A 144,179-nucleotide genomic window follows, 5' to 3' on the forward strand; every position below is an offset into this window, starting at 1 on the left:
CTTCTATTGCCCTTTAAAATAATCCTCAATTCTAGTTTTTCAAAAATGATGTTGTTATATAAATAAATATGACAATAGTAGAAAAATGTTGATTCAGGGTCAGAGTAATTAAAAAACCTTTTCAATTTTCAAAAACAATGTAGTGTTCTCTCCTCCACTTGCTCAGTTCTGAGATTAATTCATGTTTTATGTCTGCCTAGCTTTTCTTTTGTGAATCATTAGACCAAACTTTTGTATACTTGGGGGATTCATGCAGTCAGCACAATGTCATGAGCAACAGAAGAAAACCTAGAAGATATTTTCTCATCATCTACAAGAAATCCAGTTTCTCCCTAAAGATTAACGGGGATCCTGAATCAAATAAGGGATAAAGAATCACAAAAGAAACCATTACAATTTTTAGTTACATGAATGAACAAAATCCCTATTGTACAGTTAAGAAAACTGAAATGGAGAAAGTTTAAGCTCCTTCCTCAAAGTCATGTAGATGGTAACTGAGGCAGAATTTAAACTCAGGTATTTGTGACTTCAAGTCAGGCTCCCTATCTGCTGTTTCATCTAGATTGATGTCTTCAGGAAATTTATGCTGATGCTCTAAGACACTAGTTAATGGACAAATCACTAATGCTAAAAAAAAGTGCAAATTAAAGCAACTCTAAAATTTTATTTTACACCCATGGATGAAAAAAATGGAAATGGTAAATTTTGGAGGTATTATGGCAAGACAGACACAGTTAGTAGAACTATGAATTGGTTCCAGTCTTCTGGAAAGCCCTATGGAACTATACTAGAAAGGTTGCCAATCTTTTTTTTTTTCTTTTACTCAGCAAATATACTGATATATGCAAAATTACTTATGGCAGCCTTTTAAATGGTGAGAATCTTGTGATAAATGAAAGGGAATAATCAATGAAAAACTCTTTGCAAACCTCGAAACATTACATAAATGCTAGCTACTTCTACTGCTACTACCACCACCACTACTACTACTACTATTACTTTTACTACTATTACTACTACTACTACTACTTTTACTACTATTACTACTATTACTACTACTACTACTACTACTATAAATCATTATAATGGAATACTATTGTATCATAAAGAACAAGTTTCACAGAAGCAGTAAGAAATGTATGAACTAAAACAGTGCAAAAGAAGTAGATACTACTTCCATAATGAAAACAGTTTGTTCACATATGCAAATGTCAAAATTCAAATGTAAAGCAATTTTGATCCATACAGTGGCCAGTCTTGTCTTCAGAGGGTAAAAACAGTTCTTCCTCTCTCCAAGAAAGTGGCAGAGAACAGACAGAAAGACATAAAACATCAAACATGGCCAGTATGAAACCTAAAACTATATTAGAAAGCAACAGTCATCAAAAACATTTGGTACTATGTAAGAAATAAAGTGATGGATCAGTGGAATAGATCAGATACATATGATACAATAATCAAGATCTATGGTAATCTAGTATTTGATAAACTCCCAAACTCCAGCTTCTGGAATAAGAACTCATTATTTGACAAAAATTTATGGGAAAACTGGAAAATAATATATCAGAAACTCGGCATAGACCTACATCTCACACCCCATGCCAAAATAAAGTTAAAATGGGTACATGGTTTGAGCATAAAAGATACCATAAACAATTAGGAGAGCAAAGATAATTTTTCTATCAGATCTTTGGAGAAGGAAGGAATTTATGACCAAAGAAGAACTAGAGAACATTATGAAAAGCAAAATGGGCAATTTTGATTACGTTAAATTAAAAAGATTTTGCACAAACAAAACCAATATAAATAAGATTAAAAGGGAAGTACAAAGCTGGGAAAAATCTTTACAGCCAGTGTTTCTGATAAAAGTCTCATTTTTAAAATATCTAAAGAACTGTGTCAAATTCATAAAAATACAAGTCATTTCCCAAATGATAAATTGTCAAAGGATACAAACAAACAATTTTCAGATGATGAAATTAAAGTCATCTATAGTTATATGAAAAATGCTCTGAATCACTATTGATTAGAGAAATGCACATTAAAACAACTCTGAGGTTTTTACCTCATATCTCTCAGATTGGCTAAAATGACAGATAAAGATAATGATAAATGGTGGAGGAATTGTGGGAAAACTGGTACATCAATGCATTGTTGGTAGAATTGTGAAATGATCCAACCATTTTGGAGAGCAGTTTTGAACTATGCCCCAAGGACTATAAAACTTTGCATATCTTTGACCTAGCAGTGTCATTATTGGGTCTGTATCCCAAGAAATCTTAAAGGAGGGAAAAGGACCCACATGTGCAAAAGTGTTTCTAACAACTCTTTTTGTGGTAGCAAAGAATTGGAAAATGAGTAGATGCCTATCAATTAAGGCTAAACAAGTTGTGGTGTATGAAGATAATGGAATATTATCATTCTATTAAAAAAAAAAGATCAACAAGTTAATTTTAGCAAGGCCTGGAAAGATTTACATGAACTGATGCTGAACAAAACAAGCAGAACCAGGAATACATTGTACACAATAACAGCAAAAATGTATGATAATTGACTATGAAAGACTTGGTTCTCAGTGATTCAGAGATCCAAAGCAATTCCAATAGATCTTTGGATAGAAAATGCCATCTACATCTAAAAAAAGAACTAAGGAGATGGAATATAAATCAACACATGCTCTGCTCAATTCTTTTTTCTGTTTTTTTTTTCTCTCTCCCATGGTTTTTCACTTTGGCTCTGATTTTTTCTCTCCCAATTTGATTCATATGTGTATAAAAATAAATAAATTTACCAAAAAAAAAATAAGACATGGCCAGTATGATGATTTTGCTTAGGTGATGTCCTGTTACAAAGATGCTGCTAAAGATAAGTCATTAGATAGATGTTAAAAATAGAAAGAAAAAGAAGGAAGAAGAGGAAGAAAGGAAGGAGAAGAAGGAAGAAAAGGAGAGGAAAAGGAGAAGAAATAATAAATATTTTATTTCATTGTAACTCCTTGAGGCAAGGGCTATCTTATTGCCTCATTTTGTATTCCAGAGCTTACCACAGTGCCTAGCATAGAGTATGTATTTAATAAATGTTTATTTGCTGGCTTGCTGATTTTTTAAAACTATCCTGATGACTTATACATATTTGTAATTGCTTTCTCAGTGGATCGAGGAGGACATAGAGAAGGAAGGTGATTTGAAATAATTTTCCAGGACTTCCCAGGTTCTGGATATGAGGCTGTGGAAAGTGGAGGGAAACTCCATCTTGTAAGTAAGTTGAGCCTGGACTCCAAGGAACTAGGACAGAGAAATAGAGAGATAGTTCTGTTTTTAGAATTAACAAGAGTCCTGCAACTTTGAGATTCCACTCATCTGATATGTCTACATCTTGAGGATTGGCAATTGCCTTTTTCAGTGGAAAACATGAAGATAAAACCAAATACAGTTCTTTTTCTATTGCACCATGTTGCCTAGCAAGTTATTAAATATTCTACTTTTTAAAAAAGAAGAACTCAGGATGCTGGGAAGAAGGAGAAAGTAGGAGAGTACTTACCTGAAAAATCTCTACCTGATAAGGAGGAGACCTTCCAGGAGCCTTAATTAAATATTAAGAACCTGAATATTCATGTGGGAAGGGAGGGAATTTATATAGCACCTATTAAGCACCAGACACTGTACTAAGTACTTTACAAATATTATCTCATTTGATCCTCATCAACCTTCTGAGGTAGGTAGTTATGATCCCCCTTTCAAAGCTGTGGAAACCAAATAAAACAAGTTCCAAAACTTGCCCAGGATTTCACAGCTACTAAGTGTCTAAGGCAGAATTTGAATTCAGGTTTTCCTTGTCTCCAATTCCAACATTCATTCTATCTACCTTTTGGCACCTTGCTGTGCCTAAGGGAACACAAAATCCTTTGGAATGGCCTCTGTGAGGAGACAGAGAATCAGTTACGGAGTAGGATTGTTTTGCTGAAATGAAAACCTAGCCTAGATTAGATATCATAAATTTATAGTGGATCTAATCAGCTCAATTGAGGAACACTTTCTAGCATCACTCAGCTGTATGTGAGCAGGAGCCAGAAGGATGGTGGAAGATTTGGTCAGGCATTACAGGGTATCTCATCAATGTCTTGGGGGTCACTAGTTTTACAATGAATGGAGCACAAGGGATATCTATTGGTAGTCTCCCTATTCTCAATATGTGACTCATTCTAATTTTTTCTGGTCATACATTTCTCTAGAGAGAATTCAAAAACCTGAATGAAGTTCTTTCAGAAAGGTACTTTGGACCAAGTGATGTAGGACTTTTGTTGACAAATATCATTTAAAAATGCAATTAAGGAAATACTCAGAGGTTGATTAGGATCTCTCTTAAAGATATTTAATATCCATTCCTTCTTTCCTGGATAATATATAATAAAAATTTAAGGTGGAGAGGATGAGAAAAGGTATTTTAAAAAACCTTTTTTTCTTTGTTAACAGGTAAAACTTTTGCCCAATTGATCCTTGTATATCTGAGAGTGGTGAAAATAAAGGATGTTGTTTGTTCTTTACTTAAGAGAGTGGACTTTGGATCCTTACACTGATTCTCAACATCAATGAGATCAATCATTTTCTTTTGTTCGGAATGATATTAAAAGAGGTGCCCATAAGCATCAGGCACCAGAGGATTATGAACAAGGGGAAAAGCAAAGAAAGAGAAAGACAAATTGTGTGAAGATAGATAGGAAAGAAAATAAAAGATAGGTAGAAATAAAGAATATAAATGAGTGGTAGAATTCTTAAGAGACATGGTTTCCTTTAGCATTCAGGGACATGGAAACCAAAGTAAACCAAAGCAAAGTAATACTTTGCTACAGGGGCTTAAACAAATAGGCAGAATCTGTAACTAAACAGTATGGGTAAAAACTGAAAATTTCAGTCATTTATTCAGATATATGTTTGATTTTAAAATAATTAGATAATTCTCATTAGGGACATCATGATATAGCTTATTGGATGATAGACTAGTAGTCTAGAAAATCTGATTTCTTATCTTACCTCAATGTATATTGTCTGGTCAGGATTAAATATCTTAAAAGCATTGAAGCTCAGTTTCTTCTGTATCATGAGAATAGTTATAGCACCTGCCTCATAATCTTGTTTTAAAGATCAAATGAAATTATTATATAATCTTTGGAAACCTGAAAACAACATATACATTTCAACTATTATTCCACTGTACATAATAATATTCTAAATCAGAGCCAAGATTTAGCTCACATAGGACTTTTGGGGGAAAAAATGAATGTACTTAACTATATCTTCAAAGAATCTTTTAGATTTTATTTTTAAATATAATTTTATTCAATTAATAAACATTTATCTTTTCTCCCTCCTACCTAACCCTAGCAATTGAAAAGAAAAACAGAACTCATAACAAATATGTAGAGTCAAGCAAAACAAATCCCCACATTGACCAATATATATATCCAAATATATATGCCTCATTCTGCATCTCAAGTTCTTTACTTGTAGTCACTAGATAGCTTTGTCCTCAGTTCTCTGAAATCCTGCTTGGTCATTGTAATGATCTGTGTTTCAAAGTCTTTCCAAGTCTGTAATACTGCTACTGAATGAATTGCTCTCCTGGTTCAGATCACTTTATTGTGAATCAATTCTTACAAATCTTCCCAAGTTTCTCTGAAATCACCCCTTTCATCACTTTTTATGGTTCAGTAATGTTTCATTTCATTCACGACTATAAGCCTGTTTGGCCATCCCAGTTCTTTGCCATTACAAAAGGAGTTGTTATAAATACATTTGTACTGCCCATGAATTGGAGAATGGCTGAATAAGTTATAGTATATTAATATAATGGAATATTATTGTTCTATAAGAAATGATGAACAGGATGATTTCAGAAAAACCTCGAAAGTCTTACATGAACTGATGCTACCTACATGAAGTAAGCCTAATTGAAGTGAGGAAAACATTGTACACAGTAATAACAAGATGTGTTGATCTTGTGTGATCAGCTGTGATGGACTTGGCTCTTCTCAGCAATGCAATGATTCAAGACAATTCCAATAGACTTGGGATGGAAATGTCATCCACATCCAGAGAAAGAATTATGGAGACTGAATGTGGATCAAAGCATAGTATTATCACCTTTTTTGTTCATTTGTTTTTCTTTCTCGTGTTTTTTCCCTTTTAGTTTGATTTTTCTTGCACAGCATGACAAGTATGGAAATATGTTTAAAAGAATTGCACATATTTCATCTATATCAGATTGCTTACTGTCTTGGAGAGAGGGGAAGTAAGGGAGGGAGAGAGAAAAATTTGGAATAAAAAGTCTTACAAAAATGAATGTTGAGGTACAGCTAAGTGTTGCAGTGGATAAAACACCAGTCCTGAAGTCAGGAGGGCCTGAGTTCAAAATCTGGTTTGAGACATTTAACACTTCTCAGTTATGTGGCTCTGGGCTAGTCACTTAACTCAAATTGCCTCAGCAAAAAAAAAAAAAAAAAAAAAAAAAAAAGAATGATGAAAACTATCTTTTCATATATTTGGAAAAATAAAATTCTATTAAAAAAAGGAAAAAAAACGCATTTGTACTTCTCAGTCATTTTCTTTTTTCTTAGACCTGTTTAGAATATAGGCCTAGTAGTAGTATTCCTTCATCAAAAGGTATACACAGTTTAGTGATTTTGGTTCCAAACTACTTTCCAGAATAGTTGGAAAATTCTTCAGCTCTATGAACAGTACATTAATGTGCCAGTCCTTTCTGGTCATTTTTGCTAATCTAATGGATATGAAGTAGAACCTAAAAGTTGGTTTGATTTGCCTTGCATTTCTTTATTTTAATTATTTGGACCTTGTTTTTTGTGTGTTTATATGCATGTCTGTATATGTTTGTATATGTATGTATATATTGTGTATATTTATGTATGTATATATCTATATATTTATATGTTTATATGTGTATATATGTATTTTCTTCATGTGTGCATATGTATGTGTATATGTATTGTATATACATATTGTGTATGTGTGTTATAGCAGTTATAGTATATATTAAAATTTAAAATTTACAAATTCTTTAGGTACATTATCTCATTTGACCTTTATAACCACTCTAGGAGATAAGTGCTCTTATCTCTCCCTATTTATGGATGAGAAAACAATTTGAGAGAAGTTAAATGAAGTATCCAGGGTCACCCAGCTACCAAATATCTGAAGCAAGATTCAAACCCAGACCTTCCTGATTTTAACCCTAGAGCTATATCCTCTGTCCTACTCTCTTCAATTACTTGCTGTCAAGTATCCTCAGTTTTGTGCAGCTATTAGACTACAAGGTTATGGAGTAAGGCTTCAAGAGAGATTATTTTTGTTCAATCATTTCAGTTGTGTCCAACTCTTCATGACCTCATTTGAGGTTTGCTTGGCAAAAATACTAGTGGTTTGCCATTTCTAGCTCATTTTACAGGAGAGGAAACTAAGGCAAAACAGGACAAAGTGTACAGGGTCATATAACGGGCCATATTTGAACTTGAGAAGATGAGTCTTCCTGACTTGAGACCTGGCATTCTAGTCACTTTGCCACCTAGATGCCCCACGAACAAGAGGGATGGTTTTCATCAAAGACTCAAATAAATCAGCTTCTTAATCAATCTTCTTTTGAGCTATCAAGCTATCCATGGGACACCACAGAACCAAGCTGTGGCTGACCAAGGTTGATGTAAGCCAACCTTTGCAGAAGGGGTCAGAGGGAGCAGGCACACATTGTGGCCAGGCCCCTCCCTTAGCTAAACTAAGTGATGGTCTAACAGCATTAAATACAAGGAATCTGTATTTCTGCCAGACCCAAAAAGGCATGAAGTAACCAAAGAAGAACTTTACAGGCTCAAAGAAAAGGAGAATTTTATTTATAAATCTCTTGTTGAAAGTATCTAGCAATTGGCTCTATTACCAGTTTTTAGACTAAGAATTCCAAAACATTTAAAAACCATTTGCTCATTCATCCATAGGACTGAACAATTCACAAGATTCAGAGAAAGTCATCTGGGTCTAAGACAGATAAAATTCTATGCAAGAAAAGCTTAATAAAAATTGAAAAATATAACCCATATCAAAAGTACTTCCCTCTTTCTGTCAGTAAACGAATCTATAACTGATAAGCTCAGGGAAGGCTAAAAACTGTGAGCTTCTTGAAATTTTAATAGGAAAATAGCTTCTTTACCTTATCTTCCAAAATTATTTTACTTTTCACTATACTTTTATTTAATGTGCTAGGAAACATTATTTAAAATAAGGAGGAGGTACAGAAAACTTGCATGATTTCACAGCATTGTTGACTAAATCTAAATGGGAAAAATAAACCAAGATGTTTGATCATAATCTACACAATTTTTAGAGTCAATTTTCTATCTCCACTTTGTAGCCCAAAGCATCTATGAAATATTACTTTTGAATATTCCTACATTTCCACTCCTTTACTTGTTCAGTTTTAAACGTTGTGTTATAACATACCTTTAAGAAAAAAAATTAACTAAAACCACCTTCTATCACAATTGTTCCCAAATGACAAATTATTCAATGTAACATAATAGGACTATTTTGTATACAACTATGAAATCCTACATAATCAGGTCAAATAAATCAGGTCACTTCCAATGGTGGAGAGATATCACACAAGTTTCTGATGGGCATCCACATTTGACTTTTTTTTTAATCATAGATCATTTCTAAAAAGCAGTTAGCTAAAGTTGGTTTGGGTGCTGACAATGTATTTTTTAACTTATTTATGGCCAAATTTTCAATCTCAGCATGAAATGTTCCCTGATATCCAATTACCTTTGAGCCATCTCCACTGGCTAACAGCATGAGCTAAAAGAAAATAAGTTGTTTTAATATTAGCCTAAGAAAAGCATAATCCAGAAATTAATCAACAGGGGAAAATGAAAACATGGCAAAGAATGTGTTCAGAAGTCCAAAAAAAGAAGGTTTTTTTTGGGGGGGAGTATTGTAATGAATCTAATCTTCCATTTCACCAGCATAGATAGTTTGGGTGTGGTTATTTAATTATTATGACAAGTTGCTTGTGATCAGACTCTTTTTCATATTTCGGGGTATCATTAGTAGCCTCCTACCAAATCAGCTGTGCTATCATATGGGCCCACAGACAAGATAGTGAACCCTGGTGAACCATCTTAGACCGACTAGTAGCTATGTAGGCACAATGCTACTGACTTTACCCATATCAGGCTGATTTAAACTAAATACTCCTAGATCTATCTACTGTATTTAGGACCCAGCTGTTCTACCCACAGAGAAGATAGCTTATGGGAAAGCTCTTTATCTGCTTACCTTCATTTACTTTTGTGCACTCTCCGTTTCCTATAAAAGCACAGAATTCTGTTAATAGAAGATAGAATGAGTTGTGTTAACATAGTTTATTATGATATAGGATCAGATACGCTGTTCAGTTATTTTTAATTTTATGCCTAACTCTACATGACCCCATTTGGGATTTTTTTTGGCAGAGATAGTAGAATGGATTGTCATTTCCTTTTCCAGCTCACTTGTAAAATGAGGAAACTGAAACAAACAGTGTTAAGTGATTGCCCAGTGTCACATAGCTAGTGTCTGAGGCCAAATTTGAATTCAGGAGGAGGACTATGTACTATACTCCATCCACTGAGCCACTTAACGGTCCAAGCTTCACACATACTACAGGTCAAATCCCATCCAAAAAAGATGTCACCTAATACAAGTAATCTCTGCCTCAGCATCCAAACCAGGTAAGGGGATTTGCTGCTGCTGCTGCTGTTTTCCCTCTTCTTCCCTTTCTCACCTTTTCCACCCAGTCCAATTGTTGCCTGATGCTGACTTCATGAGTGTGTCCTGGGAGGCTTCACACAATACCTTGCTGTTAATATAGCCACTGGAATCTTTTATCCAGCCTGCCTGGGCTCAGACTCTGAGTTGGCAAAGAGCCCATTATATCAATATTGTGGTTTCAACCCATTTTGGAAAGCGCTTCCCCAAGGCCATGTGACAACCCCAGAAGCTGGTTTGGCACTAGACCACTTCATCAGATTGCTAACTCTGGAGCTTTCAAGTCTTCTGTTTTTGTATTGATGCCTCCCTTCCATTAATCATTTACAGAAGGTGAGAGTGCTTCACTTGAAACATCTCACACCAGTCGTCCTGATCTATATCTGGCCACTGGATCCAGATGGCTCCGGAGAAGAAAGTGAGACAGGTGAGTTTGCACAGCCCTTGCTTGCTCCAGTCCAATTCAGTCGCAAATCATGATATCATCTTCCAGATTTCATGGTCCAAACAAGGACACCTCACACCTATTTATCCATAAGTTTATATCTCTGATTCCTCATAAAGCTCTTGGACTCTGAGTAATTGCCTATTAAAATAACAGAAGTTCCCTGGGACAAGTACAGAAATAGTTGGAGTTGGTTAATCAGCTCAGGCTGGATCATGGTGCATGGTGAAGGAATCTATCATGCTGCTTTCAGAATACTGCTTCATTTATTCTTTTAAGTAGCATCAGACACCAAAGCTCTGAGATGGTGATTTAGTCATCTTGTGGTATCTTTGGATTTGATATGATAAATGTTACATATATGATGCCTCAAGTTTTCCTAAAGCACGTTCCTCCCCTCATACTTATATCATTCTTATTTCTATCTGTACCAATCCCTCCATAGAATGTTAGCTCCTAAAGGGCAAAGATTTATGTTTGCACCATCAGTATTTAGGAGAGTTAGTTATTCAGATTAGGCATTTAGTAAGTGTTTATGATTCTTGAGGGCACTAGATATATATCATCAAGATTCCCCAAACTAATACCAATCAATAATGGCAAATGATATTATGTTTTGTTGTTTATTATGTAATAATTATGTATGTAACAATGTATGCATGTAACAACAATTATGTATTGTTGATTCTTCTCAAACTAATTTTTGATTTATTCTACTATACTCTTTTAGTGAAAAGGGTAAGTTTAACAAAAGAGTATTTAGGACTAACCAACAAACAAATATTTGTTAAATGCCAATCATGTACTCAATTTTGTTATAGCTATTGTGGGAGCATCTAGAAGCAAAAGGCATAAAGAACTTATAATTTACTTGGAAAGAGAAGACTAGACTCTTAAACATAAAACCCACAGTAAATTGTAATATAATTTAATGTTATATGGTATATACTATAGATGCTTTAAGAATTTGGAAGTCAGCAGGAACAGAGGCACACATAGTCTTTAACATATGCCATTAGCATTATATTTTGTGGTTCTCATGATAATTTTGGGATCATCACTGATTACAAAAAAAAATCCTCAAATCCATTCTAACCTTCAGGAAAAAGGGGCAAGATAATATTGGAAAGACTTCATAGAAGAAGCAAGATTTTATCTGGGATTCAGTAGATGAGTAGAATTTGATAGGCAGAGGAAATTTCAGACAAGAGGAACAATATAAGTAAATGTACAGAAGTGGAAATGAATGTAGGGTGAATTTATCTATCATAGACCAAAATGATTTTCTTTGATTCCTATAAATTGTTCAACTCCATGGATGAATGAGCAAATGGTTACTAAATATTTTGAAAGCCTCAATATTAAAACTCTAAATAAAGTCAGTTGCTAGACATGTTTTATAATGTCCTGGAAACCTTTGGAGATGGTTGGGTTTCAATAAGAGCTTAACAAATAAATTCATCCATCCAGTCTGACTAGAGTAGTAGTTACATGGATAAATAGGTTGAGGACGCATTGTGCTCTTGAAAATCTTGAGAATCAACTAAGAGATTTAAACTTTGTGAAATGGTTCTTAAGGGGGGTTTTTGTTTGTTTCAGCAGGGAAATTTTCGGGTCCTAGATTCTATGAGGCACTGGCATTCAAGATACTGAGAAGCACATACTATCCATTTTTTAAAAGTTTCCAAATCTACTAGTCATCAGCAAGTAGTTCACCTGTCTTGCTGTCAGCCTTTAATTGGATTCATTTCAGTCCTTGTTTCTCATTTGGGAATTTATTTTTTTCCTAATCAATTTTCTTGGCTCCTTACTTTACCTGCTTATCCAGATTCACCAATCTAGGTTTATGTCTGCCCAGCCCTCTTAACCAGATGCTTCAATTTCCCTCTTTGACTGAACAATCTTGGTACAGAAATCTCATGCTTCTGATCTTTGCTTTTTTACTTTCCCTTCCTAAAGGGATTCTATGTTGGATTTGTGAGCCTATCAACTGCTTAGTCAATCCTCTGATCAAGGGACCCCAGTTCAGAACAAGTGTTCCTGAGACCTTTTCCATTACATAAGTCTCTGTGATCAGGAGTAAAGATTCTTCAAATAAGGCCCTTAGAAGCTTTGGTCCTCTGATGGTCTGCCAGAATCAGAGTCCAAGACATATCTGTACAAGCAGACTCTCTTTCTGAGTTTCCCAGGAGCTAAGGGAAAACTATAAGAAAGAAAAGGATCCTGGATTTCATATTGACAATCTTTTATTGTTCCAGGTAGGTGATGAAATATGTCATTGGTTACCTTTTTTTTTCTAAATATCATATGTCTAGATAATTAATGAAGTGTATAGAGAAGATTAACTTTTAATAATATATAAAATAAAATATATATAAAATTATATAAAAATAATATATAAAATGAAAAATAAAAATATATAAAAATAATAAAATAAAATATAAAAATATATAAAATATAAAAAATATATAGTACTTTTTTTTGCTATCCTAAGCTGAACAAACAATATCTTAATGCAAAATAATCCTTAATGAAGGCAATATCCATCAGGTAAATACACAAATGCCTTGAAAAGGCACAATCTACTTATTAATTTACTGACTTTTGACTGAACTTTAGTGATTGAAACATGTTGATCACAATACTAAAATGGTTTACATTGCTACCAAAAAAAACAGACTCTCAATATATCTTTAATGCCTTTTCTTCCATAGTTTTGGTTGGTTTGTAAGATGGGACACTCATATTTTGTGAAACTTTCCAGAGAAAGCAAATCTGTTCTTCACATTATAGGCAGTTCAATAATATTTTCACATAACTATTTCAAGAAATATGCCAGTATGGCAGGGTTTGTAGTGATTTCATGGATAACATGGTAAAAAACATATGTCTTATAACATATACCCACATAGATACTAATGATTTCTTAATTGGCATGACTTTCTTGAATAGGGACATCTCTTTGAAAAAGAAATGTCTCAGAGAGCCACTACTTCACAAGCATTTTATCTTTGAAAGTTACCTGTGGTTTCTCAAAAAAAAAAAATCACTAATCATGGTATTTTACCTAGGGCTATCCTTATTTTAAGAAATCAAGAAGTCATAGTTCTACCTGCCATTATTTTTCTGTTCCCATTTGATCCTTGAAGTAATTATTTATAATATTCTTTGTCTCTTCAAATCTGTTATTCTGATGGAACTTCCAGACCCCTAAGAAGCATCAGAAAGTGCAGGCTATCATGTTTTCCCCACCTTTCTTACCTCCTGCTTAGAGCTAGAGGTCATGAGCTTATGCTTTGTTTTTTTCATTGGTGGCATCCAGGTGGGACTTAATATAGAATGGAGTAGAACCTAATTATGTAAAGTCATCTCTAATCCTCTGTTCTGTCATGATAGTTAAGACCAGTTGGTGTGCCTCTGGTGTCATTTTTCCACTACATAAGTCTCTGTGATCAGGAGTAAAGATTCCTCAAATAAGGCCTTAGAAGCTTGAGTCCTCTGATGGTCTGCCAGAATCAGAGTCCAAGACATATCTGCACAAACAATCTTTCTGAGTCTCCCAGGAGCCAGGGGAAAACTACTAGAAGGATTTTAGTAATGACAATCTTTGACTGGCCCAGGTGGGTGGTGAGATGTCATTGGTTAGTTTTTTTTTTTTTTAATTTCATATGCCTAGATATATCAACTCAATGGAGCAGATTAAGGATAGAACTGATAAAGCTACAGTCATAGATTTAGAACCCAGATTAAATAAATTCATTCTGCTTCTTAAGCATAAACTTTAAACCCAAACCCTAGCCTTACAACTTTGAGTGAGAGAATGTGGATGGTTCTGTATGTGCCCATCTTTCTCCCAGGAAAACACTTAAAAGACATTTCATTTTTGTATTCTAAGCATAGATTGTTATGCTACAGAATTTATTAAGTAACAGTTAAACCTGATTCTAACAGAACTAAGCATGGGAGAAACAGATCTTTTTCACATATCTGAATCCAAGATCCAGGAGATTACAGGCAGATTATAGATTAGTATTTGACATTAACAAATGAAAAAAATATGAGTAAGAAAATAAGACCTGTAATAACTACAACAAGGTAGTAGTAATTTGCTCTTTAGAGTTTCATGTATGCTTGGATTTGACTTGCTTGTAGAGTACAATCCTTTACTCCAAAAAAGATGGCATAATCCATGCAAACTACATTAGAGTCAAGCCATTTCATACTGAGGGATTAGAACAGGTTTACTCTATGTCTCATAGAGTTACATCTAATTTTTTAGGCCAACTAATATAATTTTAAAAAACCTCTTAAAAATTAAGAAATTCAGACATGACACCAAAGTCATGTCTCTAAATTGAACTGTAAGTTTAAAATAGTTTTTTCCCCTTTTGGCAAAAAAAACAAAAAGCTTTCTTTTAGAATATGAATAATTCAGAGAATCTTGGGAAGATGTTGATGGCTCTATTCAAAGCAAAGTGAACAGTACCAGAAAAAAATTTTGCATGATGACTACAATCATGGAAAGACAAAGTTGAATGACTTCTGAACTGTGCTCAACACACTGACTAATCCTGACTCAGAAGACTAAAGTTGAAGCTTGTCTCCTGTTTCTCAGGAGATCATAAAATTAGAACTCTAGAACTGGAAAAGTTCCCTGAGGCTATCTAGTCCAATTCCCTCATTTTACAGATATGGATATTAAGGCAGACATTATGTGACTTGGCCAAGAGACAGTGTTAGATATAGTCTATGTGTTAATTTGTTTTGCTTAACTGTACTTATTTGTTACAAGGTAAGATTTTACTGTGTATGGAGTAGGTGGGAGTCATGAATGATGGTAAAAAAAATGAAATCAAATATTTTTAAATACTTTATTACAAAACCAGGAGCTTAACTAGAGTAGTATGTGATATAGTAGGAAGAGCTCTGTATTTGATATTAGAAGACCTGTATTTGATTACTAGCTTTTGCAATGTCCCTTTATTTTTGTGAAACTCAGTTTTTTTGTGTCTAAAATGAGAAAGTTTAGTTAGATCTCTAAAGTTCTAGACTCCTAAGTGGAATCAAAACTTTCAAAGCTTTCCTCTGCTCTATCTAGGATAAATAATACATCATTCCTATTCTTATAGTTTGCTTCCTGTAGAAACTAATGTCCTTAAATAATAATTAAGATCAATTAGCAGATTATAAGTACATGAAATAATGACAAAGTACCATAAAAATGCTGAGGAGTGGCCAAGCAACCAGTAGAGGCTTCAAGGAATGGGCTATGGAGATGGGTAAGATATTAACAGGGATTGGAGATGAGAGAAGTTAAAAAGGGATCAGTCTAGAGCAAAAGTGGATATCAGACTTAGAAAATTTTGTGAAGAAAAACACTTGCTCTGTAAGAAATTTTATGTAACATGGCTTAAACAGGGAATGTGCAAAACTGTTCTTCTTTATTCCAACTATATGTTCTTTAGGAACTTTGAGGGTGGTGGTTTCCTAGATATTTCCTCATGGCTGTGGGTGACCTATCACTCTTGCACTTTTAAGACCAAGAAGTATCCTCTTATAGACCACTAAACAGAAAGAGTCAATGACTTAATGGATCTTTGAAAAGATATGACTTCATCCTCCCCACATACCTCACTTACATTCCCTTCAGTTCTTATATGCACCAAAGAGTTCTCTTTCACTAAATTTTCCAGAATAGAAGGAAAAGAAGCAGTGCTCTTTCTCCCGACATTGGCCAAATATTGGCAGAGCTTGTACCCAAGCTTCAGAGAGTTTTTTTTTTCACTTCTTAAATGTTTCCTTTCTTGAATAAGTGATCAAGTATCATTCTTGAGATAGATGTATCCAGGTGACCTTGAGAGTTCAAAAGGTACTTATTATAAGAAGTGGATCTGAGTGTTGGCAAAGTTCTTCCATCAGAGAAAATGACCATTGGCCCAAGAACTAGCATGGATTTTATAGAAGACATAAATTGAGATTATTCTGAGCCAAGATAAATGTGAAAAATTCCATAAATTTCTGCGTTCTGACGTTTATGATTCCTAGCAGATATAAGTATCAATTAATAAATGCTTAAATATTATCAATGATTGATGAGTCTTTTAGCATTTCTTTTGCATAAATAAAAGAAATATCTGTCCTTTATTAGATTCATATTCATTGAATATTTTTCTATTTCCCTTCTCTGGGGAGACTCTAGAACCATTTTAAATAAGTTTTAAGAAATTTTCTTCAAGACACTGAGATGTGGGTTTAATGAACTACAATGTGAGAAAAGGAGCTTAACCTCACTAAAGAGAGGCCAGGCTTCCCTAGGAAGCTAATCCAGAATGTGTGCCCTAGGTTTCAGACCAAAGGGCCCTTTAGGGTAAAAGAAAGAAGGGAAAGTGCTAAATCTCCTTCAGGTCAGCAACTGTTTCTTACACAGAAAAGAAATGCTTAAAGACATAAAAGCCTGTTGAAGAAATTACTCCTTAACAGAAGTCAGTTCTTGGAAAAGACAGCACCAAACCAACACATATGACAAAAATGATGAAAGATAGCTTTGCACATGGCCTATCTTTGTCTTCATTACCACTGGGAAATGGGGAGGAAGTCTGTTTTGGAAGAACACAGTGAAAAGTAGGGTGAGGAAAAACAGGAAATGCAGGTTGGATTCAATGGTGGAGAGCTCTGAAAAACAAGTGAAAGTGCAGAGGCTGTATTAGTAGATAATGAGTATCTATAGAAGACTTTTGAATACTGAAATAATGGGAGCAGAACATCAGGAAACTTAATATGGAAGTATTCTAATATGTAGGGCAGAGTGGAATATCAGAAAAATGGAAAGTGAAGAGATCCATTAAGAAGCTGGAACTTTTATAAAGTATAATAAAGCAAAATGTAAAAAAAAAAAAATCACCATCCTAGTGGGGAAAGCCATTTTAAGCCTAGCACTACAAAACATGAAGCAGCAACTGTGTAATCCAAGTCTCTTGGCTCTGGCCAAGCCTGCCAAGCCTGGAGGAGATGCCCTAGGTTTCAAAGATGGATATATCATTTTAGCATCTCCATTGCTGGCATGATCCTAGTCTGAACACTTCCATTTCCATTGTTATTCACTTATTACTCTGTACCCTCAGAATTGAATTGAAGCTTTAAGACATTTGGTCATTATGGATCTTGTCCTTTAGACAGATATATAAGGGGCAGGTTTCAATTTCTTATTTTTGCTCATCCCATATTTGACATCAGTATATGTGTGCTCCTATTCAGAATCTGGGGAGTTAGTAGGCATCTCAGTGGCCAGCTATTCTGGATGCCTTGAGAATATAACAAAAACTTAGAGGTCCCACCAGAAGCAGAAGTTTAATCCACTCTCCATCATGGACTAAGGCTACATAATAAGCTCTCTCACAAGTCACCCAGGAGAGTCTTTTCTTCCACATCTTTCCCCTCCAATTCATTCTGCAAATCTCTGAATGAATAAACTTTCCTAAACAGGAATTATCTTCATAGAAACAGAGATTCAGAAATGGGAGGAACATCTTAGATCTCTTAGGTCCAATTCCCATATTATTCAGATAAGGAACTGAAATCTTTATAAATCAAATGACTCAGTCCTGTTCAAAAACTGAAATTGTTCCCTATCTCACCACTTATCCTGGATTATAGACTATCTTTTAATTAATAGACCATATAAATAATTTAATTAATAAATGATATCTTAATATCTAATTGTTGATTAAATTCCTAAAAAAAAAAATTCCTGCCCAAGATTCTTAAGGAAGAAACTGAGAGCTCCTATTAAATTTATGCTTGAAAATATCTAGGACAATTTCATTTTAGCAGAATACTTACCATTAATTATCCTAAGAGGTCTTAAAACAGTCCTTTCCCTCCCTCCCTTTGACTTCTTTGCACCCTATACTTCGGAAGACAATAAACTCTTGATGCTATCAAGCAAGAAATAAAGAAGAGGACAAAGTGGATAGACTATTTTATTAAAAAGAGTCTAAATGGATGGGGTGGAATGCTAAGTGTGCTGGCATCTTTTCCCTCATTAAATATAAACCAAACCAAAAGTTAAGTCTGACAACTTTTTGCCATTATCCTTAAAAATACCACAACACGTTTCACTAATTCACCAATTTTTATGAGATATATTATACTCAGAGTTGTTTGGTGCCTAACAGAGAACCTGCTTGGGGTGGGAAGGAGGAAGAGGAGATGGGAGGAGGAGAAAAGGGATGAGGAGGAAGATGAGAAATTAGGAAAGGGGAAAGACGAAGAGGAGGAGGAGGAGGAGGAGGAGGAGGAAGTGGAGGAGGAGGAGGAGGAGGAGGAGGAGGAGGAGGAGGAGGAGGAGGAGGAGGAGGAGGAGGAGGAGGAGGCGGCGGCGGCGGCGACAGCAGCAAAGCTAGGCGGACTTTCAGCCACTCCACCCCGTGGCTTGGCGAAGGGACCAGAAGTAAAAGTGGGTGAGTGAACAACAATGATGCTTGTGCCTCCTCCGAACCTTGACCCACAGTTGCCAAGACAAAAACGCCCCCATCAGTCTACCAGGGGAAACAATCCCTTCCCCGCTCCCAGCATCTAAGGGGGATGTGAGAGCGCAATCTGAAATAACAGAAGCCCTGCGGCCCCGGGACGCGCAGTCTGCGAGCAGCCCTTCCCAAAATGCCACCCCGCAGAGACTCGGGCTCAGCCAATGAGAGCCTGAGCGCCTGGGATAATGAGATGCCGCAGCCGCAACTGGACCAATCGGAAGACAGGAGCTACCCAGAGGAGAGGATGGGAGGGGAAGGCAAGAGGGAGAAGGAACGATGGAAAGGGGAAAAGATCAAACAAGTTACTCACCTTGGGAAGCTAGGGACTCTTCCCTATACTCTGCAGGGCCCCTCCTTCAATCCAAGGAAAAGGGTCCCAAGTCACTTTCTCCGCATCCTGAGACTGCTCCCTTGCAAGAAAGCGAGGAGAGGGGAGAAAGTAAAAGTGTTTTGTTTTGTTTTTTCTGCTGGGGGTACAGGAGAGAGTGATAGCTTAGTCGTCCTGGGCTGAGCTCGAGCTCGTGGGGTACCTCGTGGGGCTCCCGGGCAAGGGGAGGGTCGGCGGACCGTGACTGAGCCCCGGCTGCTCGATGCTGGGGCCATGGACAGAGCAGCTCTCCCGAGACTGCCTCGCCTCTGCGTCCTGTGGGCTACTCTGCTCGCCCTGTTCCCCTGCGGAGTCCACGGAAACTGGATGTGAGTATAGGAGTGGAGGGGAGGGATGGGAAAGGTGGAAAATTCGAGAGCGCGCTCTCCAGGCAGATTGCTTGACACACAAAAAAAAAGGGGGGGGGAGAGGGGGAGGACGGCACCTAGTCCTGGGGCAGCCCCTTACCAGGAGAACGCGTGGCTCGACCTCTGGGACCCGAGGATAAGCAATGTTCTCAAGAGAGAAATGGGCAAATGAGGGGACTGACTGTGCGTGGCTCACCATGGATGCGGGGCTGCCATCTCTTGCAGGTGGCTGGGTATTGCCTCTTTTGGGGTCCCAGAGAAACTAGGTTGCACCAACTTGCCTCTGAGCGGCCGTCAGAAGGAACTGTGCAAAAGGAAACCTTATCTGCTACCCAGCATCCGAGAAGGGGCACGACTGGGCATCCAGGAGTGCAAGAGCCAGTTCAAACATGAGAGGTGGAACTGCCAGGTGTTCTCGGCCGCTGTCCCTGCCCCCGCCCCCGCCGCGCCCCCGGCACCCTCGCCCGGAGCCACCCCTCTCTTCGGCTACGAACTGAGCAGCGGTGAGTCCACCTGCTCCCCTTCTTTCTCTGCCTGTCCCTTCCCCCCAAGAAAGCAGCGGCTTGGCACTTCCCAAAGGCGGCCGAAGCCGGAGCGGGCATCTCTCCTCTGGCTTCTCGAATAGGAATAGTGGCGTTTGCGTTGTCTTCTAGACCTGGAGAGTCGGGAAAGGAGGGCGGAAAGGGGTCCGGAATACAACAGAGTTTCTTTCAGGCAAGCTGCAGGTGCGCCCCCGGGAACTGGGGCTCCTTCTCCAGATCTGCACCTGGGCACTAAGGAGGTGAAGTGTCCTCCCGACCCAAATCTAATCTTCTGCCCTCCTACTTTAGCATTGAGTGAAAACTAACACTTCTTTCTCTGGGTTCCGACCCCCTTCTCTCCTCCTCCCGCCCTCTCCATCTCCCGCTGTCTTTTGAGACCAGCTGGGGAAACATGATGTAGGCCCCAGAGAATGCTGCTCCCCATCTGCTTTGATTTACCCAGGCGTGCCACGCATCGAGCCCTGGTCAAGTGGGTAATTGTGGCAAAAACAGAGCAGGTCCCCCCACCCCCACTCCTCCAGCCAACCAGACTCTTTTTTACTCCTCCAGACGCTGAATTTAGAGAATAAAGATGGATCAGGGAAAAGTCATCCCAAACACTCCAAGAGTTGTCCTCCTTTAACCTTCTCCCTTTCCATTCCCTACTGGGCAAAGCACAAACTCCCTGGAAAAAGGTTCTGGGAGAGTTAAAAAAAAAAATGTCAATGGCCCTTCAATTGCATTATGATTTTGTGAGGACAAAGGTACGAGTATGCTAATTTTGTTAAGTGCGTCCCAAACACAGATTGTAGTGCCTTTTCCTTCAAACCACTTTCTTGTTACTCTACCGGTCTGTTGATCTTTGCCACCAACATCCTACCCTCCCTCTTCCCAATACCACTTGTGAACATCTTATATGTTCTACCATGTAACATGCCTTCATAAGTAGCAGGAGTTCCAATAGAAGATAACAACAAATGTGATCTTGGGTTGCAGAAACATTCAGTCATTCACTGTTGAAAAGGCTGCAGATGACAGACTGCTTTTACTTTTGAAAAAGAGAGGCAAACATCTATCTGTGCAGGTCTTTCTATTCTACTTTTAAATGTTTAATTTATATAGAACTACTAATTATCCAAGTATTGTTGGTGGTATTAATGTTAATGCTAATGCAGGCATAGTGAACATTTTCCCTCCAAAAAAATCTCCAATTTCTCTACAACAATTCGCTGCAACTTTTAGATATGCTCACTCAGAAGTCATCATCTCTTATTTAGTATTGATTTAAAAATAAGTTGGCAATTGGATAAAATACAATAATGACTCTAGCAGTTTCAGATTAGTGCCTTTTATTCCATTTTTAATATAATATTACATATACATACATAAAATATATATTATATATAAAATATTAATATAAAATAATATAATATTTTAATTAAAAGCCTGCCTTTTAATTCTATTTTTAAATATAAGAGAATTTTTAAATAGAATAAAATACTGTAACACCTCTGGCAGTTTCAGATGAGGTAATATCAATCAAATGCATAAACAAAGGAATAAAGATATTTCAAATAATTAATTATGTCTTGCCCAGTTTACATGCTATCTCCTAAAAATAAATCTACTCTAAAAATAAATATATCATTTTTATATATTTTTAAAATTACTTGGTCTGGGCTTTTACTTTTGCCTCATTTTTTTTTTTTTTTTCATGCAGGTTTAAAAATAATCACTAGTTTTTGAAGTGTGTGTTTAGGAAGATTCAAAATTAAAATGAAAGGTAACTGTATGTTTGAAGTGTTATGAGAATGTTGTCAATATTTTCACCACAGTTCTTTTCATTTTAACAAGAAGGGATTAATACTATGTTTTAAGTACTGGATAAGTTGCTGACATTTGCTTTCTTGGAACACTTTTTTTTTTTTTTTTTAAGGATAATACTTAGATTAGATAAAAGGCTGACCCATAAGGACACTGACTAAGGAGTAATTTTACTTGACCTTCCTGAAAATCCTTTCTAAAGAGAGGAATTTTATAAATGATGTTACTGCTTTTTAAAAAGAGAAGGAGCAATTGGAAACCTCTTGTCTGAGCCTAAATTGCATTTGTTGCAATTGGTTTTTCAATTTAATTTAATTCAATAATTTATTAAATAGCTACTATGTGCAAGATATTGTCCTGGGCACCAGTTGTATAAAAAGAAGTGATTAAAAAAAAAAGCATTTCCTTCTTGAGAGAACTTATAAGAAACCCATTTCAAAGATCTATTACAATTACATTTTAACTAAATAATCCCTTTCATTTTGTCCCAGGCACCAAAGAAACAGCATTTATTTATGCGGTGATGGCAGCAGGTCTGGTGCATTCTGTGACAAGATCATGCAGTGCAGGGAACATGACAGAGTGCTCCTGTGACACCAACTTGAAGAATGGTGGCTCAGCTACTGAAGGCTGGCATTGGGGTGGCTGCTCTGATGACATTCAGTACGGCATGTGGTTTAGTAGAAAGTTCTTGGATGTCCCCACCAAAAACACCACTGGAAAAGATGGGAAACTGTTAGCAATGAATCTGCATAATAACGAAGCCGGGAGGCAGGTACGTATTAGGACATGAAATAAAAATTATTTAAGAGCTTACAAGATGAAGCTAAGCTTAGCCTCAGCATAAATGAAATTATATCAATGAGAAGAAATCTAAGACATGAGTGATATATGGTATTCTAAAATAGCCAAGTTTTTGTTTCAGGCACATATGCTCTTCTGGGTGTGTTTCCTACTTTTGTCGGGCTTGTGTTTCCCAGAGTATAAAGTGAGCCTTGCTTTACAAAATAGATCCCTTCGGAAACATTGATCATAGAAACTTAGTATCAAAAGAAATCTTGGATCATTCAGTTCAGTCTCCTCATTTTACAGATAAAGAAATTAACCTAGAAAGTGGAATCACTTTAACCTGTATCTGAATCCAAGTCCTCTGGTTCTTTCCGAAGAGTTGCTTCTTCTACTAAGCTGTGTTACATCTCTTACATGAGCTCAATAAATTGAATTAGATTTCTCCACTGGATTATATTTAAATAATGTTTTATCATTACTGCTTATTGATCTTCAGCCCACAGAGACTCCTAGCTCTTTAGTTTAATTATTTGTCTGTCTACACTTTTCCTCTACTATAGTATAAGACCTATAGTATGTATGTATATAATACATACATTTTATAAGAATTTTTAATGACTCTTTGCGAAACAAAAAAGTACAATTTGATCTTAAATATGAGTCACCTCATTTAAACAGTATCTGAGCTCAGATTTTTTTTTGTTTATTTCATCATTGAGGATACACTACAAGCTTTCCCTTCACTTCGTATCTTCATATCATCAGAGAGGGTTGACAGTACAAATCAGACTCATCAACATGGCTGAATTACAAGAATATTCACAGTGATTTTTTTGAAGTCATGGGAAACTTGTGAATGTTTACTTTGTAATTTTCAGCAATTCCTGTGGTCTATAAAAATCATTGCATATTTATACAATTTTGGATTCCTGATTAATCACCTAGCAAATTACAAATCTCTTATAACAGCCACTGAATTACCACATAAAGTTGATATGAAGTAAAAAAGTCAAAACATTTAGGAAAAGTCTTTGACAAAAACTACTTTTATATTACAGTCATTTTTTAAAAAGTAAAAATAAAATCAAGATGATTCAAAATAATTACAATCTTAATACAACTTATACATAAGGAATTAAGCTATTTTGAATTTAAAACCTTTAAAAATAAGTAAATTATATTATTTAACCTCATTAAAATTGTAGAATAAGAAAATTAGTAAATATTCATGAAATATGTGTGTATTTTTAATAAATGGGCTTCCGTTTAACATCAAAGTTAAAGAGAAGTTTTCTTGATTTAATTTTTTTTTTAATTTTTAAAACTATTTTAATATGTTCTTTCTACATTCCTTCCACCACCCTGGAACATCAACAAAAACAAAAAACTAAAATTCTTATCATAAAACATGCATAGTCTAGCAAAACAGATCCCCACACTGGCCTTAAAGATACAAGTAGGTATCTGCATCTTTTTGGCAGAAGGTGAGTATTTTTTTTTGTCCTCAGTTTTCTGGACTTATGGATTGACTTTGCATTGATCTGTGTTCTAGAGTCTTTCAAAGTTGTTTTTCTCCGCTATATTTTCCTTGTATACATTGTTCTTCTACTTCTGCTCACCTCAATCTCCATCAGTTCACAAGGTTTCCCAGTTTCCTCTGAAACTATTCATTTCACCATTTATTATGTCACAATAATATTCCATTCCATTCATATACTATAATTTGTTTAGTCATTTACTAATAGGTAGGTACTCCCATAGTTTCTAATTATTCACGGGGGGAAAAAACTGCTGTAAATATTTAGGTCTTTTTTTCTTTCATAAAAGTATTTTATACAAATGAATTCAAGGAAATTACATATTGATATATTAATATAAGAGAGATATATACACATGTGTACCAGCATATTTGTTGCTTCACTTTAAATACAATCTAATTTAGAAAGAAAATCTATCACAGAAAATGCAAGAAAAGTCAAACATACTAATCATTAGAATCATGTGCCCAAGTACAATAATTCAAAGTGGAATAGTAAAAAAAAAAATCAAAGAAGTAAAATAAATTTCCTTAACTTATGAATGATAAGAAATGAAGGAAATTCATATGCCTTAGAATCCCCAGTAATACTGTTAGCCTCTTTAAATTCAAGCACATTAAAATGTTAAATCTTTCTGTCACAATAAGCAAGATAAAATATAAAACTAACATTTTAAAATACTTTTGTCTATCTAAAAAGATTTTTGCCTCTGAATCGAGACTAAGATAACAGTGAACAGAATTAGGAGAAAAAGTTATATATAATAACATTACAGAAAAAAAAAAACAAGTTTGAAAGACTTTAGAATTCAGATCAATAAAAAAAACAAACTAAAGAATTTTAACAGATGTATAAATATATCTCCATGAGAAAACTAGTGGGTTTAGTGTTACCTTGTTTTTCTGTTTTTTTTTTTTAATTATATGGAATTAATAAATTTAGTAAATGTTCATTTTGATAGTAAACTATTATTTACATATTTATTTTGAAAACACACTCAACATCAACTTTAATCTACCTCTTGCTTATTTTAAACAAGCTTCTGAATTATTTCTTAACTTACAGTAATCAGTTTTGTGTTATTGTGCCAAAGAGAGTTATGTGTTACAGAAAATAATTCAGCCCACACATAAATCTTACTGTATTATAGACATAAGCTTTGGGGTTTTGCCAATGGTAATTTTTTTTTCCTTTTCACACTATTCTATCCACATAAAAATTAAAGCACACAAAATATTTCGTTGTATAATATTGAGGGGGAAGGAATATAAACACTTGGTTCTTTTTTGGATGTCTCTTAAAGTACAGATAATATATTAGAATCCAAATTACAGTCCACAGTTTCCTTTAAATGATGGGATAGAACAAATTATCTTAAGTGAAAATACAATCAACTCAATTTTCATCACTGCCAATGAGGATTTTAAGGTAGTAGGTATCTTCTTCAGAGTGTGTTTTAAGATCTGCATTCAATTGTACTTTCCTAGTCTCAAAATCCCCAGACTTAAAATGTAGGGAAATGTTCCCAAAAATGTGGGTACTGGCGCTTAGTTATGCTATGAGTAGGACAGATGATTTTCTAACCGCTGACCTTAAATACTCTGAATCCCACTAGGTTTCTGACACCATTCCTTAAGTTATGCCTCCAAGAATAATGTTGCAAAGCAATGATTGGCCAATAGCATGATATGATGTCTTCCAGGGGCAGTACTTCTGGGAATGATGTGACTTGGAATATTTATGGGTATTTCTTTTGGTGTGCATAGGATATTTCCATTCTTCCCATGTCCACCTCATAAACTTTTAAGTTTCCCTACCCCATAATTTGTTTTACGATGAGTAACTAAAAAAAATGGGAAGGGCCAGATCCCAAATGTTCATTGACTGAATTTAAGAATAGTTAAGATAAGTCTCTGAACAACATATAAATGTTTAACTCATCAGCAGGTTAAAATATTTCCGCAGACCAAAACAGAACAAAATGGCTCCTAGGAATAAGAACAGCACATGCCATTTCATGAATTCGTATTGCAGTTTTTATGATTGAAACAGAATCGGCTGTCACATTTCAAAATTAAACAAATTAATGGATCTAAATTTGTCGTAAAATTTGCTGGTCATGCATGGAAAACTCTTGTCAGAAGTGTTACTTCCAAATCAATATTGAGAGACCAATTCCTAAGCCATTTGAGCTGCTTCTATCAATCCTGTATTTATGTTTTATAGTCTTAGTCATGTATCTTTGCTATCTTATTTCAAAACAATTCATCTTATATTTGCCAAAGCAAAATAAAGGGAACTTCCATGGACTAAATCCCAACTTCTTAATTGCCCTCTCAAAGTTCAGAAATGTTCCACTAAAATGCACACATCTGTTTGCAATAGTTAACAAAACATTCCTCTGTTAATATCGTTATAAACCTTAACAACTCAACTAGAGTAAAGAAAGGAATTTGCACATAACCACATAAAATTCATTCAGTTGCTGTTCTCTGAGTTACTGGCAAAAGGCTGTGCATCTTTTATTTTCATATTTTACAATTTATCATTAAGTGACTCACTATTTAGAATTTTCTGTATATAGCGTAAAAATGCACTTGAACCGAACATCATATTCCTTAATATTAAGTCCTTTTTTTAATTTTTGTGTGTAGGTGTATAAACCAGTGATGACTCACCATAAGTGCATCTTGAGAACTTATTGTATAGAGCATTTTGACCTGATTTTTTCACAGAATTGTGGATTTGGAATGAGATAAAATATGATAATGTATAAGAAAGTAGTTTAAAAGAATATAATATGCTATACAAATCTGGAGGGTGAACTCTCTATTCAGTCAGTACTTCCAATATTACTTCTTTTCCTCTATTTTTGAAACATCTGCTATTATAGGAATGAAATATATTTCAGTGGTATAATGAATATATGTGTGTATAATATATATATTTGTGGGTATATATTATGTATATATTATACATGTGTGTATATTCATATGTTATATTCTTCATTTGAATATTTCTAAGCTGCTTTCTATGCAAATTTATTGTTTTATTGTTATTTCAAATAATATGTAATTTTTAAAAAAACACTCCCCTACTTAATAGACATAATAAGAGACACTCCAAATTTCTAGAAAATAGAGTGAAACTTTTTGAACGTTAATCCTTGAAAGCTGGTTAACTCCAAGTTATTAAAAATTCCAGTTTCCATATCATTTGCCACACAAATTCAGCAGGTGGTGAACTATGGAATGAGAGATTTATTTCTCATTGTACTTTCTACCCTTTCTTTTTAAAATGTCCCTCTATAATGATAGCTAAGATTTCTAGCATATATTACATTTACAAAGACCTTCCTCACAATAATTGCATGAGATTGTTAAGGTAGATGTTATTATCCTCATTTTAAAAATTAGAAAACTGAGGCTCAGAGTAATTAAATTACTAATATAAGGTTGTAAACAGCTTGTAAGATGCAGAGCTACATAAAGCTTCTCACTTGGAATCCAGTATTCTTTTCATTGCATCACACTGTCTCTTCCATCTCCCCCAAGGCACAAAAAGGTAACTATTGTGAAGTTTATCCTATGCTAGGTTCCCTGAATTCAACAAATATTTAAGAAGTGCTTATTTACTATGTTCAACTTATGTCAATAAAAAGGCAAAAGTAAACATGATTCCTGTCCTCTAGAAGCTTATAGTCAGTCTAATGGGAGGAGAGGTAGGGAAGAGAGAGACATAACAGCTTGTCAGAGTGATGTCTTGTATTAGAGATAACCATAAGACAAGGAGATAAGCATTAGTAATCTGGTACAGTATAAGAAATTCAAGGGGACAGTTATCATTTATTATTTAGAGAATTAGGCAAAATTTATAGTAGAGGTCCAGTTGAGTTAGACCTTAAAGGGGAAAAATTTCAATAGATGGAGATATAGGGAGGCCATGCTAGGTATAATAGATGGCATTCACAAAGGCTGGAAGAAGTAGAGTGACACATTCCTGGAAAAGTAGTTGGATCCAGATAGTAAAGAACTTTGAATGCCACTTTAAAAAGTTAAGATGAGCACTACTGGAGGTCTCCTGACAAAGTTTTTGGAGTATGGGGATAGGAGTTAGAAGTTGCTCGTTCAAGATGGATTAAGTAGTGAAATAATATTTTGCACATCTCCTTATCCCTTATAGAAAGCTAGTTGTGGATAGACTCTGAAATACAATCTTTTTAGAGGCTATAAAATACTTAACAGCTTAGGGGAATTATTTCACCATTATCTGTGCTAGAAAACATGAAGATAAAGATTTGCTTTGGAACTAAGAAAAGGTCTGTAAAAAGATTTTATATTATAATTAGTTTCCCTAGAATTGGGAAGACTGATTGTTCAGTATCAAGGGATGGGCTGAATACATCAGTTAACTGAATATATTGATCAATTGCTATTTACTGAGGGTGTCCTGGGTCACCTATTCTGTGTAAATTGTTCTTTGATTTACTTTACCAGGGCTTTCATGAGACTTCACTCTGCTATTCAATATATGTCCCTGGTTATGGCATCCTAGAGAGAGATGGTATTCAGGCAGAAGAGTTGGGCTGCTTTTGGTAATCAACAAGTTTTAACCCATAATTATAGATTCTTAGGATTACCACTAGGGAGCTCTGAAAAGTGGCTCTATTTGGCATTTGTTTAGTTTTTTTCTCCTAATAAACTGAAGGTACTTAGCAAAATCTGACCACATAAGGTATATAGACCATATTAATTTGTCCCTGTGCCCCGAGTCATTATTTTATTGGGTACATTTCAAAAATTAAACTTAAGTTGCAAAAATGCATTGGAGCAAGCTTATGTTCCATGTTATAAATTACTTTAGAGACTTTAAAGACCCTTCAAAGAGTATGTCTTACCCTAGGTTAATAAGACTCAGTCACATATATTTTTAAACTTCTCACAAATTACTCTTACTGACTTGCTGCATAAGGCAGTGTGGTATAATAAGTAGCTAGTTTTGTGATTAGAGAGGCCTAAGGATCAAGTCCTGCCTTTGACACATAAGCCAGCAAAGTCACTTAAATTCTCAGAGCAAGCCCCCAGGCAACATTGATTATATATTGTGGATGGGTTGATGAATTTTGTCCATGAAAAGGAAATTATTATAAAGATAAAATCTTTTAGATTTCAAAAAAAAATAAAAAGAAAAAAGAAAAGGCCTCTCAGTTTGTGAGGAGTTTGAATGCCTTTATATTGTTTTGTTAATATTGCAAATTCAAAAAGTGTTGTGTAAGCAGCATTCCAATATCTTACATGATTCTTTTGTGATGTTATTATTTGTGAGAGGTGCTGCCACTGTAACTTACCATATGCTCCAAATGCCTGTATAACACTGTTTGAATCATTCAGTCTCTGTAGAATATCATGTTTAATTAGGAAAGATGTCATTGCTTCTAAGCTGCATAACATTCAAGTGGCCCATAGAATATAAAAGTGTTAATCTCATTATTTTACAATTAGGATAAGAAACTCCTTATCTAAGTGGAATTAAAACTGTGGTCTCATTTCTTTCATCTATGATTATGGAATTAGGGGATAAATGGAATAATTCTAATTTTTTTCCAAATATATTGCCTACATGCTAAGTCTACAACTGTTCCTAGTGATTTATTATTTTATTCTGCCATCCTCTGGGAATCGAAGGAAGCTCTTTTAGTTTGATTGGCTAGAAAATGTAGGTTCTGGCATGAGAAACTAAAACTATACGGGCTTTAAATCACTAACTGCACGTTTCACACAATATTAGTCAATTTCATATCCAAACACTACTTTGATTCTTATCATACATGTTGGTTGGCAATATTTGAGATTACTTTTTTGCTTTCTCAGTCTATTTGGGCTCAATTCAAGTTTCAGAACTGGAAAGCATTAGATTGGGGACTCTTTAAAGTGGGATCCATAGTTTTTCAAACATATTTTGATTACAATATTTCAATATAATTGTGATGTTACAATATATTATTTTGTAATCCTGAGTATTTTGTTATGTATTTAAAAGCATGATTTTGAGAAGATGTACATAAGCTTATAACAAAAAAAAAGGTTAAAAATTCAAGCTTTAGATGATGGCTACTGAACCACGCATAGAAAACTCTTAATACTTTGCTATATTGCTGTAGTGAGAATACACTTGTATCTAACTCACGACATTGTCTCACCTAATCTCCTTTTGGTTAATCTGGGTACCGTTTATCCGATTTATCTAAGCATTTATGTTCCCTTCCCATTACAGAGAATACTTGAAACCTAGCCATGATGACAATGAACTATAGATGACAAGACTATAGTTTCATGTAAAAGCCAAAAGGAGGTCAACTATAACCAGGCTTCATTACTATAAATGAGTGCACAAAATTCTGAGTTGGAATTCTGGATTTTTATATAGAAATAATGATGGTTAGGTCCTAAATTTCTATTAATGCTGTAATTTTGTAAACATTAGATATTGATTCACTCTCTGAGAAGTGATGAACAAGCTATGTGCAATTCTATGTTTTTCATGGTTATTACTGTTGGGGATTTTTTGGTCGGGAGCAGGACAGGAATAATGGGACAGACAAATTACTTTAAAATGCCAAAGGTATGGGGTGGGGGAGACCAGGGACTAAATGGATATTTGTGAGCTGGCATGGGAAGCTGACCACAATTTAAAACACTTGTTTCTGTGGTAAAATGTCTTCTCTGTTCCAAGCAACAGACGTACATACATGCTTTTGAAACAACCCATGTATAAGCTGGGGAGTGTCTGAATTGCTAAAATGCTCTTCGATTTGCTTTTTCATTTGTATCATTTTCAGAAAGGAATAAAAAAAAGATGTCTTCTCCTAGTTGAATACAGTAGGAAATAAATTTCTTGAATGCAGAGAAATATTTGGCAAGTGAGGGCAAAACCTCAGTACCTTTGGTTGGTGTGCCTGTTGGTTGAAACTAAGAAAGTCAAATGACTTGCTAAAAGCAATGGGTCACATTTAAATTGGGTAATGGAAAGTTTCCCAATAAGAAAAAATGGAAATAGTTTAAGGTGTTTAAAAGAGGGACCATGGTTTTACTTGTCTCCTAAGAATATTTTCCCTATTACCTCTGTCACAGAAGAAAACACTTTGGTATTATAAACACATTGAGGGGAGACAAATTGACAAAGAAAAAGAAAGAGAGAGACAGAGAGAAGTAGCTAATAAATATTTCAATAGCATTTTTTAATGGATAAAATTATCATTTGTATGAAAATGTGATGGGTTAAATTTTCTGGGGCCTGCCCGAGTAATTTTTTTATCCTTTTAAAAGTATAAAAATACTAGTTTCCTGGCATCTTTCTAAATGTCATATGGCAGTAAGTTGATTGCTTTTATTTTATTTCATGTATTTTTGTGCAGTTGCTATTAAAACATAGAAGGGAAACTTAAAATGTCCCCCAGCTATAATCTCCAGGGGGTTGTCTAAGAATTATTAGTCGGTTCAAGCTACTCTGTGTATGCCAAGTGAATTTCCTGTTTGATCTAGCTCTAAAAAAAGATCCTTAATTCTATTTTAGCGTGTGTAAGAAATACACATAGATAAGCGAAACAAATAAAAAAAATAATAGAAACATAAAAATAAAAATATTTAGAGTTCAGTTGTAAACTGGGGAATTTCTGGAAGTTCAAGCAAAGTCTGAACATGATTCCCATTTGATTTCAGGCAGTATCCAAGTTGATGTCAGTCGACTGCCGCTGCCATGGAGTTTCAGGTTCCTGTGCTGTGAAAACTTGCTGGAAAACCATGTCTTCCTTTGAAAAGATTGGGCATTTTCTAAAAGATAAGTACGAAAACAGCGTGCAAATATCGGATAAGATGAAAAGAAACATGCGCAGGAGAGAAAAAGACCAGAGAAAGACATCAGTGCGCAAGGAAGATCTCCTCTACATTAACAAATCGCCCAATTACTGTGTAGAAGATCGCAAATTAGGCATCCCTGGGACGCAGGGTAGAGAGTGCAATCGTACTTCCGAAGGAGCCGATGGGTGTAATCTCCTCTGTTGTGGGAGAGGCTACAACACCCACGTAGTCAGACACGTGGAGAGGTGCGAATGCAAATTTGTCTGGTGCTGTTACGTTCGATGCAGAAGGTGTGAAAGCATGACCGACGTCCACACCTGCAAATAAGCAGGATTCTGTCCAGAATCATGCTCTCTGGTGATACACAACCAAGATTTAACTGCAGTGTGTGTGTGTGTGTGTGTGTGTGTGTGTGAGTGAATTTTAAGGAAAGGTTAATGAAGTTGAATCAAGTCCGTCATCATGTCTGGATTTTACTCTAACATCATCTTCTAATTAAAAGCAAGTTGGATTCCCTGAAATTCCAAAGGTTCGATTCAATTCAGCAAACATTAAGCACCTGCCCTGTGCAAGCGTTTTTTGGATTCATCTTTGTTTAGATGCCTTTTGGGTAGGGGACAAGGAACAAGGAAAAGTATTAAAGAATCTCTAAAGAGAAACAAGTTCATGGAGATGTCAGTTCATGATGAAGAACTTGACCCATAATTGGCATAATTTGCTTAAATGTGAATTTGATCGAGCAGATATAGTAATTATTTTTAAAAGAATATTGCTTACAACAAGGAGCACTTAAGCAAGGATGTTATCACATTTGTCAGTATTTTTGAAGGCTTTACAAAGAGTTCCTGGAAAATGAAACTGTTAATACGTTCATGGAAGTGGCATAAAAGCATTTACCCTTTTATCTACTTAAAGACAAATTACCAAAAGTATTAGGGGGAAAAAACATATCTCTTAAACCATGGTACCTATTAAATATAGCTGGTATCAAAGGGAAATAGAAATCTTATTTTTTAAAAAGTTGTAAGGTTTGAATCTTAATTTTCTATCTAAACACATGGATCACAAAAAAAAATCACTTATCCTAATAACTGGTTTTTAGACACAAATTAATAGACTAATACAAATTGCCTAAGCTATGTGATTTTTAAGAGAAAAAAATCCCTGAGTGTTACAAATCTGTGAAGAAAAAAAGTTTATTGGATGTTAAAATATTTTGAAATGTATGAAATAACACTGTTTAAATATGTAAAGACAGTATTATGTATAGTATTTTGATAAGAAATTTTTATATTTTGTAAATATAGTATTTAAATTATATGAACTATATGAAATTCTTAAACCATGTCCTTGTTAAGAACTCAGAACAAAGGTAATAAGACCATCTTTGAAATCATAATATCAATCCTTGACTTGTTTGCTTAAGTAGACTAAAAATCATTTGAATGGTTACCTGGGTTTAATATATGGGTTTCTTACCAGAAAGGCAATTTTGTGTTACAGATTGTTTACAAGTTGTAATTCTATTACCTGAATAGTCAACATGAGGTTCTTTTTTACACATACAAACACTATTTTTAATTGTTTAAATGGAGATATTAAGATCTATTTTACATCATCTGAAAAAGAAACTTAAAAATGGAAGTACAAAGGCCAATTTTATGAATCTGTCATATTTGTAAGATTAGGTTTCATTATTTAAATTTTGTTCATTTTCCTACATTTTGAAAACATCTGTGATTATGCCTATTGGTTAAAAAAAATTCCATATGCTTCAAAATTCCAAATTAAATGTGCTTTGACTTTTATAAGTTTACTAATGATAGAATTTCTATCTATGGCACTTAAATAGATTTCTTAAGCACAAAGTATAGATATTTTCTGTAACATTCTATTGAATATATTAATTTTTCTCATCATTCATTTTCCTCATTTATCAAGGTAGACAGGGATTTATGAAAAATAGCAACCCTATGAAAAATGTCAAAGGTTCAGGTGCTAAGCGTAAGGCTAAAAGTTTAACTGTGACCCTTCAAGTTTAGCAACAGTGGTCATTCCAGTTTCAGAGCTGACATGATCCTGGAAACAACCAAATGCTTTTCTGAAAGTGATGATTTTCCAATTCTGGATAATAACCTGACTATATGAGAAACAATCCACAATTTTCTGTTTTGAATAAGTAGATAAAGTAGGTAAGTGCAATTCCCCCTGTATTACTCATTTCCTAATCGTCTTATTACACAACCTTTCAATGTATTTCTACCTACACTCAGATGAGATGTGAATATAACTGAGAACACCATTAAAAACACAGGTGGTGAAAGGCAAATGTCAGTGCCAGCTTATCTGGGTGTGAATGTAAGAACACATTCCAATCTGTATGATTTCATCTTTCCAATAGTTTAAAAATGATACAGCTGCATATTTTTTTTTAAGTTTTCAACACTTATTTTTATTAAGATTTTGATTTGCTTTTTTGTTTTTCCTTCCTCTCCTCTCCCAAAGACAAGCTATCTGATATAGGTCATACATGTTACACAACAAATTTTCTTTTGATAAAGCTATTTAAGCAATATAAAACCATAATCAACTACATTATTTATTTTTAATGGTATGGCTAATTTTTAAGTGTATGTGACTTGTAAGAATCTAAGGGAAATTTATACCTATGATACCCTTTTAAGTCTTTACAATTATCTGCTATTGCTATAGCAAACATCGGTAAAGGAAGAATCATTTTCTGAACAGGCTGAATTGAAATCAGGAGGGAGAAGTTATTCATTACACCTAATTTTCATTAAACAATTTATAGATGATTTGATTTCCAAAGATATAAATGGATGTTATCCAACCACTTTTTATGATTTGTAATCCTCCTCAGAAAGTATTCAGGCCACTGTGATAAATTTAGTTAAATGAACAAAATGACACCATTCTCCAGAAAATATGAATGTCTGTCAAGGTTTTAATAAATCTTCCTAGTAATTCAGCATTAGAACCATTCATTGAAATTTACTGTATGTCTTATAATTAAAACATTCTAATTAGACTAATCTGAATTTGGAGCTAATATTTCCTTAGCAGTGTAACTAGAGCCACTGAAGGACCCACAATGTGGTAAATAAGAGGAACTAAACTTGGCATAGACCCCGCAAAATTCAGAAAGCCATACCTATGGCTGCCAGAGCCCTTAGGACTGCTTTTGGATATAGAATGTTGCCTGTAAATTGCAATTCTTTTAGAGAGTTAAAAACACACAAACCAGCCATTTCAATAGTCTTCACTCTTCATGACCCCATTTGGGGTTTTCTTGGCAAGGATACCAAAGTGGTTTGTCATTTTCTTCTCCAGCTCATTTTTAAAATGAGGAAATTGAGGCATACAGAGTTAACTGACTTGCCCAGGATCACACATGACTAGTTCATGCCTAAGGTCGGATATGAACTTAGGAAAGTAAGTCTTCCTCACTGCAGGACTCTATACACCACCACCTACCCTGTAAAATTTAGGATATTTATAAGAGCAACCAAAATTACAATATTCTTTAATTCTGCAAATGGTAGGGAAGAGAGGAAGAGGACAGTTTTCAGAAAGAATAAAAAGTTTAGGTCTTGAAACCTTCCCTAGGCATAAAAATAGAGTTATAATTCAAAACTGCTTTTATCTGAGATTTTTCAAGTTGTTCCTATAATTCATACTGGGATTTGGGGTATATAAACTGCTTCTGCCAGATAAATTTGTCAATTTTACTTTGTCATTGAGGAGTATTGAATGCTAGACAAAGTCAGTGTGTAAAGAGCACAAGTGTTGCTCTTTACACCCAGGTTTCCTGGACTTTTATATTACTTAAAATCATGGATTATGCACCAATCCAACAAATTCTAAATTCCAAACCATTCCAAAAAGAAATCTATAAAAGTTAATCTAATTTATGACATGGAAAAAGTCTTTTATTAATGCATTATCTTGTTTATCATGTCTAATCAATAAGTCCAAATTTCCTATTTTGTGATTTCAAAGGAAAATATCACCAGAAACAAAAGCATGCTATGATAAATGTCACCTGTGAATCTGCCAATCAATTTGAAAAACTGTCAAGCTATTTATGGCGTTGGATTTTGCCCAAACCTATGATTTCATCAGCATAGGGAACACCTAGTGAGGATATATTTTAATAATGAAGATTGGGAATTGTTCTGCCACTTACAAACTTAAATTTTGTCTATGACATCAAGAAAAACATTTATTTTCAGGAACTCTTGAGGTTGTTGCCAATCACTTCGCCACCTAGTGGCCTCTCCTATGGTTTGGTTCTAATGAAATGAATGATTCAGGACTGTGATTCTCACGCTACAGTAAACACAGGTATGACTGGTGAAAGGCAAGTCCCTTCCCTCTGCTCTATTTCATATTGTTGAATTTCCATCATGTCCATTCATGGGATTATTATCAACCTAGTAAAGCAGGATCATAGTAATTTAAAGAGAAAAAAAAGGGATTTCTGTTTACATTTTCTGTAATATACAACATTTAGAAGTATTCAATAGCTGCTAACTCACACATGAATGTGGCTACTTTGTCCAAAAAAGGCTAGGTTTGATCTTAGCAAACTTTAATATACTTATTTTTCCAACATATTTCTGCCTTGTTTATTTAAAGGAAATGCTATTTGCTTTACTTTCTCCCCCTATTTCTCCCCTAGCAAAACAATGTTAATAGAAATAATTCTAAATCTTAAAAGGTTTAATATGAGTAATTACAACTTCTTAAAAGCTTTTAGGACTCCTAAGCAATCAACTCTTCTAAATCTGCAAAGGCTAAGGGAGTTACTATTCTCACTAGTCTGGAGAGGGAAAATTAGCAATTAAATGATATCTTGTGTCTGACTTAGTGACCCATTTGGTGTTTTCTTGGTAATGGTACTGGAATAGTTTGGCATTATCTTCGCCAGGTCACCTTACAGAAGAGGAACTAAGGCAAATTGGGTTAAGTGACTTGCTCAGGGTCATACAGTAATTACTGTGTTAGAGGCCAGATTTGAATTCATAAAGAGTCTTCCTTCTGATTCCAATCCCAGCACTCTTATCTACTGCTCAATCTAGCTGTATGATGGGTTAGTCATGGATTTGACACTGGAGTCAGCTTAGATTCAGTATAAATTGATTTGAAATAATTTTTCTGTTTCTTTCAGACCAAAGGCAAGAGGCAGATCAGAGGGAGATAAGAGTAATTATTTTTGAAGTTAAAAGAATCTGATTTTTCTCTTTTCCAGTGGAATCAAAAACTAAAGATAATATATCTGACATTTCTAAGTAGTTACTGTCATGTGTCCAAATAGTGGTGTGACAAATGTCTAACCATACAGAAAAGAAAATAATCCAGTGACAAAGAGTTCAGAAATTCACATTTTCATAAAGCTCGAGTTATTTCTTATTTGTCGCTGTCTTGTCCTGTTAAAATTGATGTATCATATTCTTTTCCCTCTATTGAATGGTGTTGTATTTTTCCAACTATAGTTAGTTTTCAACACTCATTTTTGTAAGAATCTGACCAAATATTTTTTCCTTCCCTCCCCTCTCTTCTCCAAGACAAAAAGCAATCTGATATAGGCTTATATAGATATTCTTGAATAAAACTTTAAGTGTAAAAAATAGATGATGAATTTTTGCCTTCAAAAAAAATTCATCTTTATCCTCTATGCCCATTAAACATTCTCAAAGCTGAAATTCCTCATTGCTATACTCACTGAAAATCTCTTAAAATTGCTATAAAATGCACAGTGATATTTACTATGCTCAGTTTCAGTCTTTTCAGTTATGTGTCGTGAATTCTTAAAGCGTAAGTTATTAGTAAATTACATCTGGTACAAATATAATAAACATTACATATTAACAGAGGTTGCTAAAATGAAAATGATTAGAATGAAAAGATGACTCTCACCTAACTAAATATTGGGTTTAAGAATTTAAAGGTCAAAGACTAGTGAAGGAATAATTTAACTTCCCAATTGTCCTTTATTTTACCTTTGTCTTTCTGCTAATAATTAGCATAATAAAGTGGCATAAGCTTGACTGGAAGTAAAAAATATTCATAAAACATTAAACAGTTTAAGATACTACATACTTAACTGGTGATTTTAATAAAGAAAATTTAAACTGCATTAAAATTAACTTACTTCACTTACGAGATGATTAAATAAAACAAAAAACAACCAAACCTAAGAATAAAGGTAGTGGTAAAATTATTGCATCTAAAGTTTGGAGAAGGCACAACAAATCACAGAGGATATTTGCCCCCCCCCCCAAAAAAAAACCCCTAATATCTTTTCCTTTTGAAACTTCATATTTTCATAGCATTTACATCAAAAGCAACATCACATTACTGTTTGCATTTCTAAATTTTTATATGCAATGCTAAGGTAAAAATCCAAAGGAAAAAGGCACAGATACATGCCTTAAAACTTACAAGATAAATATCTCAATAAATATCTGGAAAATATTACATTTGTGATATTTATGTTTATCAGACAATGCAACAAACTTTCATACTAAAAAACCAGGAGTATTTAATAGTCATTATTTTGAAAGAAATTTGATGCTTTACAATCCCTGATGCTGTAAAATATGCCACTGTCTTTTCAATTTACAGAAGAGGGAACTGATGTCAAAATATGTATGGAGAATGCTTTGCTTAAATGTCCAAAAACTACAATTTTTTCAATTGTGTAAAAGCATAAGGTGAATTTTTTTCTTGCTTTACATTCAAGCTTAAGTACAAGCTGTTTAACTTTCAATAAACATTTACAGTTTCCATCTTGATTTTACTGCTTTTTGAGCAATATTTTTTATAAAGCAAAATTATAAAATCTCCTATTTTAACACAAGTTACTAAAATTCTGATAATCTGCAAGTGTTGGTTCTGTAACATGTAAAACATTAACTTGTTCCAATGATATACTCCAAGATTTTAACATTCATACCATAAATAAAGCCTGAGAATATCAAGGAAAAATATTGAAATTCAGTAAATTCAGTGAATAGTTGAAAATATTAAACAAAAACTTGAATTTCTCTTACATTTTGTGTAAAATTGAATATAAAATTATCTTGAGATTTCCTAAATTAAACATTTCTGAAAAGATTAAAGTATTATAGAGTATTTAGAGCAATCCACTAAGAACTCTAAAAATGCATTATCCTTGCCAAATGTCTTACCTGCTATAGGCGAGTATTGCTGATTGTAGAGTTGCATAATGACTGAATGCACAAAACTTTCCCTGGCATGAGTTTTTTGAAAGCTCTCAATTAACCCTCCCACTCTTTCACTAATCATTTTGCTAACAGAAATCAAAACTAAGGAAGACATTTCATTTTTAAAGACAGGGGCATTCAAAATACTAGTTATAAAATGCAAGATTTCATTAATCAAGAAGAGAGTAAATAATGGTCAGAGAAATACATACAAAAATAATAATTTAAAAAATCTGTTTATTTCTATGACCACACTGGCTAAACTATATCAGGTCATTCTTCAAATGGCTACTACAAAGTTAACTTACTTGCATCATAAATACAAATTGTTTCAAGCTGCACTTCAAATCATATACATTTATACAATTCTTGTATCGCTTTTTTTTTTTATACAAAAAGAATTTGTTGTGCTTTTTTGCAGATCTGATCTAAATTTCTATATCAAACATTTTAATTCTATACTTTAAAATTTTATTGGCTAGGAATCTCTGAGGGAGGTGAGGAAATAAAGTAGGAAAAGAAGTGAGGTAGAATAGAAGGGGTATAGGGTATTAGACTGCAAAGCAAAATTCCAGAATATATACAACTAGTCAAATACTTCTTTATTAAAGACTGATTACTGCCTTCAAAAGGGCAATATATTAAAAAAATTTTTTTAGCTTTTCCCCTTCCCAACAAAACTATTTTTCACAATGGCCGCATTCTTTTAGCAATTAGATCTATAAAACAATAGTATAACATTGTCTTCATAATCTGTTCACAATATGTGCTTAAAAAAGACATTTCTACATCTTAAAGATGTTTATCATAATGCAATCTAAATACTGTGCTTTTAGAGACAATAGCTTAGAAAATGTTCATTATGGTGGACTTATTTACAAAATTTACTCTTTAGGTTAGCAATAAATAATCCTGATTTTGGAAGAGTTGATACTCATGCATAAATGACAAGATGGATATATACTCTCAAAATATTTACATGTAATATCTCCTTCATAGCACTCCTATCAATAACAAAGATAAAATTTTCTCTAATTCTTCATGTTGTTCAGTCTTGCTTTTGGGGGATACATCCTTCCATTTCTACAACTTCTGGCCATCCTTCATATTTATTTGTATCCTTGTTGTTCTTTATGTGCTACAAAAAAACACACACACAAAATTCACTATTGCAATAAAAACACAATAAACTGATTTACAAGCTTGATTTGGAGATAATATAAAATGTGCAAAATTTTAATTATTTCCCAGATTAAAGGTTCTAGCATTTGTAACCTTAACTACTCCCTGCCCTCAAGATCAAGATGATGAAAGGAAATCTTAAATCTGTTATTTATACCCATAGTTCTAGTGCACTGAAAGCATATAAAAATGTTGGAGGGGTGGAGTTTTAAAAGTTTTACAGGTGGGGCAGCTAGATGGTGCAGTGGATAGAGCACCAGCCCTGAAGTCAAGAGGACCTGAGTTCAAATGTGAATCCAGGCACTTAACACTTCTTAAGCTGTGTGACCCTGGACAAATCGCTCAATTCCAATTGCCTCAGCAAAAAAAAAAAAAAAATTTAGAAGATAAAAAGTAGTATGGTACTTTCAAACAACAAATAAGAATAATGCTTATACAGGGCAAATGGCCTATTTGATGTTTACTCACTTGAGACTAAGAATAAGTAGAACAAGATTATTTTTACTTTTGTAGAATGCTAGACATTTCAAATTTATTCACAACATATAATACAAAAAAAAAAAAAAAAAAAAAATCAAGAGACTCACTTGTTCAAAAGGGCTTTTTGTCTTGATACCTTTTCCACCACAGAAGACCCAGTTGTCTCTAAAATCGAGGTTACTGATAGCTGTACTTCCCAAGGCAGCAATCAATAATCTTGCTTCATTAGTGAGTCTGAGAGGGAATAAATGAACATAATATGAAAGCACTTTGTACAAACTGCATTAAATGTAAAAACACTACTACTCCCCCTAGTAAGATTAAGAGTATTTTAGAGAAAGAATAGTAGACCAATTTAAAAAATTTATTTTGTGGAAGCTAAAATATTATCAGCAATTTTACATAAGTCATAATAGTGAAGGAGCAGCTAGGTAGTTCAGTAGACATAACACTAACTCTAAACTCAGAAGAATCTGAGTTCAAATCCAACCTCTGATATTTACTACCTGATACTACAATATCTAGATCAATAGATAGCTACATCAAAACTCTCAAACAACTAATACTTGGATTAAGAAATCGTGCTGTATTGAAAAATAACATTTGTACAAAAGTTAAACCCCTGTGGTAAATTATTAGACAAAAATTGGTTGAGATTTTCTGACTTTGATCCTCTTTTACAGAAACTTCGTCATATACCTCTGCTTTTCCCAAAGACACTACTAAGAATTTTTGGCATAAATAAAGCTTCTCATCAGAACAAATCAGAGTAACTAAAAAGCTAGATATAGGGGAAATCACTGATTGGGGAGGAGAAAAAAGACCATCATGGGATTTTAACACAAAATGTTCTATGACATGACAAATTATCTTACCACAGTATAGAAAATTTGTGGGCAAAGCTTAATAATAGAAGTCCTAAAGGCTTTTGACATCATATTTCCTTGAATTTCCAAATGACCTATTTATATTCTTATAATCAAAAAGTTTTTGATTTTTTGAATAAAGAAAAACTGAGGATGTGAGAAAACAACTATCATTATTTCTTGGTTTAAACCTGTCACTTCACTGGCACAGGAAATTCTTACTAATACACAGCAACAATTTTCTTCAACTCATAGTTAAGATAGCTGTGTGGGGCACTAATGGATTAAGTGACTTGCCCAGTATCATAAGAAGTAAGATGTAACAAACTAATGCTGAGTGAAATGAGCAGGACCAGGAAATCATTATATACTTCAACAACAATACTATATGATGACCAGTTCTGATGGACCTGGCCATCCTCAGCAATGAGATCAACCAAATCATTTCCAATGGAGCAGTAATGAACTGAACCAGCTACGTCCAGAGAAAGAACTCTGGGTGATTACTAAAAACCATTACATTGAATTCCCAATCCCTATATTTTTGCCCACCTGCATTTTTTATTTCCTTCACAAGCTAATTGTACAATATTTCAGAGTCTGATTCTTTTTGTACAGCAAAATAACGGTTTGGTCATGTATACTTATTGTGTATCTAATTTATATTTTAATATATTTAACATCTACTGGTTATCCTGCCATCTGGGGGAGGGGTTGGGGGGGGTAAGAGGTGAAAAATTGGAACAAGAGGTTTGGCAATTGTCAATGCTGTAAAATTACCCATGCATATAACCTGTAAATAAAAGGCTATTAAATAAAAAATTTAAAAAAAAATATGTAAATCCAAATCTTCCTGATATCAAGTCAGTTCTCTCTCCATTAGATCATGCTGTCATTTGGGGCCCAGTTAGATGGCACAGTGGATAGAGCATCAGTCCTGAAGTCAAGAGGACTGAGTTCAAATCCGATCTCAGACACTTAACACTTCCTACCAATGTGACCCTGGGCAAATCACTTAATCCCAATTGCCTCAGAAAACAAACAAACAAACAAGACATGCTGTCACTGACAATGATTATTAAATGCCAAAAATCATTACTTTCTTACATTTAATTTTATACCTGGTTCTTGTGTTTTTCACATTTTTATGGTAATATCAGTTTGAATTTATACTCAGTTATTTAAATGTTCAAATTTTTATATAAGTATTTAAGGTGTTAATCTATGTTCTGTTAACTATAACAAGAAAGAAGGAAAGAAAAGATTTTTGTTAATTAAAAAAAAATCTAAATGAAAAAATTTCCTTAAGAAAAAAAAAAAAAAGTTCAGAAAAATAAAAGTAAAAAGCCAGTGACAGGGAAATTAAAAGCAGTTACCAAAGAGATTTCCTGGGATATCAGCCAAAGTCCTAATACTATTTTATACTCTTTCTGTCCAAAACGTCCACAGCTGGGCCCCAAATCAATCCAACTGGGGGCAAGTTAGCTCAAACTGCCCAGGTCTGCTCTATAGCTCCTTTGTTCACAAATATCCCCAAATGAAGTTATGGGAGTGTGGGAAGTTAACTCAAACCTTTCTAATTCCAATGTCCTGGGCCACAACAGTATCTAAGGAGAAAAACAGCCTGCAAAGAATTGTACTTGTTTCCATGCTTAAAAAAAAAAAAAAAAAAAGTAGCACGTGTTAATGCTATAAAGTAAAATGTTATATCCCAAAAGTTGATTGATTTCATGTAAAAGCTCCATATATGAAGACTTTAAATAATTTTTTTTTAAAAATCAATCTTTTGAAGTCACTTAATGCATTTAGATTGTTAGATATACAAAAAAAGAATATAAATTTTGATTTGAATCATGCAAAATATAGTATATTTAGATAAGTGTTTGGATTATAATCAAGCACACTTAATTGGGTTTGGTTTCTGTCCTTTCAATTTACATAATTTAAATTTTGCTTTGAATTTAACCTAGCTATTTATTCTAAGAGATTTAGAAACAATCTGAAATTTTAAAATTAAAAAATATATATTTTGGCATGCTTTTTACTTTTCCCCCCACTATTTCTTATGTCTGATTATTTAAAAAAAAAAAAAGTGGAATATCATTGTACACGGCAACAAGAAGATTGTATAATGATCAATTCTCATAGATGTGGCTCCAACAATCAGAAGGTCCAGGCAAGTTCCAATGATTTTGTGATGAAGAGAGCCATCTACATCCAGAAAGAGGACTGTGGGAAGTGAATCTGGATCACAACACAGCATTTTCATTCTTTTTGTTGTTGTTTGCTTGCATTTTAATTTCTCATTTTTTTTCTTTTTGATTTGATTTTTCTTGTGCAGCAAGATAGCTGTATAACTGTGTATGTATATACTGGATTTAACATGTATTTTTATCATGTTTAACACATATTGGATTACTTGCCATCTAGGGAAAGGGGTGGGGGGAAGGAGGAAAAAAACTGGAACACAAGGGTTAAATGTTGAAAAATTATCTACGCATGTTTTAAAAATTAAAAAGATTTAATAAAAAAAAAAAGGTGAAGATGTAAACTGGTATAGCCATTCTGGAAAAAATTTTGGAGTCAAAGTGATTATATATCTCTGTGCACATCTTTGACCCAGACATGTCACTACTTTCACACATACTACAGTCCAGTGAGAGTGGCCTTATTACTGTTATTCACTCATGGTACTCCATAACTCCCCCTCCTCATCACTACCTCTTACTAGCTTCCTTCAAGACTCAGTTTAAACATAACCTTCCATATGATACTTTTGTTTATCACTCTACTAGCTGAGCTTCTGGTACTTTCTTTTCCGTCTCTTATAGATGCATATATACATGCAAGTTGCTTTCTCTCATGGCCATAGCACAGAGCATAAGACATATATGACATTTTAATTGATCAATTGATAGCCATGCTGATTACTGAACATTTCTTTTAATTAAAATATATCTTCCAAATAGCAACATTAGACATATAAAAACATGACAATGATTTTATTATGTAATCTTGAAGGATATGGCATGCATTATGCCTATTGGGAGGGGGAAAGAAGAGTCAATCACAGTTAAAATGACTTGCCCAGGATCACATAGCAAGTACGTTTTTGAGGCCAAATTTGAACTCAGGTCATCCTGACTCCAGGAATAGTGCTCTATCCACTGGACCACATAGCTGCCCCAGATGATGCTTTCTTAGTTGATCATAAAACTGGTACAAATGCAGTGGCGATGTTTCAATGATCTTGGATAGTGAGAGCCATCTACGCTCAGAAAGAGGACTGTGGGAACTAAGGGTGGATTACAATACAGCATTTCACTCTTTTTCTTGTGGTTTGCTTGAATTTTACTTTCTCTTTTTCTATGTGTTATTTTTCTTTTGCAGCAAGATAAATGTATAAATATATATGCCTATTTTGGATTTAACATATATTTTTACCAAGTTTAACATATACTGAATTATATGCCATCTAGGAGTAGGGGAGAAAAAGGGGGAAAATTAGAACATAAGGTTTTTCAAAGGTCAATGTTGAAAAATTATCCTTGCACAGGTTTTGAAAATAAAAATACTTCAATTTTTAAAAAAGGGAGGAAAAAGCAATGGAAAACCATAGGAAATTTTAATTATCCCGACATCTTCTACTACCATGATTACAAAGAAAACAAAACATGAATTGCTTTGCAGCTAATTTCTTTATTCAGCAAGAATCACTATTATTCTGGAATCAATTCTAACTACAAAAAATAATTAGTTGGTCATATGGAAAAAGAAAAAACACTTTAGCATAAAAAATGTCCATTTTCAATCAGAAATATTAAAGAAAAGGGATATATAAGAAAAGCATATCAGATAAAAGAAAAGATTTCAAAAAGTTGAAGAAAAGAAGTATGATTGCATGACTAATGATTCTAAAAATGTTCAATAAACTATGTTCTGTTAACTATAACAAGAAAGAAGGAAAGAAAAGATTTTTGTTAATTAAAAAAAATCTAAATGAAAGACTCTGGAGAACTTGTTTTAATGTGAAAGAAATGGAGAAAGGAAACTAAACAAGAATGAATATAAATGTGACATAAGCCTCAAACTTCTGTCAGGAAATCTAAAATCCAGAAGAGATTGAAGTGCACCAAAACTGAAAAGAAACAAAAAAGGGCTATTTTCCACTGTTTGTGGGAAATGATGTTATGTTAACCAATGAAATAATATACATAAAAGTGCTCCATAAATTACAGGCTATGGTATGCAAATATATAGTATTTTTTTTTTTTTAAATAACATGTTTAATCTATATTGGATTGCTTGCTGTTTAGAGGAAGGGGGAGGGGAAGAGAGGAAGAAAAATTTGGAACACAAGATTCTGCGAAGGTGAATCTTGAAAACTGTCTTTATATGTATTTGGAAAAATAAAATATTATTTAAAAATGAGAGAAAGAAACCAAAATTTTTTTTTGATTCCATCTTTTTCAAGAAGGTGAATATTTTTCACACTTCAAATACTTTCCAATGTACAAAATTAAGCAATTAAATACCGCTAAGGTAAGAGAGAGCCTATATATTTTAAATGAGATGAAAACTCCAAACTCACATGAACTTTATGCAAAGATGAAGAAAACTGCAAACATATTCAGAATTTTTAAGTGTCAAAATAATTTTTTAAAAGTCCCTAAAAATGGGAATGATGAAAGAAACTGGATATAGGTCATGATAAATTGCCAATTTATTTTTTAAAGGGGTAAGGGAATATTTTAAAAATTACAGATGATTAAAAAAAAAAAAACTGATAAGTGAAATGTTCATGCTCTTAGAATATTGCCAAGGAACAACATCTGAAAAAAAAGACATTGCTGCTCACTGGAAACTAGTAAACACCAAAACAATCTTATTTTATTTGACAACTATGTTACTATGTTGAAATAGTTCAGTATTTCAAAGATTTAATATTTAATTTATGTAAGTATACTTTCCAATAAAATGAGCACTTCCCCCATTGACAAAAAAAAGTCTTTTCAAAATTTAAGTGTCCCCTTTCAAAAAAGTTATTACTTGATGATTAAGCTTCTGTTAGAAAATAATGAAAACACTGACAATATCCCTTAACATATCCTTATGCTAGTTATGTTCAAAGTAAACCGATTAATCAATTTAAAGTTCTCTTTACCTGCCACATACTAAACATAAGAAGCAGGGAAAGAATTAAAAATAATAGTCTCATGGTCAAAATACCCCTTTTAGTTATTAATGGCCACATGTCTCATTTATGAATGATTAATTTTGTTGAATGCTAAAAAAAATTTTTTATCATCATTAGGGCAGTTAAAAAAAGTTTACATAGACAGTTTACATAGGTTTGTGCCAATTATGCTACAATGATCTCCAAAAAATGAAGGAATGAGAAAGAAGGATGTACTAGAAGAAAGGAGATTGAAGAGAATGGGGAAATTTTTTCTTACATAAAAAAGGTATTGACAAAGAAGAACTTTTATAATGAGGGGGGATAGGCAATGCTTGAACATCACTCTCAACAGAAAATGGTTTAAAGAGGTTAGTATATCTACATACTTATATATACATACATATATATATACACACACACAAACACACACACACAAACACACACACACATATATACACACACATACATAAATACTCAGGTGAGTATAGAAAGAAATCTAACTTACACAACAGGGAAATAGAAGGGAAAGAGGCAGCAGATTAAGGGAGGCAATAGTTAGAAGCAAAAGAGATTTTTGAGGAAGAACAGTATCAAAAGATTGAGAGAAGAAACAGGAGAAAATGGGATGGAGGGAAATGATAAATGCTAGAGGGGATGAGGGAAAAATAGATCCATTAATGGACTGCTGGTGAGTGAACTGGTTCAACCATCCCTGAGAACAATTTGGAACTATGCCCCAAAAGGCTATAAAACTGTGCATATCTTTTGATCCAGAAATACTATTACTATATCTATACCAAAAAGAGAGCAAAGAAAAAGGATGAGTACCAATCTGTACACCAAAATATTTATATAAGCTCTTGACCAAGAATTTGAAATTGAAGGAATGTTCATGAAATTGGGGGGTGGGTGAGAGAAAGCTATTATGTTTTCTACAATTTTCTTTACTTATTTGAAAAGACATCATGTAAAAAGAATAGACTTATTGTGTCACTCCAAAGGGTAAAACCAGCAACAATGGAGAGAAGTTACAAAAAATACATTTCAGATTAATTTAATAAATACATTTCAATGATATTTTTTTTCCAACAATGGAGTAAGTTTTCTCATGAGACAGTAAGTTTCCGCTTCCAGTCACCTGGTGATAGACTTCAAAGTTTCTTCTAATTATAATTCTATGGTTCTGATATTTAAAAAAAAAAAAATTGGTAGAAAAGCATTTTTAAAATAATTATTGGCTTCAAAATGGCTGAAACCAATATTAAAATAAGCTCAAATAAAGTTTACCTTTTAGTATATTACTTATAGAGATGCACCAAAGCTGTTACTAAGGAAGAAAAATCTAAGCCAACTCTTTCATTATTATTTATGATCTGAAAGCATTACACAAGTGAAAGCAACAGGCTCAAATTCAAGCCTCTTCTTGCATACTTGCAAAAGGAAGAAGATCTTAATTTGAGATCTGAAGAATTTTCCTAAATTTGTTAAAGGAAGCACCTACTCTGTTAGTAAAAAAATGTAAGCAGAGCTTCTGGTTTATCTAACAATTGGTAGGTAATTGATGAGTTAATTTAAAGGTTCCTCAATTATACACCTGCTACTAGAAAGTACTATAGACTTTACTTATTATCTCTACAGACAAGTTAGAACTCAAAGAAAAAACAAGCTCATCAATTTAAAAATTTTTTTATCTACCACACACTAACATAGGGTGAGGTGATGATAAACAGTTCCATGGTCAAAATGTCCCTTTTAATCACGAAATATCCACTAAATACATTAAAATAGCAGATATGCTGACAACACAAAACAAGTTGATAATACTCTTAATATATGTGGATTAACACTGATCCCATACTGAATTTGATTTTCTCAAGAAAATACTTTTAAGTCTAAACTAAATGTTCTATAAAAGCAAAATTAAAACATTCTATATTTTAATGCCAACAAAATAAAATGTATAAAACTAAAAAAGCAAAAAATTTTATACAAACATAGAGGGTTTGATCTAGTGTTGAGCATAACACCTAGTCCATAAAGAGTGCTTAATAAATATTATCAATTGAATGACTAACCTATACTTCTGCCACATTAAGTTGAGCTTTCTGCTAATGCTTTTATGGGCTGATGAATTTTATGCTCAAGGATAATAATAGTTTAATGAGCTATTAATGTGTGAAGATCTCTCCAGTCTTTGCTCCTACACATGGATTATATTAACAGAAGGATAGAGGAAATCCTGATGGTCAGCAATAGCTTTCTGCAGCAAGGTAGAAAAGCTCAGTAACCAATGTGACTATCAGATGTACACTAACAACAATTAATATCAAAAAATTTTCTCCAAGTAAAACATTCTCTATGTATTTAATTACATTTCACACACACACACGGATATTATACACACACATATACACACACACACGTGTGTGTGTGTATATGCATGTGTGTGTTATCGTATCTCTGATCAGTAACTGGGGAAAGGGAGGAGAAACCTAGATAGATGTTGTACAGAAATATTTAGCCAATTTTAAACATGTAAAATTTTTCTTCTGACAATCAGTTTAACCTTATATTTAAAACTCTTGAATTAATAAAATAAAAATGAACCCTAATAAGAATACTTTGATATAAACATATTCATTTACAAAGGTCTTAATATAAAAAAAAAAAAAAAACCCTCCATACATACTTGGTTGCTCCATCATCATATGTTCCCATTAAAACTATGGTTCCATCTTGAATAGACTTAAGGAATTCAATAAATGGTGCCACATCTAAAGAAAACAAAAATAATTATATATGAGCAATTAACCCTGCAAAAATTAAGGATTTCTTGGTATATCCTACTAGTGTATAGATCATTATACTAAATCATTAAAATATTAGTATAGTCCCATAAGCATTTTAAATAACTAGATTTACTAATAATTCTCTTAAAGCAATCCAAATATAATTGAATAGCTATCTAGGTGGGTGGTTCAATGGCCCTAGTGATACCTGATCTGCGAGGAAAGCAGATTAGAGATCATTTATAACCCAGTTTCAGAATGGTTTCAAGCCTTTAAAAAAACTTTAAAGTTAGCTCCCTAAAGGTCAGGACTCTATTTCCTGTCTTTGTATTTAGTGTGATTAAGACATAAAAATAGTTGTTTAATGTTTCTTCACTAAATTATTAGATCACAGTTATCCTGTCCAGCTGAAAGAAGGAATCCATTCAAGGCCAAAAAGGTCCCAAAGGGCAAATACTGGTCTGACAGTCCCAAAGAAGGACAAGAAAAACAGAGGGCTCCCAAATCTATTAGATACACTGTATTCTTTAAATACACCATATTCCCATGGGTCCTCCAAACTGACAAAATCATAAACAAGAAGCAATTTAAATTAAAGAGTAGATCACTAGAGGCAGCTACAAACTGGTGGCACCAATTATTTTCAGAAAAAGCAGAAAAGAACGACTAAAGTTGCCCATCATAAATTTTACAATGGCATATAGTCATTTTGATCACATTTTGACATATAACAAGCTCCTTCCTCCTATCAGCAATTTCAGCACTTTCACTTAAACAGATTCTCATACTGGAACCACTAGCCTTCACTACGTCTGCTCTAATGGAGTAAACTTTATAATTGCAGCATTTATTATTCATGGACCATATAAAAATATAGTCACCACTTATTTACACTTTAAAAAATTGCAGCATACTACAACTACTCCTAAGTGACAATATGTTTTAAAAAGCAACAATTTAACCTAATTTTGGTATGGAAAGGCAAGCCAATATAAATCTTCTAAATAAAGCACAAGGATAATGTCACTTCCTTGGAGAAACAATGTGGGGTGGCAGATAAAGAGAGCTAGTTAGTCATGAAGAATTGAGTTGAAGTCCTGGTTCTTCCTCAAACCACTAAGCAAATCATTTAACCTCTCTCCTAGCCAAGATGCTAACCTGCTTTGGTAGAAGTTCTTTGAGGGGAGCTGCTAACCTCATAGGTCCAATTAAAGAAAAAAGTATAGACAATATCAGGGTCCTGTTTATGTTACTAACTCTAACATTACACATTAATACATAATCATGTAAGCCTTTAGCTTGAAGACCTAATGGTAGTAATTGCATATCTAAATATTCCTAATGTTATTAGCAAGAGAACTGTGGGAACTTGTAAACCAAACTGACTCCATCTTATAAAATTGACTTCAATTTGAGACCTAAGTTTCATTTTCCTGTAAATTCTACCACCTGCTGATGGTGCCAATTGAGTGGCATCCTGTTTCACATCCAGAAAAGTCACGTGCTCACTCTCCCTCTCCTGGCACTTCCTGCTTTCGAAACTCACTTATTCTCCCCACTCTCAATTCAGAAAGCCCTAACATTTCCTTCAAATAGAAATTAGATTATCTTATTTTGCATCCTGTTTTATATCCTATTCATTGTTTTAATGTATAAAAATTGTCTCCTTCTGAATTTGGGGTTCTGTGCCAAGCTGAGGAGGCATGGTTCCAATTTATTATGCAATTAAAAAGCACTGCTTAGTAGATCAATTTTTTCAAAACTTTAAATCTTTGTTTCCTTAGTTATTTCATATTTTACCTATCATATTATCCAAATAAATAATTCATAGCTTCTTATTAAGTTTAGGGTGATGTCAACTGTTATCAAAACCTGTAACATATAAAAGTTCTTAACCAAAATTCAAGTAGCTCATTCTTGCCTCACCTCTGCTAAGTTCTAGTTTTGTGACGCTGAGCATGTCACTCATTCCAAGTGACAGCTCTCTAAGACTAGTAAGCAACAGAAAAGTTGTTTCTGCATTACTAAAGAGAATTAATTTGCCAGGAGTTCCCTATACCAATGATATTGGACATCTGGATTTAAAAAAACAATGACAACAACAAAAAATAGTAACTAAAGGACTAAAAAAAAAAAAAAAAAAAATTCAAGCAGCCTTATATCTACCTTCACAAGATTCTTGTGAAGACAAAATAAGAATGCAAAAAAAGTAATTTGTAAATCTTATTGAAGTGATATTGAAGTTTATCTATTTGTATATAGGGATTGAAGGAGAGAGCCATAGGAATTATTGGTGAGGAAACTGGCAATACAGAGCTGAGATCTACACCTGTTTGTCTCAGAGAGCAGTTTGCAGCACTAAAAAATTAAGTGACTTGTATAGGGGTTACACAAAGCCAATGTCAGATGAGATCTGAATTTAGGTAGCTCACCCAATTTCCAATATTGGATCTCTAGCCATCTGTAACTATCTCGTGTGGGTGGATAGGTGTCCACGGACATGTGTGCATGCATATAGAGATCTATACATCTATTAAAGAAATCTTCTACTCATATCTCTCTTCTAATTAGCCTTTGAATCTCATTGATTCAAGGGCCACTTCTTTCCATCTTTTCTACTTACCAATTCATCATCCATGTTCAGGCCTTCTTTTTTCAATTTCTCCTTTCTCTAATCTATTGCCAGTATATTCTTCCTAAAGCATAATCTAACCACATTACTTTTCTGCTTAAGAATCTTCAGTTGCAGGATAATTTCAGAAAGGCCTGGAGAGACTTACATGAACTGATGCTGAGTGAAACGAGCAGGGCCAGGAAATCATTATATACTTCAACAACAATACTATAGGATGACCAATTCTGATGGACCAGGCCATCCTCCGCGATGAGATGAACCAAATCAGTTCCAATGGAGCAGTAATGAACTAAACCAGCTACGCCCAGCAAAAGAACTCTGGGAGATGACTAAAAACCATTACGTTGAATTCCCAATCCCTATATTTTTGCCCACCTGCATTTTTGATTTCCTTCACAGGCTAAAAGTACAATATTTCAGAGTCTGATTCTTTTTGTACAGCAAAATAATGGTTTGGTCATGTATTCGTATTGTGTATCTAATTTATATTTTAATATATTTAACATCCACTGGTCATCCTGCCATCTGGGGAGGGGTGGGGAAGGAGGGGTAAAATTGGAACAAGAGGTTTGGCAACTGTCAATGCTGTCAAGTTACCCATACATATAACCTGTAAATAAAAGGCTATTAAGATTAAAAAAAAAAAAAAAAAAAAAAAAAAGAATCTTCAGTTGCTTTCTACTGCTTCTGGTATACAACTGCTTAATTTAGCTTCTAAAGCTTCTAAAATCCAGAACTAGCTCCAGCAGCTTAAAAAAAAAAAAAAAAAAAAAAAAGATTTGGCATGTGGTCCTTTTGTGTAATTTAGTATCAGCCAAGCTGGCTCATTGACTACTTCCTGAACTTAGAATGCCATCTCCTATCTTTGTATAGGCTGACAGTCTGTGTCCAACCCTAACCATGCTTTGCCTCCCATCCACTTCTTAGAATCTTTACCTTCCTTCAAGGCTTGGCTCAGATAACCAATTCCTTGCAATTTTTTTTTCTTATCCTTGCAATTTTTTTTTTCTTATCCTAATTGGTTTGTCCTCTTCCAGTTTTTCTCAACTTATCCTTTATTATTGTTTGTTTAGATTTCCTAGAAGAATTAAAAGTTCCTTGAAAACATCAAATACTTTAAATTTTCATTGTTTTTCCAGCACATTATCTTGTACATGTTTAATAAATGCTTGCTGAATTCTATTTCAATTTTCTACTGAATGATCTGATTCCCTATACCTACAAATACTATGGCCTATACGTCTCCTGGTCTATGTGTAAAGAGAGAACATTTGAACTAAAATGAAAAGAAATAGCTTTTGGGAGGAAAGGTTAGGAAATAGTTAAGTAAACCTTAGAGTTCCAGCAAAATCAGTGCCCAGATCACTATCCCTGCCTTCCAGACTAACACCCACAGACTAACACTCCAGAGAAGCAACTCTTTTAAAGATGTAATCTGGCAATTGCCTCTGCAGTCTCCTGACTTCTTGGTAGCTCTGAAGTGTCCCCAATTGTTCTCACTAAAGGCTTTGACACAACTAAATAGTTCAACATCAGAAACAAGTACAGTTCTAAAAAACAAAAATGTCACTGAAGAAGATGCATTACCATTCATTCGCCTAGCCATTGCCCTTAAGGACTATTGGATCTTTCCATCTAACTTGAAGCTAAAATGATCTTTACATGATTACATTCATTCATTAAAACATGAGCTCCTGAAGAACAGGGCCCGTCTTATATTTCTACTTATGTCCCTGATACTTAGTACAGTGCTTTACACAAAACAGTGCATAATGAATTACCACTTCATTCATTCTAGGAAATTAACAGGAAGTATCAATATTAAATACAGGAGTGAGTCATTTAAGAGAGTACATTTACTGCTTACCTCCTCCCCACATATCAAAGTATTCAGTGCGTAATGCTTCTCCAGTTTTTCCTGCAGAGAGATAATTATTTCAGATTAAAACATGTAATGACTAAATTTATGGACATGAAATTATTTAAAAGGTAGTAAGTTAACAGTGACAAACTTTGGGTGCTAGTAATCTCATTCAAACCTATAGAACATAACAGTAATAATATCCATAAGGTCACAGGAGAACTGGGATTTCCTTGCTCTTTTCTCCTAGGCTGCCTTCTAAGAATTCCTCATGTTCCTTAAGATTATATTAACCACTGGGATAGTCCTTTTTTTGGTCCTTTTTACATATATATATATATATATATATATATATTAAAAACAAAAAAGTTGGATTTTAATACCACTATTTAATTCTACCTCCAAAAGAAAAAAATACTTTCCCTTCTAAACATAATTGAACAAAATAAATCCAACTGGACAGGTGTGAAAATGTACCTCTCACTATGTTGCTACACCATCAAACTTTGTTAAAAGATGTAGAATACAAACTTCCTTATTGTTTCAGTCATGTTTGACTCTCTGTGACCCCACTTGGGGTTTTCTTGGCAAAGATACTACAGCGATTTGCCTTTTTCTTTTGTAGATGAGTATTTGAGGAAAACAGGAACTTAACCAGGGTCACACAGCTAGTATATGTCTGAAGCTAGATTTGAACTCAGGTTCTCCTGACCACAAGGCTGGAGCTTTATTCACTTTGCCACCTACTTGCCCAACAGTAAATTACCGCTAAAGAGTTCTTAAGTCCTTTAAAGTTGAATTCTATGATTTGGTAGTAATTGAGATATAGTCATGTTAGCTATATAGTTGGCCAAAGAGTTATCATTTAATGGCTTTTAAGGACTCCAAACTGTTTTCCAAAATGAATGAAGTAATTCACAGCTCCTAAATTAACAGTCCAATAGGGAAGGTGCCCTCTGACAGCTCTAAAAGCTTTCATTTTCCCTCTATGCTATCTTTGATAATCTAAATCATAATAGGTCGAGCCTCAGAGTTGTTTTCCTTCTTTAATCATTATCACTTTATCATTAGTAATCTGGAATATTTCCTTATATGAGTGTTTTTCTATCTTTTGAGAATTACCTGTTCATCCTTTCACTATTTATCTACTGGGCAAGGACTCATGTTCCTATATAGTTCCTATATATCCCCTTCTATATTGATATTAGGGAACATTCTGTTCCCAGACTCATCCCTAACTTTCTTGATTTCGGCACCAAGCCTTCTCTACTATTGGTCAACCCATCATGGGACTTTCATCATGATTCAAGGTGGCCTCCTTGCCCTAGAACAGATCAATTTACTAGTGTCTTATTTAACCATAATATTCCCCCCCTCAAGGCCTACCTACTCCTTCTTCTCCCATTGATATTTCTCCTGGAGGCTCCATCTTGTGAAGTGATATAGGCAAGTCTTATCTTCAACTTTCTCCTGGCCTTATTCCTGATTTTGTAGATTTCAAAATCATGTCCCTGAATCAGATACCTTCTTTCTGTTCTCTTGCCCTTTATTTTATACACCTCCCCCCCCATTAGAATGAAAGCTCCTTGAAGCTAGGGATAAATCTTTTATTTTTGCTTATATCTGTAACTATAACTCTTAGCAAAGTGCCGATCTCATAGTAAGTATTTAATAAATATTTATCTTAATAAAAACATTTATTTTAATGTTTGTTTCTTTTAAACCTTTATCAGAGAACCTTCTGCAAAGATTTCTTTTATGTTGATAAGAGTTCTACATCCTTCTTTTCTACCACTAAGTTTCTGTACCTTGACTTTTATCTCACCTAAATGGTCCTCAGATATAGCCAAGATTTTTCACTATCCTCCATTCACCAGGCCTTCATTGTTTTAGATGAAATAAAAAAATGAGAGGCATTTACATCTTTACTTATATTCTTATATAGTTTTTTTACTGCCTTGATTGCAACTAAGTGTTCACATACAAAAAAAAAAAAAAAAAATTCATCCAAGAATTCCAGAGTAGAAATTATTTTATCTTATGGCTTACAAAAGGGTAGATGTAAGCATTTTATTTGCCTAAGATGTCATAGTAGCTTTAATTTCCACATTCTAATATTCTTAGAGTTATAACATTTATTGCTATAAAATGAATAAAAATGATAAAACATCTATTTTATCATGGACTCGTGATTGGTATAACTTGGTGGAGCTTACAATGGTTCTCACTTTTTGGATTCAGTAACTACTTTTATCAATTCACCAGAGTGAACAAATGTATAGGTATGTTAATAACTAACCAAGTTCAATAACTCAGAAGCCAAAATGCTAATTTATTAATTTATAGTGAGAATATTTATTTATGTAAACTGATCAGTTTGAGAATCAAGCTGAGATAGCACATTAAAACCAGAATGTTGTATGGTATATAGAAAACCACTAGGCTCTAATAAATTGATATGCTCCTTTTCACTAAAGGGACATAAGACCTAAGTAGGTCAGTTATTTGCATGAGCTGGTCAAGACAATCTTCTCCCTGGTCAATACTAGAAAAATAATGAAATTCTTGCTCTCAATTCCAAGCCACATCTACCCTTTGTTCTTAAATCATTCCTTTTTTTCCCCCAGCATGTTCAGATATTTTAAGTTCCCAAATTTACAACATGTTTTTATTGACTATACATTAGAGATAAGGTAAAGTTAGAGACTGATTGTCTGCTTCTTAATAATATTCAAAAGATTCTTAATGAGAAAGTGATGTGCCTGAAATACAATGTAAAAAAGATTGCTTTTGAAAAAGGCAACAATTTCAATACTAGAATATGTGTTCTTTTTAGTCTCATTTAAAAAAAAAAAACCAAAACACTTTCCAGCCTTTTCTCTAGATTTGGGGATGCATCTTACTTCTGAGGTCACCATTCCTACATTCTCTGAATACAGGAGTAAGCTAAAGTATACATACCATTTACCAATGCAACATTGATTCCTCTTCCAACATTATTCTTTACACCACTCATTAAACTGAAGAAAACAAAACATGACAAATTGTTCAGAAACAAGTATTTTACACAGTAAAAACAGGATCAAAATGAGTAATGAAAAAACAGAATGAATAGCACTTAGTATATATAAGTACAAATTTAACATAGGAGAAACTAAATCAAAAAGTTGATTTTGTATAAATGGCACTGATTATTTAAAAACTTATTTCAATATAATTTCTTAAATATAAATATATTAAAAGATTGGAGCCGCTGGAAAAGGTATAAAAAAGATCAAGATATTTCTTGATGAGCTGTCAGATAATGAAATATTTCCTAAGGAATCCTATATCTATATCTATAAATATGTGTGTATTGCAAATATGAGATATATAACAATTCTGTATCTGCCTTCAAACAATCAAACAAGTGACCTATTTGCTTTTCATTGCCCATAACAACCTGATATATAAAAGTAAAGTAAGATCTGTGCTTATCTAGGTTAAGAATTGAAAAAGAAAATAGGCTGCACTGAACCTGGGAAATAGCAAAATCATTTTCAGTTACCCCAAGCTGCTTGCAACTGAGAAGTCCTATTTCTAACACCAGTATTATCCCAATAATGTTATATTGCTGAGAATCATCTAATCTTGGTATTTCAAAAGAATCACAATCATACTCAAAGGAAAAATGGATAAATAAGATATCATTTGCTAATAAAGATATGCAAGAAAAGATCAGTATAAAAGATATAATTAAAAACATGGATGACCCAGAAAAAAAATTGGCATTGATCATGAGTGATGGATAAGGGTTACAGATAGCCACAACAAAATATTAAAAAGGAAAGTCTCCAGCATGTCAGGTAGATCTTTGGAAGATTAACAGAAAGACATATAGACTAAGCATTCCCCAAGATGAGAAAGCAGGAAGAAATTAAATCTGTAGCTAGTGGAATCAAATTTATTCAGTAAAGTAGGTTTAACAAAAAAGTCACTTACAGTAACAAACCAAGAGTTGCTGGTAAGTAACTTTCACAGTCACATGGTCAGTATATGTCAGAGAGGAAGGATTTGAACCTAGGTCTGCCTGGAGACAAGAACAGCTCCCAGTTCAACTCCCAAGGACTTATCTGTTTTTTTATTCTGTTAACTCCTTTCAACAACGAAAGATGTTATGAACCTCCAAAGTAACAATATACAACACATAATTTTCATAAGCAATTATTGTTTAAGGTGCCATTAAAGAGTATTTAACGTGGACCATTAATCAAGAACCTTGAAGGAGTTCACACATCATTATTACATGGGAGCCACTGCACTGTGGTATGCTGCCTCTTCCATGCTCAAACAGAGTCTAAAGTTTCGATGGAATTACAGAACCTTAGAAGAAAGAGATTTTAGAGGCCAAATCAAACCAGAGCTAAACAAAAATCTTCTACACACACACACACACACACACACACATCCCTACCCATTTACCCATCACACACCTCCTTCCACTTTTGGAAAGCTCTAATTGGAAGTATTATTTTTGTTTATCTGTTGTTTCTTTTAGCAAACCTAAATTTGCTTTTCTTCAAATTCCATCCATACCAACTAATTCTACATTTTGGACCCAAAAAGAACAAGTCTATCTGCTTTTTCCACTGAGAATCCCCTTAAAATATTTCAAGATAGCTATCTTGATCTTCCTTTTCTCCTTCCATTTCTCTCCAGGCTAAACAATCCTTACATGACATGGCCTCAAGGCCCTTCATCTTCTTAGTTATTCACTGTCCATCCGAAAATAACATGCCAATAACTAAAGAAAATACATTAACCTCTCTAGTCCTGGACGTTTTTTTTTAGTACAGTTTAAGACTGCATTAGCTTTCTTTATGTTAATTAATATCGACTTTGCAATCACTGAAACCCCTAGATATTTTTCAAAAGATCTAGTTATGACTCATATTGTTTTTTGAACTCAAGTCTGAGAAAATGTACTTATTTCTATTAAGTTTCATTTTAAGATCATACCAAATCCTAATTCATCATCCACTGTTAGATATCTTTTCCAGCCTTGTCACCTGCAAATTTTGACAAACACTCCATTCATGCCTTCACTCACACCATTAACTAAAACTTTTAAACTCTCCTAAGGAAGTCCCTGAAGATAAAAATTGAACAAACTATTAATGACTATTCCTTTACTCTAATAATTTGACTAGTTTGAAATCTCCAAGAATAACATGAAAGAATTTATCAAATGCTTGGTTAAAATCTAGGAGAGGTATATAGCATTGTCCTAAGCTACCTGGTTAACTAAAGACTTGTGCCCTTAAAAGAAATAAGGATGCTTTTAACAGGGGGAGATAGACAAGGGATACAAAGTTGAATTCTGATGTAATATGTGGATTTTTAAAATGCCACTAAGATAAACAGAGATACTCAAAAAAGTCAAAAGACTAGGGCTAGATAAAGATTTAAGAGTCATTTGTGCTAAAATAATTTGATTCATGAGTGCTGACAAGACCACCGTGAGAATAGATACTTGTAACTACCTATCTATCTAGAAAGAAGAGAAGGCTCAGGACAGAACAGGGCAGGAGTTACCCTCCTGGGGTAAAGGGGGGGGAGAAACACATGGCTGAGGGAGGGAGGAGAAGATACAGGGAAGAAACACAAATTAAAAGGGAGGAACATGAATAATGATCTAACAAAGAAGGCTGAGGAAAAAAATGGTAGAGGCAAAAGAAGCAGAAGAAAAGTGCCATTAAATCCAAAAGAATAAAGGGGCAGAAAGTGTCAAAAAACTATGGAGATGTTAAAAGAAACATATTAATAAAATGCCATTAGATTTAGCAAATGAGATAATTAGTAAACTTGGAGTAACCTTGGAAAACAGTTATTAATATGGCCAGAAGTCAAGAAGATTAATATGCTGAAACCAAAACCAATCTACTGTATTTAGAGCAACCATACTGAAGAATAAAATGTTAAAATTTGTTTTGAAATCAGCACTGTGAAACAAAATATCTCATTAAACTTATTAGGAAAAGGCACACATTCTTTCAAAGTAGGTACACTACTAACCCCAATGTAATTTCTTACTAGTACACAGAGAAATAACAACATACTTTTATCCAAACAGTTAATAAATTAGAAGTATGAAACCCTTTATGAAATTTACTATAAAATGTAATACTGAACTAATGAAAAAAAAAAAAAAAGATCAAGTAGGATGAGTCTTCCACAAGATGGCAGCATTTCTATATTCTAAACATGGATATTTTGCCAAAATTAAAAATTACTTGTGATAAATTAAAATTGTAAAGAATGTAGAAACAAATTTTTGACTACCTAAGCATCAAACTCAACCAAAAGGCAGAATTATAATTTCTCACACTTCATAAATTGTTTCTTTCAAGACTAGAATTTAATAAAAAGTTACTTTATATGTTGTAAATGACACTCTGCGTTTGTCTGCTTCAAATTTCATGTATTTTTATTCAAATTATTTCAAAGCACCTTTAAACTAGGATTTTCCTTAAAGTCTACCAAAATTCTCAGATCTAGCTATATGTTTACTTTTCATAGCTAGTTAAATCTATGCAAATCTAACTTGGCAATAAGATGCCAAAAAATTAAAAGTAATCATTTTTCCTTTTAGTATTACCAGATATAAATTATTGGTAGTTTTTTTTCTATCATATAAGCACATAATAATTATGTTCCTAAGATCATCTTTAGCTAGAACAAAAGTTCTTAAATGGGGTCCTAAGCTTATTTTATGGAAGGAAGAAGGAAAGAGAAAAAAGAAGGCTCCTACTTCATGCCAGACACTGTGATGAGTGCTTTATAAATATTATCACATGAATAAAAACTATTTCAATTATTTTTAAAGCCTCTGTCGTTCCATTTTAATGCATTTAAAAATATTTTTGAGTAATTAATAAATTTCATCAGACTGCCAAAGGGGTACAAAGCTGTGTGACAGTGGTCTAGGTGGCACCTCATATTCCTCATCTGAATTAGAATAGACTCAACATTCCATTCTAAGCACTAAAATTCTTTAATGCCTTTAGGGAATGCTGGAGTGAGGAGTTAAGGTCAAGCATTATTCCAGTTTTACAGAATAAACTACCTCCAAAGTCACAGGATCTGAGATCTAGAACAAGCATGGAAAATTAAGGGATGTCCTAGTTCAACCCCCTGTTAAAGTTACTGACTCAGCTCAAAGGGTAAGGGACTTACCCAGGATCGCTAAAACAGTAAACAACAGGCCCGGGATTTAAAATGAGATCCTCTGACTTACACCGTGCTGCACTGAATGCCCTCCGAAAGGTAGGACAAGGCAGGATCCATAGCCTCTAGCTGCAAGTTGAGAATTTTCTTAACTAAACTGTTAACTATCTACACATTTCTCCTTAGTCTTTTCTGCATTGAGCACACATTTTTAGTTTAATAACCATGTGAGACCCCTTTCCTTTAACATTATCAAAACCTTTGTAGGTGATTTCAGAAGTGATGTTCAGAAGATCTCTTTAGTTATCTATCTAAACGTGATCAAGAATGAGCCAGGCATTCAAACCAAAGAATCCTTTCTCCGTGTTACCTAACAGAAACTACCTGAAAGGACATACAAGAGAAAAACAAAGAGAACATTCCAGAGTGCTGACTCAAACGAATATCTCTCTATCTGAAAAAGTATTGCATATTTTTCCACAGCTAGACTTATGGCAAGTTAAGCTTGTAAATGAAGAAACAGCATCATATAATTCAAATGCAGTACCCTACCACATAATCTAGGGATTGAATGAAAAGGTCTGTTCCCATAGCTGGATAACCATTTAACTTTTTCAGTGCCCTGGGCAGCTAAGACAAAGAAATTATAAAATAATTAAATTACAAAACAATTACGAATATGCACTGATGACAAGAGAGATTTGTTCACCACACTTCATTATAGAAAAGAAATAAAAGGAATAGTTAAAAACATTTTATATAACTCAGCAAAAGAATAAATTTTATTTTTTAAACTTAATTCAACGAACAATTACTTGTTACATTCTTGCAAGTGCAAGATATTCAAAGGTGAGTGACTATATATATATGGCTATTACTAAAAAACAGAATTTAAAACTGGATTTACCAAAAGTGAAAGGAACTCAAGAACAAGTTAGGCTAGTCATTTCAGATTAGAATTGTATACAATAGCAGAAACTGTATTTAGTATCCCAATAATAAGTTATGAGTCCCAAAGTCAACAAGAAAAGTTTAAAATGTAATTTACTACAATTTCAAGTGCTATACTATAATTTGATTGTGACATTTTGTTACATTTTTATCTATGTCAGTCAATTTACACATTACTGGGACTTTTTGTTTTGTTTTGTTTTTGCAATAAATATAAATATTCCTGATAGCATATTTTCACATGCCTTTCTAAGTACCTAGCAAAATAAATAAATAAATAAAGACCCGAAAAAGTGCCTTTGATGCCTAGGGTTTCCAAGCAAAGAAAAGTCTACATTCACTTGGTTTTGAGAAATAGTCTGATATTTAACATATTTGGGACTGCTTGCCATGTTGGGGGGAGTGGGGGGTGGAGGGAGAGAGGGGAAAAATCGGAACAGAAGTTAGTGCAAGGGATAATGTTGTAAAAAATTACCCTGGCATGGGTTCTGTGAATAAAAAGTTATTATAATAAAAAAATAAATAAATTTTTAAAAAAAGACTAGGGGGAAAAAAAGCTTTTTGAAGAAGATTTAAAAAAAAAAAAAAGAGAGAGAGAGAGAAATGATCTATATGGTGGAAGCAGGACTACATCTGAAAGTCAAACACATACAGATGCAGCCCTCTTCTGCTGGTCACTCACTATTTGACCCTGAGTAACACATTTGGCCTTTCTAGATCTTGAATCTCTCATCTATAAAACCACAGTGCTGCATTAAATAAAGATAATCTAACAGTTCCATTCCAAATTAATGAGCCTAGAGATTTATTATCTAGTTATATTTCTGCATTTCAACATGAACTCTAAAAAAAAGAATTCTGTAGAAAATCTAGCATGGTATGCAAGGAATATTCAAGATACTTCTAAAATTTGAGTGGTTGGCATTACCTTGAAACAAAATTTAAATTTGTACCAGTAGACAAATGGGCCTATGTTTCATTCATACAGAATCATTAATTATATAATACCAACTTGGAGTGAAAATAAATTACAATTTGGAAAAATCCAAAAAAAATGAAAGATTATCAAATTTGGCTCAATTCCATAAACAAGGATACCAAGAAAATAATGATTAAAAATTACTCCTCTTTAGCTCTTAATGCCATCTTTTGAAATCATTTTAATTACAATAACCAGAAACAAGTTTCTGTTGACTGTTTTAACTTTCCATATTACTTAAGAGATGTATTCCAATATATGACAAGTAAGTAATTCTTAAGAAGTTACCAGGCTGACTACTAGCTACTAGTCAAGAAAATATTTGATTTTTCATATAGTGAAATAAACATTTTGAAAAGCCTAATATTCATCATTATGACTGAACTAAAAGTTGGCCTAAAATCTAAAAATTCTATAAGCAAAATGAAATTTTGTATGGTACAAAGATTTAATTTTTTCAGAAATAGATTTCCAAAAAGCTCACAGCTCCTTGCCTCTACAATATGCAAACCTTGCAAACATATAAATATCAATTTATCTGAAGATAAGAGCCCCAATCTCCTCAACTATAAAATGGGAATAATAATAACATTGCTTCCCAGGTTGATATGAAGATCAACTGAGATGTTTGTAAAGCATTTAGCATACCCTCTAGTCCATAGGACAGAATTATATAAATGCTAGTTGTTGAGGAGGAGGATGTGTCCAAGCCATATTTTGAAGAAAGCTAAGGGATCTTTGAGAAGTAAAGAGGACGTACATTTTAGAACTGGGAGAATACTTGTAATAAGGACACCAAGGAAAATAACATTAAGAAGTTATCCAAACATAGAGTTGAATATCTAATTCTTTAAAAAAAAAAAGTTCTCCTAAAAGTTCCAGAAAAATAGATAACATATCTTTAAAAATTAAGTAATGAATGCTAAAATACCACCCGAAAAATACTTCATATATGAATTATCATAGATTAAAATGTGAAAATTTACTTCAACAAAGTTAACAAGCTTCTTTTAAAAAGAAATATTTCAATTCTGCTTTAGAGGTTATATTAAAATGATAAATATAAATGAAATTAAACTTCCAAATTTATACCAATACTTACATATTGTCTTCTACACAAATTTTGGGGCCAACAACATTAGCTGCTCCACTTGCCATTTTGAAGGCAAAATGTTTTTCTGGGCAGGCCTTTGAAATCCCACATTTATATCTGGGAGGTTTTGTATCTTTGGAAAAAATACATATAGTTTTAAAATAATAATAGTACATATGTGACTATAATCAATAATTCTTCTTTCTAACTGCAAAATTAGCAATGTACTAAATAACCAATCAACTGTAAACAACATCCTTTGAATGACATAAAAAAAAAAATGAAATGGCATAATGGAAATAACTGGAAATCAGTTAGTTTTAGTGCTAAACCCTTTGGGTCACTAACTAGGTGTAATAATTCTAAATAAGTAATTTAACTCGTTTATGCCTTTACTCGCAAAATGAGCATGTTAGATAAAATTACCCCTAGAATATCTAAAATTGAGTATATAATTTTCAATAAATATGCTACCTATATGTTCAAGTACAACTCTGTATGTGTGTGTGTGTATTAATGCACCTTAAAGTTTATACTAGAAGATCTGTTTGCTTAGACCTCAAATAAGTTTTCTAAATGTTTAATCAAAAGGTCTTAGTTGACATACTAAGTGAGATAGGATAAAGTAAAACTTGACTAAGAAGGAAGGATGATTTTATTTCATTAACTAGTTAAATGACTTCATTTTTTTTCCCATTTAGAAACATTTTTGAACCTTAAATTTAGTTTTCACTTTAGTCAAATCCTACGCTAAAAGGTCTGTCTATATAGATTTTTAAAAATTACATAATATCAGCATTTAGAAAAATAATTTCATGTACTAAGATATATTTCTTTATATACTAGCTCCCTTAGAATAATTATCTCTTCTTCATTCTGTCAACTGGCATCTAAGTTTTTTTACTATGGATTTTTTTTTTTTTTTTAGCTGAAGCATTTGGGATTAATGAGTTGCCCAGGGTCACACAGCTAGGAAGTGTTAGGTGACTAAGGCCAGATTTGAACTCGGGTCCTCCTGACTTTTGGGTTGGTGCCCTATCTACTGCACCACCTAGCTGCCCCTTTACTATGGATTTTTTAAAAAATATCTTAAACCAACAAATAATAGTACTCATGTCTATAATTGCTACTATTAATGAATGAAGTGAAAGGATCTTAGCCTTCCTGTATGTCACAGACTCATGCAACAGTTTAGAGAAGCCTACAGATTCCTTTCCTCATAATATTTTTAAATGCATTAAGATGAGATACACAGGATTATAAAGGAAACTAATTATACTGAAACATAGTTGTCAAGATTTTTTTTAAGGTCAAGACACCCTGTTGTCCAGTATAGTCAAAATTGAAAAATAGCTAGTTATTTCTCATTTGAAATTCTCACTTCTAAATCAATTCTGTATATTGAATTTTATAAGAAACAAACTGATATCAGTGAAAGAAATGTCCTCTAAAAAACTACATATTATTATTGAAGCATATTTGAAAATAAACTTTTGAGATACATGATACTTACAAGCTATCTGCAGTGCTGACCTTGCTAAAATTAAAAAAAAAAAAAATTTAAAGTCAGTTAATTTCAGGCAAAGAAATTGAATATGCAATATCTCTACTTAATTTTTAAATAAATCCCCCCAAAATATGTTCATTATTATTATGTATGACTTCTACCACAGTGAAAATAAAGCATATTAAAAGAAAAATCAGCAAGAATAGCTAGAATATCCAAAATACACATAGTTCACAAATACAAACTATAGTGAAATAAACGTTACAGTATGGTAAGTTTTAAGATAGAAAGTAAATATAGTTATCTTTAATTGGTATTATAAATTTAAGATCCAATCAAGCAGATTTTCCATACATAAATATTAATTGCCATATATCCAATAATCATTGCTAGCAATAAAACATTTCAAAATTGTTGCCAATTTGAAAATTTTTTCAAAATACACATTTAAACAAACTAAAGACTTGTAAACTACTAAATATAGAATCTTAGATTAAAAGAAGCAATCTAATCTAAAATTATATGCCATATATAGTACTTCCCTCTATATTTGATAAAATTCAACTTTGTAAATTAGCCAATTTTACTGATGGGCAATTTAGTGCACCTAAGATCATCCATTCTATTTTTGACCTATTTTTAATTAACTTTTCTTTATAGTTAGCCAAGCCAAAATATTTCTCCATTTAGTTTCCATTCACTGGATCTAATTTTAACCCCTAAATATGTCTACCTTTTCTACATGTGGACTCTAAAAGTGCCTGACGATTAAATAAGTACTGGCCCTTCTCTAAAATAAATAGAATTTCTTTTAACTTTTGCTTATATACCATGGTTGAAAATGGTTTTACTCTCCTGTTCAAGCAACCAATCATGTACTTATTCAATGCCAGTGCCATGTGGTGGTTGCTAGGGAATACAAATACCAAAAAAATGAAATGATCCCTATTCACAAGGAACTTATCTAATGAAATGAAGCAAATGAGTAAAAAAAAAAAAAAAAAAAAAACAGAGGACAAATATGAAATTAATAAAAGCAAAGACAAATTTTTGTTTTTGATGAAGAAAACTAGTAGCTGGGAGATTAAAAAGGAGTCCATGTAGAAGATGGTACCTGAGCTATGTTTTAAAAAAGAGGTCTCTGAGGAAGAAAGAGTTCATCCAGTAATGTGGGATGGAAGCCACTTGATTTGAGTGAAAAAGGGAGACACATAGTCAGATCTTCACTTAAAAGAAAATTACATTGGGGCAGCTAAATGGCAGAGTAGATAGAGCACCACCTCTCAAGTCAGGAGGACCTGAGTTCAAATCCAGCCTCAGACACTTAATATTTCCTAGCTGTGTGACCCTGGGCAAGTCACTTAACCCCCAATTGCCTCCACAGAAAAGAAAAGAAAATTACTTCAACAAAATCAACCAATCAGGAGGCTGTTGCAATAATCTAGATGAAAGGGAAGAGGGGTTTGAACTAAGATGGTAGCAGAAATGTATGGTTTTTCAAAGGAGTCTGTCTAAGAAAAGGGGAAGAAATATAAGAGGTAATTTGAGAGTATGGTAGGGTCCAGTGAAGAGCTGTTTTCTGTGTTTTTAAGGATGGGGAAGCTTGGGCATATCTGAAGGTAGAAAGGAATTAATTGATTGGCAATGGTTGAAGATTGGGCACGGGTGGCAAGACAAGAGATAAGTGAATATGAACATTATCTACTGGAGAAGAGAGAGTAAAGGAGGAGGGAGATAGTGCATGCATGCAGGAATGCTGGTCATGGTAAGGATATAAATCACCTCTTAGGTAGTGAGAAAAAGAAGCAGTAGCAGAAGTTATGTCAAGAGATTTTCAAATAACTGAATGAAAAGAGTGATCTGTTCAGCAGTACAAAATACAGGACTATAACCTTCTTTGTTATTGATCCTATATTTTTATTGATACTGGATAAAATTAAACTTGTAGTAAATTAAAACCCTGTCCTATATCCAGGGAGTATTTTTCTTTTAAACTTGTGTAGGACTTCACATTTGTCTCTATTTTATTTCATCTTGTTAGGTATGGCCCACTGTCAAACATCATTTGAATCTTGATTCTGAGATCTAATTTACTATTTTTCTAAGCTAGACCTAATTCAGACCTAAACAGAGCACTGTTTCCAGAGTGAAAAGTCTAGGAAAAAAGTCTTATGTTAAAGGGTTAAAAGACACAGATATTTAGAAGAACAGCATTAGGGGACATATGATCATTATCCTTAAATAACTAAAGGGCTGTCATGTGAAGCAAGGATTAAGTTTATTTTGTATGGCTCCAAAGGGCAGAAAAAAAAAAGAGTAATAGATAAAATATATAAATAGGCAGATTTCAACTCATAATTATAAAAGCTACCAATTATGGATGTTTAATACAAAAGACAAATCCTCTCTTTCTTTCTTTTTCTTTTCTTTTCTTTTTTTTTTTTTGGTCAGCTTTTCAACATTGAAAGTGTTCAAATAGGAATACTATATTTGTCAGAAAGAATAAAATGAACTTTCAAGTTGAGAAGGCTAGACTAGACAATCTATCTTCCCATGATCCTCAGTCTACCTGAAGGCCGGGCTGCATGATTCATCTATTTATTCTCCTATATGCAGGCATATAGACTTAAGCTTTTTAAATCTTGGAGTAGAAGTTGTAAATAGTACAACTTCTACTCCAAGATTTAAAAAGCTTAAGTCATCCAGCTTCATTATAACAGTATAACTAGCTAAAACTGCTTCAAAGAATGATTCAGCTAAATGATTACCCCATTATAACTGACACTATAAATAAGACCATTCATTTTGATTTCAAATACTGTTAGTATTTAGTAAATGTATCCCAATATGTTCTGATGCTATACCAAGATATTTGCATATATCTAGTTTCCAGAGCTTAAATGGGTTATATATGCAAATTAATATACTTTCCATTATTTTTTTTAGCACATAAAAATTTAAATTACACTCTTTATGATTATTTAGGGAAATACACTAATAATTACATGCTGAAATTTAGGAATTTTTTTTAAAAACAGACATTTTATATATAAAATTAAAAGAACTGAAAGTTAAAGGAGAATCTATCAATTGGGGAATAGCTGAGTAGATTATAATAATGAATTTATCAGAATGAATTGTAATGTAAAATAAATGGAATGAATGGAATTTATCACAAGAAATGATAAAGAACAATTTCAGTATAGTATGGGAAGATATGTATGATCTGATGCAGGATGAAGTGAACAAAATCAGAACAATTTATATAACAACAACATTATAATGACAAACAACTTTGATGTTAAAAACCTGGATAAACCCAATGGCCAGCCATGATTCTAGAACACCAATGATAAAGCATACTACCACCTACTAGCCTGAAAATAGTAATATATTCAAAATACAAAATGACTTCAAATATATATACATATATATACACACACATACAAAAAAAATATATATACACTATATTTATATATACACACACACACATATATGTGCATGCACATTTACCTGCTGCATGAGAGGTGATAAGCTCAAAATACAAAAATACATATCTGCAGAATTATATATCACATATACAGAAATATATCTCTATATCTATACATACATATAGATCTACATATACTATACATATGTATCATAATCAATGAGGGGAATTGTTTTTCTATGCATAACCATTACAACTTTTGTTTTCTATCCTTCTCCCCTCAAGTGAATAGGTAAAGAAGGAATATTTTTGTTCTTGTAAAAAAATTACCTTCCATGATAGCACCTCGAATGTAGTATGTTTTGATTTATTTATAATGACTGACTTATTTACACTTTTTGTTTTATGACTTAAGTGCTATTATTTGCATTACAAAAAAAATCAAACTAACAATTTTTTTTTAAGAACAGACAAAATAAAACAGCAATTCAGGGTAAGGAAAACTTGAAAACCAGGCATTAGAAAAAATAAAAGCTAAAAAGAAACAAGAAAAACTTACCAAATAAATTTCCTAAATTTGAATCTAACTTTATTTCAAATACTTGAGATATAACATAAAATGTCAGTAGAAATACTGCTACAGCAACCACCAACTTTATAGCACCTAAAGAATAAAGAACAGTTAAACAATTTCATTAAAATGTTCATTTTATTTTTTAAATACATGTGGGAAAGCCTAATAAATAATCACAAATCACAATACAATGATCACTATTCAGTGAATGAAAGTTACCAAGTAGAATGTTGGACTCAAATAATTTTTAACCATGTTAATAAACCTAGCTAGTACCCTAACCTGTCCAGTGCAAAAATGTTTATTAATAATCACTGAAGCTTCAATTAGAATTGTACAGGACTTATCAGCAGCCACAATAAAAGACCTCAAATAAATAAAATGAATAAAAGGTCCTACCAAAAATCAAAAGAACTAGGCCTGCTGCCAAAAAATATCATATTCAGAAAAATTACCTGTAATACTGAATGAGAAAAAAATGAACATTCAATAAACTTGCAGATTTTCAGGACTTTCTATCAATAAACCTAAACTTAGTGGAAAATTTAGCATATAAGAGGCAATATCAAAGATCAATTTCAAGGAACTCAACATGACTAAATTTTTTTTTTTTTTTTACATGGGAAATATATAGCATATGTTTAAGACTGACAACAATAGGACTGCTCAAAAGAAAGATTGAGGCAGAGTTAAAGTAAAAATAACGATTATGCCATACAAAAGATGTGCAGAAGAACAGCAGACACAGAGGCCAGGGGGGAGAAGGGTTCATAGTTCTGAATACATATCCACATCCATAATGCATTAAATAAGCAACACTACATATATACCATGAAGGGTATGACACCCTCCAAAATCTATAAAGAAATATAAGAGGAGGGATGGGCAGACAAGGAAGCAAAGGATGAGGGGGCAGACAAGGAAGCAAAGGGTGAGGGAGAAGACAAGGGAGGAATCCATGGGTGGAGGGAGATTTAAGTAATAGCAAAGCAAATTAGGAGTAGAATTAAAGCAAAGGGTCAGCAGGGATAAGAAAGATATGTGTGGGGGTATTTGTGTATGTATGTACACATATGTGTGTGTGCATTACATATATACACACAGATGCATATATAAACAATCATTGAGAAAACCTATGTATGACACTATGATAAAGGTTGCTATTACTGGAAAATCCATTTGAGTACAACACACATAGCCAGAGATACAATGTGAATGACTAGCTCTAAAGGCAAACAAGATGGTAAACTACTGGACAAATTACTGAAAGTTAATAAATATTATCTAACTATATATTATATATATACTAACCTTGGCAAGCAGGGGAGTGATAACTTTTTTTTACTGGCAATCAAGAATGACTTTAAATTTTGTCCCACTACTTTCTAATCTCCAAAACCCACTACAATTGGTGTTTTGTGATTTGGGGAGATTGCTTTTGTTTTCAGTCTTCTCTTAGCTAGAGTTGCAGAGGCACAGTTGGCAGTATATATATCAAGGAATGAATGAAGTGAGGGAAATTTTCTCCAGACTTCTCCATAAATGACAGAAGACTGCTTTTGAAAAAGGGTATTCCTTGACAATAGCCCAAAAAAAAAAAAAAAAAAAAAAAAACAAAAAAAAAAAACAAAGCAAGTGTCACTGGTTATCTATTGAATAGGAAAAAGTAGAGAGTAAAAGGCAAAAGCATTTATTAAGTGCCTACTAAGTGCCAGGCATTGTGTTAAGTCTGAACAAACATTATCTTAATTGCCAACAATCTTGCAAGATGTATACTCATATCCTTAGGGTCACATAGCTAGAAAAGTGTATGAGACCAGAGTTGACTCCAGGTCAAATGCTCTATCCACTCACTAGCTGTCTCAACAATCCAATCAAGAAATAACAAAACAAACAAAATACATAGGGCAGGAGCTAGTCTGGGAAAAATGAGAAAGACTGAGCTAAATAAGGATACCATTTCTACAGTCAACTGTGGAAAGGAGTTGGTAAAGGGATGGGATATTGAGGCCTTTCTAAAAGCTCTAAGAGAATGGATGAACCAGAAATACCTAAGAGTTATAGCCTCTTACTTCCTCAAATCAGAAACAACTTGGCCTTTTGGTTTCAGAGAGAAAACTTGTGGGGCTGAAAGGTAGAAGTTGATTTCCTTTAGCAGAAGATAGGTGTTGAACAGCCAGAGGACTGGTCACATGGAAAAATGAGGAACAGGGTAGAAGGAAAAGGTACTAGTTCTTAAACATAAGGCTCCCACTTCTTAGGCCTGAGAGTAAACCCTGTGGGGCTAATAGGCTGATCTAATCAATAATCATTTAATAAGCACCTATGTGGATGTGCCAAATGCCACTGCCTGAAATTTGCCTTATTCATTAAAAATCAATTATTAAGGGGATGCTAGATGACATAGTGGATAAGAGCCCTGGCCTTGAAGTCGGGAGTTAGCTGAAACACAATATTTTCCAGCTGTGTGATCCTGGGCAAATCACTCAACTCAAAGTGCCTTCTCAGAAAAAAAAAAAAATGTTAAAAAAAATTATTATTAAGCATTTACTGTGCTCTAGGCATAGGGATACAAATGTAAAGTATGAAAAAAATCTCTACAATTCAAGAAGTTTACAGTTATATATGTGAGAAATTTCTCAAAATTAAACATTTTTGAAATATTTAAATTTGCTATTTCTATAAGAGGCAGCATAGCTCAACGAATAGAGAGCACCAAGACTCTAAATCAATAAAACTGGGGTTCAACTCCTGCCTCTGAAACATACTGATAATGTTTGATAAATCATTAATCTCTCAGTTTAATACCAGGGAAACTGAGGCAAGATAGAATTTAAGAGTTTAATATTTTTTTCAGTGGAGAGCTTGACTAGTCGACTGAATAGGACTATTGTCTCAAAACATCCAGTCGGAAGTGAGGGACTCCAGAGATTCTTATAGACCTCCAGCGATAAAGGAACACAAAAGGCAAGGTGGGGGTAGGACACTGGTGAGTGGGAATTTTCAGGAAAGGACCATAAATTCGGTTCTGACATATTGGGGATAAGGAAGAATCATAAATTCTGTTAAGTTGGGAGGACCAGGAGTCAGGATGTCTGAGATAGAAGATGGGCGTACTTATCTTGGGATAAACCATCTACTCTCTGGAATGTGAGTGGTCAGGGATCCCAAACCTAACTGAGATCAGTTCTGATGGTCATGAAGAGGGGTTGCCATAAAGAAGACTGCGGCAGAACAATTCAGGGAAACTGAAATAGAACAATTCAAGGAAACTGAGGCAGAACAATTAAAGGAAACTGTAGCATAACAGCAGTATCCCAAGTAAGCCTTAAAGACTATAAATTGATGAACAAGTACATTGATCAAGTTTCTTCACAAAAAATTATCTATCAATGAAATCACAGGTTCATTATTTTTTTATTTTTTATTTTTTCTTACTGATAATATTTGAGCTTTTTTTTTCTCTTAAGTTCCATTGATAGGTCCAAAGGTAACTCTGGAAAACAAACAAGAAAAGCTTCAAGTACTGGCACAGTACTAGAACTATGCTGGGGTCTAAGGCCCAGGTCAGCTAAACTTAAGAAAGCTAATCAGGCTGGGCAAATGTCACTAAACTAGGATCTTTAAGGCCTCTATTATATCATGTTATGATGTGGAAAATGCCTATACCAACAAAATTGGAGATGTGAAGTAGATTTAAACTTTAATCTCTTAAAATGATAACTCAAAAGGCATTTCTAAAAATAGCTAACTAAAAATCTTTTTTGTTTAAAATGTATCTCTTTCCCTAGTAGTCAGCATTGTAAAAGAAAAGACACTGGAGTACAGAAATGTCCGAGTTCTAGTCCCTGCTCTGCCAGTAGATAAATCCAGGTTACTTAAAGCAAATCATTACCTCTCCAAACCTTTATTTCCTCAATGTAAAATGAGGGATTTGGACAAATATATTCTAAAATTACATTATTCAATGACTTGTTTGTTCTAACACATCTTAAAGATGCTTTTGAGAAATATCCCCAAGGAATACAATCTATTCTTTGCCTATGAGATGACAGGTTATTAAAATTACCTAATCTCTGTGCTGGGCAGGTATTTACTAAGTATTTATGAGAAACAGCTACCTTCAAGGCCATAGGCAATTCAAAGAAAAGAAACAGAGTTTCAAGGTAAAGCTAGAGAAAATAGCAGGCAGGAAAAAGAAGAAAACAGAAAAGCCTATCACTAAAATGCCCCATCCCCTCAGATTATCTATGGAGAGCCTTCTTAAACTTTTTCCACTTGAGATGATTTTTCAATGAAGAAATTTTTCACACATTTGTTAATAATCATAATTTTGCAACCCCATATGGGGTTATGACCCAGTTCAAGAAGCTGGGATCTATGGAACATATTGTTTTATGCTTACTATCCTTCAACAAAAGCCATTTTTTAATATTTCCTTAATATTTTGTGTAATTATTTAATAATGCTTTCCCTACATAGTTTTTCTAACATATTAGTTTTTAACTGCAAAACATCTAGTCACTGGCTGTATTTATTCTTTACATATGTATTTTACTCAATCTGCTTATGAAGTTATTTTACTAGTTCTCCTTCCACAATCCTATAAAAAGGGTTTGTTAACATTCATTTTTCATTTCTAGAACTCATTCACCATACTTGCAAAGTGGTCTTGCTACCTGTTCTTCAAACAACATTATATATCCTACCTCAAGTCTCTCTTCACGTGATCAATGTGAGAATGTGTTTTGCTTGACTATGAATATTTATTGTCTTTTCCCCCCCTCAATGCTATTTTTCAATTACATTTATAAAGATAGTTTTCAATGTTCATTTTTATAAGATTTTGAGTTCCATATTTTTTTCTCTTTTCCTCCATTCCCCAAGACAGCTAGCATATCTGAGATAGGCTACTACACATTTAACATTCTAAACATATTTCCACATTAGTCATGTCATAAAGGAAAAAGCAAACAAACAAAAAAAGATGAAAATAGTATGCTTCCATCCACATTCAGTCTCCATAATTGTTTCTCTGGATGAGGTTGGCATTTTCCAAGTCTATTAAAATTGTGTTGAATTACTGTGTTGGTGAGAAGAGCCAAACCTATCATAGTTGTTCATCACATAATCTTGTTACTACATACAAGGTCTTGCTGGTTCTTATTCATATTTATCACATGAGATTTTTTTCTTTTTCAATATGAGGGAGGGATAGAGAGAGAAAAAAATAAATGCTTTTTAATTGAAGGGAAAAAAAGAAACGTATTCCTACTTTAATCCATTCTCTATGTAGCCATCTAATGAATTTTCTTTGAGGGAGTCCAACAATGTTACACCCCTATTTAAATGCCAGTGACACCCTGTTACCTTTTAAATCAAATATGATCTCTTCTATTTGGCTTTTAAAAGAAGTTAAACCTAGTCTCTTATCTTTCTCCCCCTTTTTTTTTTCTCCTTTTTTTTTAATCTACATTACTCTCTATTATATGCTCTATGGTCTGGCAAAATCAGATCCCTAGCAGCTTTTCTTACACAATGTAGTTTTCTACATTCTCATCTCTGGATGACTGCCCAGCCACACTGATGGCAACAATGTATTCTGTTCTCATCCGTGCCTTTGGGAATCCCTCATTTCCTTCTGTTGTGTCCTACTTTCTAGAGCCCCCAAGTTGGGGGTGACAAAACATACAGTTGCTTTTTAGAGCCCCCACACCAGGGTGATTAAAATATCCTGCTTTCTAGAGATTCCAAGTTGGGATGATTAAAATATACTTTTCCAGTGACAAAGTGATGAGGTGGCACTCCTGAGGATGGTGGAAAAATGGAGTCCATTTATTTCAAGGACTTTTCCCTTTCTATACCCTCATACTCTTACATAACAAAAACACTGGGCATGCTCCCAGTATATACTATGTGTAGGACCACATAAACAACTCGCTATTGTATGTAGTTTGCTACCTGGCATCACTCTTCTACCTGGAATCATTCTGTTTCAATCACAACTCAGGTTGTCACCACCCTCTGACTTCTCAGGAAGGCCAAGAGCCCTTAAGGGAGATGGGGAGCCGAACCAGACATTGTTAGCAAGTTCCCTTTGGGCTGAAGGGTCTTACACCTCACCCAGAGTTTCCCCACTGTCTGTGATCTTCTATATCTTTCAATATACTTAAATCAAGGGGCAGCTAGATGATTCAGTGAATACAACACCGGCCTTGAAATCAGGACCATCTAAGTTCAAATCCATCCTTCATCACTTAAAATTAACTAGTTGTGTGATCTTAGGCAAGTCACAGCCCCAACTATTTCAAGGAAAATATAAATATAAATATACACACATACACTTAAGTCAAGCACCACTTTCCTTTTTTACTGATAATATTTGAGCTTTTTTTTTTTTTCATAAGTTCCATTGATAGATCCAAAGGTAACCCTGGAAAGCAAACAAGAAAGGCTTCAAGTACTGGTACAGTACTTGGGGGGGGGGAGGGCGGAGGAAAGCAATCTTTTTAGATTCCCATCAGCTGCTACTCATCCCCTTCTTCCACCCACATAACCTTCTATATCTACATTTGTCTCCTTTATTAAAATTTGAGCTCCTTGGAGACAAAGACAATCTCATTTTTTTTAAGGCATATTGTAGTCACTTAATAAATGTTTCTTGACTGACTGAGATACCTGCTTTCGGTCTTCAGTGAACAATTTCTAGTTTCCTTTCCCATGAAGTTATTTTGTATCAGTTTAACTTTACTTTTGTCATACTCTCTATGTACTTTTGTACATACTCTCTATAACAAGTTAAAGTTCTAGTGCCTTGAAAACATTAAATATTTTTAAAATATTGACTTTGAAATTTACGCTATATGAATAGAAGATACTGAAATTTCAAACTTTTAAGATTCATTTCTTAACAAGGAGAAAGAATATTATTTGAAGAGTATCCAAAAAAATTACTTCATCAAGCACAAAATATTATGTGACCATAATTAAGAAAATTACTAATATCACATTTCCCCAAATTAACATTTTGATCCTTCCTCAGAGATAAAAGATCAAAAAAAGTGCCTCCCAATCTTTTTATACATTAATGAACAATATATTTCCAAAGTAATGCAAGTACCAATGAAATAAATATCTTACCTGCCATCCTCATGTTTACGTTTTCAGTCTATGACACTATTTCATTAAATAAGCATTCTGAAACAACCAAAGAAATTATTAGATCTAAATTAGTATAATTCCTTAAAGGTATCATTTTAACTTTTAATTAAAATTAAAATATTTCCAAATAAATGGCATTACAGTTTTTCCTAAATATTTTACTGACTACTCAAAGAGGCAGAGGTTTTACATTAACTTTTACTGGATTATTTTAATTAATTTATGACTAATTATCCACAATTTATGACATTTTGGAAACATAATACTTTACATACATTTTTCCCCCCCACTTCTTATTAATGCCATTATAGCAGTCATTCTCTCCCTTGTAACAAAGTAAAACAGTTAACAATAAATGGGTGGCAAATTAACTTATTGCTACATTTCACACCCATAGCTTCCCAGTTCCCTTTGTAAATGAGTGAAACCGATGGGAGTGAACCCTGAAACTAGATTCGGGGCAGACTCCAAAATGTCTGGGTTTTGGGAAAAACATACTTTCCCAGACAAGTCTTTTCCAAGTTAAGCAGTATCATTCAATTGGAGATCTTGGTCAAATCACTCTCCACTGATCTTTTGGGGTGGCATGGATTCCCTTCAGGAAATTCCCAGGGATCTGGGAAAAAGCCTTCAAGATGAGATCTAGGCTGACATTCCTATTGAGTGGCTTGAAACATCAAGATAACTACTCTCTTCTCAACTAGAAATCTATGCTTAGGGGCATTGACAACATTGAAGGATTCTCAATCAATTTTCAATGGAAACCCTAGCCCCAGACTGCCAATAAAAGACAATTTTGAACTCCAAATCTCTGCAGAAGTGTGAAGTAGGATTATGCTTTGCCAAGGGACCTCTCTTCTTGGCACAGCTGCCTGCCAGGACTCTTGCCTGCTGTGAAGACACCCTCTTCTCAGTGATAACCTTTGTTATTTCTCTAACAGGACCTTGCCACTGAGCCTTCTATCTTCCTAGCAAAGTTGTCTAAAGTGCCAATAAAAATCCCTTTTGCCATTCAGGCTTTTGGGGTTTGTGAATTCTTTCACATTGGACCTGGTGCACCAACCAGAGGGGATTCCCACCTCAATTCTAATACCTCTCCACTACCACTGCACACGCATCCATATGGCTAAACTTTGTCTAGGGTCAAAATTGTTCACTATAATTAATTCAAATGCAGTTCTAGTATTATTTTCATTAACACTAATGTAATCATAGTATTCCTTCAGCTCATCAAGTCTCTCCATGATTCTTTGAAATCATTTGTCCATTGTCATTTTTTTTAAAGCAATAATATTCAATTATATTCAAATACCATGCTTGTTCAGCTCTTCAACTTAGGGGATCCTCACTTTATTTTCAATTTTTATATAATGTAATTTAATATTTATTTAAAATTATGAATTCAATTGCCTTCAGATATCTAAATTGTGGTTCGTTATTTTACTCATATCCCTTCCATCCTGAGAATCAAATTTTTAAAAAATTGAAAGGGGCCTATGAAATCACTGAATCTAATGCCTTCTTTCTACAGACTGGAGAAACTGAAGCCTGAAGAATTTGTTCTATAAACTTAAGACTTAAAGTTGGAATTAGTTAGGTCTCAATTCCCGGGGAAAGATCTTTATTTTTGATGTTAAAAATTTCAGGTTTATTAATACTATATATGAATGAATAGTTTTGTAATGAAACCAGTTATCACATTCATTCAGGGATTTTTAACCTAGTTTGCAGGTACCTTTTTTTCCATAGACAGATATTAAGGAGTATGTCCACTTGGATAGGGGGAAAATATATTAAAATAAAAATGTAATTAAGTTTTCTTTGTAATCTAGTGTAGCTTGTTTTATTAATTTCAAAACCTCATTCTGAGAAGGAATCCATAGGTTTCACCAGCTTTTCAAAGGATTCCATGACACACACACACACACACAAAGATTCAGAACTTCTGAACAAAACCCTTGTCTGGGATGCTGATTCTTAAAATCAAATTTAAATTACTTGTACTGGTGGAAAAAGCTGTGATACAGATAATCAAGAAACATTCTATCAGGTTTCAGAATGATCAAAGATATACAAATTTTAATATGGCCATATTAATACTACAAATTTATAACTACTAAGGTTATAATGAGGAAATTGGGAGAAAGACAAGGATCGGTCTCCTGAGACTACCCTGGAAGCATCCCTCACTCCAACTGATATTAAGTACCTGTCTATACTTTAATCTAAAAAAGGAAATTGTTTTGCTTCTTATCCTAGTTTTATTTGAGAAAATAAAAGAATTAAGGGAGAAAACAACTCACTTTCGAACTTAATGCACACACAAAAAAATTGTGCACTATATGCACAAGAAAAAAGATTAACACAATTTGTGTCTCACTATGTTTCTAGTCTAAGGGAAAAGAGACACAACACAAATGAGTATAATACAAAGTAAGCCAAATTAAGAACCATGTCATCATAGAGGAAGAAATATCATTTCCAAATGGAGGAATCAAGAAGGTCTTCCTAGAAGTGGTACAAGTATAAGTAGAATTTCAAAGTGGAATGGAAAATGGCATTCCAGTACCTTGGGAAAGAATAATTGAGGTGGCTATAGTATCAACAGTGGTGGTAACTGAAGCCTCTACTAAAGGTCATGGCAAGTGGACTTTAGAAGAAATAGACACAAAAGATCATAAAGGCAATAATCAAGAAAACTTAACATACTAGATCTGAAAAAGAAGAGAGAAAAGATTCCAAGGATAAAGAGGAAACAGACACAAAAGATTGAGAACTCTGTTTTCAGCAACATCCAAATCTTTATCACTCCATCTGGGATTTTTCTAGTGGGGGAAGAGTTGGCAAAGATACAGGAGTGGTTTACCATTTCCTTTTCCAGCTTGTTCTAGAGAAAAGCAAACTGAGGCAAACAGGGTTAAGATGAATTGGCCAGGATCACAAAATTTGGAAATGTCTTCGAGCTACATTTGAACTCAGGTCCTCCTTACTCCAGGATCCACTGAGCCATTTATCTGTCTCCCATGCAAAAGATTACAAAGGCAAATTCAACAAAACTGGATAATATGCTGAATATGAGAGAAAAGATTGAAAGATAAAGGTTTCAAATACAAAAGAGTCACTGGAAGAAACTAAAAAATCAAAACCAAAATCCAATTTGAGAAGAATTATTTTCATATTTATAAAATAAGGTTTCCAAGAGAACACTGTACACAATAAGATTACGTGATCAACCATGATAGACTTGGTTCTTTTCAACAATGAGCTGATTCAAACCAATTCCAACAGACTTATGGTAGAAAGTGCCATTCACATCCAGAGAGAGAACTACAAGAACTGAAAGCATAGTGTTCTTACTTTTTGTTGTTTGCTTGGTTTCCTTTTTGTTTCAATCTGATTTTCTGTGTGTGCAGCATGATAAATATGGAACTATGTTTAGAAGAATGCACGTATTTAATCTACATCAGATTGCTTGCTCTCTTGGGGAAGAGGGGGAAGGAGAAAAATTTGGAATACAAGGTTTTACAAAGGTGAATGTTGAAAATTATTCTTGAATGTATTTGGAAAAAAGTTTCATGAATTACCTTGTTTTCCTAGATAGTACTTTTTTAAGGCAACAGAGATCAAATTATGTTTATGGGCAGAGGGGTAAAAAAATATTAAAAATGTTAGGAATGACAAAGGAAAAGGGCAAGGACCCAAAGACAGGGAGGAATGGAGTCTGAAGCATAAAGAGTTCTGGATTTGGAATTTTAAAAATCTAGGTTCAAATACTCCTTATTCCCCTCCCTTGCCTAATCCTGGTCAGAATATTTAATCCTTCTGGCCCTTAAAATGATTGGGGATTGGACTAAAGGAAAAAAAAAAAAAAAAAAAAAAAAAAGGCCTTTAAATTTCCTTCAAGCTCTAAATATATGACAATTTGTAACATAAAAATAGACTTTATGGCTCAGTTGAAAAATTACCTACAATTTTATTTGAGGCAGGTAGATGATGCAGTGGATAGAGAACTTGGTACTTTACATAGAATATTTAGTACTATATAAATACTAGCTTTAAAAAACAAAAAACAAAAGACTCAATGATACACTGATATTTCAAGTGAGGGAAAAATATGTTTCTGACCATTGTCATCAGGTAACTTTAAGATAGCCACACAATGTACTGGCAAAACAGGTCATCTTATTTAGAGTAAAGAAAAATTTTCTGAGAGTCTTTTTCTAATCCTATTTAGCCCTGGGAAAATGTTCATTCAAGCCAAAAAATTAATCTTTAATTTGAATAATACCTAGCAAGAAAGTAGCAGTATGATGTTATCTTAAGAGTATATTCCTTTTAGATGGCAAAAAACTAAAATGTTAGGATTTAGAATAAAGACAAAGTTAGTATTTCTAAAAAAAAAAAAAAAAAAAAAAAAAAAAAAAAAAAAAAAAAAAAAAAAAACCAGAAAAAGGCAAAATCTTGTTAAAGCTCTTTTTATTTCATAAAAATAAATTTCACTATAAAAACAGAAATATAAACAAAGTCATGAAAAACATTTAACATACTTTAGAACATTTTTTTAAAATATCACTCATTTGTCAATAATGTGCTAATTACAGTCCCTTTTTTTCTATCCTATTCTGTCTTAAAGGGTATATTAATAATATGAACCTTTCAGACATCTGTACAAGTCTTTACACCTAACATATAAACCTCAACCCCTCACTCAAACACCACCACTTGTACTCTTACTGATCAAGTAGCACTAGATTCCTTGCTGTTCCTCACATAAGATAACACTATCTAACTTTGAGCCTTTTCAATGATAGTCCTCCAATGCCTAGAACTAACTTTATACCTCCTTATCTACACTTATGCATCTTTATGTATTTGAGTGTGTATGGCTCATTTCAGGACCAATTTGAGCTTGGAATGCTCTGTCACAGATAGAACACAAATAGTCTATATGAATATTTGGAGTGGATTGTCTCACTCTGCTCATCTCGAGTTTCTTTTGGCTAATTCAATTTTGTTTTGCTCATAAAGCACAGCATCTTCTCTGAAGACGTCATGCCACATTGGATGGTCCTGTGCCAGTGCCACCCATGTCATACAACTGATTCTAAAGTTGCTAAGAGATACCTTGAGAGTGCCTTTGTATCACTTTTCTGGCCACCTTGTGAGCACCTTGCACTGTGTGAGTTCTCCATAAAACAATTTTTTGGAAAGCATACATTTGGTATTCAAACAATGTGGTCAGCCCAATAGGGCTGTACTCTCTGCAGTGGAGTTGAAATGCTTGGCCTTTTTACCTTTGTGTCCCCAACACATAAGACAATACCTGGCATTTAGTATGTGCTAAATAAATGCTTGCTTATCACTGATGATCTCTGATGCAGATTTACTAGTGAAACTGAGTTTATCAAACTACCATATCTGCTTTATAGTGCTCTGAAACAGCCAAGTAAAAACAAAAACACTACACATCGTATGACCCAATGATGAGTAAGATCTTCCTATGCAAAATATCCTTAATATATTTTCAGAAATACATCTTTTACTCAAAAAGAGAGTAAGATCAAAAAATATTATAGAAATCCAAAGTGATTAACAGTAACATGAATAAATTCTATTAAACTTGGGTTGGCAAAACTGAGTGTCAACCTTGGAATGGGTTAAATTCTAAATGATGGCTGCCCCATCACACTTAATTCATATTGAGCTTTTAAGTCTGCTAAAACCCCAAGGTTTTCTCTCACATGAACTAGTCACCTGGTATTCAAGATCACAATATATTTAAAGCTGAAAGGGTCTTTATCCTTTGGAGATTAAATAATGGCGATATATTTATCTCCTGCCTCCTAACCCTTACCCCCTGGAAGTAAAAACTAGTTTTTACGTAAAAGATATTAAGACCCTCCTTAGCCTAAACTGGTTTAGGAGATTGAAGGCTCAGACACCACTGCCTCATCTTTTGAATTCAACGCATCTGTGATTAATTCCAGATGCTTGGTTAAATGGATCACAATAGATAACACAACACAAGAAGCTTCACTTAACTAAATCAACTTTAAGTATCTTCAATGGCATACCTTTCTTGAATATTTTTTCCTACAATGGGTTTAAGTCTCTCTCTTAATTGCTAAGGCAACATCTCCTTTTGTTTCAATACACAACCTCAAGCGTAAGGGAACTGACCTCAGTCTATTCCAATCCAGAAAAAAAAGCCTTGAAGAAACTAAGAACTAGAGAATTAGAGTACATATCTTATTTAAGATAATCAAATAATGAAAAAGATGGAATTTTAAAAATAGTTCCTTTGACTATATTTGACCAATACTCTATCCAATTACCTATACCACCATTTCCCCTACCCTGTATTAATGAAGTTACTCTCAACTCAGATTTTAAATTTAACCCAAATTGATTATTCCAGCCTTATCAGATCTATTTCAATCCAATTCTGCCATCCATTTTTTTTTTGTTTTCTCAGCTTCAATAGTTTAATCTAAATTACTGTAGAGCATCATGTTTATTACTATTTTCACTATCAATTCTTATGTATAAAGAACCATGAAATCTGAGTGATCTTCAAGAAGATAAAAAGCAAAGACTTTCCCACTTTTGGCTCTTTTGGCTTCTCCCTTCTATCACCATCAATGTAAGTAAATGCCATTTTCCTAATAACATGGACAGTTGCAAAAAAAAAAAAAAAAAAAAAAAAAAAAAATTAGGACTACATCCTATTTTATTAAAATTTCTCACTAGTATATCATCTGAATTCTGAATTTAACAAGCTAAAACACTTATTACAAAAAACTTATAATTTAGTATCAAAATATCAAGGACAAGTCCCAGAATCCACTCTGTCCTAATTCAGGAAATGTCACATTGCACATGAGCTCCAACCAGAAGTAGGCCAACTCTGACAAAACTACAGACAAATCTCAATGACCTTCGAACAAGAATGAAGCTTTCAAATGTTTGTATTAAAGATGAAAAAAGAAAAAGCATACCAATCATACCACATGTACCAACTTTAAAAAAAAAAAAGTATACCAATCTTCAATAAAAAGACCCCAGGTTCTTTTGAATAAACTAGAGGATACAGTAAGGAAAAGTCACATTAAAAGGCACATACACATGTAGGCTTAGTTCAAGTTGAGTAGCTACACATACAGATTCACTAATCTCAACAGGCTTTCAACCTACATGCTACATGGAGAGTACTCTCCCCCTTCCTTTGGAGAAAGTGGTCAAATCTGACTAGACAGAAGCAGTAGAAAAAGGAGATAGTAAGGAAAACAGGATTAAAAAGTGACACCACCAAAATTCAAATTTAGTAACATTTTCTAAGAAGTTGATTTTTGTAAAATACAAGGTAAGCCATGAAGATAAAAAACTCATTTATTTTACCATTATGTTAAAGACTTGTATGGAATTGTTTTAAATGTTTTCCCAGAGGATAAAAGGACCATAACTATTTGATGTGCTTTTCAGATTCTAATTCAAACAAATGAATTTTTATTTTTTAAAAATTGAGACTCAAATATTCTTTCTGCAGCAAATATTCTTTCATTCTACTGGTTTTTAGATTGGTTATTTTCTTTTACCAATTATTCCACAAAAATGATAGTCAACATTAGAAACCTTTGTTACACTAGCTCGATTTTTAAAATGAATAAAATGGAGGATGGATAAGAAAATACTCATTCTTCCACTACTAATGACTGTAAAATTAGTTATAATTGATATACACCAATCTATTTTATATACATCTATGTATGTACATGTTTCCTTCTGATAGAGGATAATTTACCAGAGTCAGGAAGTGATGTAGTAGATTGTATGCTGGGCCCATAATAAGACATTACCAGTGGTTAACTCAGGGCAAGACTCTCAACCACAGATTGCCTCAGTTTCCTCATCTGTAAAATGGGGATAACAATAACCACCTATAGTTAGTGATGTTAGCGAGGACTAAATGAGATATTATTGTAAAGCACATATCACAAAGTGCTTAGTATAATGACTTACATAAATGCTAATTCCTACCACCACCTCAATCTCTTCCCAATCCAAGGCAAAGAAATGGTTCCCTTTGGTCTTTGTATCCTAGCCCAAGTAGAGTAATAGTTCTCAAACCTTTGTTCTCAGTATCTTCGTGTTGTTAAAAAACTATCGAGGATCTGTTCAAAGAGTTTTTGTTCACATGGGTTATATTTATAGCTATTTACTATATTAGAAATAAAAAATAATTTTGAATTTGTAGACCCTCTGAAAGGGTTTCACTTTGAGGACCACTGAAGTAGAGTATTTAGCCCCTAACCAAGTAATAAACAATATTACTTAATAAAAAAAAAAAAAAGTGAAACAAATGTGCTTGATTCTAAAACGCTGCTCTAAAAAGGTGAAATTGAAAAGGCCCAATAAAATTGTGTTTTAAAAATGTGTTAGGGAGCAAATAGGTGGCACAGCTGATGAGACTAACCCTGGAATCAGAAGGACCTGAGTTCAAATTGGACGTCAGACACTTGACACTTATTAGTTGTGTGACCCTAGGCATGTCACTTAACAACCTCCCTCCCTCCCATTGCTTCACAAAAAAAAAAAAAAAAAAATAGTTTTATGCATTCAAATCACCAATTATTGAAAAAAGTCACAAGTTTGCACTTTAAAAGACTCAGTGAACATGGAATGTAGTCTATTCTTGCTCTCTGGACTATTTTTAAAGTTATTTATCCAAAGCTACTTGATTTCTTGCTAAACTAGATCTGATTTATTCAAATTACATGAAAATACTATAAAGAGAAGTAATAATTATCAATTACAGAAACTACTTCCAATGACACTAAATCAGGAAAAGGAGGAAAAGATATAAATCAAGAGAATGAATGGCAGATACCAACCGGGAAATACAATTGGGAAATAACTAAAACAAATCATTAGCCAAGTTGGGATTGACCTTACCTGAAAATCAGTCAAGTACTTCCATTCTTCATTTTCTATTTTGTTCTTTTGAAATAACGACTGTTTAAAAAAAGTGAATTTCTAGAAAATATCCTGGGGCTGCTAGATGGTATAGTGGATACAACATCCACCCAATAGTCAGGAGGACTCAAATTTAAATTTAACAATTCTAGCTGTGTGACTCTGGGCAAGTCACTTAAACCCAACTGCCTGCCCCCCCCCCAAAAAAAAAAATGTACTACATAGTTCTTCTAATGGGTTCATATTTTTTCTTCTCTATAATGTAATATATATGATAATACTGAGGTTCAAGGGGGACCCCAAAAAGGTTACAGTTCCAGATCAGTGTCATGAGGTGTCTCAAAAGAATTTGCAGGTTTGGACTTACTCTTTTGATCAAACTCCCTGACGTATGAAGATTTTTCTATCTCCAAAAATAATTCAGATATCCGCTAAGAAACGGTATGGGTTTAGATCTTAGTGCAGTGGGAAATACATGTTCAGTTGTTTGTCTCACTCTTTGTGACCCCATTTGGGGTTTTCTCAATGAAGACATTGGAGTGGTTTATCATTTTCTTCTCCAGCTCATCCTAGAGACAAAGAAACTGAGGCAAATAGGGTTTAAGTGATTTGCCCAGGGTCACACAGCTAGTAAGTATTAAGAGAAAAAAAGCAAGCATCTTTAACCTTTGAGGAATTTACAATTTAGAGCAAAGTTATATATACCTGAAACAATCTAATGGTTTACTCTGATAATAGAAATATTTTAGACAAAGCTTATATTACCATAAATTAGTACATTTCAGAATTTAAATTGTTTATCTTCTAATTTATATTACATGTGGCATGTAAGTGGACAGGAATAGATTTCTCATTCACACACAAATGAGTGTTAATATTATGTCCCAAGACTAATAATGAAATCACATCTGACCATCAAGCAATTTAAGTCAATTTTGAGGAATTACTGAAAAAAAGAACATTTCTAATGTGTAAGAAACAATTTTTTCAACCAAACTACCAGCAGAGGTTAACTTTTGATAGCAAATGAATATTTTGAAGCAAAAGTTATCAATTTATCCTAGAAAAACAAATTGATTGTAAATATTTATTAAGTGGTGACAATTTTAATTAATTACTAAAGTGTTTGTTTAGTATTACATGAAACAGTAAACACCTAAGTTACAGTAAAATGTCCTGCATAGGTAAATGTTAAATCTCTATGTTCTAAACTGAACTGCCACAATGGCTAGAGGGATATTAAGGCCAAATTATTCTGTACTCTCTTATGAAATTTCATGACAATTCCTAATTTATCTTCTCAGTTCTGATTTTTACACCTTTTTTTTTTTTTAACCATTTTACCTATTCCCATGGACTTGAAGGATCACTTCCATGAAAATAACGCTAAAATCTAATAACCAATATCCAGCTCTAACCTCTCTTCTAAGTTCCAAATTATATTGTTAATTATAAACAATTATATCTTAGACATCAGGATGATTCTCTATAGCAGGTCAAATTCAAAATGCTCAAAAATGAAATTTTTCTCCTCCCCAAAAAGTGCATAATTTTCCTATTGCTTTTAATGGCACAATCTATCCTTCTAGTCACCTACATTAAATATAGAAGTTTTCTTTGATTCTTTTTACTTAAACCAACTTTGCCCAGTTGTCAAGTCAACTTCTATAGAGCTTCTTCAATTCATCCACTTGCCTCTCCTTCATATTGCTATCATTAAGGACTCTCATTACAACTCACTGATATTGCTGGAGTATCCTCCTACTCTCCCTTCTTCAATCTCTCCTTCATGAATCTGACAAATTAATTTCCCTAATATATAAAAAAAATTCCATAATATATATAAAAAATAATATAAAAAATATATAAAACTTAATGAACCTAAAGAAAACAGCTGAACTGTCAAGAGTCCTTTACAATCTGTCCAGTAGAAGAATGTGGACTATGCAGTCAAAGTTCACATCTCTGCCACACCTAGTGTCTCCGGGAAGAGATCACTAGACTTTGCATTTGAAGGGGTTGGACCAAAAAGCTCCCTTCTTTCTCCAACGTCCAATTTAAGCACTGCTTTCTTCCATAAAGCCTTCCTTGATACTCCAAGATGAAAATGATTATCTCCTTAAATTTAAGTAGAGAGCTATTAGAATCTGTCCTCGACCTGCTACCAAACTTTTGCCTAACCCCCAGAGACACACCCCATCCCTAATACAGAATATAAATTCCTCCGCAACAGAAGCCATGCCACTTTTCCATCTCCAAGCACAACTAGAAAACCTAGCCCCAGAGCAGCCATTTTATAAATACCAGTTTAGGGAAGCTGGGGCTCAATTATTGATACAGAGAAGCTATCAGTGGAGTTCTTAAGAACCAGCCTTCCTTTCAGCTCCACAGCTGAAGCAAATTCAAACAAACAAGATCCCCAGGCAACCACAATCTGTGTTCCCACTACAACAGTTTTAGTGATATATATAGAGAGTAGTCTATCATTTAAGAAAAAGAAAGTCTGGATGAGACAGAAGCAAAGATAGACAATAACTGGACATATCAAATAATAGACTATATCCTGTACGATCACAAAATGCTGACTCTAAAGTGGAAAAATTGAGGGAAGCAGCCAATATCATGGCTAGTTGAGAACTGTCGATTCTGATATTCAATGATCTGCACTGAATGATGACTAATTTCACAATGACTAAGATGCTCTTTGCCCTTCCAGATGGCACAAAATACATTTTAAAGGCAATGGAGGGAGTTAAAAGCTGAAAGATGTTGGAATATTATCAAGTTTAAAATAAAGGAATGAAGAAATAAGAAAAAGAGAGCTGGAAATTACTCAACCCATGTTTCCAAAGAATTCTTTCTGAAAGTGAGCTATGAAGGGTTAGGATAAGTACATTACTTGCCTAGAAAATGAATAGTCATATAGTTGCCTACCCTCACCAGAAAGTAATAGAAAACTAAACGGAACAAGATTCCCTCTCTGGTTTTCCAGTATTGCTAAAATACAACGGAATAGAATCAGCAAATTTGAAAAGAGAATTTCAAAAGGTTTAACAATCAAAAATTATGGCTAAAATTATTCATAAGTGCCACAAATGTAGGAGAGAGAAGAGGAGACTAAAAGCCTAAGATAAAAGGAAAAAGTCTTAAAGTAATATTTCCAGGACAAATAGGAAAGAAGGGGAGAAGGAGAAGGAGATGTTCTGGTTCCACAAAAACACCACCAAAAGGCACAATTTTATGTACAAATAAAGCATCACTATCTTTATCTCAAATGACTATTTACCTAATATACATGCCAGATTAAACAATTATGTGATAAAATGCTGTGGAATGAAGCTTTTCAACAATCACTATTCATAATTCGATTTAGTACAAATCATATTTTACCTTTCAGTAATATTTTCTATTCATCTTAATTCTGGCAAATTGTTTCTAAAGTATAAGCTAAACTTGTTGTTGTTGTTGTTGCAAAATATTTTTGTACTGCAGTTTTGTTTTGTTTTTGTTGGAAAGAGGAATAGTAAGGAAAAATAAAGGAATAGCTTTGGTTTTCTGAACTTTATTTTTAGAACTATTGTGCTAAATCAGGTTGGAATATTATTACCAAAGAAGATTTACTTTTCTCTTTGCAAAAGTTTTTGTACAGTCAAATTTTCAAACAATAAAAGTTTTTGTGAATTCTTTGATTAACTTATCTTGACATTAAAAACCCTTGCAGAACCTGTTGAAACCACAATCAGTTTAGATGTTGATTCAATATTCATTTAACATATAACCAACACATAGAAACTTAACTCCATTGAAACTAAAAAAACAAAACATGCCCAAGAAATGACCTCAAATATAATAGAAGGGATGACTGTCTTAAATGAGGAAGAACACTGTCAAGATCCCAGTTTAATAGGCTTAAGAATTTAAGTGGAAAAGGTTGGATTTTAGTGAATTGCAGCAATAGTATAATGAGTATATGGATGTCTACTTTCAAAGATAAAGTCTTAAAAGGAAAATGTTTTTAAAATTAAAATGCTATCAGAAACATCTTGAGAAATATAGAGTAATAGAATTTTAGATCTGAAAGTGTTCTGAAAGACAAATTCAGTCCTCTTACATCAAAGATAAAGAAATTAAGACCCCAAAATAAGCAACTTACTTCATGATCACTCAAGCAGATAGCTGATGGCAGAACCAGGCAGGTCTCCTTATAGAAAGTTCAAGTCTTTTAAACCAATTCCAAAACATTTGGGTTATAACAGTGAGTTCTAAATTCTGCAGATTTCCAGGTGCTGTACCTAGCTTCTTAGATCTCCCTCTTCTCTCCTCCCCATAGCCCCATCAGCTTTTAAGAACCATAATAAAGCAGAAAAAAATTTCTTCTAACCACAGTGATAATTATAATTCAAGGGGAAAAGTTTCACTTGAAGAAAAAACAAGAATCCATTTTGAAACTCAGTGACCGAGGTAAGAAAGGGATGAATCTCCTGGGAGAATGCTGGAGTTTATGACTCCCTAGAAAGACTAACCTACTATCACATTTAGGAAAACTCCAAAAACAAAAATTGTAGAATGATTATTGACTAAGGAACATGCAACTTTTTACCACTAGGAAGTTACTAAATATTTAACCAAATTCCTCCTTCTCTGTATTTAATAAAGTTTGCAAAGAGATATGGATATTTTCTTATTTAATCCCTACAACAACCATGTGTCACAAAGCTAGGAAGTGTCTGATATTTGACTTTAAAAATTAAGTCTTCCTGAGGACTTCCAGTAATTCTATAGACATTGCTGCCTCAATTTTAACTCAAATGAATCTTTTTTTTTTTTTTTTTTTTTCCAAATTTGTATTTCCCCTTTAGTACTTTTATAATTTAAAAAGACATTCAATTACAGGCAGTTAGGTAGTGCAGTGGCTAGAGTGACAAGACTAAAGTCAGGAAAACTCATCTTTAAGGGTTCAAATTTGACTTCACAGTCATTTTATCTTTGCCAAGAAAACCCCAAAAGAGTAACAAAGAGTAGGATATGACTGAAACGACTAAACATTTGATTCACATGGGTGGTTCAATGGATAGTGTGCCAAGCTTAAATTAAAAAAGACCTTAGTTCAAAACTGGCCTGAGACACCTAGTAGCTGTGTGATCCTGGGCAAGACATTTAATCCTTTTTGCCATTGTTTCCTCATTTGTAAAATGAGTTGGGGAAGGAAATGGCAAACCACTCCAATCTTTGCCGAGAAAACCCCCAAAAAGGATTACAAAGAGTTGGATAAAACAGAAATGAAAAAGCAGTATTTCAAATACACGTTAAATTTAATTTTGGTATGTATTCAATCATTTCCCCGTGAAATATATTTTGAATAGCTTCATCAATTTCTGAATAATAATGTTGCATTTTAATCTGGTGAGAGGAAAAAAAACACATTAACAGACTCACATACACATTCAATTTTAAAAGAACTGGTAAACATTTAAACTCAGCCTGGGGCTATTCACAACCACAATTATTAAAACAAAAACAAACAAAAAAAAAAAAACTTCCTAGATCAGAGATGTAGTGTGTCAGCACAAAGAGCTTGCTTTTTGGAACCAGGAAGACAAGGCTCCAACAGCAACTACCATCTCTAATATCTGGCTGAATAAATGTTTCTAAATGGCCTAGGCAACACTTTGAGAGGATAAATTGCAGAGAAGATTTACACCTAGACTTAATTCACCTGGGGAATTCTCTGTATTAGTAAAACCAGAGGTCCCCATCCTTATCCCCTAACAGGAAGTATGAAAATGAAAGAAATGATGTAATGGGAAGAACTACTGATTAGACGTCAAACAGGCGGAGTTCATTAACTCTCGGTCTAACTTGAGCCTCAGGACCTCTAAATAAATGGCCCAGTAGAAAGAGCACTTTACTAGGAATCAAGAATAATCATCTTCATGAGTTCAAATATAGTTTCAGACACAAAATTAGCTATATGACCCTGAGCAAGTCACTTTACCCTGTTAAATGAGCTAGATGGATACAGACGAGTCACTCTAATATCTTTGCCAAGAAAACCCAAAAGAATCTGACGACAAAAAAAAAAACAAACAAACAAAAAAAAACACCACACAGCTCAGTTTTCCTTGTAAAAGGAAAGACACTAGCCACACACAAAGAAGGAATAAAAAAAGTCATTAGCCACAAACATCAAAAAATCTTATTGTTACCAATGCAATGACCAATAAAAATCTGATTAGACAGAGAAGACCCACTTGCCAAGAATATGAGGAATAGAGGTACAAGATTTATATACAGGGATGGCCAATATATTGGTTTCTTTTGTGTGTGCATAGTACTTATTAATCATAAGGAAAGACATATCTGGATGGAGAGGGAGAGCTGGCAGATTTTAAGATGGGTGGAAAGAAAATATCAATGTAACATTTTAAAAAAATACATAGAAGAGAGTAGAAAGCCAGAAGAGAACAGAAAAGTTAGTAACAAAACTGCCTATGATGTTACATTTAATAAACATTTTACAAAATGTAACAGGTTAGTTTCACATATATGTTCTTTTCTGGGTTTTTTTTTTTAATTAAATGGACTGATCTAGACTTCTGAATTTCTTCCACTTCAAATATTCTAAGTTTATAAATCAAGATTCTCATATGTGTAAGAAGTGATACTGGTTGCTTGAGGATAATTTGAATATTGCTTAATTGTGTCACTTTATTGGTGAAAATCATTAAAATATGCCACTAACATATTTCCCTGATGTGGAAGATAATAGAATTGTGAATTACACTAAAAGAACAGTAAAATCAAAAAGCTGCATGCAGCTGGTTCAGTATTAGTATAAAACATCACATTATTTCCTTTCCTTATACACAGATAGGGTAAACAAAAAAGAATTTGTCATTTACGTGATTGTACTACACTACAAGAAACTATTCATTTCTACAAAGAGGGGGTGAAGGCAGTTGAAAAAACAAAGGCACAATTATGAACTAATTTCAAACTCCAAAAATGTCACGTTTTTATAAAATGGATAAAAGCGATTTTGAAAAAATAAAAGCTCATCTATAAGAAACCCAGTTTCAAACTATTTAAAAAAAAAAAAAAGTCACATATGCCAACCAGACACCAGTTATCAGATCTCTTAAGGTCAGATTTGCAACCACTTAGGAACGTGATAGCTAATCTTGAAACGGATTTCCCTTTAAACAGGCAATTTAGCAGGTGAGTGCAAAGGAAAATTCAAACTTCACACACAACACACACAACACACACCTGCCAAGCGCCCCCGCTCCCCACTCCAGCGTTATTTCTGCCCCGTGCCTTAACAAGGTGCAGACGCACAAAGCCCACTTCAGCCTGGGAGCTGGCTGCAAGCTCGGGGTGAAACGAGTCTCGAAGTACTGCCCTGGAGCAGCCTAAAGATGCAACTCAAATAGAGGAAAGCGAGACCCGGGGCTCCCCGTAACTTCGGGCAATTTATTCAACCCCTCTGGCTCAAGGGCAAGTCCAAGACTTGGGAATGGGCTTTGGGTTCCTTAAAACTCTATGATTTAAAGGTGGGAGTGTTTCCTCCAACTCCCCGCCTGGGAAAGGGAGTTCAAGATAGGAAAGGTGGATGCTCGCTCTCCTCCGCCCCACGGCAGAGGGGCAACAAGCCAGCCGCCCCGCCCCGCCCCTCTCCGACTCTCTGAGGAAGGTGGGCGGAGAAGCCGCACCCCCCGGGGCGCCCCTCCCCTCGCCCCCGGGACACCTGCGTGTGCGCGCGCGCGCCCGGGAGAGCGACGGTCCGAATTGTGCGCCGGTCTCCCCGCCGAGCCAACGGTCCTTACCGGCTCCCACCGCTGCCTCGCCCGCCTGCCTGCCTGCCCGACCAACGGCTGCCGCGCGCGTCCAATCCCTGCCCGAGGCCGCCGGGAGTCACCCACATCAACCTCGACTTCCTTCTCCTCCTCCTCCTCCTCCCCAGGTACCTCGCGCTTCTCTTCCACCCTGGCTTGTGGACAGGAGGAAGCCCCGCTCCCCACCCCTGGCGTGCACCCTCTTCCCGCCCCTTCGCCCGCGGCGACCAATAAGCCCTGGCCGCCTGAGAAAGCGTTCGCGCCCCCCGGCGGTGGAGGACTAAGTTGCAAGCCCCGCCCCTGACTGGCCTCCATTGGCGGAGCGAGGAGGCAGCCCCCGTGGCTCCCGGACCTCTTAGTAAGAAGGAAAGGGCGGAGTCTCAGCAGGCAGTGCCGCCCTTCTCTCCCCGCCCTTTCCCAGCTGAAGGGCTGCGCTGTCTGATTTTTGCCACGTGGGAGCTAGCGGCGGTACCAGAGGCTGTAGGGCAATTCTCTGGGAAGCTCCCCGAGAAGGACCAACCCAACCCTTTTACCTGCCACGCCCCCACCTGCCGTCACGCCCACACTTCCAACCTAAGAAATGAAAAATGTTGGGTTCCACACTCGTCGGGCCTGCCCCCATCTTCGGGGTAGGAAGGAGCTTAGCAAAACTCTGCCGACAGCCCCAGGAAGTGGCGCTCCCTGGGACTGGCCTGAGTGCCGTTTCATTTTTTTTTAATGTTTCCTGTAACTCTTTATTCCCCCAACTTAAGCAGCTGCGCCCCACCCCCCTTATCTTCACCACTAATTCAAAAGCGCATCACTGCTATTTTCTGTCTCGCCCGACCTAAGCATTAGATAGTCCAAGGGCAGCTTTCAAAGTATCACTCCCTCCTACTGTATAATAAACTACTGTGGCCTCGCTTTACGAAGTGATCTCACAGAAACCCTGCGAGTTAAGTGCTATTTTGCAGATGAGAAAACGGCTCCTGAGAGTTATTAAATGACTTCCTCAGGGTCACCCAATTAGGATACGTCTGACACATGATTCAAATTGCTTCCTCCCCTCCCCCCCGGAGTCCAAAGTCCTATGACCCATCCACTGAGCTACCTTTAATTTTTAACTCAACCTATTCTTATCCTTGTTGGGCATTAGATTCCCTCTCATAGCTCAGCACCACAGCCAAATTGATTATATCTCTATTCTAACTGATCCCGGACATTATGAATTTGCTATGGTTCCCCTTCATGCCTGGAAGACACTCGTGTGTCTAGGTCATAGCATCCCTATCTTCAAGAGAAATCTCAGTTATCTAAGGAAGGCCTTTCCTAACCCTGATCACATAGTATATGTGTTTACCCTTTTAGAATGTAAAATTATTGCCAGTAGTGATGATTTCATTTATTGTATCTATATCCCCATGCCAACCCCTGGCATATAGTAAATTCTTAATAAATGCTTCTTCATTAATTGGGTCCTTGTTCATAGTAATTATTTTGGATCATAAGAAGATTGATTTCGAGCTGACAGGTACATTGTTAGTCTTTTCAAACTGCTTTTATGCAAGAGGAAACAAATTCAAGAAAGTGAATGCCCAAAGTAACACAAAAATAGCAGGTTGTGATATCAAGATTTAAATTTAGATGTTCAAATACTGAAAGCTAGTGCACTTGCCACTGTAACATCTAAATATTTTTTAAATTATTGCTTTCAATGTACCTATATGGTACATATGTATGTATATACACATATACACATCTATCTAGATATGGAGATGTGTATATAGTTGAGAGGAAAAAAGAGAAAAGAAAGTATAAATTGGTTAGGAACACACAGCCAATAAAGGAAAAGACCTGCTTCCAGATTTTTCTAGTTTATGACTAGCTATTCCTTATACTAACCACATAGTAGTAGATGCCAAATAAATGCTTGTTGACTGAATGGGCAAAGCCCCAGATACTATGTATCCTCCCCACGCCCCGCCCCCCCCCCCAAAAAAAAAAGACTTAAAGAAAATCCTGGAGCCTGCTGGGCCTAACCTTGATACAAATATACCATCAAGCTCAAATAGAAACATTGAACTGTAGCTAAGGGTCCTTACAGGCTGTGTATTGACTTAAAAACCAAATAAGTTTTATTGCATTTTAATTTATTTTGTTAAACATTTGTCAATTACATTTCTATCTGATTTGAGTTGGAGCTCTGTTTGACGCCTATGCCCTTGTGAGTATCTTTGAAATGGAAAGGGGGGGGGGGGGGAGCATGAGAAAGCATTAATGGGTTGCACTCTAGTGAAGGAAATGCCTGCCAAATTAAGATCACAGATCTTTTAAGAGTATTAGTTGTCAATGTAAGTAAGCTACTTGTTTTGGCCTTGTGGCAAATTGAGGAAAGGTGGTTAAATAGGGAAAGAAGAGGATTACTTGATGGCATCTTTTACCTGTAGTCTTCAATATTCCTTATTGGTTATATATTGTAGACTGTTCATGTCTATCACATACCTCTCCGTGGGCCTTTGTGCTATTTTTATTTCTTTAAAAGATGTTTTATTGCCATACAGCAGCACCAATAGAATGTTATTAAAAAAAAAAAAAAAAAAGATGAGCCTTTTGCTTTTATGGGAAATTTGGGACCAGTAAAGGAGCTTTGCAATTTCCAGAGGACAATCTGGCCCACTCTTCCTGTTCAACTCTAGACCCAACATTTGTATTTACATACAGAGCAAAAAAAGGCTTATGGAACGTGAAGTTTCTCATTGATATTTAAAAAAAGAATAATAAAAATACAAAAACAAAATTACAAAAATACAGAAAAATACAAAATACCAAAAATACAAAATGCAGGAAGTGAAGAACTTAAAGAATTAGTGAGTGCAAGAATACTTGCTCTTAAGTTATGTAAATTCCTGTTGTTGAGGTTAGGAACCAAATGGTGAGGTGTAGACCACATGTTGAGGTCTACATTTGGGGTACCTAAATGAAATTAGGGTTTAGTTAAGGTCTAGTGGCAGATTTGGGGTACAGGGAGTCAAACAGAGTTCCCCTGCAACCCCCTTAGATTCGGCGCAAGGATACGGCGGTATATGAGGTCTAGTAGTGGCGCGGAATTCCCAATAAAAGCATTTATTGGCCCAGAGAGCTAGATTAATAAAAGAGGTTTATTATTGAGTTTAGAAGTAGGAGATAGGTGAAGGTAGAGATAAGGAGGGCACTGGACAGAGGGTCCAGTGGACAGAGGGTCCTCACATGGCGACCATGTTTGGAATCTCTGCAAAGAGGGGTTCCCAGTGTGGTCCTTTTAAGTCGGAGACTTAGCTCCAGGGGCTTTGGGGTGTAGCCCCAGAGTTGGCTCAGATCCGGGTGGGGCTGGGACAGATCCAGACCTTCTATTGGAATTCAAAGGGACTAGGATTTGTGAGTCAAAGGGTAATTTACATTAGCTAGGGGGGTTGGGAATCAAAGATTGGAATCTTTCCCACATCACTGTCATGTCACTAAAACATCTAAAAATACCGACATTTTAAATATGGTAATAAATGGCAAAACGACATTCATCTTGATACCTGGAAAATGATCTTATAGTAAATTTTATTTAGAAAAATTGAAATGGAAAAAAAGTGAAATGTAGTAAAACCTGTTGTAGCAGCTGAATTTTTCTCCAAGTGGGAAACAAATGAACTAATGTTCCCAGGCTCAATATTGTCACCATGATACTTCAAGCAACCATACTAATTATTCCAGACAAATAAAAAGTTCCTAAATTGAGTTAACATCAGAAATGTTAAATTTCCAGACTTTTATGATTTTTACTACATGGCATAGCTTGGAACAGATAGCATGCTGTCATTTTCACCACCTATAAGGATAATTATTCTGCATACTTTCATGGAGATTCAGAAGAGTCTACTTTAGCAATAAGTTTAAGTCTGTAAAGCAGTATTGAGATCTCTTAAGCTCTAGATACTTTATACTCAAACTATGTTACATAATAGCATCATCAAATACTGAATAATTGTTGTTCAATATCTTTCAGTGACTCTGCTTGGGGTTTTTCTTGGCAGAGATAGTGTAATGGTTTACCATTTCCCTCTCCATCTCTTTTTACAGATGAGACAACAGGGAAGGGACCTGCACAGAATCATATGTGTCTGAAGCCAGATTTGAACTCAAGAAAATGATTCTTACTGACTCTAAGACTGGCTCTATCCACTGAGCCACCTGGCTATGAATAATTACTTTTTTAAAATTTCAATTTAATTTTAATTCATTTTTATTTTTATTCATTACTTTAAAGTAGTTTTTAAATTTTGTTTATTTTCAAAATTTAAGTCTAGTCTAATCTTAAACAAAAACTTAACTCTCATTTTGCTCTCATTTTTCCAAAGGCATTGATTAAAACACTCTTGATGTCTTATCATGACATAGAAGTGAGTCTGGTTTCTCAGAAACAATCTCTGTGGAGCCTAAGATCTGGTACATTCCAGCCCCCCTGGAAAGAGATTAAGTACCCAGCTCACAGGATCAGAGAGCTAGAAGGAATCATCAAAATCTAGTCCAACTCCTTCTTCAGACAGGAAGAGTTTTCTTAAGGTCACTTAACTAATGATTAATAAGCTTAGTACAGGAATGCAGCATGGCTAGATTATGGGATAAGGTGGAGGAAATTGTAATTCAACCATGAAGAATTTAATGCCATCAACATCTTCAGTTCTTAATGTTATTTAAATATTCAAATCTTTATGATCAATTAGGTTAAGTTGAAATTTACAGTGAAAGGGACCTTAGAAACACTATTATAGCTAAAAAGGGAAAACACTGTATATTAGCATGTGGCAACTGAGAGGTTAGAGTCCTGGACTTGGATTCAAAAAGACCTTGAGGTTGAAGCCTGTCTCAGATACTTATTAGCCGTGTGACCCTGAGCCAATTACTGATCATCTCCCAGCCTCAGTTTCATCAACTATAAGATAAGGCCAATGGCTCCTAAAGTTTGGATTGTTGTAAAATGTTAAATGAGATGATATAAAACTCTTTGAAAACCTTAAAATGCTATAAATGCTAGCTATTAATAAATTTGAGGGAGAGTGAAAAAAAAAAGTGTGACAATGACTGAAGAAAGATATACAACAATACATGTGTGTATGTGTGTGTATCTCCAATCCTCCACGCCACACTTAACAGAAGAGTGAAGAAATTGCTTCTGGTCTTCTAAAAGCAACTTGTGAAAACTCAGATGGGAAGGAGGCTAAGGAAATGCTATTAAAACCTATTAAGATGGTAAACAGGGAAGAGCTATAAAAACAATACAATACAGATAAACTGTAGTAGGGAAAATAATGAGTCTGAACATGAGGCCTATATTATCCTTGTTAATTCAAGGCACAGGAAGCACAAACAGAACCTGGGGCACCCATCTCACAAACACACACACACACACACATTCCAGAAAAGTTGTTCCGGATTCAATAAGCTTTTATCAGTACACAAAGTCATAGTTTGTGACCTTAGGCAAGAAACTTCTCATGAACTTTTCCCACCTATAAAATGAGAACCCATGTTGTAATGAGAAATTAGAGTAGGATTGTATCCCTGACTGGGGTGGGGGGTAGGGAAGAGGTGGGGAATGGGGAAACCAATGTTTACTTTTTCCAGTAAACCTGAGGAGACATTAGTTCAAAACAATAGGTATTGAATCAAACTCCTCTTGGGCAGTTGCTTTTGGAAAGCAGCATGGTAATGACTAGGATATGGGCATGAAATAAGGAAAATCTAGATTCAAATCTTGGCTCAGACACTTCCTAGGTGTGTGACGCCCAGCAACTTGCTTAACTTCAGTTTCCTCATCTCTAAAATGAAGGAGTTGAAGTCATTGGTCTGTTCTATAAGTATAGATCTATATTCCTATGAAAGAGCATAACAAAGTGACAAGGGACTGCCCTTTCTATACATACACTTCAGTAGAGTTGCCCATGTCATTTGGGAAAGGATTTTCCTAAGAGAATGCATGTTACCAAGGAATATACATGAAGGGAATGCATAAGACCTGGTTAATGTATACATAGAAGACACATATATGGGCAACTCATTCCTCCCAAAACTATAGGGCTGCTGATATCCTCTACTATTGTCATCACAAATTCCTTTTAGGCAACAAATCTTTTTTCTGCTGGGTATTGTGTCTCTGAGGTATGATAAATGGTGTCCTGATTGTAAAACTGCTCTCTCCTCTCTTTCTTATCTAGTGTTGTACCACAGTTCCCTAATTGTCCCAACTCAGTTTCCCTAAATTGGTCCTGCCTCAGTTTCCCTAATTGGTCCTACCTCAGTTTCTTTAATTTTTCTGCCTCAGTTTCCCTAATTGGTCCCACCTTGGTTTCTTTAATTGTTCTGCCTCAATACCCTTAGTTGCAAACCTCCCTCTGGTTCATGAAGACTTATATAACTCAGGGCTATTTGCTCTAAGGTTATAAATTGTCAATGTGTAAACTCCAGACTTGTGTCTGTAATCAGACACTATCTTGAACTCCCAGCTTGTTAGAATTTATGATCCTACCCCCAATCTGTCAGAACCGAATTTATGGTTTCTGCCTGGAGATTCCCTCTCACCAGAGTTTGGACTCTACCCCCCTGCCTTTGTTTAGCTTCTGTGTATAAATAGGTCATGGAGAACTCGGACTGGCTGCTGGATGCTGGATTTTTGGAGACGATAGTCTCATTCAGCCCTGGGACCAAACCATGGATCCATTTGGTCCTAGTAAATCTCTCCCTTTCAAATAAAATATTTAAAAATTCTCTAATCTCTATCTTGCCTCGGTTTCTCCAGCATTACAGTATGCTCTGAGTTTCCGTTTCAGGAAAAGATCAGGTTAGTTCAGTTTTCCGTTTGGGGATTATATTTCAGTAAAAATACTATTAGACCATAAAATGCAATAAAAAATTACTTAGGATAAAGTTGAAAAGGTTACAATTCAGTAAAAAGTTACTTCTTTACAATTCAGCTTTTCATAATTAACACTAGATTAAAGATATCCCACAGAGCATAGGAAATCCCTTGCTTTAAGTCAATAGCTTCCCTACTTTCCCCTTATAAGAACACCAAATTAGTTTACTTCAAACAGATGCTACTTCTACCACACATACTATTAAAGTATGGAGTCTAGAAAGTGTCTCCTAGACTGGGGTAGCATTTTGTTTTAGCACATAGTAGAGGCAAGAATAGTACATAACTGAGATCCTCACATCTAGTTAGGGAGAACTAACAAAAGCCAGAAGAGGCTTAATTCTTGTTATATTCTTAGCTGCGATCCTTTATCCTCAAAACCTATTTCAGGTACTCTCCAAATAAAACTCACCTATGTGGAAGTCAGAGCAATGAAGTTCACCACATTTGGAGATCCCCTTTTGTGAAGATCGTGTATTTTTAAATCAACATGAGTCAGGAATTCAGGTTAGGGGAAAACCGTCAGTCTTTATTCTTAGTGAAGAAGGATCAGAGGTGGAAGAGAATCGGCGATAGCAATGTGTGCAGCTGAGTCAAGAAGATAGCTCGACCAGCAACCACACAACCAGCAGCTCGGAGTCTCGAACCCAGGCCCAATCTCCCCCAGCTTCTCTTCCTCTCTCTCTCTCTGCCTCCACCCACCAAAATCGTCATTCCCTATACAACACATCAGGACTTGCACAGAGAGTGGGCAGGGACCATTCTTTATCCAGTCATGTATATTAATAGAGTATAGCCCAATTACTATTTAGCCTCATGTACTTGGGACCTCAGTGCATCAACTCAAACCTCAGCCCATTACATCTCCCGCTTTCTTTTATTTTAGAACACAGGTGGTCATGACATCCCTGACTCCTCAGGGAGGTCAGAGCTCCCAAGGGGAGGTGATCACAGCCTTCCTAACTTCTCAGAGAAGGAGGTGAAAGCACCAAAAAGGAGGTGATCACAGCCTCCCTGACTTCTCAGAAAAGGCGGTGAAAGCACTAAAAAGGAGATGATCACACCCTACCTGACATCTCAGGAAGGGAGATGAAAAGCACCAAAGGGAAATGGAAGGTTGCTAGGGTTTCTGGGCTGAAGGGTCTTATTATGCACAAAACCTATCAGCATGGGAGCTATTACACAAGCTATAAGCAATAACGCAGAGGTTATTAGGGATGACCCTCCCCTCAGTCAGTGCAGGCTCGATGTGGTGTAACAAACATGAATTTTACACGCAAGTAGCAGAATAGCAAACAATATAAATCAACATGGTGTTAGAAAAGATCACCAGAAGTCCTAGAAAGAGGGTATAAAACACAGTCACACATCACCTTCTTCAGCAGCCAAGAGATAGTCCAAAACCAATCTATTGTCCATTGTTTCACATGTCAGGGAATCCAATGATCCCCCTGAGTTTTTGAAGTCCTGCAAAAGTCTTTATGTGTTAGGGAATCCAATGATTCCAGCAGATTTTGAAGTGTTGTAACAGTCTCATCATTTCTCAGAGAATCCAATGATTCCTGAGAGTTTTCAAGTCCTATGTCTCAGAGAATCCAATGATTCCTGAGGGTTTTCGAGGCCTATGGCTCAGAGAATCCAATGATTCCTGAGGGTTTTGAAATCCAACAATCTTTGATGTCCATGAGTCAAATGCCATAACTGCCACGCTCTTTCAATGGTGAGCACAATCAGCAACAGAACTACTCCGATATTTCTTGGTCTTTCTCCTTTTGTTTAAGGGTCTGCTCTGCCTCTCTAGAATGGACAAGGCGAATATGGCTCGTTTGGCACCCATCTGATTCCTTCTCCACCTGTAGAGATACAAGCAAACCTTCCCTAAAGCAGTTAGCTCTATCTGGTCCTTTCCATTCACACTTTCTGGGTCTTCCAATCACCTGGCGATTATCTAAAGATAGTGGAGCTTGCTGCATTGGACACTGACCTTCCGTGGGTTATAAAACCTGTCTGCTGGAGCCAGTATCTTTGTCAAAATCAAGAAGTTAATAGTATAAAAGAGCTAGATTTAGAAGTTCTCTAGGGTTACCTGTGGTCTCTTTCTTTTGTTTTTGAGGGAGCGTCTTAATATCTCTGTTTCTCCTTCCACTATTGGCTGTCCTTGAGGATTAAAAGGTATGCCCATGGTGTGTAAAATCTTATACTGTGCGCAAAAGTGTGCAAAATGTTTTGAAGTATAAGCAGGACCATTGTCTGTTTTTATTGCTTGTGGCACACCCATAATGGCAAATGCTTGTATGAGGGAATTCAGTGACCACTGGGCTGTCTCTTTGCTGCTGGCATTGCAAAAGTGAATCCTGAAAAGGTGTTCTACCACAACATGGATGAAAGACAGACGACCAAAAGATTTATAATGGGTCACATCCATTTACCAGATTTCATTGGGTCTCAAACCACGAGGGTTCTTCCCTGGAGGCAGTGTAGAGTGTGGAAAGGAAGGCAAGCGAAGGCTTTTACTATGCTCCTAGTCTTCTCTTGTTATTCCAAACTGTAAACGTAAAGCTCGAGCAGCCTGATATTTAGAATGAGATGCCTGAGCTTTTGGAACAAAGGGGTATTGACAACATAGTTAGAAGGTATCGCCTTTGAATTTGCCATCAAATATGGGACCTGGAAGTCCACTAGAATGGACATGTAATATATAGATCTTACCTGGATGTTTTCACTTGCTCTTTGAAGTTTCTTAAAGAGCTGATATATATTAGAGGCTGCAAATTTTATTTGGGCTGTGGAATTCTTTGTACCACACCTACTGAATAGGCCGAATCAGATATTATATTTATGTCTCCTGGATAATAAGTAAGAGCTAGAATGATCGAGTACAATTCATTCTGCTGAGTGGACTGAAAAGGAGTTCTGACTACTCTCTTTATAGTTAGATCATGAGAATACACAGCACAAATATTATGTTTGGATGCATCCGTGAAGATAGTTGGTCCTTTAAGAGGAACTTTAGAAACTTTTTTCAAGAGTCCATCGCCAATTATGTAATAGTCTAGTTATCTTTAATGGAGACCCATGTAAAAATTTGGAGCCATGGCTAATAAAATTTGCCTACTTGATGGTCTCACAACACACATTAATTTGTGTATTGGTATAAAAGGTGTATATCTTGTCAGGTCTTGTCCCAGATAATTGTACTGCTCGCTTAGTGGCCTTTAATAAAATTCTAGCCACAAGCACTGGGTAGGGAGTAAGGCTTTGTTCTGGTTGGGCCGGGAGGTTCACCCACTCTATCACACTGTGTCCTTGATGAAGGACTGCTGTGGAGTGCCTATTGTGTGGCAAAAACTGATATCTCCAAGGGTTTTTGAGTGACTCTTTCAACCACATTGGATAAAGCCAGTTCAACTTCTCTCAAAGCCTCTTGAGCTTCTTTTGTAAGCTGGCGTGGTGAATTTAAAGCACTGTCTCCCTTAAATGTCATATAACGGTTGTAAACTGATAGGTAGTCAAACCTAACACTGGTCGATCCATTGATATCTCCTATCAATTTCTGAAAATCATTCAATGTGCTTAGCTTTTCTGTTCTTAAGGAGAGTTTTTGAATTGTAAGCACCTTAGGGTATACTTCATATCCTAAATATTGAAAAGGAGCATGTCTTTGAATTTTTTCTGGTGCTATGTACAATTTGTAATTCCTTAGTGTTTCTATGGTCTTTTGTAGACATGCCTCTAACATTTGTTCCTCAGGTGCACATCCCAAAATGTCATCCATGTAATGTAATAGCATAACTTTTGGGAATGCTTTTCTTACTGGAGCAAGAGCAGCAGCAACATACATTTGACACATAGTAGGGCTGTTTTTCATTCCCTGTGGCAAAATTGTCATTCCATATCTTTATAAGGCTCAGCTAAGTTACGCTGGGCACTGAAAAGGCAAATCTTTTCATATCCTTCTTATCCAGAGGGATAGAATAGAAACAATCCTTAATATCTATGACCCAAAGAGGCCATTATCTAGGCAACTGAGTAGGAGATGGAAGTCCAGGCTGAAGAGTTCCCATAGTTTCCATCTGTTCATTCACTTTTCTTAAATCCGTTAACATCCTCCATTTTCCAGATTTCTTTTTCACAACAAACACTGTTGTGATTCCACTGTGTAATTCCAAGGACTTAGAGAAGGTTTTAAGTGTCCTTGGTCAAGCTGCTCCTGTACTATATCTAATAAGGCCTGAATTTTATCTTTACTTAAGGGCCACTGCTCTATCCATACTGGTGTATCAGTTTTCCATTGGATAGGAACAGGTGAAAGTGTTGGAGGCCTTCAAAGCAGCCCTCTTAAAAACAAGTACTCATTTTAACCCTAATTGCTGTAGAAACGTCTCTTCCCCACAGATTGAGGGGGATTTTTTCAACTATAAAAGGAGTAAAAACTCCTGTTTTGCCTTCAAAAGTCCATCTCATAGGGGCAGCACTAACTTTAGCTGCTATTGTCCTCCCACACCAGACATGTAGATGTCTCCTTTAATCTTTGGCCAGTGACTGGGCCAGCTGGCACCTCTAATGATCATCCGATCTGCACTAGTGTCTACCAATCCTTCCAATAGAAGGCCATTTATATAGATTGTGAGCATAGGTCGGTCAGTTGTTACAGCTGCTGTCCAGTAAATTGCTGGATTTTGTGATCTGGAATCAGAATCTGGTGACTATCACCAGGCTGTTATTAGGATTCTGTATGAGTAAACCTGATGCTACTATTTCTCCTGGGTGATAAGTCAACATTGTCTGCCTGAATTGGTGACTGGGATATTATCTACAATTCCCAGTTTCCCACATCAATATGTGGATGGACACTGTTTATCTCTCTCAGGAGGTAAAATGGTCCAACCTACTGTGCCTGGAGGCAAGGGATCCATAGGCTGGAGAGGAACAATTTCACCTCTCCAGGGGGTATCTCAGTTGTCTCAGCTGCATACAACTCTATTCTCCTAATTGTAATCCCTTTCTCCCATCAGGTTGCTTCCTTTCTGCCATCCCTTTGGCTTCCGGCTGATTGGTCATATTGGGGTATTGGCCGTCGGCACTCTCTGGGTCCCTTGGCTGCCATCTGCCCCAAGTGTTTTTGCCTGGGGCCCTGGGGCTGGCCCCCTCCCTTCCCTGCCTGTCTCATTCTAGGCCCAATGGAAGCCTCTTTTGCATTTTGGACATGGGGGTACTGGGTCTTATTCTCCACCCTGTTTTTCTCACTCTGCCTCTGTACCAACATTGAGCTTTGATCCCTCTTTACCACAAAAAGCTTGGCGTTCTCTAGAAGTCCCTTGCTGGAAGGGGACCCTGTCTACCATTTGGGATCTTGGGAAGTCTGCATCATAGTCTGGCTTAAAAAGGCATTTGTGCCCACTGGGCACACATCTTATGAACTCCTCTAAAGGGACATCCTTGGGCAGTCCTATATAATCCTTCTGCACCCTCATTAGCATTTTCCTTAAAGTTGCCTTATTAAAACATCTATTGTTGGTTTTCCCCATTAGTTCTTGTGATAGCAGTCTGCAAACGTCCCCAAAAGTCAGCAAAGGGCTCATCTGGCCCTTGCATTATTTTGTGAAGGCCTCACCTTTGTCATTTTATTGAATCAAAAACCCGGGTTTGATAGCTTGAACAATTTGCTCATATGCTACTTAATAATTAACCTGTGCTGTGACGTCTATGGACCTATACCTTTAGTAGGTCATGGTGATCACAGCATGAACAAAGATTTGACTATTTTTGTTGGGCTTGTATCCTCAGAACTCCTATATTCAGAAGCCACATTAATTTTTGTCCAGGTTCGGCATACCCTTGTATAGATTTCCATCAAAATTAAGATTTCCCAAATTCTTTAATGCACTTAACATAAGCTGATGTACCCATAAGTGCAAGCCTTTTTAAGATCTTTTTAGTTCTATGTTAAAAGGGGCTTCTTGGCTTTTTGACCTGGGATTAGACTGGGAAATTACAGGACAGATAAGTGGCTGAAGCTCCCGGTGTCCACCCCTTTTCTTTGGCCTTTATTGCCCTCTTGCATCTCTCATATTGGTCCTGTCCTGCCCCCCCCCCCTCCCCCTCCTATCCCGGAGGGTGGAGTTGGTGGAGGAGGGTCAATCCTTGCTCCGGGGGTGGAGCTGAGCTGCCTCCTGGGGGAAGGTCCCCAACCTTGCTCACTTAATCTTCCATGCCTGTGGGGATATGGTCATTTCCTTCATTGTCTTCCTCCTTAATATCATGGCTAATTTGGAAGTAGGGATAAGTTTCTTAGTCTAACTTAAATATATTGTATAAATAAAATGCCTGGATAAATTGAGTGAGGACCACATTCTCTGAAATGAATGGACATCTCTTGTCCAACCGGGAATTATCTAAGTCTGCTCCTCCTCTATGACCAAGGGGAATGGAGTTTAATATACCACAAATCTTCTATCTGTTCCCAAGTTATAAATAACCCATGTATTTCTAACACTTATGCATCTTTCATCCCACTCTTGGGTGGGGTTGGCTTTAGGGATGGAAGTCTTTAGCTAGCATTTGTCCCATTTTAGCCAAAAAAGATTTGGTTTAGTTTTTAAGAAAATAAGTTCCTTATTTGTCTATTAACAATACTCACCCAAGTTCCTGGTCACCAGAGACTTCTTCAGTCTTTGGTTCCCACCGTTGGGCGCCAAATGTGAAGATCGTGTATTTTTAAATCAGCAGGAGTCAGGAATTCAGGTTAGGGGAAAACTGTCAGTCTTTATTCTTAGTGAAGAAGGATCAGAGGTGGAAGAGAATCGGCAATAGCAATGTGTGCAGCTGAGTCAAGAAGCTAGCTCGACCAGCAGCCACACAATCAGCAGCTCGGAGTCTCGAATCCAGGCCCAATCTCCCCCAGCTTCTCTTCCTCTCTCTCTCTCTGCCTCCAACCCACCAAAATCGTCATTTCCTATACAACACATCAGGACTTGCACAGAGAGTGGGCAGGGACCATTCTTTATCCAGTCATGTATATTAATAGAGTATAGCCCAATTACTATTTAGCCTCATGTACTTGGGACCTCAGTGCATCAACTCAAACCTCAGCCCATTACACCCTTTGACAGGTTGCAAATAAAGTTAGGCAAAAACAAAAATGGAAGACAGAAAGTAAACCATCCTTTTCAAAGTTGTAGGGTTCCTATCCTTCTCTTTAATATATGTATCTGACAAGGGGAGCCCAGAACCACACACTCTCTCTCTCTCTCTCTCTCTCTTTCTCTCTCTCTCTCTCTCTCTCTCTCTCTCTCTCTCTCATTTTGGGGGGAAAGCTTGGGAACTCCCTCAGAGAAGAACTCCCTTAGAGAAGCTCTTCCCTCAGAGACCTACCCCAGGGAATAAAGATAAAGTGGTTTCATTCTGTTATCTGGGTGGGACTAGTTAGTCCAGGACCACTCCTACTTAGCCCAAGCTGGAAATGAGATTTCTATCGAACTCTATTGAGTTGGAGATTAGCCCAGAGACACTCATTCAATTTCAAGATTCTCTGATTCCAGCTCAAACTGCTCCCAGACCCCCCCCCAAGAGCTGCCCCCAGCTTCTAGCCAAGGTTTCAATTATAAAAGGAGGCACCTGGGCTCAAGCCTTTGCAGCAGAGGACCTCAATGCAGGAATCATGGCAGTCTAAGGGACCGCCCTTGGCATAGCTATCTGCAAGGGACTCTCTGCCCACTGAAAGACATTCTCTTTCAGCATTACTCCCTCTTTATCTTTCTCACCTATTTCCCTAACAATACCTTATTCACCTCTCTGTTGGGACTTCTCTGCTAGAAACCTTCTCTGCTAGAGAATTTCTCTGCTAGATCTTCAATAATAAACTTCTTTTGCCAGTTTAACTTTTCAGATTCATAAATTCATTTACAAAGGATCTATGCCAACTAGAAGGGGGTTCCCACAATTCCCTGTCTTGCGCCGAACCTCATCATATCTGACTGCAATAAAACCTCAGATTTTGCTTCTCTTTCAGTGAACAAAGAGTCTTATTGTCTCCCTTGCTACTTATCATTGTACTGTATTTTCTCCAGAGAATTCCAATACAGTGATATTCAGGTCTCATCTCTCAATAATGCTTGCAATTCTTCAAAACCTCCAATTTCCTCTCCAATTAATTCTGGATTCTCTAAGATACAGAAGAATAAAACATTTTTTGGGGGAGGCGAATTGAATGGTGATTGCATAGACTTCCAAATTCACATATCTATTGGAATTTATATAATGTTGAAAGAAGCATTCCAACAAAATTTTAAGTTCTAAATTCTACAGGTGTTTCAATATGGGGCAATCTCTTATCTCTTCAAGTCAACGCATAAAGATACCACATAAATAGATTTATTTTAAAATAACTGGAGAGGGCAGCTAGATATTGCAATGGATAGTGTTGCAGGTGGATTAGCATAGCTACAACCAGAAGTTTAACTCTGGGGGAGGACAGGAGGACAGCTAACTAAAGCATGGGTCAGGCAGGAGATGAGAAACTTTTATTCCATAGCTAGCTCAGCTTTATATAGAGCATGAGAGAAGAAACACCTGCACTCTGTCTCATGGGAGCCAAGCTGGCCCCTCTATGCCTCACTTCCTTAGTGGTTTCATGGGAAAGGGTCTCATGGAGAATATACTGAATCCAGAGCCTGCTCTTCATGGGAACAGGAGAGTTGTAAGCTCTGACCTGAACTTGTGGCTTAGACTCTCCAAGTCCCCTACAGATAGGGCACTAACCCTGAAGTCAGGAAGACTTGAATTCAAATATGATCGTAGACTCCTAATACTACTACTGTGGGACTCTACTAGCTGTGGGACTCTAGGCAAGTCACTTCACCCAATTGCCTCACCCCAAAATAAATAACTCTTGAAAACATATTTTTATCTTTACCAGAGTTCTTTTCTAAAAATATTTCTTGAAATAAAGAAATATTAAAAGAAAATTAAAATTATATAAAATTATATATGTATATATATAGTGATAATGAATATTTAAAAGTATCTATTATGTGCTAGATACTGTTCTAGATACTGAGAGTACAAAGACAATAAATTGTATTCTCCAATTTTTATTCTACCAAAAAAGACAATTTGTATTACAGAATAAAGAATTACAGAATAAATACAAGGTTGTTAGAATGGGCACTAAATTTGGGAAAATCAGTAAAGACTTTCTGTAGAAGATAGTTTTTGGACTGGAAGAGAGTTTCAGTGAGGCAGAGGTGAGAAGGAAGGGGATTTTAATAACAAGGAGAAGAGACAAGGCAGAGGAACCATTGCAAAGGAATGAGAAAAAGAAGTTGGAGTGCTACGGGTAGGGAACAGAAAAGCTAGTTAGAATGAGTGGCAGAGTGCAGAAAGAAATTTTTTATGAGATTGGGGCCAGATTGTAAAGAGTTCATTTGGACCCATTCTTGTCTAATCTTATGAAAAATCAGGAAATTTATTAGACTAAGAAGTCTTGAACTTATGTTGAGGCAATCACAAGATGCATTGGGTTGGACAGACTGGGACCATGTCTTAAACCTAAATCATTCTGGTTCTCATAGGTTGACCAGAGATAGTTCCCAAACCAAGATAGTTCCTAAGTCACTGTTTGAACTCTGCCTCGGAATGAATGTAAATAGCAATTGTTTCTATTTTGGCCAGAAATCCTAAAGGTCTTCCCAAGATTGATTTTTTTAAAACTAGGTAAAAAGAGTTATTCTCTGCTTCATTTCTTACCTAGCTTTAGTCATTGTTTGGGCTACTAAACTAAGACCTGTTAAAGGCCTTGGCTTAAAAAGGCCAATATCTCCCATTGTATGCAGAGCCACCTGCAGTCATTCTGATCTATATTTTGCCACTGGGCCCAGATTGGCTCCAGAGGAGAAAGAGAAGCTCATGACTTTGCACAGCCCTCCCTCACTTCATTTCACTTGCATGTCATAATATCCCCTCCCTGATCCTCTTCCATAATGAAGGACAAACAACAGCAACAAGAATATCTTCACAGTCCCTCATGCTTAGATGTCCCACTATCTTTCTCCCTTTTTTCTCCTCTTACCCATGTTCAGGCTGTTAAGGTATTGCCAAAACTTACTGATTACAATATCTCTCAAACCCCCTCATCCCTTATCTCCTCTGACAATATCACCTTTCTAGTGCAGGCTTTCATCTCAAGCCTTGAGTACTACTATAGTTTGTTTATAGATCTGTCTATCTCAGCTCTCAAAATGGAGGTCTGCTTGTCACAAGTACACACACACAACCCACTTAATAAATTCTGGTGGCTTCCTATTCCTTCTAGGGTCAAAATCAAAATGCTGTTTGAAATTCAAAGCCCTTCCTAATTAGCCTTCTCCTACATTCCAGTCTCCTTACATCTTATTTCCCAAGACATACTTTTCAATAACACAGGACTCTTGGTTGTTCCATAAATAAGATCCTCCATCTTTCTGCTCTGGACGTTTTCTGTGGTTTTTCTTCCTGTGCCTAGAACACTATCCTTCCTCCACTACAAGTGCTAGATTTCCTGGCTTCCTTTAATCCTAATTAAAATCCCACCACCTACAGAAAACCTTTCTAACCCCTCTTGATTCCAATACATTCTCTCTTTTAATTAGGTCCAATTTCTCTGGTGTATAGCTTGCTTGATATATGTTTACATGTTGTCTCCCCCATTAAAGAGTAATCTTTTTGAAGGCAGGGACTGTCTTTTGCCTGGTATCCCCAGTGCTTAGCACAGTGTCTGACAATAGAAATGGGTGCTTAAAAATGTTTCATTGGTTAATTAATTAGGGACCTTCAGCTCAGGAGAGTTGAACTTTTATGGAATAAACAGATGTCTGAGTTGTGCTAATTTTAACATTATTATTATTACTATTATTTATCAAGTGAAATGGCCTATGAATTTTCCTTTCCTTTTTAACCTGGGGTTGTAGGGAAGCAAGCCTGGAAGTAGAGAGAGGGAAGAAGAGGAAAGGAATCAGAAAAGCCTACTTTGGTTTGTATTAGGGTAGGAGTGGGCAAGGATACCCAATTTAAAACATTGAAGCCTTGCTTATCCAAAGTTTAGACTCAAAACTATTGGGAAATGAGCAATGTATTTACAACTATAACATCACCGAACTTTTGTAGAGTGAGACAAAAGATGTAAAGGATAACTTAGTTGCCTCTCTGCATACAGATTTAATGTTGACTTCTTGTTGGTCATTGCTGACATCACAATTAAATTTGATTTAGCAATCATGATCCAAAATGTCAAAAATGTACATTCACATATCTCTCAAATTTGATCTATTATCAACCAATATACTAAGCATTACCAAGTACTTATTTTCTTTATACCATATAGGTCCTTTCCCCTTTTATTAGATCTCTTTTGGATACCAATTTAATGATGGTATTTTTGGGTAAAAAAGATAAAATATAAAATGGATTTTTTTTTAATGAAACAAAGTAATAGGTTTCCTATTACCTGTTATTCCACAAGCTATGCTTTTCAGAAATTGACTGTTTGAAACCAGGCTTGCTTATCTGCAGTGAATCATATTTACTTTTGAACTCAGAAATATAAAGTAAGAGGTAAAATTAAGAAATAACTTTGGAGAAAATAAGTTTTTAAGCCTATGTTACTTGTTGTAATACTGTGGGATTTGGTGTGTTGTTTTATTTTCATAAAGAGTAGAACTAGTGAACTATTTTTTAAAATAATATACCCTAGACATCCTTGAAACTGAAGGATCTCAAAGCTTAAAATTTTATTTCAAGTGTGATCTGAAAATTAGGAATTGTAGTAAAACTCCTGCAACAGCTGGTAACCAATATAATTATATGAATTAATGTAGGCCTCTATTAAACTAGTTTGTAATAAAATAGATAATTAAATTAGGAATCAGAGAACTAGATGCAAACTGATAACCCAGAAAAGATATCCAAAACCAAAGGAGTCTAGAATGTGAAGAGTTAATTGGGAATGCAATATATTGTTTATGAGAAGTCATGGAAACCAAGACCCATTTAGAATATTCCACAGTGGATAGTGTGAAATAATTACCAGATGCTGGTATGGGCAGAGACCAGGCAGAACATTCTGGAACTCCCTTTCTTTGTGTGCCAAAAGGAAAACAACTACTAAATTCTTGGCTTGCCTTAATGATAATTTCTTCCTTCAGAAAATGGAGAAAATATCAAAGGAAATATCTCGTCTGCCCCTAATTCTGATGAAGAGGAAATGAATGCTAAAGTAGTAACAATGAAAAGCTTGATAGAAATTGGACATTGTTTTTTTGAGTTTATGAAAAAGAAGACACAGGGAACCTAGATTTTTAGGAAAATAGATTTCAAAGAGTTCAGAGAAAGGATTGGTAAGATACCACATTGTGGAAAGTTGCCATATTAGGTGAGATGCTTAAATCTTTAAGAGGAAGCAATAATACCCCTGTGAAAGAAAAGGTGGAGTTGTCCAAAGAAATTGATTTGATTATATGAGAGATGCATTGATCAGCTTAAATATTTAAATAACATGCATAGGAGATAAAAGAAAGGGTAGATAATGGGGAATAAATATACAATTATAGCACAGTCCTGCAACAAAATGTCAGAAGCAGTAAAACTAAGACTGTATTGAGGCTGATGATAAATACCAAGGATATCATAAATCTTCATTGGATTTAACACTATGAATGAAATAAGAGAAGCAAAGAAAAGGGATAAGACTATTGTTTAGGACTGATCAGATATTGATAAAAGATGACAGAGAAAGCCATCTCAATTCTTTTTTGTTGTTTGTTTTTTATAAATAAAAAGGGCAAAATTTATTTTATAAATAAAAAATAGGCAATAGTGACCCAAAATACAAGAAAGAACGAAATAAGATTTTACCTAGGTGATCTCAATAATCAGACCCAATCCAACAATATCTCAGGATTCTGAAAAAAATGGTAGAGGTGACTGCTGAGCCACTGGAAGGGAACTTGAAAAGATCTTGGAGAATGAGAGAGGTGCTGTGGGACAGGTGCCATAGAACTGGTCAAGAGCAAATGTCTCAATAATTTTGAAAACAACTACAACAAAGATATATTTGAGTCAAAATGATAGACCTGTGAACTTGACATCAATTGTTTCCAAAATTCGAGGATAACATCAAAGAAAAAGGTTGATAATAACTAAAAAGAAAAGCAATGATGATAAAGAAATAGAATGACTCTTTAATTACAGCATAATTAATCAAGATTTTTCCAAAGCATTTTACAAAGTCTCTCTCACTATGTTTAGAAATATGATATGAACCATACAACATTATAGTTAAGTGGATTCTGAAATAGTGGAATAACAAATAGTTATTAATCAGCTTGGACGGATAGCACTAGCAAAATGTCTCATGGATCTAATTGGCTTTGTGTTGTTCAATATCATTAATCATTTTGATAAAGGCATGTAGAAAATGCTTTTCACATCTGCATATGGCATAGAGCTGAATTAACTAGTGCATGCAGCAACAGTCAGAATCCAAATAGATTTAAATAGTCTACAAGGTTGAGTTAGTTTCAAAGATGAAACTTGCTAAGTTATGGGGTTCTACAGAGAGGGAGGGAATGTCTGAACAGGGCCTCTCGCCTGTGAGCAAGTTGCTGTGTAGAGGGTTGCAGATAGTGGGGTAAGGTTCCAAGTGAGGTATAAGACCCCACTTCCATTGAGGTAGGGAAGGTTCTTTTCTAAGCATTTGTCCCATTTCAGCTGAAACACTAGTTTAGCCCTTACCAAAATTTCTTGCTGGTCTATTTTTATACTGACCCTATTTCCAGGTCATGGGGGACTTCTCCATTGAACTCACAATTGTGTCAGTCGAACTGCTGAGTATAAATCCTTAATTCCACGTTTGGGTGCCAAAATGTGATGTTCTGGTTAGCTTTCTGGAGAGCCTTTGGATCAGCCTGGATTTCAGCAGAATAATCACCACAAGAATAGTCAGGAATAAAGTCCAAAATCTTTATTGTCTCCTTCAATCTGTGTCAGCAGTCTCAGCCAATCAACCAGTCAGTAGTCTGCAATCTCAATGTAATGTACTGCTTTCTAGAGCCCCCAAGTTGTGGTGACAAAACTTACTGTTGCTTTCTAGAGCCCCCACACTGGGGTGGATTAAAATATAGTGTCCAGACTAGTTCTCTAGAGGATCTCAGGACCAGCCGGAGTCCTTGAGCTTAGTGGGGAAGTAATGAAGGCAGGAGAGCCACCATAGGACTGGTCAAATATTCTCTTCTCTGGCTGAGTTTGTCCCCAGTTTATATACTCTATTAAAATTAAATTAATTCATCATACTGAATATAAGCCAATCATTATATCACTAGGGAATCATTATTTGTTGTAAGATTAAATCATTAATACTGAACTAGAGAACTATTAATCACCATGCTAAACTAGATAACTATTGTCTTATCAATTCCACTGAGTTAAACACCTTTTTGCCTCCACCTTTCTGGCCCACTATATCTCCCACTTTCTTTTGTTTTAGAACATAAGTGGTCACACCCTCCTGACTTCTCAGGGAGGTGAGAACCCCAAAAAGAATGTGATCATGCCCTCCCTGACTTCTCAGAAAGGGGGGGGGGGGTGAAAACACCAAAAAGGAGATGATCATGCCCTCCCTGATGGCTCAGGAAGGGGATGAAAACATCAAAGGGAAATGAGGAGTCAAACCAGATTTTGTAAACAGATTTCTGAAGGGTCTCACTTGAAACAGGTATACATAAATCCATTAGCATGGGAGGTATTACACAAGCACATAGTAATATAACACAGGCTAGTAGATAGAGATGGTTCTCCCCACAGCTGGCGCAGGCTCAATGTGGTGTAATAAACATGAGTTATACATGCAAGTAGTGATATGGCAAACAATATAAATCAACATGAGTAATTATACATGTCCATAAGTCCTAGAAGGAAGGTATATAATAACAAACATACATATACCTCCTTCAGCAGCCAAGAGATAGTCCAAAACCAATCTATTGTCCATCACTTCACGTTTCAGGGAATTCAGTGATTCCTGCAATTTTGAAGTCCTACAACAGTCTCATCATGTGTCAGGGAATCCAATAATTCCTACTGGTTTTGAAGTCCCGCAACAGTCTCATTATATGTCATGCTTTTTTAGTGTCAGATGTTTCTTAGGTCTTCTTTGTTTCAAGATTTTTTTCTCTTTTTCTGTCTCTCTCTCCAATTAGATAGGGCGACTACAGCTCATTGGGATTCATCTGATTCCTTTTCCATCTGTAGAAATATAAGCAAAACCTTTCCCCTAACCAGTTAACCTATCTGGTCCCTTTCATTCACCACCTTCTAGATCTTGCCACATCACCTAGAGATTATATTGGAGCTACTCACACTGCCCTTCTGTGGGTTATAAAACCTGTATTCTCCCCAATTGTAATCCCTTTCTCCTATCAGATTGTCTTTTGGTTGATTGATCATGTTGGAGTACTAGACTTCTTAAGACTTTCTGGGTGTAAACTCAGCTGCCATCATACCCCACCTGTTTTTTGCCTGGGGTACTGGAGCTGGGCCCCGCTTCCTGTTTTCCTGAGTCAATTTATATTCTGATGCCCAATAGAAGCCTCTGTTGCATTTTGGACATAGGGTTTTGGGTCTTGTTCTCTCACCCTGTCTTCTCACTCTATCTCTATGCCAACATTGAGCTTTCAGATACCCTACTTTACACATTGAAAGCATTAATGAGTCTCTCTGAAAATCCCTTGCCAAAACAGACCTTGTCTTCCCATGTTCTGCATCATAGCTTGGATATAAAAGGCATTCGTGCCCACTGTGGCACAGCGTCTTATGATCTCCTCTAAAGGAGAATCCTTGTGTAGTCCTAATATAATTCTTCTACAAACCTCATTAGCATTTTCTCTAGCAAATTGCCCTATCATTATTCCTGTTGCTTCATTTTCACCAGTAGTTCGTATGACAGCTGTCTGCAGACATCCCATGGAATCAGCAAAGGATTCATTTGGATCTTGCTCTATTTTCATGAAGGCTTACCCTTTATCTTGTTTTCCTGGGAGGGTGCCCCATGCTTTGATAGCAGCAGCAGCAACAATTTGCTCATATGCTATCAAGGGGTAATTAATCTGTGCTAAAGGGTCTTCATAATGACCTATACCTGCTGGTTGATCAAAGGTGATTTGTATATTTGTATATTAACTCTAGTTTACCTATTTCATTGGTCTTGTATTCTACAGAGTTCACTATACTCCACTCCACTTACTCAAAAAGCCACAACAAGTTTTGTCCATGTTCTCAACATGTCCTTGCTATAGATATTAAAGATATAACGAAATTTTAACCCCTATTTCAAAACCAAATTCTCTAATACCATTTTAACATAAGACAATGTAGCCCCATAAAGAGTACAACCCTTTTTCAGATCTTTAATAATTTCCAGATCAAAAGAAGTGTATCTTCTCCTGGTTTGACCTGAAGAATCAAATTCTTCAATCACAGGGTATGCTTTTATTTTTAAATCAGATAAATCCTGTTCTTTTTTAGCTTTAAGTAGTACCTTTTGTAATCTTGTCATAGGGAGTGGACAAAGCTGCTGCATGGATGGTACTGATTGTGTCATTGCCCCTTCCACTCCTCCTCCTCCCTCCACTCATGAAGGGGAAATTGAGGGAGGAAGATCAAGGAATGGGGAATGCCCTAATGTCTCCTGCTGTGGAGCACCACATTTCTTAATTTCATCAGCACTGTACTTAACTCCTTTCTTGTCTCATTCTTCATGTTTTTCAGCTGTTTTGTCAATGCCACCCCCCTTGCTCTTTCTTCTTTTTCCTTATTCTAATATTTATATAATTCCTTAAAGCCAATTGTATTATGTTGTATATATAGAATGTTTCCTTAGGAATTGAATCAGGACCATTATCATTGTAATATTCAATTAGTTGCTCTCCCACTAGTTTTCACCTTTCTGGCTCTAATTTTTCTTCCTTAGAGAACAACAAAGATGTCTATTGTAATGTTTCTAAGAGTTCAATGATCTTCTTCCAAGTTACAATCAAACCTTGGTTCTTTATTAGCTTAACTATGCTTTCTACACACTTCTCTTGGGAGGGGGAAGGTTCTTTTCTAAGTATTTGTCCTATTTTAATTGAAACACTTAGCCCTTACCAAAGTTACCTGTTTGTCTATTTTTGTACTCACCCTATTTCTGGGTCATGGGAGACTTCTCCAACTTCTCCACTGAACTCAAGATCATGTCATTCGAACTGCTGAGTGTGAATCCTTACTTCCACATAAGGGCACCAACATGTAATGTTCTGCTTAGCTTTCTGGAGGCCTTCGGACCAGCCTTGATTTCAGCAGAATAATCACCATGAGAATAGTCAGGAATAAAGTCCAAAGGCTTTATTGTCTCCTTCACAGTTTGTCTCCTTCGCCTGGGCCCAGGCTAGCTTTTTGGGGACCTTAGGATGGGCCTTGGTCTCAGGGGAGGAATGCAGAAGGCAGGAGAGCCACTAGGATGGTGGGAGATGGAATGTCTCTCTTCCAGTCCTTCTTGGTCCTTATATACTTTATTACAATTACATCATTCATTACAGCACACTATGCATGTGTGAATTAGAGAACTATTACATCACCATTCAATACTAAGTAGATAACCATTGTCTCATCAATTTCTCTTGAATTAACACCTAGTTTCAAGTATACTTCTCCAGGGTTCTGGCTCTCTACACCTTGTGTTATTCAGTATCATTAATCATTTTGATAAAGGCACGTAGAAAATGTTTTCCACATCTGCATATGGCATAGAGCTGAGTTAACTAGTGCATACAGCAACAGTCAGAATCCAAAGAGATCTAGGTAGTCTACAAGGTTGAGTTAGTTTCAAAGATGAAACTTGCTAAGTTATGGGGTTCTATGGAGAGGGAGTACTGAGGCCACCTCAACCTTTGGTGCACAATAAGTTTTCTGCCACGTTGCAGAAACGCCCTTGTTGAGCAAGGAGCAATGATTTGTGATCATGGTAACAGGTAAGCTGAAGGGTCACAGCAGTGGCTCAGTGAGCAGGGATGCCTGAACAACGCCTCTCACCTGTGAGCATGTTGCTGTATAAAGGGCCTCAGATAGTGAGGGAACTCTGAGTGAGGTATAAGACCCTTCAACCCAGAGGAAACCTGCTAAAAATATCTGGTTTGGCTCCCTATTTTTCCCTTTGCCACCCCCACCCCCCAAGTCAGGGAGGACATGACCACCTGTGTTCTATTTGAAGCAAGGATACTTACAGCAAGGTGCTTACTCAGTATGATTAATGAGATAATGGTTCTCTAGTTCACACATACTTAGTGTGATATATTTAGTGTGATGTAATGATGTCATCATACTGAGGTATTTAAGGGCTGAGAGGACTGGAGATGAGGGCTCAAACTCAATCTCAGACACAGAAGAGACACAGAAGATGGAGACAGAAACAGATCCTGCTGGCGGCTCTCCTGCCTTCATCGCTCCTCCCCTAAGACCAAGGCTAATCCAGAGATCCTCCAGAAAGCTAGCCCAGACATTACATTGCTGAATTGCTGGATTGGCTCTCCTCCCATTGGCAGATATCATGCATATGCAAAGGGGAGGAGGGCTGCTTCTCTGAATGACGATTGGGGATTGCCAACTGTTCATGTGCTGATCATGTTTGCAAAAATGTATGTCAACAAGGCTGTAAAGCATAATAACCTGGAGGTCTTTTCACATTCTATGATTATCCTGCCTCATTTGTCTTGCCTCTGAGATCAAAGGGCTCATATGCTTTGAGCTACAACAGAAACTGAAAAGTACTGTATTATGTTTTAAAGGGGTTCACAGGTATAAAATGTAGGACATACAGAGCAGTTCAACTGAAAAAAGATCTTGAGTTTGAGTGCAACAAAAATCAACATTTCTACATGGGACCCAAATGATTTCGATTGTTTATGAGATCTTACATTGTTTTAAAAAAGAGAGTATCATGAACTGATGATGAGTGAAATGAGTAAAACCAAGAGAACATTGTACACAACAACAACAAAATTATGCGATAATCAACTCTGATAGACTTGGTTCTTTTCAACAATGAGGGGATCCAGCCCAGTTCCAATACATTTGTGATGAAGAGAGCCAACTGCAATCAGAAAGAGGAGTATGGGGACTGAATGTGGATCACAACTTAGTGTTTTCACTTTTTTGTTATTTGCTTGTATTTTGTTTTCTTTCTCAATTTTTCTTTCTTAATCGTATTTTTCTTGTGCTACATGATAATGTATAGAAGAATTGCACATGTTTGACATATATTGGATTACTTGCCATTGAGGAAAGGGTTGGGGGAAGAGAGGGGAAAAATTTGGAACGCTAGGTTTTTCAAGGGTAAATGTTGAAAACTATCTTTGCATATATTTGAAAAATAAAAAGCTATTATTATGTAAAAGAAAGAAAGAGAGTATCCAGGAAATTTTCTAGTTTGTTTGGAGTTGATAGTCTTATTGTACAACATTCTGGATAAACTCCATCTGGTAATGTGTTTAATTCTGGGCATCATAGTATAGGAGACATTGATAAACTAGACATTATCTAGAAACAGGCAATGAGGATAGTCAGAGGCCTTGAGCTCATTCCATGTGAAGTTCCAGTGAAGGTAATTGGATGTTTAATCTGAGAACAGAAGGCTCCCAGGTAACATATCTATCATGTGGAAAAGGTATTAAATTTACTTTATTTGTCCTCAGAAAGCAGAATAACAAAGAACAGGTGGAAGCTACAAAGAGGCAAATTTAGTTTTGTTTTCAGGAAGAAGGGTTAGCAAGGGTATTACATTTTGTGATTTCATTATTATAGGGCTCTCTCAACAAGAAACTTCCGTCAAGAGAGGCCAGCACTATCTCTACAATTTGTCATCTTAACAAACTATTTAGAGCCCTGCAAATTGAATAATTATCCAAAACCACAGAAATGGTGAAGAAGGGACCCCGAAACTCTAAAACTCCTCGAAGGAGAAAATCTCCTTCAACTCTGCCTCAGTGAGGGACCAAGGGAGGGAAACAAGATATCAAATAATTCCTAAACTATACTCCTATTATTGGCCCCCCAGGAACTCTTTAGCAACTCCCATTATTGAGCCCTCAACTTTTGGGTATCTTCAAACAACCTTTTGAGAGATGGATTAGCATATCTTTAGGCAGGGTTTAGGCCCAATCTTACAGGTCTGACTCCTGACCCTTTCCTCTGAATTTCTGCCTTTACTTCTCTGATCTCACTGAGAAAAACCTCCAAAATTCACCCAAGGATAAATTTCCCTTATAAAAAATCTTCTATGTTGAAGATCTTTGCTAAGTTCTCTTTAGGACTGAATCCACTATGAGGTACTTTCTTTCTCTCCCTTATAGTGCCTTCTCTCTAATGGTATCATTCTCCTTACTCTAGCCAACTTTGGTCAGTCTAAATAGCCAGACAATGGTTTTCTTCCACCTCATGGAGAATTGCGAGTTTAACCAGGGGAACTTGTCTTTTTCCTTTTCTAACTATATTCTCTCCCAACTCTTATTTCATACTTGCCATTCCTAGTGTTTATTGTATCCCATTTTGTCTGTAACCTAAATAAATTTGCCTTTTGCCAAGGAGAATGGCCAATGTGAATTTGTCACATGTTTATTTTGAACTAGGTATTGCTATTCCAACCACATCAGTTAAAGGAAGAAAAAAGATTTCAGTAGGTGAATATATGAGAAGAGACTATTCTGGAGACTAATCACATGCACAAATTCATAAAGGGCAAAACTAGAATGATTAATAGTGAATAGAATGGTGATTAGAATATTGAGGGCACAAAAGAAAGTAGTATAAAATAAAACTGTAAAGAAATTTTGACCCAGATTGTGGAGTGTTTGGGATATTTAAATGAGGAGTTTTATCCAGTAGGCACTGGAAAGACACAGGAAGAACATAATTGGACCTGTACATTATTAGTCAGTGTGAAAGATGTATTGGAGAGAGGAGAGACTTAGAGACTATTATAGAAGACCAGTGCCTTCTTCCTATTATTAGCTCATTTTAAGGCTAGGTAGAAATAGAATGGCTCTTAAGGTCCACTCAGCTTTAGGGAACTTATTATAGGTAAGTAGTTATGAGCTTAGTCACAACTGCTCCAAGCCCCCCAGTGAGGAAAATGCCTAACGTTTAAGCAAAGGTTAGGGTCGCTGCCTAAGACTTTTATATTTCTCCTCTGGCCTCTTTTTGGTTGAAGCAAAATTCAGTTTACCAGAAATGTTTGAATAATGAAATAGCATACTATATATTCTGAGGATAGATAAGGAAGGGAAAGCTGGGGAAAGAGCCAAACTCTTCTTGGAACTTCTGCTTGAGTGCTCCATGCCAAAGTGTCTATAGAGAAAAGGATTTATCTTGATTTCTTCCTTTTCTAACACATCTCAGCCCTTCCCTTGTTCCTAGAAGATATGCTAGAAATGCCATGTGTGCTCCAATCCTTGGAATCTAGATCCTCAGAATTCCTCCTTATAATTCTGAAATGGTTTCTTTCTTTTATATAAATTTCCTAGGCTATGATCCAATAATGTCTTTGATTCATTCCAGAAGTTATATAGCACCTATTTTCATATCCAGTTTTGATTGTAATTCAATTGTTCTTACTTCTAGTCAAGGTATAAGAGCTAAGACAGAAATGCTTTCAACCTCACTCTTACATTTTTCTCCAAATTTTATTTTTTTGAATATATTTATTGTTTCAGCAAATTTACTTGAGTTGGTTTGACAGAAGTCAAATTATGATTAGTTCTTTTTTTCTTTTTTTTATTTTAATAGCCTTTTATTTACAGGTTGTATGTATGGGTAACTTTACAGCATTGACAATTGCCAAACCTCTTGTTCCAATTTTTCCTCTCCTTCCCCCCATCCCCTCCTCCAGATGGCAGGATGGCTAGTAGATGTTAAATATATTAAAATATAAATTAGATACACAATAAGTATACATGACCAAACCGTTATTTTGTTGTATAAAAAGAATCAGACTCTGAAATACTGTACAATTAACCTGTGAAAGAAATCAAAAATGCAGGTGGGCAAAAATATAGGGATTGGGAATTCTATGTAGTGGTTCACAGTCATCTCCCAGAGTTCTTTCACTGGGTATAGCTGGTTCAGTTCATTACTGCTCCATTGGAACTGATTTGGTTCATCTCATTGCTGAGGATGGCCAGGTCCATATGATTAGTTCTTAAGTGACTCAAGGATGTTTTGCATTATCTGATTCAAAAAACAATCTATAACTGGTAATTAAATTCAGTAATTAGCATTCTTCCCTCTTCAGAAGATTTTAACTTCTGCTATAGCAAAATAACAAAAAAATTACAAACAAAGCTCCATCTTTCAGTTGTGAACCCCAAATATTTTTATTTTCTTCCCAAGCTAGGGAGAAGCACATATCTCAAGGTTTTCAATACCCTAGGCCTCATCTTTCAACTCATCCTTACACGAGGTCAGTGGGAATGAAGGTTTGAATCAGAGTGCTGGAAATAGGAATGGATCAGATATCTACAGGAGATGGAATAATAATTTTTAGAATGCCTTTATTTATTGTATAAGAAGAAAAGGAACAAAGGCAAGAGTAAGAATGTAAGAGTGAGGTTGAAAGCACTTCTGTTTTAGCTCTTATACTTTGACTAGGTAAAAACAATTGAATTAAAATCAAAACTGAATATGAAAACAGGTTCTGAACAACTTCTGGAATGAATCAAAGACATTATTGGGTCATACCCTAGGGAATTTGTACAATAGAAAGAAACTATTTCAGAATTATAAGGAAGGATTCTGAGAATCTAGATTTGAGGAATGGGAGCACTTGGCATTTGTAGTGTACTTTTAGGAACAAGGGAAGAACTGAGCTGAGTTAGAGAAGGAAGATATCAAGAGAAGTCCTTGACTCTACAGGCATCCTGGAGTGGACGACTCAAGCAGAGGAAAGTTCTGTAAGAGATGCAAGAAGAGCAATAGATTGAGTCATGATGTAGAAACCAAGATAATAAAAGATTGAATGAATTAAAAATCATTTATTAGACAAATAGCAATATTAATGTCAGAATGGTCAGAAATGTCAAAGGTATAGTGGCATGTCACTGAGCATAGACTATTGGGAAATTGAGGTCATTGGTGATGTTGAGGAGAACAATTTCTATAGAGTTGTGCAAAAAGAAGGCAAATTTCAGAGGTCCAAAGTATTGAGTGAAAAAAATGGAAGCAAAGAACATTATTGACTACTATTTCTACTTGTCAGTGAAATGGAAAAATGAATGGGGAAATTATACACAAATGATTATGGAAAGACATTCATTTCAAGTGTAGCAGGGAAAAGTGAAACTTATTTTAAAATAGGGAACTCTTGAGTATGTTTATAGGCAGAGGGAAAAGTAGAATGATTGAAAATATAAGAAGGTAGGATGATGGAGCAAAGTCCTAGAGTATACAGGAGGTCATGAAATCAATGATAAAGAGTTAGCTTTTGCACATAGGAGAACCACCTTATTATCTGGAGAAAAGGAAGATATGGAAGAAAAAAAATTTTTCAATTTCAATCCAAAAGGGAGAATGTTCAAAGATGAAGTATTATATACACTTAGTATAGTAGAGTGCTAGTACTATAGTCAAGAAGACCCGAGTTCAAATTCTGACTCAAACATTTTCTATGTGACCTTGGGCAACGTAGTCACAATCTTTGTCTCAGTTTCCTCAACTATAAAAAAGTGCTAATAATAGCAAGTTGATTAACCTGTATTTATTTCAACTATAACAAAGGTATAATGATAACACCTAACCTAACTGGGTTGTTGTGACAATCAAAAAGCTAATATTTGTAAAGTGCTTAGAACAGTGTCTAGCACATAGTTGGAACTTAAGAAATGCTTCTTTTCCTTCCTTTTTGTGTTAGCCCTATTTTGAAAGTCTGCATTTTGAGGTCCATGGTGACTCTTCTGGTCATGCTATAGATACTTGACATTAATATTAACCTAATCAGACTCTGATATCTGGTAAGATTCCTGAAATGGAAAGCAGAAACCCTCGTCTTCCCCAGTATTGACTATCAAGGTCAGAGATTAGAAAAGGTAAGAGCAAAGAAGTCTTGAGGAAAACTAGAGATAGGATAATTAATCCAGATGGTAGTATTACATGAATTTAAAAAAAAAAAAAAAAAGAACCCTAAAGCTAAAACTGATGAACAAAATTTAAGGCAACAGATGTTTCTTTTTTTTCCACCATGATTTCTTCATTGGGAATACAAACCAAGAGAACCATTAAAACAGGGTTTGGTTGACTATGAAAAGATCAATTTGAGCTTGTAAACAAAGAGTTGACCTGAAGTGCGGGCAGAATAAATATTGATTCTTTAGGGAATTGATTAGAGAAATACAAATTAAAACAATTCTGAGATACTACCTTATATTCATCAGATTAGCTAACATGATAGAAAAGGAAAATGACAAAAATTGGAGGGTATGTGAGAAAATTGGAACACTAATGCAGTGTTGGTGAAGTTTTAAACTAGTTCCACCAGTGGACAGCAATTTGGCTACAAAACTGTGCATTCATTTTGTTCCAGCAATATCACTACAAGTTTATATCCCCCCAAAATCAAAGAAAAGTAAAAAGAATCTATTTGTACAAAAATATGTATGGCAGTTCTTTTTGTGGTGTAAAGAATTAAAAATTGAGGGGATTCCCATCACGTGGGAATGGTTAAACAAGTTGTGGCATATGATTGTGGTGGTATCCTATTGGGTGTTAAGTAGTAATGTACAGGATACTTTCAGAAAAATTTGGGAAAATTTATATGAGTTGATGCAAAGTGAAGTGAGCAGTACCAGGCATTGTACACATTAACAGCAATATTGTTAGGATAGTCATCCATGAAAGATTTAGTTATTCTGATTAAGACAAGATTCAAGATTTATCAAAGGACTGAAGTTGAAAAATACTCTCCACTTCCAGAGAGAAAACCGATTAAATTCTAAGTGCATATTGAGGGATACTTTAAAAAACAACAACTTTATTTTCATGTGTTTGTGGGGGTTTTTGCATCATGGCTAATATGGAAAAATATTTTGTTTGCCTTCTCAGGTTATTGGGGAGGAGCAACAAGAAGGGAATAAATTTGAAACTCAAAAATTTTTTAAATGAATGTTTAAAAATGTGTGTAATTGGAGAATAGTTAACAAAATGAACAAAAAATATATTAAAGACTCCTTAGTGACCAAAATTGCCGAGAGAAACATCTGATTTGAACTGAGAGTAGATATGTAAATGATTAAAAAATGATACAGTGCCCCAGCTGAGAAAAAGATTTTGTGCCTAAATCTTAGCTATTCTCCATCTATATTGTAGTACAATAGTTCTTGCACTTAAAACATCTGACTGAATATATGCTGAAGCAAAAAGAATATAGGCATGGGAGGAAATGCCTTGCAGGAGAGATGAGGGGAACCATGGAGACAATGACAAGGCCTTTTGGAGGACAAAATTGCTCAGCAATAACAGCAGAGTATCCTGTTTAGGGATTATCTTAAATCTGTGCCATCATTTATATCATCAAGCTATCACTATAGATATAAAAGATAATGCAATACACTATAAAACAAACATAATAGAGTCAAAGCTAAATAAAGATAATAGTCTCAGGCTTTATGTTGGTGATTTATCATATTCTATGCCTGTGAAATCATCACCTGAAATGGTTAGTCATTTTATATTCTCCATGTGCCTAAACTGAAATATTTTTCCTAGTTTTATCTTTTAACTTTCTGAAGGGAATTTTAAAAAATCAGGAATAAATCTTTCTAGTCTGAGTACATATGAGCTTTCTTAAAATCTCAATGTAACAGTAGACCACATTGCTCCAGGGAGGTTACAGGATATCTTCCTCCATTAAGGCAAAGCTTTTTAAACTGTGAGTTAAGGGAGGTCTCATAATTGAATGTGGTGTTCATAAAATGATGATTTATTATCAGTAAATGTTTGATTTGTACACCTATTTTATATACCTATATACGCAGGTCACATTAAAAATTTCTCAGGCAAAGAAGTCTCAAGTGGAAAAAGTGTAAGAAGCCCTGTATGAAGAGACCCCTCAGCTCTGGAACTGAAGAAGGGACCCCAAAAGTCTAAAAGTCCTTGAAACAGAAAATTTCCTACAACTCTACCTTAGTGAGGCAGTTTTAGAACTGAACCGACCCCATCTAGATAACAAGGATGAAACTGTTTGTCCCTCGGGCGAGGTCCCTCACTGAGGCAGAATTGAAGGAGATTTTCTCCTTCAAGAATTTTTAGAGTTTCAGGGTCCCTTCTTCAGAACAACAGGTTCTATACCAGGGAAGTGTGGCCTCTAAGGAAACACATTAGACTCTAGCAGTCTGTAGCTCTTTACATTCCAACTCTGAGGCTCAGGGGGAAATCATTTAAAGTTTAAGCTTGGCTCATATGTAGTGAAATGAGGTAAAAAGGTACGCAATGTATGAGAGACATTTATTTATAGCCCATGAAAGAAATGCTTAAAACATGAAAGACTCATAAGCTTGCATTAGCAACAATGTAAAATATTACCCAATAATACCTGATTCCTGTTTTATTCTTCTGAGAGGTCAATACTCAAAACATCAAAATACAGTGGTACCTTGGTACTTAGAGTTAATTGGCCATAAGGCAAAATGATAAGTACCAAATGATTTTTTTCCCATAAGGAGTACATTTTCAGTCCACAGTGTAGCCATCCCTGTTCATCCAGTTCCCTATAGGGACAAGTGGGGCTTCCAGACATGGAAAAATAAGCTCGTACAGCCCAGCCCAGCCCAGCCAGGCTCTTCTCTTCTTGACCCAACTCATTTTATACTCTTCCCTCCACCCCATACCATGCAATCTTGGGGAGGGACAGCAGGGCTTGGAGGGGGACGTTATGGTCAAGCTCCGTCTTTCACCCAGAGTTCTGGTCCCCCACTGGGGCTTAGGGCTAACAGGGGTCCTGGGTCATCCTCTGCCTCCACTGCCACCACTTCCTCTGCCTGGGCACCTAATGCTCCTACTGCTTCTCCTCCTGCTGAGCATGCAGGCCACTCTGGGCACCTTCCAACACCATTGTTTATTGTATGCTGCAGGGATGCACACGTCCCATGACAACAACCAAATGTGACAAGTACCAAGCAAGTGTCATTTGATAAACCTTTTTTTTTTTCTTGTCAAATGTGTTGAATACTGAATCCAACGAGTTTCACAGATGAGTACCGAGATACCACTGTTTTAAAGCTTTCACTTTGGCTGTGTGCACTTTCAGAACAGAAAGGATCACTTCCTCTGGTAAACCAGCGCGTGGCTCGGGCACTTCCTGTTGGTGGTAATCTTCTCCAAGAAGGGCAGACAGAAGACTCTCCTTTGGCTAGCCAGCTCTGACCGATGGGCCCAGGAGCCTCCGTGCTTTCATTTCAGTTCAGGAGGTTCTCTCCAAGTTCGTAAATACCTATCTCAGGACTGCTGTTTCTTCACCTGTGCTCAGCAAAAGAAACAGAAAGAGGCAGGCAAATCATTGAGATACATAGACTATGTATAGGCAGCCACCAGTTACTTCAGGGGGAAGAACAAGGGACACCAAAGAGACTTCAAGCAATGCTTTCAGGAGAAAAGAGTAAGAAAACAAGAATAGAAATTGTCTCTTCATTTAAATGCTACTGAAATCTTTCTTGACTCAGTGGTTAATCCCCATGGACATAGTCTTTCCCTCTGTTGTCATCATGGAAACCAAAGGATGCTTCTACTGTTCCCAAAAGTATATCTCTGGATATATATATATATATATATATATATATATATATATATATATATATACATACATACATATATATACATATGTATCCCCAGAATTGACTAGGCCCACTCAGTTCTTTTTCATACACTCTCTCTGAATGACTTTTTATATTTTTGGTCTTTTTAAAATTAAAGTTTTTGTTTACAAAACATATGCATGGGTAATTTTTCAATAGTGACCCTTGCAAAACCTTGAATTCCAAATTTTCCCCTTCTTCACCCCACCTCCTCCCCTAGATGGCAGGTAGTCCAATACATGTTAAATATGTTAAAATATATATTAAATCCAATATATGTCTACATGTATATATTTATACAGTTATTTTGCTGCCCAAGAAAAATCAGATCAAGAAGGGAAAAATCTGAGAAAGAAAACAAAAAGCAAGCAAACAACATCAGAATGAAAATGCTATGTTGTGGTCTACTCAGTTCCCACAGTCCTCTCTCTAGGTGTAGATGGCTCTCATCCTCACAAGATCATTGGAGCCACGTCCATCAGAATTGATCATTGTATAATCCTGTTGTTACCGTATACAATGATATCCTGGTTCAGCTCATTTCACTTAGCATCAGTTCATGTAATTTTGAAAGGACTTTTTACAGGACCATTCACATATATGATCCATATGATGTGCTCTTTGAAATTATATCAACCTTTGGAATAGAGAGTTGTCTACATTCCAGCTGTTACATCTTCAGATGATTGATTAAACTGTTAGAAATCACAAAGAAAATCAGCAATTCCTGTTTAAAGAGAAAGATTAAGAAAGAGGCTGTCATTAGAATATTTAAGATGCAACTGTTTTGCCAAGTATAGTTGTGAAATGTTCCACTGCATTTTATATGTGCAACCCTATCAGTATTCTAGAAATTTATTTTGCAATATAAGTTACTTCCACAGTGTCATAGATATAGAGCTGGAAAGAGTTTAAGGGACCATCATTTATAATCCCCTCATTTTATAGGGGAAGAAACTGAGACACAAAGAAATTAAATAACTTCCTCAGAGTCACATAAATAAATGAGTATCTGAGGTAGGATCTGAGCTTAAGTATTTCTGAGTCTTAATCTACTGACCTGGTATCTGGTATTTTGCTTGTTGTTCACATTTTTTTTTTCTTAAAGGTTCTTAGGGAGAAATTTTTTTTTTGTTTTTTTGTTTTTTTTCTGAAGATAAGGATGTGCTGGAGCCAGTTCTAAGAGAGCTTGAGGTTAAATTTTCAGTGTAAGTGCATTTCACTACAAATCAGCAATCACTAGGAGTCAGGATTTGGTTTGTTGTTTTGTTTATTGTCTCAATTAAGGAAAGTGCCAATGATGCAGATTGCATTTAAAAGTGTGTATTTATATTACTTATCCTTTTAGACCACTGATTAAACATTCATCAGCACATAATGCTTATAGCATGATTTAAATAGCATACATGTAACAAACAATAAGTTTATAAGTGTTCAGAATTAGCATTAGTGAGATGTGGGGAGCATTGCCTCTCCCTCTCAAAACTACTAGATGATTCATAACATTTGAATGATGTGTATTCTTTTTTATAAATCAGCATTATTTTGTAGCCCTTCTATTTTCAACTATGCCCATCAATGACTATTATAGATCAAATAATATAATAATTAAATATTGTTACAAAAATTGTCATCATAACTAAAAAATTTCTGAGCTTAAGCCATTGGCCCACATCTTTCCTGATTTTCCCAATTATTAGCATTGTCCATGTCAGGAAACTGTTTTGCATAAACTTTGTATTTACTTAGATGGCCCTGCACTGTGATAGAGATGCCATCCTAGGTTGCACCAATTATAGATATTTTGGAACTGAAATTCCTGGGAAGGATATGGGAAGGCCCTATCATCTATTTGTGTGCTCACCTCTTTCCAATAGAAGCTATATTCCCAGACGGTTAAGGTTTTTTATTTTTTGCTTTTAAATTCCCAGTGTTAGCACAATTCTTTGCACCAAATAAACACTTAATATTGAATTGAATTGGATTCTTTCAGGCAACATGTTCCTATGTCAGTATGAAAAAGGTTTTTCACCTGTATATCACTTTTTTAATGCAATCACAATGAAGATCCAGGAAAATGGTGCTATGAAAGGTTGGAAGGTCACATCAGATAGCTATAGCTTCAAGCAAGGCTCTACTCTTCCTCCCATCCTGGGGCTGCCTAAAATCAGTAAACAAGACTGAGGGAGGAAAAGAGCTTCTTTTGTAGAGTTGATTATGAGATCTCCTTCTCTTTTTAATCTAGACAAAACCAACTATATTTCTGAGTTACAAAGTTTTGCTAGCCAGTCACACATATAGCTACTGTTCTTCAAGCAAGAAGCCTGGGAATTTTAAGTCAAGCTTAGACCAACTTTTATAGTTTAGATTCAGGTAAGGATGATGAGAGGATAAATATGGGTGAAAGTTTATTAGAGTTTTAAAAATTTTATGTTCAGTTTTGTGCCTGGAACTTTGGGCCCTGTTGTCTTGGGCAGTATGACTACGCTCTCCTAAGAGTAGAAGCTATGCTTTTTCAGCAAGGTTAGGCCTTATTCAGGAACCTTGAACTGTTAATTACCAAGGCAATAGTATCAAAGATTGGTAACCTGCCTCGGCTCCCCACTTGGTTAAACATTCCAGGGGTGAGATCTCCCCAGGGACTTTGGAGTGTGTTCAAACAGCTAAGTTCTTGTCTTCCTGTATGGGGAGAACTGAGGACTCCCAGTTCTAACCATGGAAGTAAAAGTATTTCTAGGTGAGGAGGGGGAAGTTCTTTCAAATTCCAGCTCCAGCATCACTGACTTGATTTTTTGGCTCAGTCTGGTGTTCCTGGATGACTTTGTGTTGGTTCGGGTTTCTTTCTGCTGTGTGTCTCTGGGGGAAGTCTTTTATACCAAGCCAATTTCTAAATTCCCTGAAGTATTTGTTATACATAACACTAAGAATTTGTCATTGTAAAATTTGTGTCACAAAGTCAACAACAGCTATGATCTGGAAAGTACTTTCTGAACCATTTCAGCTTTTCTCACAGATCCTGGGTCAGAGGTTATCAAGATTCAATTCACTATTATGTGATTCTCAGTATTATCATTTACTGTGTTTTCTTGGAGAGAGATATCAAGTTCAGTGATCTCATTAATGACACTCTTGGGAGGAAAATGTTTGGCAGTAGCTATCTGGATAATAAATCATAGTACAATCATACATATGGTAAACCACATCTTTAAATAGGTATTAGTTGAGTAAAATCACATCCTCTCACCATAAAGTACAACTGTCTCTGAAATTTTAAATAAACTTGCTTGTATTATAAACAACTATTTTGGTTATAGGACAGATAGGAGGCCCTTTTCAGTTCAAATCCAGCCTCAGACACTTACTAGTGGTATGACTTTGGGTCACTCTCTCTCTCTCTTTTTTTATTATAACTTTTTATTGACAGAACCCATGCCTGGGTAATTTTTTACAACATTATCCCTTGTACTCACTTCTGTTCCGACTTATCCCCTCTCTCCCTTCACCCCCTCCCCAGATGGCAAACAGTCCTATACAAGTTAAATATGTCACGGTGTATCCTAGATACAATATATGTGTGCAGAACTGAACAGGTCTCTTGTTGCACAGGAAGAATTGAATTCAGAAGGTAAAGATAACCTGGGAAGAAAAACAAAAATGCAAGCAGTTTACATTCATTTCCCAGTGTTCCTTCTCTGGGTGTAGCTACTTATGTCCATCCTTGATCAATTGAAACTGAGTTAGATCTTCTCTTTGTTGAAGAAATCCACTTCCATCAGAATACATCCTCATACAGTATCATTGTTGAGCTATATAATGATCTCCTGGTTCTGCTCATTTCACTCAGCATCAGTTCATGTAAGTCTCTCCAAGCCTTTCTGTATTCATCCTGCTGGTCATTTCTTACAGAACAATAATATTCCATAACATTCATATACCACAATTTACTCAACCATTCTCCAATTGATGGGCATCCATTCATTTTCCAGCTTCTAACCACTACAAACAGGGCTGCCACAAACATTTTGGCACATACAGGTTGGGCTCACTCTCTTAATCCTGTTTGCCTCATTTCCTTATCTATAAAATGGGGACATTCTGAAGAAAGAAATGGCTTTGCCAAGAAAATCTGAAATGGGGTCACAAAGAGTTAGACTTGACTGAAATTATTGAATAATAATAAATTATGGTTGCTGGTAGTTACCACAGAAGAATCAAGTTTGAAATGTTGTATTTTATAAAATATGGAGCAGCTACAGAGAGTTGGACATAACTGAAAAATGACTGAACTCCAACAAATAAAATATGACTCCCTAGAAAAGTTTCCTTCTCAACAGCATAATCTCAAATATACTTTTAGTGGACTCTAAAAGGGAATGATCTCAAATGCTCATTCAAAATATGAATATATAATTGAAGCATCATAAATATATGTGTATACATTAAAAATAATGAATAATAAATAAGATGGGTTGAAACATCATACTTTTTTAGCCCTGGTCAAAACATGTTTTGGGCTTTTCATCATGAAGCAAATGGGGAAATATTATCCCCAGACATCTGTATAATACACAGCAGTCAGAATAAATGAGTCCAACATGAAGTCATTTTAAAACATTTCTATGCACATGCCTTTTTATAAACAAAATAGCCACTAGAAAAGGCAAATGGAGTAAGAACTATGATGTAGGAGAGAATCATGGGCTGTTTTCTTAAAGCATAATTATTCTTACGTCAGTAACCTTAGTCCTTAAAGTGAAGAAAATCTTCAGAATAAGCAGAAAAGTACTTTTTTGTGGGTTTAGCTTTATATTTAAACAAGCTCTCCAGTTACACGAAATTTAAATGGCATTGCTTGCTTTGTAAGGTAAAACAGTATGAATATGGGTAACAGAATATCATGTAATTGTTGCTATTAAATTTAAGATCTTGTCCCTGGTGAATTTCATGACTACAGAAGGTAATACTTCAGCAACACTGGAGAATAAAGTCCTTTGTGGACAAAAAAGATCTTGTGCATGCAGAAGTAAGTGAAGTATACATCTTATTATTCCATGTATATTACCCTAAAATGTCTGTTCACCTAATAAGGTCTTTTATTTAAACTCTTCAATTTGTGATATAAGCATTTTACCAATGTTGCTAGTTGTGAAGATCACAGTTTTCCATGAGAAATGAGATTAGGACATTTGAGCCCCACATGGTAACTACAGCTTTCAACAGTGCAGCTTTTCTGTATTTCATCCACAAGAATGCTGTTTCTGGTGACAGCTGGGGCCAGGAAAAGGGGCTAAATCAGATAGACTAACCAATTTTCTCTCTTTTACATAATCAAGTTTCCCCTTTCCCCAGTTCAACTCCTATCTTCTTCATTCTTCTTCATTCCCACCTAAAATAAAGTCTCCTAAAACTTAAATTCATTAAACTGTTCCTCCTTGCTTTTATTTTGAAATATTCCCTGTACAGATGTTGTGGTCTAGCTGAGAGTTGGTACATATTTTTAAGTGTAATTTATTTACCCAGGAAAACTTTGCTCAAATATAGCATCTGGTTTTCAGTACAGTTCTATCCAGTGGTCAGATTTTCCATCTGAGATTATGAAGCATAAAGGCAGGGGTGAAGCTAACTTCAAATTAAGAGATCAGGAGTAGAAAATTAAATTTTGAAATTCTCAACTATTCCCTCTTCTTTCTCTTTCATGTCCTTCTTTCTCTTCCTTTTCATTCTTTCCTTTGATCTATAAGATACTATTTTCATATAAACAATAGCAAAAAAAAAACCAAACAAACCCTACATTATATATGGTGACATATTTGATAGGCATTTGCACAACTATTGTCTTCTCCTCCTACCAATAATTTCCATTTTAATTTCTTTCCCACCAGATATAAGCTCTCTTCTTAATGTGTGTACCCTTTCATTCTAAACTCACATCAAGTCTTGCCTACAAAAAAGTAAGATTATATTGACAATTCGTGATATTATTTCAACAATTTATTATTATGCAAAGTGAATGAAACCTGTTCCATCTTGTCTGCACTGATTCCTCCAAGATAAGAGTCTAGAAAATATGTAATATTTCAAAAACAGTTGGATTGTCAGAGATCTTAGATTTAGAGTTAGAAGGGACTTGAGTTTACTAGTTCACTCCTCTCTTTTTCTAGAAAAGAATACAGGAAGATCATCCCCATTACTTGCCTTTTAGAAACTTGTAGGCTCACCCATTGTTTTGATCTGAATCTATTATTTCATCATTGTAGGAAATTCATAGTGTGGAAACTGCCTCTAACCAAGTGCTCTCTGACTTTGAGATTTGTTTGCGTGTACTGGGATGCTTAGAGACTCATTCATAGAAATAGTTGGTCTAGATGAGAAACAGAATTTGCAATCAGGATTTGGTGACTCCAAGTATAGCCCTCTGATAATAGCTAAGTTTACATTTACATAGTATTTATTGTATGCCAGACAATGTGCTAAGTGGGTTAGCCACTATGTTATGGTGTTTTTTCCATATCTGGATTGAACCCATGATTTAACTGGCTTAGGAAACTCCTGGACAGGAATCTTCTAACAATACAGATCTAGACCTGGTTCAGAATTATCATTTTAGAGAATTGCCTGAGGACCCTGATATATTTGGTGACATGTCCAGGGTCACACTTTTGGTTTATGTTAGAGTTGGGACTTAATATTCAGATTTTCCTGATTTGGAGGCTAAAATTTTTGTCATTACTCCATGAAGGCTGCTCTCTCTCTCTCTCTCTCTCTCTCTCTCTCTCTCTCTCTCTCTGTATGTGTGTGTGTGTATGTGTGTGAGAGGCAATGACTGGCCTAGTGCCCAGCTCTCTGAATCCAGCGAACTCATTTGGCAGGTTGGTAAAGAAAATCCAGACCCACAGATTCACAAATTTGGAAGTTCAGCATCAAGTCACTTGGTGCCAGTCTTTCTTTGACCTTGTACCATATTCTTGTTTTCTTTCTTACATCTAAGCCCTTCTGCCTTGAACTCTGGTTCTAGTCACTGGTTTAATTCATCTTCTTTCCCATGCCTAAATAGTCTGCCTTTAGAATGAGTTTCTATGGAATTAGAGTTAAATTTTGTTGTCCATAATCCTTATAAGAGATATTCTTCCTTGTAAGCTCCACATGAGTCAAATCAATAATCATTAAGTGCCTACTATGTGCCAAACACTATGCTAAATTCTGGGGATACAGCAAAAAAGCAGTTCTTGCTCTAAAAGTGACTCCTGTTACTTGCAACCAAAAATTTCTGCTTCTTTTGTGCTGATTGTCTTTTGGAATACCAACTTGCTTCCTTTTGCCAGACCTCCTGGATGTTATCTGTTCTCTTAGACCTCCCTTAATATTTCTAAGACTCATCCTATTCACCTCTCCTACTTCAATTTAAATGTCTATTTATTAGGATTAGGCGAACCGGTTCCTCAGACAAGTGATCCCTGCCTGTTTACTTCTAGAGAATTGAAGATGTATATGCTCTAGGTCCTAGTGCTGATCCCCCTAGTTCAATTTCAATATGTAGGCTAAGATGAATATCCCCTAGTAAGATTTGATCTTATACCACATGTTTGAGTTGTAATTTCCAAGTGTGGAAATAGCAAAGGAAAAAGCACGTTTCCAAAACAGTATATAAACAGAAGGTTTGAGCTGAATTCTTGAAAAGAAGACTGGAAAGGTATTTTAAGGCCAGACTGTGAAGAACTTTGAATGTCAAATTAATGAGTCTGTACTTTTTTTTGTGTAGGCAATAGAGAGACATTCAAAAGTTTTGAATGGGAAGTTCTGTATGTGCTAAAAGTGATATTTTAGGAAAATTTATCAGATTACCCAAAAGGCAATGGGAAGATACATGGTGGGGAAAATAAGTTACTATGTACTGTTCATGATAACTTACATGCAAGTGTTGGTTCTAAATGGTAGAGGGTGGGTTACAGCTGATACTGAAGAGAGAGACAAGCCTGAAGGCCTGGGTAAAGAGGATGTCCTAGTGGAAGAAATGTATCAGGAGTGGTGTGAGAAATAAGGAAGAGGGACCGAATGGGGCAAGTGAAGATTTCTCAGAATTCTCTTGGATGGAGTAGGTCTAAGTTTCAGGAAGTCATGTGGTCCCTATTTTCAGAGAACTGCGGGGCAGAAAAGGTTATAGAAGTATATGATCAAAAAAGGAGAGAGGTTAGTTATATAAGTTATATAAGAAATGAACAGTACCAGTTTATACAATATTTTATTTCCTTACAATATATCTTCTTGAAACTTCCCTCTTTTTGTTAAAGACATTGTGTGGGACAGGGTGCTAGACCCCCTTACCCAAATTGAGTACTCGGAGGATCTCCAGATACAAACAGAAAGCATTTATTCAGTTCCTGCAAGAAGCAGGTCAAGTATACCAATTTGCAGTCCAGCATGGTGTGTGGCCATACCGGAGTATATAGCAGAAAAGATGTAGGTACATTCCTCCACTCCCCCTTCCTGTTGATTTTTAAAATCATTGGATGAATTGAAAAGGAATGGTCAACAACACTTCCTGTGGGTCACATCCTTTCCTGAAGCTTAGATCTTGGGTTTAACCTTTTCGGCCCCATAGTCCTCTAAGAAAAGGGACCATGTTACTTCCTGAAACTTAGAACTAGGGTTTGACCCACTCCATCCTACAGTCTTCTGAGAAATCTTCACCTGCCCCATTCAGTCCCTCCAGTTTACTTCTCACACCACTCCTGATACATTTCTTCTACTAGGACATCCTCTTTACCCAGGCCTTCAGGCTTGTCCCTCTCTTCAGTGTCAACTGTAACCCACCCTCTACCATTTAGAACCAACACCTGAACATCAGTGGAAGCTTTAACTGAGACCATTTTGGCTAGGAAATCTTGAACTACTCCAGTGATTAAATGCATGGCTCAAGGTAAGCAAGTGGGAGATAGGATAATGCTGTTTAAAACAACGGGCAGGAACCAGAGACCCTGCTTCCACCAACTCCCACCCTTTGTCTTCTAAACCCTGTCATCACAGACCAACAGATTAGTATCTGGCAGTCAGTGTACTGGATTACAATATATCTTCTTGAAACTTATATACTGGCAAGTATTGGCAAGGCCCAGTAGCCCCACCTCCCCTAGAAGCTGTATCTCATCATCCCACCTCAAGCAGTCCAGATCCAAATTCTTTTGGGACAAAGGGACAAAAGTTTCATCTTCTGGAGCTGCTTCAGGCTGATAAAAGGCACAGAGCTCTGGCTAGTGGGGTCTGTACTGAGGAGGGGAGACCCATGATTTGTAGTAGTACCAGCAGCATGGGAGGAGTGCTGAATGTTAGACTCAGATATCAGATGATTTCAGGTTGACCAAGTAGTTGGAATTTCATGGCTTGGAGTCTGGAAGATAACTCACAAGTAAATTAAAAATGCAATAAAGAGCAAAAAAATAAATAAACAAAAGTGGAGTTAGTGTGGGGGTTATTAGGGACAGTAACCAGGAACCCCACCCAGAAAAAGGCTGGGGGAATGGGAGATGAGGCTATAAAGAATGTCTCTCATCCAGACAGCTCTTCTAGGGCAAATACCAAAGAACATTTCCCCCAAATCCCTGTTTTTGTTTCCTCAAAGGAGTAGGAGCAATGACTGGAGCCTTGTGGCCCTATACATAGTGAAAGGAGTACTCAAATGGTCTAGGGTGCAAGCACCGTAAAGTTTAAAAGGCATGCAGAGTGGAGATAATAATCTCAAGTGGGTATTATTTCCTTTAGCAAAACCCCTGAGTTTTTTCAGTCCTACAAGGGAAGACTTTTACCCAATTAGTACAGGTATCAACAAAAACCAAAAGCAGTTTGAAGCCCCTGCTAGGGGGCATATGTACAAAATCCATCTGCCAGTCCTCCCTGGGGTATGTATCCCAACTCCACTTAGGCTTTAGATTTTACTTGGGCACAAACTGGGCAGACCTGACAGGTCTGTTTAATTGTTTCTCCTAGCTTGTGACCAGTGAAAATAGATTTCTCAGGGGATGGAGAGCATTTATTTTCCAAATGAGTAATTTGGTGTAAGCCAAAGAAAAGTTTCCACTGACTGACCTCTGGGATTAGAAGTTGACTTGAATAAATTTGAAATCCAGAAGGAAAAATGATGTACCCTCTTTCTTTAGCAAGGGCTTGTTTCTGGGAGCTATACAAGTTGTGTAGGAGTCGGGAGTTGAGGAATTAAACGATGCCATGGTTAGAGGCAAACAGGCAGCACCATAGGCAGCTGAATCTGCAAGTCTGTTTCCCTTGGCCTGAAGTGACTCCCTCTTCTATTGTCCTTTACAAAACATGACAGAAACCTCTCTAGGTCCAGGGAAAGTTTGCAGCAATTGCTCCCCTGCATACTTAATAGGGCAATGTTTGGCTGTCAAAAATCCCCTTTCTTTCCCTATATGGCCAATGAGCATGCTAAACATAAAAAGTATATTTGGATAGACATTCACTGTCGTTGTTTTTCCCCAATTCTAAAATTCTGATGAGGGCAAAAGTGCTCTGTACCTGGTGGGGAGTTAGATTGGCCTAGAGTGAGCTTAGAGGTTTCCTCAATTGGAAAGCCCCTGCTTCAAGGTGGGAGGATCACCCCAAAGACACCAGCTTTATTTGAGAAGTAGTAAAAGGCTTTAGGTAGGGCTAAGGCTGAGGAGCTCAGTTTAGCTTTCAAGGTCTTAAAAGACCTTGCTTGATCAGGGTCTTGAATAGAATCATAGAAGAGTTTGGCAATAACCAAAGTTAGGTATCCAGATTCTACAAAATCCAACCATGCCCAGGAAAGTTTGCAGCTGTTTCTTCGAAGAAGGTTCAGGGAGTGATAAGATTGCTTCATCTCTGCAGTAAGTAAAAGGGAGATGGGAGTTAATCCATGGCCCAAATACTTAACATTCTGAGAGGTAAAGTAGGCCTTCAGACAAAACCTATCACCCCAGGAAGCCAGAAAGTTAAGGGGTTTTCTGGCAGCCTTCAGAGAAGACTCCAGGATTGGGCTGCAGATCAAGATATCATCTACATACTTGTATTGTGGCTCATGACATCTACTGACCAATTGCTCTGATTACAGAAATTTGTTATAAGAGGAAAAAGTAGTGTTAGAATCCTTACAAAGTGATAAATCTAATTTTAGCATCATGCTTAGCAGCTCTCTAGTTCAGCGTCCACACCTTTCACACCTTTAAGAGTTCACACATTAGTTCACACGTTAGCATTCGAGATTCACAAGTCAGGAACTCACAATCCCACTCTCTCGGAGGAGGAGTCAACTTTTGAGTTCACACCTCTAAAAGAGCATATGAAAGGACAAGCACTAGAGACTTGGAGAGATGGAGAAAGCAGGGGTTAGTTGGGGAAATGGAGAGCCAGAATTCAGAGAGAGCTGGAGGCTGAAGCTGCCAGAGGCAAAAGGACTAGCAACAACAGCTCTCGGAACCAAGGAAAACTTACCGGGCTATTTTGGAAAAGACAATAAAGGACTGAACTTTTAACAGGTGGCTGCATTTGGGGTGATTATTACTTTGAACTGAAACTAAGGCTGCCTCCAGAAGCCCCCCAAGAAACCTGCTCCCAGAGAGCCATTATATTTGAGAAAAGAGAATACTACAAAGCAGGGACATGGGATTATAATAGCATAAAAAATGAACCTTCAGGGCCTCAGTATGAGAGCACATACATGACTGTATAAAGTATCCTTATTTCTGTTTGGCAACCAATCATGTAACAATTCTGCCTCATAGCCAAACTCAGGAATAATCAGATGGGAAACAGAACTGGGAAACTGAGTCAGAAGGATCCCATTTTAAGCAAAGACTAAGGTTGTCCTCCCAGCTCTTGCCCAGATAAAGCAGTGACAGTTCAGGAAGGCATACCTCTGAGTAATTTATGACATTTTTCTCAAATGGTGGGTTATTGATTTGATCCATCAGGGACTGAAATCCAAATTCAAACTCAAAAGAATATCAGCTACAGTCCCAAGAGATATTATCTCTAATAGCAAATTCTACTAATCACAACTTAGGGATAGATACATTATTTTAAAAGTTTGCCAGGACTTACACACATAGATTTGTTTAACATGTTTTTCTTTTCTTTTTCTTGAATTTAAACTTATCCTGGTACAAAGGATCAATCATTAAATAAGCTTATAGATTCTTAGTAAACACATTCCTTGGTTTTTTTTTTTTTATTATAGCTTTTTATTAACAAGATATATACATGGGTAATTTTTCAGACAATTGACAATTACAAAACCTTTTGTTCCAATTTTTCCCCTCCTTCGCCCCACCTCCTCCCCCAGATGGTAGGTAGACCAACAAATGTTAAATATTTTAAAGTATAACACATTCCTTGTTTAAGAAGTATTTATCCTAAACAGGCTTATTTCTAAGGGCTGATGGCCTTGCTTACCCTGAAGGTTTTAAAAAAACTAACAAGCTTACAAATCAAGGGAAGTTGACTGAGAAAGAGGCTGAAGGAAGAGTCTAAGCTTGCTGTTGTCCACCCCAACTATTCTTAGAGTTGTTGTGGGCTGTGTTGTTTGTTACCTCCCCCCACTCTGTGAAGGGGGAAAAAGGTGCTGTATACCCTCATGCTTGTAAGTGATCTTATAAGTCTTTCACTTCTTCCCATTTGCTCCATACACAGTAGTTACCAATTTTAGGTTTAACATGATGACAATGACTCCAAATAGCTTAGTTAACAATTTTAGAATTTTCCTATAGCCAAATAGTCTTATTTCCTCTTAATTTTCTAGCAAAAGTGAAAATATCCAATTCCTTAGATTACTTATATTCACAAAGCATTATAAAGTGGGATTAGCAAAGCTAAATAAACTTTCCACCTTCTTTTAGTTGTTCAGTTTATCCTGTCCCCAAGTTGTTACAGCTTTGGAAGTTCTCGGAGGATTTCTATTCCCTAAAATTAGTGTCCCCTTTTGTTTTAGGGAAGAAAACAAGATAATTCTTAAAACTGAGATAGAACAGATTTTAAACTTGGCAACTTTAGTTCATGAGATTCCCTAAATTTTAATTAAATGTTCTAGACAAGTTAAATTGCCATTTAGTTTTTTTCCAATTCACAAAAATCATTTTTCTTTTGTGAGCCAGAAAAGGGTTAAGGTGCCAGTTTTTTACTGACAGGGACCTTAGAAATCTGACTCTTGATAACTTAAAAGCAGGCTGTTTGTTGCCAGTGTTTTTAAAGTAGCATCAAACTGCTTTTTTTGTTTTCCTAAAGTTCCCAAACTTTTAAATCTTCTGTTAACACAACCAGCGCAAAGAGATTACAATTTACATATCCCTTTAGTGGGCTTTGATTTAGAGCTCCTTTGAAACTGCTATTTACTATTTTACTCAAATAACAAATTTCACTAAACTGAGTATTTTTTCTTTCTCTCCCTCTCATCCCTTCATCCAAATATCACTGCTGCAATCAGGGATTAGAAAAAGAATGAAGAAAGAGAAAAAGATTATATTTCCCCTATGCATCATCTTCCTAGTCCTGGGGAGGCCTTAATTTAGTTGAATTTACTTAATTTAGTTTACACACACACACACACACACACACACACAGAGAGAGAGATCATTAATCTCAACATTAGCATTGTATGTTGGTCACATTTTAACACTCATATAAAGTTATCAAACATGAAGCAATTATATCCAATGAAAAGTTAGCATTCAAATAGCATATGTTTTATATGCTAAGCACTTTTGCAATCATGTGTTCTTCACAACAATCATTATTATTTCTTTACAAATCAGAAAACCAAGCAGAAATAAAATAATTTGCCATAAATTCTATAGCTAATACACATCTACTACTGAAACAGAGAATGGTGGGCTTACCAAATGCAGAGATTGACTGACTTTCTCACCTCACACTGACATGCTGGGTCGTACCAGGTGTACCCGGATTCTTCTCAGGCAGTTGCTGGACAGAATCTGCTTGATAGGATCTCCCTTTGATGGTAGTTTCAGGTGCCAGAGCTCAGGGAATGCTAGCCATGGAGGCCTGACCCCTACACCATCCTCACTCCCTCAAGCTGGGCTGGGGAGATGTTTAGTCAGGATTGTGTGGGGTCCCCACAGCTGTTTCTCCTATTTCTTCAGGTGAGGAAGAATTTGAGTTTTTCTACAGTTTTTCCCAATCTTTTTTTTTTTTTTTTTTGAGGCAATTGGGGTTAAGTGATTTGCCCAGAGTCACACAGCGAGGAAGATTTCCTACAGTTCTTTGTTCTTTAGCATTCTTTTTTTTTAATCTGATCTGAGATAAGAGGGGTTAGCAAACAGAGGGAATTGGGCTATATAGATCTTGTTAGCAATCCTTACTACTGAGATACACTTAGGACTCGGGGGAGTAGAGCATGCTGAATGATCAGAATTGTGGAGAGGTTGCTTTAATACCTTCTGAGGTGCTTTCCCAAAGGAGCAGAAGAGAACTCAAGATAAGATAGGAGTCAAGGAAGGGTCAGCAAAAAAGTTATGATTTACCCTTCTTTCAGAATGGGGCAAATTCCTGGAATTTCCCCAGTGTCTTGCAATCTTAAAATGACTAATTGCCAGACTTCTTAATCATTGATCTCAAAACTTTGAGGATCTGCTAAGATGTGATTTCGACAGTTCTACAATTATAGTTAACTTTCTTTCTGTAGCCCCAAGCTTGACCAGAGCTGGGGTCCCCAAGAAAAAGTCAGGCTTTTTCCCCTTTTTAAGATAAGAGTCAAGGATGTTAAGAAATCTTTCCCAGTGTTCTAAATACAACATAGAAGTTTTTTGTTTTTTTTTTCCCTTACTGGCTGCATTTTAAATCTTTCCAGGTAACAAAATCTAGCTCACAGAATAGATATGACACAGACATTCTGCACAAAGACACAGATACAGACAAAAATGACATGGAAGAGGATTGTCACATCTCTACACAACAGAGAAATATCATAATTTTCTTTTTATCTTTTTCTTTATATTCTGGTAATTCATATGGATTATGGATTATGTGCCACAGGTTACCTGACTATCCTTGTACTTGGGCTTCTTAAGAGATTTTATTTCTGTTTTGTGTTTTTATCAGGTGCCTCCTTCTCAGACCCATACTTCACAGAGATGGAAGCTGGGAGCCCAATCTTGAGAATGGTTGGAGAATATCTCTCAACTAGGGCTATATTCATAGAAGAACCCCCAGCTGTCTCTCTGGAAGTCATGAGATCCCAAATGAGCCTCCATAAACTGTGTGGGATAGGATGCTAAACCTCCTTATCCAAACTAACTCCTTGGACAGTCCAACATGGTGTGTGGCCCAGTGCAGAAGAGGAAACAGAATTATATAGCAGAAAAGATGCAGGTATATCCCTC

The 144,179-nt window shown here is 35.5% G+C and overlaps 3 protein-coding genes across 5 annotated transcripts; 2 read left to right on the forward strand and 1 right to left on the reverse strand.

Moving 5' to 3' along the window:
* Nucleotides 1-18,678: 18,678 nt before the first annotated feature.
* Nucleotides 18,679-34,510, forward strand: WNT16 (Wnt family member 16). The gene is made up of 4 exons (XM_003771557.3): nt 18,679-19,478; nt 19,743-20,020; nt 22,354-22,637; nt 31,908-34,510. The coding sequence occupies exons 1-4, from the start codon at nt 19,384-19,386 to the stop codon at nt 32,370-32,372; spliced, it is 1,122 nt and encodes a 373-aa protein (XP_003771605.1). The 5' UTR covers nt 18,679-19,383; the 3' UTR covers nt 32,373-34,510.
* A 3,110-nt stretch (nt 34,511-37,620) lies between these two features.
* FAM3C (FAM3 metabolism regulating signaling molecule C) lies at nt 37,621-94,145 on the reverse strand. Of its 3 annotated transcripts, none has more exons than XM_031938908.1 (10): nt 93,431-93,452; nt 77,168-77,224; nt 70,013-70,117; nt 66,030-66,053; nt 64,526-64,649; nt 57,249-57,307; nt 54,294-54,344; nt 49,692-49,776; nt 41,065-41,191; nt 37,621-40,433 (listed from the first exon to the last, which is right to left on the reverse strand). In XM_031938908.1, exons 2-10 carry the CDS (start codon nt 77,178-77,180, stop codon nt 40,344-40,346), a joined length of 678 nt encoding a protein of 225 aa, XP_031794768.1. In that variant the 5' UTR covers nt 77,181-77,224; nt 93,431-93,452; the 3' UTR covers nt 37,621-40,343. The 3 variants fall into 3 exon arrangements, with proteins under 3 accessions (XP_031794768.1, XP_031794767.1, XP_031794769.1); XM_031938907.1 differs by lacking the exon at nt 93,431-93,452 and adding an exon at nt 93,988-94,145 and having other exon boundaries at nt 38,383-40,433; XM_031938909.1 differs by lacking the exons at nt 70,013-70,117; nt 93,431-93,452 and adding an exon at nt 93,988-94,141 and having other exon boundaries at nt 38,383-40,433.
* On the forward strand, nt 93,575-99,560 carry LOC116419358 (vegetative cell wall protein gp1-like). The gene is made up of 2 exons (XM_031938910.1): nt 93,575-94,124; nt 98,083-99,560. Exons 1-2 carry the CDS (start codon nt 93,774-93,776, stop codon nt 98,125-98,127), a joined length of 396 nt encoding a protein of 131 aa, XP_031794770.1. The 5' UTR covers nt 93,575-93,773; the 3' UTR covers nt 98,128-99,560.
* The last annotated feature ends 44,619 nt before the right edge of the window (nt 99,561-144,179 follow it).

This window comes from Sarcophilus harrisii, chromosome 5, assembly GCF_902635505.1.
Source record: "Sarcophilus harrisii chromosome 5, mSarHar1.11, whole genome shotgun sequence".
Lineage (NCBI taxonomy): Eukaryota > Metazoa > Chordata > Mammalia > Dasyuromorphia > Dasyuridae > Sarcophilus > Sarcophilus harrisii.

What these genes read in the sequence shown, in the direction of transcription:
- WNT16 (XM_003771557.3), top strand. Translation starts at nt 19,384, where the DNA reads ATGGACAGAGCAGCTCTCCCGAGACTGCCTCGCCTCTGCGTCCTGTGG. An exon ending in CGGCTACGAACTGAGCAGCG is followed by an intron (nt 20,021 to 22,353) that starts GTGAGTCCACCT and finishes ATTTTGTCCCAG; the next exon opens with GCACCAAAGAAACAGCATTT. An exon ending in ATAACGAAGCCGGGAGGCAG is followed by an intron (nt 22,638 to 31,907) that starts GTACGTATTAGG and finishes ATTTGATTTCAG; the next exon opens with GCAGTATCCAAGTTGATGTC.
- FAM3C (XM_031938908.1), bottom strand. An exon ending in AAATTTAGGAAATTTATTTG is followed by an intron (nt 66,054 to 70,012) that starts GTAAGTTTTTCT and finishes TTTTAATTTTAG; the next exon opens with CAAGGTCAGCACTGCAGATA. An exon ending in CTTTGATATGTGGGGAGGAG is followed by an intron (nt 49,777 to 54,293) that starts GTAAGCAGTAAA and finishes TGTTTTCTTTAG; the next exon opens with ATGTGGCACCATTTATTGAA.
- LOC116419358 (XM_031938910.1), top strand. Translation starts at nt 93,774, where the DNA reads ATGCTCGCTCTCCTCCGCCCCACGGCAGAGGGGCAACAAGCCAGCCGC. An exon ending in CTCCTCCTCCTCCTCCCCAG is followed by an intron (nt 94,125 to 98,082) that starts GTACCTCGCGCT and finishes CTCTTTTTACAG; the next exon opens with ATGAGACAACAGGGAAGGGA.